Below are 121,896 nucleotides of genomic sequence, written 5' to 3'. Positions count from 1 at the left end.
CTATGAGGATGAGGGGCTGACACACGAGCTTACAGTGTATGAGGATGAGGGGCTGACACAAGAGCTTACAGTCTATGAGGATGAGGGGCTGACACAAGAGCTTACAGTCTATGAGGATGAGGGGGTGACACAAGAGCTTACAGTCTATGAGGATGAGAGGGTGACACAAGAGCTTACAGTCTATGAGGATGAGAGGGTGACACAAGAGCTTACGGTCTATGAGGATGAGGGGTGACACAAGAGCTTACAGTCTATGAGGATGAGGGGGTGACACAAGTGCTCACAGTCTATAAGGATGAGGGGTGACACAAGAGCTTAAAGTCTATGAGGATGAGGGGGTAACACAGGAGCTTAGAGTCTATGAGGATGAGGGGGTGACACAAGAGCTTACAGTCTATGAGGATGAGGGGGTGACACAGGAGCTTACAGTCTATGAGACTGTATTATCTATCTGAGGGTGTTGATGCATTGTCACTTGTATGCTGAAAGCCAGAATACAATGGGGCTCATTTACTAAGGGCTCCGCGGCCGCACTTTCGTCGGGCTTCCCGACTTTCCGTTTTTGCGCCAAATTTCGCCGGGATTTTGGCGCACGTGATCGGATTCCAGCGCAAACATGCCGGCTTTCACGGGACAAAAATCGGAGGGCGTGGCCGCCGGAAAATGGAAAAACCGTGGAATTTAATTGTGTCGCAAAATCACACATATGCACCAGGAATAGGTTGGTGAACTCCGGCGGACCTCGGAGCAGCAGCGACACCTGGTGGACATCAGGCGCACGACCTTAGTGAATCGACAGAAGACCCGAATCCTCGTCGGAGAACGCGCCGCTGGATCGCGACAGGACCAGGTAAGTAAATGTGCCCCACTGTATTACAATTGTATTGCAGTGTATTATAGGTCAGCGATCAGCATATGTCACCTTCAAGTCCTCTAGAAAAAAAAAAGAAAAAAAGAAATGTTAACAAATCTGAAAATCAATATATAGGAAATATAACATATATTAAAAAAAAAAAAAAAAAAAAAAAAAAAAATATATATATATATATATATATATATATATATATATATATATATATATTTAAGAATATAAGAAGAATATATAAGTATATACCTCCTCCTCCCCTGCCGGGCAACGGCAGTGTGAATGTAGCCTTAGAGTTAAATATACATTGCTACTTCTATAGTAAACATTTAATATTCCTTGTCCATAACAAGGAATATTCCTTGACTTTACCCCCTAGAATCAGGAAAGATACCACGGAACTGCCACAATAAAATTTTGATGCTTTATGCTGTACCCATTAAAATTGTATAGTACATGACAGTGCACATAGGCTATAACCAGGAAGTCAGCCATTCACTGGTTATAACTACTTGTACTGTCACCTACTGTGTGATTTTAATGGATACATAATAATAATTCCTTCATGTAGCACACACAGATTACACAGCACTGCACACAGCTTACTAGATCAGTCCCTGTGGGGACTCACAATATGATCAACCTACCAGTATGTTTTGGAGTGTGGGAGGAAACCGGAGGACCTGGAGGAAACCCACGCAAACATGGAGAGGACATAGAAACTACATAATAAAGCATCCAAATTTTACTAGAAGTGTCATGGTATCTTTCCCGAGTCTTCGGGGTTATAGCCTGTTTACCTGCAGTCAGCGTGTGATTTTTACAAGTAAAATTATCTGCAGCGAGGTGTGGAAGCTTTTATTTTTCTATGTTCCATATACATGAAATAAAGATATGGGATAGACTGGGAAGTCTATTATTTAACATACTGTAGGAGCTACTGCCTCCTGGTGGCCAGTGCAGAATTCTATCACAGCAGCAGAGATCATTCCCTTAGGATCAGGTGCACTGACTGCGCCTCTAAAATCAACCCAAGGAAAACCCTGTTCACATCACCGCAGAAGAGGCGTCACCAATCTGTTCCCTGTCACCAGTGCTTAACATGTGAGTGGGGAGAATGAGGCCAACGAGATCCGTGTGTCATTCCTACATCCACCACTGACCTGGGAAGGAATACTCTGCTGCAGGTAGGAACAGCCTCATGTATCACTTTACATCGTAGTCACAAAACTATATACAGGCAGTTCCCGGGTTACATACAAGATAGGGTCCGGAGGTTTGTTCTTAAGTTGAATTTGTATGTAAGTCGAAAATGTATATTTTATCATTGTAGATCCAGACAAAAAAATTTTTGGCCCCAGTGACAATTGGAGTTTAAACATTTTTTGCTGTAATGGGACCAAGGATTATCAATACAGCTTCATTACAGACACCTTACAGCTGATTATTGCAGCCTGGGACTATAGTAAAGCATCCAGGGAGCCTCACCAGAGGTCAGAGGGGTCTGTCTGTAACTATGGGTTGTCTGTAAGTCGGATGTCCTTAAGTAGGGGACTGCCTGTATATATTTATTGTATAGTGTGTAGTAGTACATTGCTTCAAACATTTACTAATACCATTAAGCTCCTGCTTTCTATGAAATAATAGAATAAAAAGTAGATCTCTCGCTGTTAAATTCTGCACTATTGGACTTCAAATTTACTTTGTTCCATACAAATATACTTATGCCCCAAGCCCATAAGTCAGACTCGCCCAGTACTTGCCTTAGATCTGTTGTTAGCTCTATTACTGAATATTGTAATATTTGTGAGCATAGTAATATCAGATGAGGAGAATACAGACAACTTATACACATACATATAGGTGCTTCTACATACATAACATGGGTGCCGCCTTCTGCAAGATAATCTGCAAAGGAAATTTAATTTAAAAAAAGAATCTTCCCAGCATATGAATGGTGACGGCATCCCTGACGTTCTGTGATGTTAAAGGGGTCCAATCCATGTGATCTAAACTAGTTCTGTCCTTATGATTTCATAGCTGGTGCTCTGCAGTAGTAAGGGTGATGCCACACATGACACTTTTTTAAGCAGTCCGACCAAACACGAATGCATTTTTTTAATTAAGTTTAGTTTTAATTAAGATAATTGGTAAAACCTGTCAAAAATGGATGCGTTTTTTTAACGGACTGCTTAAAAATGGACCAAAAACGGGTTCAAAACGTCATGTGTGGCATCACCCTAAAGCGATTCAATCCATTACATTAGGGGTAGATTGTTCCATTTGATTTAGGATAGAAATAGGTTTATGGTTTTAGTCCTGTTGGTTTAGGGCAGTAAAGGGATTGATATTGATTGATTGATTGATTGATTGATTGGGTTTAGTACCGTAATAATGGTTTAAAGAGACTCCTTTCTAGAATTCTGTGAAATCTCACCTGATTTACCTCTAAAGAAATTCTCCTTCAATGCCATATGCAAATGAGTAGAGAAGAGTCAGATTTTGCCAGACAAAATTTGGACGCCTATATCTTTGGTATCATATATAATATAAAATATATTATGGCACCTAGAACCAAGGTTCTGGTTACATATTATAGGAATGAATCTCATCTTTCAGATCACATCAAGATACAGTTAGTTAAAGAAAAGGTGGGAACAGGATCTTTATCTGCTGCACACAATTCCATCTATGAATTTACTGTTCTGTATCTCAGGTTCTGTGGATCCCAACACCACAAGTCTGATGTGGTTTGAAAGATAAAAATTCATATCAGTATGGGATCCTTAATATTCACAAAACCACCTAATATATCTCCAATATCCTAGAGAGAACATCACATCTAGAGGCAAATAAGTAATAAATAGGAAGGCGCCTTTGCTTTCTAGGAACAATATCTAGATGTACTGGGGAGACTTCAGACACGAGATATCATATGACCTTGGGACTGCTATGGTATAATACAATCTTCTGTGATGTGACCCGGCACGTATCCTCTATTCTACTAACGCTGCATCATCTTTATCCAAGGTTTCTACATTTTGCATCCTTGAAAACTAATATTTGGTTGTGTGGCTCAAAGATGGCAAGTCGGAAGGTCTTGTGTCTGTTGCTGATTTATGGATTGTCTGGTAAGTAATTGGATGAAGTACAGTAGAGCATTGAACTTAGTTTTCAAGCAGAATGTCATAGTGTAAGCTTTATGTAAATGGTCCCCATCTCTACTGTACTGCACCTCTGCATCACAAAATTGTATAACACAATATTGAAGAAGTAGAAGAACTAAGCGGCTAGATGTAATACACATGACTAAATCATCCGAGTTTCTATGATTTCCTATGGGAAAACTTGCTTTGATATACAAGCGATTTGGACAAATTCTGCTTCAAATCCAAGGTATTCGGTTATTGTGGAACCAGTCGTATGGGTGTACTATGGGAAAACTTGCTTTAGTTTGGATAACAAGCATGTTCTTAGAACAAATTATGCTTGTAATCATATATGAGAGTGTAAATAGTCGTAAAAAAAGAAATACACTGTATAGCTCCTGGAGACATCATGCATGCAGAAGGGTGACGGTTGCTAAACTATCCAAAGTCATTGCTTGGGGTTCGTGCTGCAAAAATTCAGCTAGTAATCTAGGCTAAATGGAGCAGCCATACAATCTGCTCTGCTCCCCCTGCTCTATAACATGCTGTCTGTGGACAGGACACCATGTACAATCTGCTCAGCTCCCACTGCTACGTAACATGCTGCCTGAACATAGGACACTGCATACAATCTGCTCAGAACCTTCTGCTTTATAACATGCTGTCTGCACATAGGATACTATGTACAATCTGCTCAGCTCCTCCTGCTCTATAACATTCTGTCTGCAGACAGGACACCATGTACAATCTGTTCAGCTCCCGCTGCTACGTAACATGCTGCCTGCACATAGGACACTACATACAATCTGCTCAGCTCCCGCTGCTACGCAACATGCTGCCTGCACATAGGACACTACATACAATCTGCTCAGCACCTTCTGCTTTCTGACATGCTGCCTGCAGATAGGACACTATGTACAATCTGCTCAGCTCCTCCTGCTCTATAACATGCTGCCTGCGGATAGGACACTATGTACAATCTGCTCAGCTCCTCCTGTTTTATAACATGCTGTTTGCAGACAGGACACCATGTACAATCTCCTCAGCACCTCCTGCTCTATAACATGCTGTTTGCACATAGGACACTATGTACAATCTCCTGCTCTATAACATGCTGTCTGCAGATTGGAGACTATGTACAATCTACTCATCTCCCCCTGCTGTGTAACATGCTGTCTGCAAACAGGACACTATGTACAATCTGCTCAGCTCCTCCTGCTCTATAACATGCTGCCTGCAGATAGGACACTATGTACAATCTGCTCAGCTACTCCTGCTCTATAACTTGATGCCGCCAGATAGGACATTATGTACAATGTGCTCAGCTCCTCCTGCTTTATAGTAAGCTGTCTGCAGACACGACTGTTTTGTCAACATGTTGGGTTCTCCTATAGTCACAACTACCCTGTTTCCCCTAAAATAAGACATCCCCCAAAAATAAGACCTAGTACAATTTTGTTAAGGCTTAGAAATTTAAGGCCTCCCCTGAAAATAAGACCTAGTGGCAGCCATTGCAGCAACTCCCCCCGCGCCATACATTAGTATTAGTAAATCTTTCAGATGCTGCAGAAGATTGTGACATGGGGAAGAATTCATGGAAATAAATCACTGACTGTTGTGCTGCTAATGTGATACCAGCAGCTACCAGGATAAGAAGGGTCAATTATGGAAAGTTCTTTTACTAAACATGAGAGATTGTGGCCAATGATTCAAATAGCAATGGAGTCACAAGAAATACAGCATGAAATTCAGAGTTTGGAGAGTTATATGGATGTTAGAGAAGTAGATTTTTTGTTCAATGATAAATGTAAATTCTTGTTCGTGGAAATACAAGACATCCCCTGGAAATAAGACCTAGTGCCTCTTTAGGAGCAAAAATTAATATTTTCGGGGAAACAGGGTACTAATGTTTGACTTCATATTCCAAAAGACAACTTATTCATTTAACTCTTCTTTGCCAGGATGCCAGGCTGATTCTACTAGAAATGGATTCTGGGATTATATCAGCCAGTTGGCCACTGACAAGAATGAGTGGAATCTTCAGAAGAATCCAGGAGCGGAAGTCAGGTCAGTTTTAGTATGATGGGCCCCAATGCTAACCTGTCTCCTAATTCTATGTCTCCTCATCATAAGGTTTAGCCTAAGTAAGGATCATATAAACTCTGTAACACTTGATTGCAAGTTGAGATGATTCAATAAAAAAGTCCAAACAGCACACTTTTGGGAGTAGTAGTGGGTGCAAGCTCCTCAGAACCAGGCCTCAGGTCCTCCAATTGTACTAAATTGAAAATAAGCAGCACTCTCAAAACTCCAGGCATAAGTGAATAAGTGGTCCTATATTCCATATATGAAAAATAGAGCGACGTTTCGGCTCAATGTGAGCCTTTTTCAAGTTCAGATAATTGCTAAAGAGTTTCTGGCAACATGACAACCTGGGAACACTCTGGAAGACTATTTAGACAGAAAAGGGGTTGCCAAGAGTTAACATTTTACCGCAGTAGGTTTAGTGCTGGCACTTAAAAATGGTTGGAAGTAGCTCTGTACACAGAATAGTGATTAGTGATGAGCAATCAGGCCCACTCGTGAGGAGCAGGATCATTTGTCTCAGCTCACTAGATCCAGCTCTTCTGGCTCCTGAGGAGCTCCCTATTTAATATAGTATAAGGAGTCTCCATTCAGTTGCTTACTAAAACCTACCCACGCCACATTTTACCACGATAAAAGGAGATAGTTAGGGGCGGAGTCAGTTATAAAAGGGTGGGGTTAACTGAGCCACTGACTCGCTGCTGGGAGCTGACTCTCTGCGTTCCCTGAAAAGGGCCAGCTCTTTGTGCCGGCTCGATATTGAACAACCCATCACTAATAGGAATTGTGTAGGGCTACTGCATTTCAAGTGCAGCTATCACTTCTGTTTCCACCAAGCACAGTGCTATCCATGGTACAATGGCTGTTCTTGGTATTGCAGCTCATCCTCATACACTGAGATTCAACCAGACTATGGTTGATGGACATGACAATATTGGCCAAATCCACCACATTTCCAAAAAGCTAGTGGAGTGATAATCTCTAAGAATTGGTCATTGATGTTGATGATCCTAGAAAAGATCATCTCAAAACATAGTATGGCATGTGAATGTTCTCTGATGGAAATATGAAATCATCACATTAATATCATTTATTCTCTTGCACAACAGCAGCTTCAGAAACAGCTTACAAAATGGAGTCAACTACGTGAAAAGTGGACTCCAGAAACACTTGTACGAAGACTCCGAAGGGCTGCGTAAACTGATACGTAGGGAACTCCAGGAAATCCGAAGGAAGATTTACCCTTATATAGATGAAGCGCACCAAAGGATAAGCCAGAACCTCGAACAAGTACAAAACCGCCTTCTGCCTTACACGGATGAGCTAAAATATCAGATGAGGTGGGGGGCAAATGAGTTCATCGAAAGGTTCAGCCTGAGTAAGGATCATATAAGTAATGGAGTTCCACATAAGCTGGCGGAAAGCATCCACGACCAGATCATTGTGCAGACGGAGAAGGTAAGAAACGTGCTCCTACCACTGGGAGAGAAACTTCTGTCAGAGATCCATCGCGCAGTGGAAGAGCTTCATGGAAACCTGTCTCCTCATTCTATGACCTCCCAGGAAAAACTAACCGCACAAGTACAGGACCTATCCCGAAAACTGACTCAGAACGCAAACAATTTGCATCAGAAGATCCATCAAAACTTGGACGCATTGAAAGAACAACTTGTGACGTATCCCCAAAATTTTAGAGAGAGGTTTCCGGACAGTCAGCCAGGTGAACCAGTAGCCCCCTACGTGGAAGAGATGGCAGCTCAGGTACAGAGAGAAGTGGAGGAGTTTCACAGGAACACTCAGATGCAGATCGACCAATTTACTCATACTATCAACATGGAGATGGAGGAGATGAAGTACAAGTTGTCTCCTGCTACCGCAGACTTGCATGAAACGGTGACGTCAATAGAGAATATACAGGAGAAACTGGAGACATTGTGGACAGAGATATCCCAGAACCTAAAATAACCTTGCGTGAACTCGGGTTTAACGTCTACTTTCCACATTTGTGTGTGTGCAACCAAAAAGGCATGTTGATTTTTCGGGTCGCCCCGGGGTGTGACCATAATGCTCTGATTTTGCAAACTAGAATGTTTGTAACTATGCTGCTGGAAAAAATTAAAGCACTTATTGTAGATTTCCACATTTTTAGATTTCTGTATATATAACAGCATTTTGCATAATTCAAGACTTCTACAGCTCTCAACATTTTTTACTTTGACCCAAAATAACTTTCAAAAATTTTAGGGGATGTCTCAGATCCAACTTGAGTTGTTCCTGTATTGCTGAGCCTCCATGACCCCTTTGTATTGTAATATCTTTGTAAATAAAGTTTATATCTTTGTGTGTAAAAATGGTCAAATTATGGTATAATTAGTTCTGAAAACTCTATGGTGCTTAAAGGGGGTCGTCATGAGGTTGAAAAACAGCTGCTCCCTTCCAAAAACAGCGTCACAGCTGACCATGATTGGTGCTGGTATTGCAGCTCAGTTGTATGATGACTGGAACTTAGTTGCAATACCACACAACACCCATGGTCAGGAGTGGAGCTGTTTTTGGAAGAAAGTAACCATGTTTTACAAATGAGCCTGAGGGGCTCCAGGCTGCATTAACAGCTATGGATCCCAGAGCCCCTCAGGCCCCTGAGACTTTTTTTGGTAAAAACTAGGGATAATGTGCTAAAAGAAGAGTGAATCCTGCCAGAGGGGTCACACATCAGCATGTAAGTGTGCTTGGTTTACAATACTTCATCCTGGTGGTAGGTTTCCTTTAAATGATGAGATTTTTTATTATATATAATAATTTCATTTGATAAATAATTTTATTAATAACACTTTTTCTTTCATAGTATAAGCAGACAAATAACTGAAAATGTGAAAAAAGTTTTATAAACCCTTACCAAAATATGTTTTAAATATGCACAGTATCAATCCATTCTCCAGTCTGACAGATAAAGGCAGAGGGTGCAAGTACTCGCAAAGTGTCTTCTGTAGCATCATGTGCTTTCTGTCTTCAGCTCAAAGGCTGGGGGAAGCTCATTTCACATCTCCATAACCGTGGCACCTAGAAACACATTTCTGGTGCTCAATTACAGAGTAGATTCTCCCCTTTAACAGTTTTAAAGGAAATCTACCATTTCACAATGGTCATTCTGACCCATACATACCTGTACTTTGGGGTAGATTAGCAGATTCTGGAGGTGGTCTTGACATGCACAGAAATCCTGAGTTTCGTCCCAAAATGTATTTAGCCAAATGAACCCATTTGGCGCTCCAAGGCCCCTGACATAGTTCGCTCGGCGCTTGGTCACTTGCATAACAATGCACGCGCCTTGCATGCTTGAAAGTTCATCCCAAACGTTATACAAGGTTACCCAAGAAAAGAAGGAATCAATACTTGGGAACCATGTGGAAACAAAGATCACACAAAATAAACATGACACACGAGGGGAGAGGAATGGGGTGACGCGTTTCAGACTCAATGGGTGCTAGTTCTTACTCATACTTATCGGTGGTAGACTGTCCTATAATACATGCTCGTTACCTCTAGGGGGTGATGCACCCGTTTTCAGCTAGATCCTTTGAATGCATAATACAGGCGGTCCCCTACTTAAGGAAACCCGACTTACAGATGACCCCTAGTTAAAGACGGACCCCTCTGCCCACTGTGACCTCTGGTTAAGCTCTCTGGATGTTACTTTAGTCCCAGGCTGCAATGATCAGCTGTAAGGTGTCTGTAATGAAGCTTTATTGATAATCCTTGGTCTCATCACAGCAAAAAATGTTGTCACTGGGGCAAAAAAAAATTTGTCTGGAACTACAATGATAAAATATACAGCTTCGACTTACATACAAATTCAACAAACTTATGGAACCTATCTTGTACGTAACCCAGGGACTGCCTGTACTGAGAAAAGAAGGTTATAATATATGTAAAATAACCATTAGGCTCACATCACCTGAGCGCCTCATGGCTCCTTAATTTATTCACGGCCCCTAGTGAAAAGACAGTTGAACCCGTGGCCACCCAGGCTCATTTGCATAATTTTTCAAGCTATTTTTTAGTTAAAAACAAGGGCAGAAGAAGCAAAAAGAAGAGCAGAGCCAGACAGAGGGGGTCACACACCAGTTTGTCAGTGTGCTTGGTTTACAGCGTGCTGTGGTTAGAACTACAGCCTTGAAGTGCTGGTCAACATCTTCAAAGAGTTTGTATGTTCTCTGTGTGTTTGCATGGGTTTCCTCTCACACTCCAAAAAATTACTGGTAGGTAGAATAGATTGTGAGCCCCATGGGGACAGGGACTGATCTGGCAAGCTCTGTGCAGCGCTGCGGTATCTGTGTGCGCTATATAAATAAAGAATTTTTAATTATAATTATTATGATAGAAGATAAATATATATATATGCACTCACCGGCCACTTTATTAGGTACACCTGTCCAACTGCTCGTTAACACTTAATTTCTAATCAGCCAATCACATGGCGGCAACTCAGTGCATTTAGGCATGTAGACATGGTCAAGACAATCTCCTGCAGTTCAAACCGAGCATCAGTATGGGGAAGAAAGGTGATTTGAGTGCCTTTGAACGTGGCATGGTTGTTGGTGCCAGAAGGGCTGGTCTGAGTATTTCAGAAACTGCTGATCTACTGGGATTTTCACGCACAACCATCTCTAGGGTTTACAGAGAATGGTCCGAAAAAGAAAAAACATCCAGTGAGCGGCAGTTCTGTGGGCGGAAATGCCTTGTTGATGCCAGAGGTCAGAGGGGAATGGGCAGACTGGTTCGAGCTGATAGAAAGGCAACAGTGACTCAAATCGCCACCCGTTACAACCAAGGTAGGCAGAAGAGCATCTCTGAACGCACAGTACGTCGAACTTTGAGGCAGATGGGCTACAGCAGCAGAAGACCACACCGGGTGCCACTCCTTTCAGCTAAGAACAGGAAACTGAGGCTACAATTTGCACAAGCTCATCGAAATTGGACAGTAGAAGATTGTAAAAACGTTGCTCGATTTCTGCTGCAACATTCGGATGGTAGGGTCAGAATTTGGTGTCAACAACATGAAAGCATGGATCCATCCTGCCTTGTATCAACGGTTCAGGCTGGTGGTGTCATGGTGTGGGGAATATTTTCTTGGCACTCTTTGGGCCCCTTGGTACCAATTGAGCATCGTTGCAATGCCACAGCCTGCCTGAGTATTGTTGCTGACCATGTCCCTCCCTTTATGACCACAATGTACCCTGTAACATCTGATGGCTACTTTCAGCAGGATAATGCGCCATGTCATAAAGCTGGAATCATCTCAGACTGGTTTCTTGAACATGACAATGAGTTCACTGTACTCAAATGGCCTCCACAGTCACCAGATCTCAATCCAATAGAGCAGTGATGGCTAACCTATGGCACTGGTGCCAGAGGTGGCACTCGGAGCCCTTTCTGTGGGCACTCAGGCCATCACCAGAGATGACTCCAGGTATCTTCCTGCAGTCCCAGACAGTCCAGGACTTGCTGTGCAAAGGGGTATTTTAAAGTGACAGTTCTACCTGGGACTATTTTCTGCTTTATTGGTGTCCTCAGGTGCTGGTATCAATGAAAGCTGTGACAGAGAAGGGAGTATAAATCACAAATTAAATTTCTGTGTTGGCACTTTGCGATAAATAAGTAGGTCTTTGTTGTAGTTTGGGCACTCGGTCTCTAAAAGGTTTGCCATCACTGCAATAGAGCATCTTTGGGATGTGGTGGAACGGGAGATTCGCATCATGGATGTGCAGCCGACAAATCTGCGGCAACTGTGTGATGCCATCATGTCAATATGGACCAAAATCTCTGAGGAATGCTTCCAGCACCTTGTTGAATCTATGCCACGAAGAATTGAGGCAGTTCTGAAGGCAAAAGGGGGTCCAACCCGTTACTAGCATGGTGTACCTAATAAAGTGGCCAGTGAGTAATATATATATATATATATATATATATATTTATATATATCCAGCGAAATGAAAACAGGAAGCACTCCAAAATAGTGAAAAAACAAGGGTGTTTATTCCACCTCCCGCAACGTTTCGGCTGTAGTCTCAGCCTTTGTCAAGCTACTACACTCTTACTGGTGAGAGTGAGGATAGCACCCATCAACTCTTTTTCTCTCAAAGACTGTGCTGCTTTTTTTCTTTTTTTTGTATATATATAATATAGATAACTAGACAGATAGATGATAAGCATCTGCACCCGGGAATTCAACCAAGGGGTATTAACACTTTTACCGCCGGGCATTTCTGGATATTTTGTTGCGTTATTGACCAGAGAAAGTTTTCTCGAAATTACAGCAAAAATAATCAAAGTAAACCCAACCGACCATATATTTTCTGAAAGCAGACACAGGCGCCTCCATGCAAATTTGATTCAAACCAAAACATTTAATGAAAAATACTTAAAATTTTACTTTGATGCCAAAAAATGTGCTCCAAACAGAATATATTTACCTTCACATCTCCTAAATGTAATAGGTGGACATGTGTAGAGTTCAGAGATACCTCATAGTTATATGTTCACATAAACAAATCATCATGATATGACTAAAACTGAAATAACTAAATATCTGCTTTTCTGCTACAAATTTTAAGACAGTCACAACCTGCAAAATATAGCAATAAAAAAACAGAATAAAAAGTAAAGGCGCCATAAAACCTATAGAATTTTGAAATCAGACAACCAGGTGATGAATTTGGCAATTAACATTCAAAATTTCCTCTAAAATATGTACAAATCCAGATACTTATATAAAGAAAATATATTTTCCTAAAACAGTAAGATATGAGGAGATCATACAGACCCCACATGTGTATATTCACCAAAATATGCAGCAGAGGGAACGTTATATCCACAGGGGACACCAAACTATTTTTGCTGAAAACTGCACTGAGCGTCACACAGATCTATCATTATATGCTCCTTACACAATGGTCACCCAAATAAATAACTATATATCCATAAACCAAGCTAATGAGATAATAAAAGAACAATAACAGAACCCTCTGTGCTTCATCAGAATTGGAGTGAGAATGTCATACGTATACTACAAATAATAGAGGATGTGTGTGTTTTTGGTGTTACATATAACTTTATAGACATGTTCTGTCTGGCAGTATTAATATGTAGTCACATTAGACGAAGAGGATCGAATGTTCATCGTATCAGTCAATTTTCACAAAACAAACTATCACGAAATAAAAGTCAATAAGAGAGAAAGTGTGTTCTTAGATAGTTCTGCATAGAGAAGGGTTAAAATCATGAACATTAGTTGATATTATCCCTTCTCAAAATGTAGTAACATATAAAGTGAATATTTCCATTATGTGTGAGGTGCAGCAGCTCCTGTGTGCAGCAAATTCTCCCGCAGCCTGATGGCTAAGAATCTGGAGGGGGGACACTTCAGGGGGCTGTATCTCTGGCTCTGTGACACATATAATCTCGCTTCTTTTTTACTTTGAAAGAGGAGAGTTGTGTTTCTAAGTTTCAGAAACACGGTGATATTAACTGTTAAATTGCCATTGGGAGTAATTTTTATATATAAAAATGGCACCTGATATTCTCACTTTAAACCTGAATATCTCTGGATCCATGGCACCTAGAAACACAATTCAAGATTCATTTGAAAGAAGAGACCTGGGCAATTACCCACTTTGCCCATAGCGCCGGCCCTGCCTTTGGAGCACAGAATGGTTTGGCAAATACGTAAAGACTTCTACGTTTTTATCTCAAAAAAATTTAATAAATTCCAGGCATGTCCCCAGTCTGAGTTTTAGGGGTTTTACCGAACATGATTCTTGCAAGGAATAGGTGTATAAGTATAAATCCTTCATTTATAAATTACATTTCTATCCATTTCTTAGTATGAATTAAAAAGCTGTCGCAAAACTACTGTCGCAGTGTATGAAATCAACCCTGAACCTGGATGGCCATATACAGACATATAATACACATTCCGCTTGCCACCGCTTGAGGCGCTGCCGGGCAGCACGCCGCCTCTATACAGGGAGGGAGCCGCACACGTGTGGGTGACAGCTAGTTCCGGGTCACGTGATCACCGGAGATCGCGTCCTCTCCATCACGCTCCGGTGACCGGCGGCTTGTAGTCACGTTACAGGGACACCAGGACCACCGGCGCCTGTGGATAGCCGTAAAGCATGTCTCTCCTTCACGCCACCGAAGCCCCCGCCACCGCTCCGGTGTTCCGGGAGATCAGTGCTGATGACGATGAGCAGCAACCGGCCGAGATAGAATCGCTGTGTATGAACTGTTACCAGAATGTGAGTGCGGGAGGAGCGGAGCACGTGGACCGCATGGAATATGTGCCATGGGGGGGGGGGGGAACTTTATGGAACAGGGCACGTGTTTCATACTTGCCAAAAATATTATTTCTTAGGGGGATCCTTAGACTATTTAAAGTACTTACTATTAGCTTTGCCCTGTTTTAGACAAACTGGGGCCCTGGGCAAAGCTAAAAGTGGGGCCCCAAAATAAAACTATTTTTGAACAGTCATATTCAGTAAGATATAGAGATTGACAACTATACAAATAGATGATAAGCATCTTCGTCCGAGCATTCAACAATTCAGCAATAGATCCTCTGTCCACAAAAGTCCATATGCAGGGGGCCCCTTTAGGACAAAAGGCCCTGGGCAAATGCCTAGTTTGCCACCCCTAATGCCAGCCCTGCCTGCCCGGAATGGAGGAGAGGTCACATGATTGCGGAACTATTAAAAAAAAAAAAAAAAAAAAGACTAAACTTTCATGACCAAGTGACCCCTATGTGTAATGCACTTACAGGGATGTTGGTACCTTGCAGATTATGTCCTCTTCTCATTCACGTTGTAATTTCGGGAATATTTCTGAGGTTCGGCGCATGGGAGTGCAGATTTATATTTTGTCAGAGTTTTGTGTATGTAATGAAGCGCCGTGTTCTGCCTCTCCACAGGGTCTGACAAGACTCCTCCTCACCAAAGTGCCTTTCTTCAAGGAGATCATCGTCAGCTCCTTCACGTGTGATTCCTGCAGCTGGACCAACACCGAGATCCAGTCCGCCGGTCGCATCCAGGACCAGGGGGTCCGATACTCGCTAAGTGTCAGAAACAAGAGGGTGCGGAGCATGTTCATTCAATGATTGTGCTAAACGTTTAAAGGGGTCGTCCCATTAGAGCAAATTAATGTTAATGCTTGTATGATAAAAAGTTATACAATTTTCCAATATACTTTCTCTATCAATTCCTCACCGTTTTCTAGACCTCTGCTTGCTGTCCTTCTACAGAAAGCTTCTATGTTCACTTCCAGTGGATAGAAACCTGACCATGGTCACACAAGTGCAGAGGTCGTTATATCACAGAGAGTTATCAGAGCTGTGTGTTATAACGAGCTGTCCACTGGAAGTAATCATATAAGTTTTCTATAGGATGACAGCAAGCGGAGATCTAGAAAACAGTGAGGAATTGATACAGAAAATATATTGGAAATTTGTATAACTTTTTATCATATAAACAATTACATAAGTTTTCTGTAATGGGAATACCCGTTGAAGTCATTAAAGGGGTGATTGGAGAGGGGCTGACTGCTGGAACCCCCTAGTAATCCGGAGAACAGGGGTTCCCAGTAATGGTTGTAGCTGTAGGACAAGTCTGTGACCTCCGTCCCCATTTAATGCTATGAGACCGTTGTTAATTGCCAACCACTGCACTCTCCTACCTCTGGCATTCCCATTCATGCTCTGATTGAGTGTAAGAGATACCCAAGCGCTGTGCTTAGCAATTTCAGACACCCGTATTTTATTAAATGGAGTGACTGTAAGTTCTTGGGGAAGGCAGGGTCATCTCTTAAGCTAGTCTTGGACCAAGGAACGCCACTTAAAGGGACTTTCTAAAGAGCACTATTTACTAATCGCAGAATAGGAGATTAGATAGGGGTACTCTCTCTTATCCCTCCACTCCGACACTGCCCTGCCATTCCTATACAGCAGGGCGCCAGTAGCACCATGACATTATGGGGATTTCTTTACACCCGGATTATAGGGCAAAGTAATCATTTTTGCCCTCAGAGGCCATGATGCTCATTAAAAAATTTTGGAAAATGCTGTATCTGGCTGTCCTTGTAGAGAATGAATGTACACAGAGGTGACCACCGCTTTATAAGGGACAAAGGGCTATGTTCCTGTGATTGTGAAGCTACCCGCCAGAAATCTGACCCCTGTTTTATATCCTATGGCCATAACATGGTCTTGAAGATGTAAATGTTATTTTTTTTAAAAAATTGTCCGTTTCCTCCCATCCAGGATGTGAACCGCGAGGTGGTAAAAACAGACTATGCGACCACGCGGATCCCTGAGATTGATTTTGAGATTCCTGCTTGTACCCAGAAAGGCGGTATGTGTGTACCTCTTTAGTGTCTATACTGTGTATCATACCTTGTCTTATAGTCTGTTCTCCACCAGCTCTCACCACCATCGAGGGAATCCTAGAACGGACCATTGTGGGATTACAGCAGGAGCAGCCCTTAAGGCGGGTAAGATTTTATTTTTTTTTTTACTGTGGGGTTGGGCTGAAGTTAAAGGGAAGCGAATAATCCCTGTGTAGTTGTCACATTGTGTGCTAACCTTTGTGTTGTGTCTCCCCTATAGGCTGAGAACGCACAAGTGGCAGAGAAAATTGATGAGTTCATCACAAAACTTCAGAGTCTGAAGGATGGAGAGACGCCCTTCACGTTTGTAAGTAGATCATTTACTGACGGTTGGATCTTAAAGGGAATGTACCATGTTCGGAAGTTATCCCTTATCCAGAGGATATTTCTGTCATTCTCGTACTATTGAATGAAGGGGGTGTCCTGCTGCTCTACCCATTAGTGAGAACTAGTGATGAGCGGACCTGCAATGTCAGAAGTTCGGGTTGGGGTTCAGATTACCCCCGCAATCAGCAACAGAAGCTGGCAATCTTTAAATGCAGAAGGTCACATGTGCACTGATTGTGGGTGTCAAAGGTGGGGATCCGGTACCAGAATCTGAACAAAATTTTTAGGTTTGGCTGAACTATGCCCAACCTGAACCTCCACGGTCAACATCCTCTATCCTGGGGATAACATGCAAACTTGGTACCACCTCTTTTAACGTACAATTCTAGTGAGTCTCCTAGTATTATGACTGATGTTTCAGTGGCAGCTACTACATGTCTTGTTACCAGGACCCCCAACACTCCTTTAATAGTGCATTGAATGTGAATATTGGATTTGTAAAAAGGGTAGAAACCTATCCAATACCCACAGGATAAGGGCTGATCACTGGACATCCCACTGCTGTAACCACCTGTGACTAAGGAATCTGGAATAAAAATGACCCCCCCCCCCCCTTCCCCAAATAGCCCCATACCAAATAGAGCACAGACATATCTACTTAATGGTCCCATAAGAGTGAATGGGGCACAAGTTGGGCTTGTATATCTGTGCTCAATCCAGTAAGGGGCACCTATAGGGGCGCTCTCCTTCCGCCGATCACCTATCCATGTCTGTCTCAACCCTTTTAAACAATCTCTCTCTGTCTCTCTCTAATATATACTGGGATATAGAGAACTTCTTTTATCTACCACCCTTGTGTACTGTGCAGTGATAATCCCTCTATGTTGTCCCTTTCCAGATTATAGATGACCCCTCTGGGAACAGTTTTGTAGAAAATCCATTTGCTCCCCAAAAAGATGAAGCCCTCACCGTCACCCACTATAGGAGAAGCAGAGAGCAGGACTCCTTACTGGGAATAGAGGTGAGACCCCATGTATACTTATTTAAAGGTCACAGATTTCTATTGTGTGTGTTCCTTTTGAGAATGACTTATTTTTTATTATTGATCAGACCGTGGACGGCCAGAAGGGATCAGAAGAGAAGCCAGAAGATCTGAGGGACGAGGTAAGGAGAAAAGAGTTCTTATAGGGCAGAACACTATAGGCTATTATACTAGTGAAGAATTGTCTGTTTGTAGCCAAAATCTGAGGAGTCCTTCTATTATATTTCTTATAAACTGCATTTTTTTTTCTTTGCTCAACCTGCATCAAAATTGCATGAGTGAAGCATTCTTTAGTCCTTGGGGCATCTAATATGAGGTTACAGTGTGTTACGTTCTGGTCCTTCATCTTGTCTTACAGGTTCTTCAGTTTCATACAAATTGTCCTGAGTGTAACGCTCCTGCTGCCACCAATATGAAACTAGTGCGTATCCTTCACCACTAAATGAGAGTCTTGGATGTTCACTTTCAAATGATGTTTTTTCTGCATGATGATCCTTTTTACAATCGACTGTATATTATCATATATTGACAGAAGGTAGGGATCAGGGATATCTAAATGGCCAATCCTTGTTTCTGCACTAGAGTTTGGGCTGCTTATCATCATCTTAATAGACTGTGTGTTTATATATTATTAGTATGTGTGTGTCAGACGTGTATGTAAATGTAGGAAGGTACAACTGGCCACCCAACAAGCAAGTGAAGACCCTCCTTGAATATCTAGTGCAGAGGTCCCCAACCTTTTTTGCACCAGGGACCGGCTTTAAGCTAGACCAGTTTTCCATGGTCCGGTGGGGGCGGGGCTTTGGTCATATGGGGTGGAGCTTAGTGCATACTTATCATATAATTATGACATTTATAATGAGAATGTGATTCAACTTACCATAGGTTCAGAATGAGTGGGAGCACCAGGCTTGTTTCCCTGAATCAATGGAAGCACTGGGCTTGTTTTCCTGCAACAAGACGGTCCCATCTAGGGGTGATGGGAGACAGTGAAACCCGAAGTGTGTTCCTTATGTCCAGTCTACTCCGTAATCTCGTTTTTGCTGTTGTCATGGCAGAAAACCCAGTTTCACAAAGATAGGATGTTGGAAAAGGAAGCAGAGTTTTCAATGCTTTGGTGGCGTCCCAGGATATTCAGCCTGGACTTTAATCCAGAATGTTGGGAGATTTGAAGTCTCAAACATACTTTTAAGGCTACCATCATTTGCAATCTCAAGCAGTTGGTCTTCTTCAAGCACGGACAAGGTCGATTCACCTGGCTTGTTCACAAATGGGTTGCGAATCCATTCCTTCCTAGTTCGTGGGTCTTTTGTGGTTGGAAAATAGCTGCTGCTTAGCAGCGCTACACACTGAACACCGGTACCGGGAGCCGCGTCACTGAAGCCAGTCTGCTGCCCCAGCACGCCCCACATAACATGTTCTGCCGGGGGCGTGTCAGTAAGGAGAGCCTGCCGCCCCACCCCGTCAGGAACACACCATGCTGTGCAGGAGGACCGCGTCACTAAGACCCGCCCCGTGACGTACAACAGGTACCATGCTGTGCTGTGGAGGGCTGCCTCACTAAGACCCGCCCAATGCCCCACCCCGTCCTGCATAATGTTCTCTGCCGGGAGCTGCGAGCTGTCACGGCTATGGCAGAAAACATTATAAATCCACACAGAGCGAGATCTGACCAGGCGCAGGGCCGCGGAGCTAGCTGTCAGCGGCGCCGCGGACTGGCTGATAAACGGCGGACCGGCGGTTGGGGACCTCTGATCTAGTGGTTATAAGACACATAATGGCAGGACACATACTTTGCTGTGTATATAGAGCTGTAACATGAGGCTCATCTCCATATCGTGTGCAGGCTAGGTTTACAATGTTCATAATTCTACAAGTAAAGAACTTCCTTAACTGGTTCTCAGAAATCCCTCACTTCAAAGAAGTCATCATCATGGCCACAAACTGCGATGCCTGTGGCCACAGGACCAATGAGGTGAGATATGGTTTTATATTTATATACTTATTAACCCCTTAACGCTCTGCGCCGTAGCTCTACGGCGCAGAGGTATAAGGGATGTATGAAGAGGGCTCACGGGCTGAGTCCTCTTCATACAGAGGTGGGGGTTTTTGCATTTTGCACAAAACCCCCACCGCTAATAACCGCGGTCGGTGCTTGCACCGATCGCCGCTATTAACCCTCTTAACGCTGCCGGCAAAGTCGCCGGTGGCGTTTAAAAGACGGCGGCGCCATCTTTTTTTCGATCGCCACGCCCCCGAACGTCATCGGGAGGCGGCGAACGGTTACCATGGTAGCCTCGGGTCTTCTTTTGACACGAGGCTACATGGTTTATGCAGGTTCGTTACAATGAGCCAGTGGCTCATTGTAATGTATGACCTGCAAAAATGCCATATATTGCAATACTGTAGTATTGCAGTATATGGTAGGAGAGATCTGACCATCTAGGGTTAATGTACCCTAGATGGTCTAAAAAATAGTGAAAAAAAAAAAGTTTAAAAAATAAAAAAAATTAATAAAATATTAAAAGTTCAAATCACCCCCCTTTCCCTAGAACGGATATAAAACATAATAAACAGTAAAAATCACAAACATATTAGGCATCGCCGCGTCCCAAAATGCCCGATCTATCAAAATATAAAAACGGTTACGGCCGGCGGTGACCTCTGAGGCGGGAAATGGCGCCCAAATGTCCGAAATGCGACTTTTACACCTTTTTACATAACAAAAAATGAAATAAAAAATTATCCAAATGTCGCACCGACCTCAGAATGGTAGCAATGAAAACGTCGCCTCATTTCGCAAAAAATGACACTTCACACAGCTCCGTACCCCAAAGTATGAAAAAGTTATTAGCGTCAGAAGATGGCAAAAAAATGTTTTTCTTTTTTGTACACATTCGTTTAATTTTTGAAAATGTATTTAAACACAATAAAACCTGTATAAATTTGGTATCACTGCGATCGCACCGAACCAAAGAATAAAGTAGGCGTGTTATTTGGAGCGAAGAGTGAAAGTCGTAAAAACTGAGCCTACAAGAACGTGAACGTGCGGTTTTTTTTCAATTTTTCCACATTTGGAATTTTTTTTCAGCTTCGCACGGCATGTTAAAATAAATAACGTTACGCACAAAATAAGCCCTCACACAGGTCTGTACACGTAAAAATGAAAAAGTTATGGATTTTTGAAGTTGGAGAGCGAGAAATTAGCCGAAAAACCCTCCGTCCTTAAGGGGTTAAAAGGGTTACCCACAACAGACATCATGTGCCCTATGATGACTAGAGCAGGATTCCAAAGTGCATTCTGTATAACCTGCTGCCTGCAGATTGTACATATTGTCCCATGTGCTCCGCTCCTTCTGCTCTATAACATGCTGCCTGCCGATAGGACACTATGTACAATCTTCTTAGCTCCTCCTGCTATAATAACATGGTGCCTGCAGATTAGATTGAATTATCTTTGTGATCAAACAGGTCAAATCTGGAGGAGCCATTGAACCCCTTGGTACTAGAATCACACTTCACATAACAGATCCCTCTGATCTTACAAGAGATCTCCTCAAGGTAAGAGTGCGTGCTCTTTCAGAAATTTGCATTTACATTACAATACACGTTCCGCTTTAAATCTGTTTAGAATCGCAATGAAAGCGCATGGGGGGGGGGGGGCAGATTGCAAGGGCTTTTCTATGGAAATGTGTGCGATCAGTAACCAACACCCAGTGTCATTTAAACACACATCGGGTGCTGGTTACCTATCGCAGGCGGTTCCATAAAAAAATTTGGCTGGACTGTCGAGAGTTTTTTTCTGGTTCCATAAAAATGCCTATGCGATCTGGCTTTGGTGTGTTTTTCTTTGCACTTTTAAGTTGAATTAAAGTGACACATGTGACTGCACCCTTTCTTTTAGATTTACTTGTATTGATTTCTTTGGCTCTGTAACATACACATCCATACATGTCGCACTGGTAAGAGGATAACTGTATCCTATATTTATCCAACAGTCCGAGACCTGCAGCATCAGCATTCCGGACCTGGAGTTTGAGTTGGGAATGGGAGCTTTGGGAGGGAAGTTCACCACCCTGGAGGGGCTCCTGAAAGACATCCGAGAACTGGTAATTGACCATCTGTTATGATATATGGTGTCGGGTAATCTACAGTTTAGGCAGGTAGACGATATTGCACCCATCTTAAGATCAAAATTCCCAGACTTATAGATTGGTTGGTGGGAGACATAATTGTGAAGAGATGTCTACCTACCCCTAGTAGTATCCAATCCACCCGGCGATGTGTAATACATAACTTGGGCTTTTCACTGGTGAAGATTTTCAGTCTGTTTTTCTTAAGTCTGTGTTGCTCATGATGTTCTTTTACAGGTAGTGGAAAAAAATCCCTTCACTCTTGGAGACAGCACAACATCAGATAGGAAGGAGAAGCTGCAGGAATTTGGCAAGAAAATTGACCAGGTGAGAGAGGCTAGCATAGTGGTGGTGAACTTTGCTACAAAGAAGTGGGTTTTTGTTGTAGTATGGGCATTCTGTCTCTAAAAGGTTTGCTGCCTCTAGGCTAGCGGAATATTTGCAGTATAATACAGTTCAATTCTACTAGATAAGTTTCCAGATCTCTTATACATGGAGTGGATTTATTCATTGCGGAAATGGATGTGGTACAAATTTTAGCATACAGCCGAAATGATATGGGTTTACAATGTAACTAATGGGAAGAACCCCAGCACTGGTACAATCATGAGGTCCTGCCTTACAAGGTAGCTAAAAGAGGCGTGGTTTTCCTTATCCCATCCTGGAAAACTCTGCAGAATCCCCCTAGTGCAGCATCCATGGCTACACACGCCAACATATACTCTGCTTTGAATATCCGGAGTCTCGTTTGCATGTATACCACACAAGCCAGTCCACATTTCCTACACCGGTTCCTCGCACAAAGATCAGAATCTCTGCAGTTTTGATCAGAGGTGACTGTGTACAATTGCAGCTCTACCCCTTTCCCTTCTATAGGAGTTTCAAACAAATGGAGAGATGTTTCCCATTTTATTTCCGTGATACTTGTATATGGATGTTTCCACTTAGAACATCATAATGTTTAAATATTCCATCAAGTCAAGACCAGAATCCTAACCGATCCATGATAGATAATGTATAAGAACTTATTTCATATGTGTGACAATAGAAGCCATAATCCCAGTGTGAACAGAGCCTTACATATCTGATCACCGGTGGTTGTCATTCCCTTCTTTTTTCTTTTCTGCAGATCCTGGAGGGTCAGATGAAAGCTCATTTTGTTCTGGATGATCCAGCGGGGAACAGTTATCTGCAGGTATGTCCATAAGTCACGGTTCTGAGTGCATCACTGGTCAGATCTTGTTCACAATAGTCTCTCTCTGTATAGAACGTTTATGCCCCGGAGGACGATCCTGAGATGAAGGTGGAGAAGTACGAGCGATCGTTTGAACAGAATGAAGACCTGGGGCTCAATGACATGAAGACGGAAGGTTATGAAGAAAAGGGTAGTTGTTAGCAGACTCTGATCCAAGCTTCACCTAAAGGGTCATCGATAACGATCTCAAAAGTCCAACAACTACCTCGCCTTGTGCCGGACGTGATGAGCAATGACTGTACTTCTATAAAGGCTCCTTACACCTGTTATAGAACGGTATCCTATACACTTCTCAGGATAGCGTGAACAAGGTTTTTTTTTTCGTTTATACTTTTTTTCCTGTTAATGTTACGAGGGAGCTCATGGACATTTGAATCCGATCCCGCTGGTGCTAGGGGGAGGTCGTGTTGGTAAAATACCAGTATTTTAAGTTAAAAATAAAGTCATTTAAAAGTACTACAATCTTTACATAGAAAGATTTTTCTACACCAAGAACCTGGTGACTGTTCTATGTACTGGACGTCGGATAGTGGCATTGGATGTAAGGCTCTGCATCTAAATAGATGGTATATTTGTATATTGGAAAGAATTTTCGGATGAGAAATTCTGCTAGAAGGTTCTGACATGTTCCTCTGTGTAAGTATGCAGATTGCCAGTAGATGACAGATTAAAGGGGTTGTCCAGGATTGGCAATTTTTTTTTAAATATAGATCTCCACTATAAAAATAACCAACGGCATATACCCTCTCCTTCACTGCCAGCTACTGTTAGTATACAAAGGTTGAGTGGTGTCATCACCAGAGAATGGGTCTCCGAGTGATATATAATGTAAGAGATCCCTTATTCCCCATATAACAGCAGCAACCATCTTTTTATTTTATTTTTTACTTTGTATATTATATTTTGAGTGGGTTTTATTTGGTTTGCTTGCTGGGAGCTGCTGCGTGTCCATGTACGGAAACCAAATATGCTTTTTGCTCTGCGGATCTATGAAAGACATGACTTATCAGTTGCCACCAGACAATTCATTTGGTTAAGAAAAAAATAAATAAATCGATAAATAAAAGTATTGAAAAATTCTTCAATGTGCATATTCCCGGGGTCCTGCTCCTGTGTAATGTATTTATTCTGTGTGTTACTGACAGGGTTTCATGCTGGGGGGGGGTAGGGATGACAACGGCAAAGCAATGTCATGTCAATTTCTTTTGAAATAAAATAAATTTGAGTTGTTTTATGTTTTTCTTAAGGATTTGATTTCTTATATTTTTAAAGTCGTCATAGTTAGTAGGTTGTAAGTAGGCTAATAGAAAAGGTAAGTGTAGTTCTGGGTGACGGTCCTTCAGTGTTGTGTGAGTGTGGACGGGGCCGCCACTGGGAATTTCTGGGTCCCTAACTGGATTTTTTTTTTTTTTTTAACCTCCCCGGACACCAATTTTCGTTATGTACAGAAATGAGCAAACCCCATGTTCCTTTAAATACATTGCCCCTGCATGTGCGCCCTCATATTTCCAGCACAGTGTAGAAAAAAACAAAAATGAATACTCTACTTTCTGCCGATGGATATGGTGCAGGGTCCTCCTCTATATGACCCAGGCGGGGTTGCCTAAGCATTGGGGAGAGGGGGGGGGGGGGAATTGTGGAGTTCAGCCCTTATTGTTTGCACAGATGTCTCCAAGCCTTCTAAGTGTAAAGAAGTAGGGAACTTGATCAGTGTTGGGCCTTGTGCCCCCCAGTGAATTGATTGTAGGGATCCACCTACTGCTACAAGGAAATATGTTTAAAATTAAACATATTAAAGGGATCCCACAAAACAAACCCATGCATGACCGGCTGCTCCGGTCATCTCTGTGTGCGACGGGGGTACATCAGACACCTGTACATGTGATCCATGGGGGTCCCATCACTGAGACCCCCACTGAACAGCAAGTTGGGCCCCTTTAATGGTTGTAAAAACGCATATTTTTTTTTTTTTTATTGTATTTTTCCAGGTGTTATCACTGCGTTTTATTTGGAGTTTTCCCGGAGAAGCGTTAGAAGGGAGATATCAGCGCCGCGTGGATCCCCAATAACTACTGGGCAGTAGTAATGGTAAAAAATCTTCGGTTTTATTATAAGGTATCATAAAATATAATAAAATAGTGATAAAATTGCAACGCGTTTCGGCCCTGAACAAGGGCCTTCGTCAGGCATATTTGAGGTGCGTTGTGTACCTTCTTTATATAGAAATGGGAGTGAATAAGCCCGGGAAGGGCTGGACCAATAGGACGCAATGAAAGTGAACAGTATACAAAATGGACATAATTACAGAGAGAAACAATGAAATGAACAGTGAACCTACGGAGACATAGATTGTAGTATGGCTAGATTTTAGTAAATGGTGAAAAGCATTAATTAATATAAATTAATATAAATTAATAGGTGAAAGCTACCGGAAGTTTATCGGTGGAGAGGGGAAGTTGTTCCTAACATATGTTAGTGTTGTGTCCGTCGTCATGGTGATCCTGATAGTGACGTGACGGATGAGCGTGGTGTAGGGGTTGCTAAGAGACCAGAGGGCTACGGAAGCCTAGTAGGGACAAAGAGGTTGATGTCGGAGGGAAAAGGACGACCGGCTCCTTGATATGGATTGGCAGTAAGTTGACGCAGGGAGGAATGTATCAGTGTCAGGTTATTAGATAGATTCTATTACGGCATTAAGTCCGTTTGGATGTAAGGTACCTAATTTGAAGATCCAATAGGACTCACGTCTATTTAGAGTCTTGATTCTGTTTTTGTTGGTTGCTTCTATTTGTTCAATAGGTATTAGTGTAAGGTTTTCAAATAAGCAGTCCTTTTCCATTGTGAGGTGCTTCGAGAGGCTCTGTTTAAGGTATCCAGTTTTAGCTTTGTGTCTATGACCGTTCATTCTCACACGTAGCGTTTGTACTGTGCGGCCCACAAGAACTGACATGCGGGTCCGATTTTGTAATATATGTCATCAACTGCTCGTGCGGCTTACAATACGTGGGCCGCACAGTACAAACGCTACGTGTGAAAACCTTACACTAATACCTATTGAACAAATAGAAGCAACCAACAAAAACAGAATCAAGACTCTAAATAGACGTGAGTCCTATTGGATCTTCAAATTAGGTACCTTACATCCAAACGGACTTAATGCCGTAATAGAATCTATCTAATAACCTGACACTGATACATTCCTCCCTGCGTCAACTTACTGCCAATCCATATCAAGGAGCCGGTCGTCCTTTTCCCTCCGACATCAACCTCTTTGTCCCTACTAGGCTTCCGTAGCCCTCTGGTCTCTTAGCAACCCCTACACCACGCTCATCCGTCACGTCACTATCAGGATCACCATGACGACGGACACAACACTAACATATGTTAGGAACAACTTCCCCTCTCCACCGATAAACTTCCGGTAGCTTTCACCTATTAATTTATATTAATTTATATTAATTAATGCTTTTCACCATTTACTAAAATCTAGCCATACTACAATCTATGTCTCCGTAGGTTCACTGTTCATTTCATTGTTTCTCTCTGTAATTATGTCCATTTTGTATACTGTTCACTTTCATTGCGTCCTATTGGTCCAGCCCTTCCCGGGCTTATTCACTCCCATTTCTATATAAAGAAGGTACACAACGCACCTCAAATATGCCTGACGAAGGCCCTTGTTCAGGGCCGAAACGCGTTGCAATTTTATCACTATTTTATTATATTTTATGATACCTTATAATAAAACCGAAGATTTTTTACCATTACTACTGCCCAGTAGTTATTGGGGATCCACGCGGCGCTGATATCTCCCTTCTAACGCTTCTCCGGGAAAACTCCAAATTATCATTCTGCCAATCCGCCCACTGGAACGGACACTGCAGACCAGAAGGGACCACTAGCTGCCGATGCATGGTATCCTCCAAAGCGCATTATCCAACGCCCGCAGGTGAGCGGCCACTTCTTATCTTATATTAATTAACCCTTTCACGACTACTTCACGAGGTCAGCGCACCTCTTCTCCTCTTCTTTCTAGTATTACTCCGACTATCACTGCGTTTTAAAACCCGTCTACACTATGCACTTGTATTGGGTGTTGAAACGTAATTCAGGTACATCTGAAGTTACTCCTCCACAAACACGGATGTGACCTAAACTGTTGCAATCGGTTAATAGCCACGTGTATTAAAAAACACTTGTTGCTACTTACGCACACGTTTTAGGTTAAATACATCTGCTTTCAGGGAAGATTAACTCCAGATGATCTTGTAATGTGTTTCAAAAAGCTGTGCAAGAGTATAGTGTGAATGTGGCCTTAAGCTCCTAGTTTAGACAGGATTCCTTATTTAATACAATCGGTGCCTCTCCCAGATCCCCCTCATATTGTGGCCCTATCACATTGTGACCCCCGCGTAATATGGCTCCTCTCCTTTCCCCTCTCATATTGTGTTCCCCTTTCATTTCCCCCCTCATTTTGTGGCCCCTCTGATCTGCCCCTTATTGTGCCCCCCTTCATCTCCACAACATATTATAGACCCCTCTAATTGTTTCCCCTCTTATCCCCATGTAAGTGTTGCCCCTCTCCTCTTTGCAATATAATTAAATGAAAGGTGCATAATGCAGGACGGTTTGTCACAGAAAGTGGGGGGTTATACAGTGTGGGGGCCATGGAAGCAAATCAATCACATGGATTTTGTGGTTTTAAAGGGGTTTTCCCACAAAGCACCACAGGATAGGGCCTAACCCGCTGATCGGTGGGGTCTCGGTTATGGGACTACTTTTCTCCACACATAAAGCTTAGAATTTACACCAAAATGTTCAATCTTTGTCTTGTCAAAACAGAGAATCTTATTTCCTTCATGTGTTATTTTGGAAACTGTATGTGGGCTCTCATGTCTTATGTTTTCATATAAGATACATGGTCATCGTTCCCAATCGCAAGAGTTTCAGTGTGAATGTATCTGTGATTGAGCAAAACCCCCCCTCACACCCAGAAACCACTGAATTGGGTTTGTAAATGCAATTCAAGTGCAGAGTGTGAACGCAGCCCTAACAGACTCTAAGGCAGTGATGGCAAACCTTTTAGACACCGGGTGCCCAAACTACAACCAAAGCCCACATATTTTTCACAAAGTGCCAATGCAACAATTTAAACAGTAACTTATGACTCCCTGCTCTGTCACAGGTTTAAATTGAAAAAGCACCTGAGGACACCAATACAGTAGGAATAAGGATACAATGCTTTGGTTATCATTGTGGGCTGCCTGGGACTGCAAGAGGCCTTGAGTCCTGTCTGGCGAACTCTGCACTGGGGTGATGGCACGGGTGCCCATAGAGAGGGCTCTGAGTGCCACCTCTGGCACCCGTGCCATAGGTTCGCCACCACTGCTCTAAGGAGATACCTGAGTTTTGTCTTTACTGCTGTAGTTAGTACACTGGTTGTGCTTGGGATTGCAGCTCATCCCTGTTCATGTGAACGGGACGGAGCTCCAAATAAGCCACAAGATGAGTGGACGTGACGTCAGTGGCCTGCGAAACGGAAGTGGTGTTCATCTAACTAGACTGCTTCAATGTAGGTACAAGACAAGTGATCAACTTTACAGACCTTTAAAGGGGACCTGTCAGCAGAAATTAACCTAATAAACCAATATCAGTATGTTGTCAAGCAGCTGAACACCTTCCAGATTGTGTTTCTTTTATCACCTAGTGTGGTGGCATCATCCAGAAAATCAACTTTGAAGATAGATGTAAATTGGTTTTATAAAGTGAAGGAGGCAGAGAGTTTAACACTGAAGTCAAGCTCTCTCTTCCTCAGAAAGCCCCATTCACTGTAATTGATATTTCTGCATCCAGAGACATCACAAACCAGATCTCCTGAAGTCTGATGCACAATGTCACTCTCAGATGAGGAGGCGTTTAGAGCTCAGTGTTAAACTTCAGTGTTAAACTCTCCTCCTCTTTGACTTTATGCAACTAATTTACATCTCACTTCAAAGTAGATTTTTTTGGATGATGCCATCACACTGGACCATGAAAGAAAGAAAAACTAGAAGTTGTTACAATGTTTGACAATATACTGGTAGTGGATTATTAGGCCTAGTTGCTGATGACTGGTTCCCTTTAATCATCATATTTCTCCATTGATGACTACAAGACAGAAAACCAGGCTTGGGACCGCACTCCTCTTCGTACCCATAAAAAGTTGGGGAATCTGACATCTATTTTACAGGCAATTGCAACTAGGTTCACCTCCATTAACCCTAATAACACAGAGATTTTAAGATGTGCAAAATTAAATAACTTCTATAATCAGCCCCAACTATCTGCATGTTTTTCCTGTAAGCAATTAAAGTGCAGGGTGTAAGGTAGAATACATGAGTGTAGTCATACACCATGCTTTACACTGCAGCTCAGTGCTGAATTCAATGGCCAATTGACTCCTAATTCATAATTGTGAAACTACAATTCCCAGCAATGCTTGGGGTTGTAATAGGGGACAGTATGGTATGGAGCAGCCTCTACTCAGGAGACTATAACTACTGTATAAATCCACGCCTGTTACATTGTAACGAAACTGCATACACTAGAGCGAAAGTAGAATTCAGCACTTGGACTGTACCACCAGCTGAAGGAGGTGACTGACTCCCCTCTGATTTGTAATGTAACAGTCCGCCGCTGTACAGTGTGCGGTGACGTCACCATCTCACGAAGCGCATGCGCGCGCACACCGTGTATGGGGGGGGTGGGGGCGCTAGCTCGACCGGAAGTTATTTCTTTCCCCTCACAAACCCGGAAGTGATTGTCAAACTTGAACTTCCGCCACTGGTATGATGGCTGCGCCCGCAAGTGCATTGCAGGGCATCTCTAAAGCCGAATACCTGAAGCGTTACCTGGACCCTGGGAGTGCAGAGGATGGACCCGCCAAGAAGAAGAAGAAAAAGAAGAAGAGACCGGAGGGGAAAGGGTGAGACAGGAGTCTGGGGGGCGCGTCACCCACAGTGATGGAGAGCTGTGTAGTACTACAAGTCCCAGGAGTCATCACCTTTGTCCTGCTCATATGTCCCTATGTTATATCCATTACCTGAGGGTGCGCCCCATATTGTTTAGTGAGGGGAGTAAAGGGAACCTGTCAGGGAAATTTGTGACACTAAACCAACAAGAGATCCTTATAGACCAGTGATTTAGTGTCCCATCTTGCACTTTGACAGGTCCAATTTAGAGGCAATTTTCCTAAATTTTGGAGGTGCATGTAGTGTATGTATTGTGCGGCTCTGTCATAGGACGACTCTGCCTGTGAATAATGGAAAAAAAACGAAACGTAAATAATAAATTAAGATACAAAATATCTATGAGCTGCCCCAATAATATGCCCACCTCAGGTAAAAAGTATGAGCCTGCCTCACAGTTATACATGTGACTGCTGTGTGTTCTGATCCCTGGTCCAATAAGGATCCCTAGACTACAGAAATTGGTGCAGAAGATCTTGTGCACCCGGTCACATCCGATTCTACCTGACATGGGTTGTTGTATCTCTTTATAAGAGTAAAATACATTGGGTATCAAACTACAACTGAAAGTCACCAGTAACTTGTCTGGACCCGCAGAGCTGTCATAATACTCCTTTTGCATTTAGGATGCGGATAGTAGATGATGATGCAGAAGATTGGAAGAAAGAACCCGCAAAAAAGGAAGAACCTGTGGAAGAGGACGATGATCAACCAGTGGTAAGTACTGTACGATGTATCCACAGGAGATCTCTATAGAAAAATACTTCATTATGGTTTGCTTAAAATGTAGGTTCTGATTTGGGAAAATTCATAGAATTTGTTGCACACACATATAAACATCTCTTATTCCATTAAATGCAGAAGAGATAAACTTGGGGTATATTTTATGCTCTTTCCCCCAGTTACAGGACATAAAAGAAACCTACTGTCTGATTCACCCCTTATATATTCATGTCACTGACAGGGCGCAAAGTGGATTCTGGCACTGATGCCGTTTTATAAGATATGAATTAGACAGTAAATTTCCTATACCTGATAAATTAACCCCTTCAGGACATAGCCAGTTTAACACTTAAGGCTCAGCCCCATTTTTCTTTATATGGTTATTACTCTTGAACACTTTTACTTATCCAAGCGATTTTGAAATAGCTTTTTTCGTCACGTTTTACTTCATGTTAGGGGTACATTTTGGGGCTGTTTGATTAATTCATTTTTATTTAAAACTTTTTTTTTGTTTTTCTTCACTTGTCCCACTATGGGACATGAACAAGTGATCGAACGATTGCGTATGCTGATGCATAGGCTAACTCACTGCCTGTAAGGTTCCGTACCTTACCCCTGGGTTGCCATAGCAACGATTGGCACCTCCTGAAAACAATGCAAGGGCACCAATCTAGCAGGGATTCTCCCTTCAGCCAATTAGCTCCCACGGTCTTGCTGCTTGTGTCATTTAAAAGCTTAACACCCGCTATGGGAGCTCACTCTGACCGCAGGTGTTACACAGGGAAAGAGTATCGCTGACATCCTGCAATTACCGATGCCGGATTCGGTGGAGAGCCAAAGTACTAGTACTGTGGGAAAGGGTTAAAGATACTCAACCACACACATTGCAGAATGGCTGTAATCCTGCAGCCATTCTGCAAGCTTTAGAAACCAGATGAAAATGTGTGAATGCAGCCTGAGCTGAAAAATTGGAAGAAGGCCTCATAAGCAATAGTGGCCCCTACAACTTTGGCAATAACAGTTCCCCTTTATTTTTCAATAATTACTAAGTGCATAACCACCTGCTTTTCCTTGCTCTCTTCTCCCAATAGCCCCGAGCAGTCACTGAATTATCTAGACCTGCACTAGTGACATTACATAGATTACCATAGGTTCTATCAACGTTCCACTATGACGTCTCGTCTGTATATACTCGAGTATAAGCCGAGGCATCTAAATTTGCCACAAAAACCTGGTTAAACCTTTATATTTTTTTACTCGAGTATAAGCCCAGTTTGGGTTTTCAGCACATTTTTTTTTGTGCTGAAAAACTAGGCTTATACTCGAGTATATATAGTAATTGACATTTAATGAATTCAGTTCATCTTTTGGAGGTAGTCATCCGATAAAGTGCTGCTTCTATGTTACAGGTAGCCGAATTTATAGATGAACGCCCAGATGAGATCAAGCGCATGGAGGAGTTCAGGAACAGCAATAAGTGGAAAGTGATAAAAGGTATAAAGCTCTACATAAAATATGGGCTAACCAGTTCTCACTCTATGGAGGGGCTGATCTGTCCATGAATTGCATAACAAGCTCATTGTTATTAGTAGGAGCTTTGAGTAATTTTCATTTTGCTCTTTGGACACTGGACTGACAGGATTTATTGAAAGAGGTTTCATATTACGCTTAACTTCATTGTGCCTGGTTTCCTGGTATAAGTAGCAATGTATAGAGGAAAAGCCATGGGTGCCACTGCTTACTTTTTTTTTTTCGCTATATTTTTATGTTGTAGGTGATGAGTCCCCTGAAGATGAAAAATCCAATGAACAAGATGCAAGGTAATGTGATAGACACGTGAATAGGGGTCTATAAAATGTTATTAGGCGTTAAGAAAAAGTCATGCTTGATATTAATGGGGCTGTCTGACAAAGTAGTTATGAAGCAATATGCTCCTTATCTCATCCTGGAAAAAAAATTCCCCAGAATCCCCCAATGGAGCATTAATGCCTGTAAGTCTCCCCACGCCTGCAGAGGTGGACAAAGTGTCCATAACCACTTGCCTTAAAGCATTTTAATAGTATGTCGGGAGACGGCAGGAGGAGTATAGAGAGGGCTCACAGGCTGAGCCCGCTCTATAGGGTCAGGGTGTTTTACTCATATTGCAGCTAACACCCACGATCAAACCTTTCTTTTATGCAGATCATTAAGAATGTATTGGTGGCATTCTGTTACATATAAAAAGCAAATCTATCACTTAATTGCCATACTGTAAAATGTCAGGCTTTGTGAGACCCCCTTTAAAAAAGAGTTAAAGTTCCCTATGGGATCTACAAATACAGTAAAAAAATTTTTTACCATATATACTCATGTATAAGCCGCGTTTTTCAGCACAAAAACTGTGCATGGTTCCCGGCGGCTCCTCTTCTTTCTTCTCTCTTCTTTCTTCTCTCTTCTTTCTTCTCTCTTCTTTCTTCTCTCTTCTTTCTTCTCTCTTCTTTCTTCTCTCTTCTCTCTTCTCTCTTCTCTCTTCTTTCTTCTCTCTTCTTTCTTCTCTCTTCTTTCTTCTCTCTTCTTTCTTCTCTCTTCTTTCTTCTCTCTTCTTTCTTCTCTCTTCTTTCTTCTCTCTTCTTTCTTCTCTCTTCTTTCTTCTCTCTTCTTTCTTCTCTCTTCTTTCTTCTCACGCTGGCAGAGTCACGTCCATGCGATCTGCCGGCAGCCGCACATTATGATGCGGCACACTGTAATGAGCTGCATCATAGTGTGCAGCCGCCAGCAGATCGGGAACCGTGCCGAAGATCAGGAGCCTCGCACCGAAGATTGGGACCCGCGAGTATTACGTTTTTTTAAAAAATTTTTATGCGCTTGTCAGGGGGCTGGCGGTATGCTGCGTGGGGGCTGGCGGTATGCTGCGTGGGGGCTGGCGGTATGCAAAGGTTGCACAGTCGCCAAAATGGTAGCAATGAAATCACTAGAAAATAGATTTTTTTACATAGAAAATAAGCTCTCATACAGCTCCTTACATAGAAAAAATAACAAATTTATGGATTTTTAAAGTAGGGGAGCAAAAACTTGAAACTCAAAAACGAAAAAAAGGCACAAAGGTTGCCCACAACCATGAAACCCTGACCTGTAGAACCAGGGAAGCTCACAATAGACACATTGTGTTGGTGGCACAAATTATTTTTATTTTTGTTACTTTTGTTATCTTACACTTTTTAATTTTATTTTTTAATTTAGTTTTTATTGGTGCCAAAAGTACAAATGAAGAAGAAAGGAACGCAGTCCTTGCAACATAACAAACATCAGGTCAATTATGAAGCATACATAATGACAGAGTAGATAGACAACCTTTAGTGTCCTTTCTACATATACACGCTCCAGTCTCCCCTGTACTTCTGCCATTTTTATGGTATTTAAGAAACAGAACTATAGGGGAATCCTTAGACTCAGTAGAATGCCCTTAAGGGGCCTCCTAAAGAAACAGCCATAGAATAGAGAACGGGGAGAGGGGAGGAATGGAGGAAAAAATAAAGGGGTAGACAAGAGGCGTGGGGGCATCCAGGTCAGGGGGCACAGAGAACAATTAGAACAAGATGGTGAAGATGGTCTGTACTCAGCTGATTGTTGGAAAAGGGATCCATTATTGCCAGGTTTTACTAAACCTTGCATGTGTGCCATGCAGGGAAGATGTGAGGTCTTCCATGTGCATGATGTCATTTACTTTGTTGATCCACATAGTTATTGTCGGAGGAGTTGTTTGTTTCCAGAGTGCTTGAATGCAGGATCGGGCCGCTATTATTAAAAAGCGTAGCAATGATCTTTTATATGTTCGTGCTGAAATATCACAGTGGTGAAGAATGAGGAGAGGAGGATCCAATTTCATAGAATCTCCGCAGATCAAGGAGATAAGACGTTGCAAGCTCTGCCAGAAAGGGGCAAGGATCCGACATGACCAGAACATGTGGAAAAAAGATCCCTCCTCTCCGCATCTCCAGCACGTGGGAGGCACCAGCGGGAAGATGGTGTGTAAGCAGGTAGGGACCCTATACCAGCTAGCCACGAGTTTGTACCCTGCTTCCTGGTATCTTGAACTAATTGATGTGCTTTGACAAAGTTCAAAGATGCGCTCTTTCTTTTCAAATGAAAGTGAAATATTCAGTTCAGTTTCCCATTGCGTCAAATACAGTCCCTGTGTTGGTGCAAAGGCCTTCAAATGAGGTTGGAGGGCAGGGAGGGAGGGAGGTCAAATAGTGTCGTAGCTGCTGAGCTTTCCACGCTCCTAGGGGGAATGGGTCTGCAAGTTCCATGAGTTGTTGGGTCGTTAACCAGGCTGAGTCTCTACTGAAAGGTTTAGCTCTAAACTTGTCCGCTCGTCTCCATTGGTTAAATACAGAGTCCTCGCATCCTGGGATGAAGTCAGGATGTCCCAGCGGAGAGTGTTTTGGCAGTAATTTTTCCCTGACAGTCTCTAGTTGGCAGTGTGAGATAGATGGGCCAATTGTGGGGTGCGTTTTTAAGGCTGTGCTTCTTTCTGCAGCCAGCCACGGTAGTATCTGTAGTGGGATTGTCATGAAGGACTGCTCCAGACGTACCCAAGGCATTCGTTCAAAATCACAGCACCAATCTAAGGCTCTGGCCAGGTGGGCGGTCGTATGATAACCCTTGAGGTGCGGCAACCCAATACCCCCTGAGATCTTTGGGCGATATAGAGTGGTATGCTGAATCCTAGCGGGTTTACCAGGAGGTGTAGACTTGTGTGATGTCTCTAACTCCCTAATTTTCTCCGATAAGAGAGTTATCTCTTAAGTTCTTTCCCGTTTTCTCCGGGCACCATGCGTAATAAGCATACTGCGTATATTATGTTTATGACCTTCCCATGCAATACACGGGTCGATCCCCCTCTGTAGTCCTAGCAAAGTGTGTCCGTAAGGATTCTCGAATTTCTTCTGTGAAGTAGAGATGTATTCAATTTCCATTGCCATTGGAAATCTGACATGTCAGGTAAACCATAGCATGGTCTAAAAAGGTGATATTGTCAATTGCAGCTGCCTGGATGAGACCCAAATCGCTATGGCAAATGAGTAAGTAGTCCAGGAAAGTTTACATATTATGTGCTGGGGAATAAAATGTGTAGTCTTTGTCTCTCGGGTGCATTAGACTCCAAGTGTCTTCCAGTTGATGGTCATGAAGTAACCCTTTAAGCCTGCGTAGACTATGCTGTGACACGGAGGAGGAGCCCGAGGAGGTATCTATGCAAGGGTCTAGAGCAATGTTAAAATCTCTGCCCACCCTTGGCGAAGTCCTCTATAATTTCTAAGGAGGAGGACAGAACATGAGCTTGCCCTGTGTTAGGGAGGTACAAGGAGGCAAACATGTCCATATTGTCTGCATTTTTGCCTTTAACTTTTACACATTTTTTTTTTTATACCATTTTATAGACCCATAGAAGACGCCTCTTTAGACCATTCTCCAAGAATGCACAGACATGACTCTCCAGACCCTTCCCCATCTCGCAGGACAAGGCATGACTCTTCAGACGATTCTCCACCTCGCAGGACAAGGCATGACTCTTCAGATGCTTCTCCACCTCGAAAGGCCAGACATGACTCTCCTGACCCTTCCCCACCGCGAAGGGGGAGGCATGACTTTTCAGATCATTCCCCTACTTCAAAAAGGCGACTGACTTCCCCAAAAAAGAAGGGTAGACAAGAATCCCCAGATGCCTCACCTTCCAAGAAAGGGAGGAGGAACTCTCCACCCAGGCGGGGCAGAAGGGAATCGCCCGACGCCTCTCCACCCAGGCGGGGCAGAAGGGATTCGCCTGACCCCTCTCCACCCAGGCGGAGCAGACGTGGCTCTCCAGATTCCTCTCCACCCCGGATGGGCAGAAGGGTTTCTCCACCAAGAAAAAAGGGCAGAAGGGATTCTCCAGACTCCTCTCCATCAAAAAGGGGCAAACGTGTCTCTCCAGATGCCTCTCCACCCCGGAGGGGCAAAAGGAATTCTCCAGGTGCCTCTCCACCCCGGAGGGGCAGAAGGGATTCTCCAGATGCCTCTCCACCCCGGAGGGGCAGAAGGGATTCTCCAGATGCCTCTCCACCCCGGAGGGGCAGAAGAGATTCTCCAGATGCCTCTCCACCCAGGAGAGGAAGAAGAGATTCTCCAGATGCCTCTCCACCCAGGAGGGGAAGAAGAGATTCTCCAGATGCCTCTCCACCCAGGAGGGGAAGAAGGGATTCTCCAGATGCCTCTCCACCCAGTAGGGGAAGAAGGGATTCTCAAGATGCCTCTTCACCCAGGAGAGGAAGAAGAGATTCTCAAGATGCCTCTCCACCCAGGAGAGGAAGAAGAGATTCTCCAGATGCCTCTCCACCCAGGAGGGGAAGAAGAGATTCTCCACCCAGGAGGGGAAGAGGAGATTCTCCAGATGCCTCTCCACCCAGGAGGGGAAGAAGAGCTTCTCCAGATGCCTCTCCACCCAGGAGGGGAAGAAGAGATTCTCCAGATGCCTCTCCACCCAGGAGAGGAAGAAGAGATTCTCCAGATGCCTCTCCACCCAGGAGAGGAAGAAGAGATTCTCCAGATGCCTCTCCACCCAGGAGGGGAAGAAGAGATTCTCCAGATGCCTCTCCACCCAGGAGGGGCAGAAGGGATTCTCCAGATGCCTTTCCCCCCAGGAGGGGCAGAAGAGATTCTCCAGATGCCTCTCCACCCAGGAGGGGCAGAAGGGATACTCCTGACTTGTCGCCTCCTCGAAAAGGCAAGAGACTCACTCCTTCTCCCCAAAGACATAAGCATCTCAGTTCCACTAAAAACAGCAAATCCACATACACAGACTCTTCTCAGAAGAATCGAGCTCATGCTTCTAAAAAAGAAAGGCATCAAACAAGTTTGGACACTGATTACAAGGGATCAAAGCGTAATGCAAATAAATCTCATCGGACCTCTCCCCATTCCTCCCTTCGGCATGATTCAGATTCTGACCTATCTCCTCCTCGAAATAAAGGTGCGTAAATGATCATAAAATTTTTGTCTCTAGTAGTTATATTATTAGAAGGTCTCCACTTGACGGATGGTTCTTTTTGTAAATAAATCACAAATAAGGCAATTTATTTACATTATAAATGGGAACCACAATTCATGTCCAGATTGGTAGCATGATGGTATCTTATCCTATTTTGCAGCTGTACGACATAAGGACTTGCGTATGTCACCTCGAAGAGGTACTCAGCCTAAAGGTTCAGACTCTGACTTATCGCCTCCCCGTCAAATACAGAGAAGAGGATCAGATTCTGACTTGTCACCTCCACGACGCCAAGGTGAATCCAACAAAAGAGGCGAAGGGTCCCAGGTAAATATACTCGGAATGCATCGCTATGTGACCATTCAGACTAGTTGTAACTCTTGATTTGACAGTTTTCCAGAATGGGGTTTCCCTACTTAAGTAATGTGTAGGGAAAACCTGATTTTTGCAGCCTGACCACTGAGCTCCAGTAACTAGGGCCAACAATCCATCATGTGAATGGAGCATTGATGCACATGCTTGAATTGCACTCCATTCACTTCTATGGGTCTTCTCTTATTTCCCCATGTGCCATACAAGTATATGAGCATGAGCAACCTGTTCTTGTTATCATTGTCACAGTAGTTGAACCACCTGCCGTTACCCATCCTGTGCATATTAAGTGGGCACACCTTTCTAAGCTATATATTGCTATGACCCTTTTCGCAAAACATTTTTGTTAGAAGGGTCCTCTCGCAATTAGTTGGTCATTCGGCAGCACCTGTCTGATAATATCTGCTGATGGAAGAGCTTGAGAAGTTACTTCCTCCGTCAATATTATATATTATATTAAGAGGAAAACAAAGTGGTGGTGCGGCACCGTGTAAAGAATCGTAGGGTGCAGGTCTTCGTCGGGGTCCGACAAACCCCTCCAGTATTGGTATAAAGCAGATGGATGAAGCAGCACTCCAAGGAAAGTAAAGTGAAAACTTTTTATTCCACCATACATTATATTAAGTTAGTGAGCATGGGTACGTTTCTTGATAAGAACAGATGTGTACTTTATTTATTACACTCATTAAACCAGAAGGGTAATTGCTTGGTGTATAATACAGGATGGTGCTAATGGAGGAAGCTGAATTAATAAACGATGAGTATGTTAAGACTTAGCCAAGACAGTTGTTTTGTAGGATAAAAACAATCTACACTGAGTGACACTGCTGCTTAACGGGATCCACGCTGCGTTTTGGAGAGCCCTTTGAAATTTGTAGATAAAACCTTTTGTAATCTGGCCCTTCCCTTGTTAGATGCTGTCCGGTGGCAGGTCCGGTCTGGTGTCTGCAAAGGTTCTAAGAGAAGAGAAAGAAGAACAGAGACGAGTCGAGAAGAACAATAAGAACCTGGAGGGTAAGTAGAAAACCCACTAGATGACTGATCAATGGGCGCTGTGCTTATGGTAAATCCAGATTTAGCAGGTTGCACTATCATTTTTCCAGAAGGGTAATAATACCCATCTTGCCATTTTTGAGGAGTATTTTTAGCTGAGGATAAGTAGGAAATTTTTGGTAATACAAATAAATAGCTCATAAGCATATATAGTGTTAATAGAGGGATATTTAGGCTGGAGCCTATGACCCACCCAGCGGGTATTTAAAACCTTTTTTTTACTTTAAATTTAATTTCCTAACTGGAAACTCTATACTGAACAAAGAACAGTTCTCTTATCGTAACTACCTATAGGATCACAGTTATCGGTGATCTGTATACACATACATGTAGAGAGGTTGCACATTGCACCTTTCCTGCGAGCCTCCAACCCCCTCATCACTCACAATGACCGCTATATTCAGGGGTGCAGTGACCCACAGACTGTTGATATTACCCATTGGTCAATGTACAGGATCAGGCTGTTAGTGTGACAGCTTGATCCTGCCAATGGAACTGTGTGCTCGGTTTCATGTGGACACACTGGACAGACAAGGCTCCTCTGCTGAAGCTCACGGGCGCTATCTGATTAACTCTGCTCTGGTCACATGACTTTCTATCGGGGCCACAAGCTGCAGCCGTGAGGAGCATGAATCCGCTTCCGTTTTCAACCACGACAGAGAGGGGAGGGTAGAAAAGTCCCTCCCGTGCAGATTTAACTGCATGGGGCTTTTTTTTTTTTTTTAGAGGACTGCCTTTACAAGTGCCTGACGTAAATAAACGGGTTAATACCACATCTGGCAGAAATAAATCTTATGTAATATCCTATAAGTGATGAAAACTACAACCACTGAGGACATAAGGGGCAAGTTTGCAGCAGATAAATGGTCACATTATAATCAGTTGCGAGTTACAGCTGCAACATTGTGGATGGGATTCTTATTTATCTTATCCACATCCTAAGAGCAAATAACACAAAGTTACTGCTGATACAGATCTTAAATCTAAAGCAAGTCATTTTCTGATGCATTAGGGCTCTCTCACACAGCTGTCTGGGGGGACGTACATGCAGCCGCATATACGTCCCCATAGACGGCAATGGCGGCACCGATCCGCGCCGTATACCGCAAAAAGATACAGCATGCTCGATCTTTTTGCGAGTGTGCGGCCGCGCTCCGCTGTTTTCTATGGAGGGAGGAGGGGTCACCTCCTCCTCCTCTCCAGCACACGGCAGGCATACTGCGTGTGAATTTAAAATTTGATATTTAAAAGCTAAAAAGGTTTGGCCAGTGGAGAAATGTGGCATAATAACCCAATGGACATTCTGCAACTTTATTTTTGGGGCTCTGTGTATGGACTTGGTGAGTGTACACACTATCCCTGTGCACATGAACACCGTAAACGTCAGAAAGGTAGATGTAAAGAACCAGGAACCACATAAAACATGACTCATGAGCAGCCACAATACCTTACTCTCTTAAAGGAAACCGACCATTTGATTTTATGCAGTATGAAGCAAACATACCTTGAGAATGCTGTAGCTACACTGATACAGGATTATAACTTGTTTAATCCCTGTGCTGAGTGATTTTGCAATTATAACATTCAGGGAAAGCTGGGTCAGGCTGGCTGACACATTATACGGAACTTGGAATTACAAATAAAGGTTAGTCAAGCATGACTAATCAACCTGAGGTGGATCACTCATACACAGCAGCTGGGGGATGGTGCAGCAATTGATTATTTTGTCTCAAAGGGAGAAAAGTGATTGCATCATCTTCTCCTGCAGAGAAAAACTCTCCTGCTTGGAGAAGCACGGAAACAGCCATAGAAGGGACAGAGCTTCATTATCATAATGTTATATCTGTTTTGTCAGCAAAACCACTCAGCACAGGGATTAACCAAGATATGATCCTGCATCTGTGTAGCTACAGCATACTCAAGGTATGTTTGCTGAATAATGCATCAAATCAAATGGTAGGTTTCCTTTAAGGAAAACATTCTAGCTAGAATGAAGTCATGTTATGAAGGCACATCCACAGAAGCAGTATACAGGATACACCAATAGCGTACATATTTATATCAAATGACATCCAGTGTGATAATTAATGGAGAGTCTTTTGCTGCCTTTGTTTCCATCTGGAGGAGGCGCACTTGGCTGAATTCTTCCAGAACTCCCATAGACATGACATGTGGCCACCTTCTTCATTCATTATGGCTGATATCGCTGCATTGTCTCCAGGCGGAGTTGGGGATGGTGGGACTGCTCCTTTTTAAAGATGGTTTAAGGCAGTGGTGGCAAACCTATGGCACGGGTGCCAGGGGTGGCACCTAGAGCCCTCTCTGTGGGCACCCAGGCCATCACCAAAGAGGACGCAAGGTATCTTTATGGATTCTCAGACAGCCCAGAAATTGCTGCGCTCAGTTCTATCCTAAAACAGGTGTGGGCAGATCTGGATTATCATTGTAGCTTCAGGCCTGACAATTCTTTCTAGTGGATTGGTGTCCTCAGGATACTGATACAATTGAAATTTATGACCGAGAAGGGAGCAAGAAGTTACTGCTTAAATTGCCATGTTGGTACTTTGTGAAAAATAAGTGGGTTTTGGTTGTAGTTTGGGCACTCTGTCTCTAAAAGGTTCACCATCTCTAGTTTAAGGTGTCACTTTGTGGTTCTTCAAAAATCAGTCTGGCCACTGTATCGTCTGTGATTCATGGGTCAACCAAAACTGTTTGCTTTAGCCCCTTTTGTTATCACTGGCAGTGCATTGCCTTTTGTAAATAGGACTTTGCTCCAACAAATGTAGCAAAAAGTCAAGCAGACACTAAAGCCTACATAGAAGGTTATAGTGCAGCCAAACGCGTATTGCACTTCAAATTTCTTGGCAGCAATGTGCTGCAGCCCTCAATTTACTGCCTGGGATGTTTGATCATTAGGGTTGTTCTAACATTTTTTCTTTTTTTTATATTTTTCTCTTTAGATGACTCAAGGACTACAGAGACAGTTTTTCGAGACAAAAGCGGGAGACGGCGTGACTTAAATTCTGAACGAGAACAGCAACAGCAGAAAAAGGCCCTGCAGGAGAAGAAGGATGAGATGTATGCCAAGTGGGGCAAAGGGTGAGTAGTAACATGAACTGGAACCCTGATGTGCCCTGAGAAGTATGAATATTAGTCTTAAAGGGGTTGTCCACTTAAAGCACATTTAGCGCAAATCCATAGACATAAACTGAGAGATGGAAGCTGCGCGTTCCATCCTGCTCCCTCCTGCCGAGCGTCGTATGGGGAGGCCTCCACTGAAAGTACACTCTGAGAGGATCCCAGTGATGTAGCGCTCCATGTAAGGACAGTTCCCTGAGCACTGACAGCAGCAAATCACTGACCGTTTGATGTATCCCACTGTATGAGCTTTTTCTTTCTCTGTTGCAAATATTTTGGTGCAATTTTTTTTTTAGATTTAATTTTATTCAATATATTTGGCTTGCAAAACAAACAAACAAATCAAAGGAAAAAATGGTTACAGTCAGTTGCACCATAGCAATAAGGTGACATAAGTATACAATACGGGTAAGTAAACAGCTATGACCAAGGCTGCATTCTCACGAACGTATGGGGGACATATATACGTCCGCAAATTTACGGCCGCCTATAAGTATCCCATAGTTGTCTATGGCGCCCAGGCTCGGTATGGTGAGCACAACGTGGGCTTACCTTGCCATGGCCACAAAAAAAGATAGAACATGCTCTATATTTTGGCCGTAAGCACGATGTGCGGAATTATGCTCTATGGAGAGAGGGGGGACGAGCAGCGCCCGATTCTTCTCCTCTCCACCGTGCCCGACTTGTGCCTGAAGCACGTTAGCTGTTTGGTAGGGATAGTTAAGGTCCCTCTTTTTTAATTGTTTCAATAAATGAAAGTTTTACAAAGTTTTTTTTACGGAGCCGAGACCCAAAATCTTTTCAATTCGTATACATTATGATGTTGTGGTTGATCTGAAAAGAGTGACGTACTTCATTGCAGGAAAAAAATGTATGGGGTTGCTGCCTATAAACTTGCAGACACAAGATATGAACAGTGTCAGATAATATATACAATATCTCCTCTCACACATGCAACTACAAATAATCTCTGAGTCACTCTTTGATATTGTGTACTAACACTATGCATCATCAGTCAGCCTTATAATAACTCGCCCCGCTAACAGTCTAAATGGATGTAATCGGCAATGCTTTTTGGATGCCAAACACAGTGGAGGGAGCTGAATAAAGCTCTTGTTAGTCTGGAGTTCATCTGTTCTCTCATAACACAGACAGATGGTGCACTTTAACAAGGCATAAAAGATGCAAAATAGCTTCTAGTAGATCTGTAAAGAAGTGATAATTCGAGGCGGCGTGTAACATTTCTTTAGAAGCCAAGATTTATAGTGTAAGATATTTTTTTTCTTTCCCTACAGTTTGACCCAACAGGAGCAGCAGCGGCAGAATACGGAGGATGCCGTGCGAGAGATGTCCAAGCCTCTTGCCCGCTACATTGATGACGAGGACCTGGACCGTATGTTACGTGAGCAGGAGCGAGAAGGAGATCCAATGGCAAAGTTCCTAAAAAAGAAGGCGGACAAAGAAAGCCAAGGAAAGAAAGGTTGTACAGAGATGGCTGCCATAACTGTGCATGATTGTAGAAGCGTGATATTAATGTAACTCTTTCATATTGTTCTAGAGCGTCCGAAATACAAGGGTCCTAATCCTCCACTCAACCGGTTTAACATATGGCCAGGATACCGCTGGGATGGTGTGGACAGGTCAGTACCAAAGCAAACTGGTCATTTTACTTGAAGTAGGTACAAGTAATAATCTATCATTAGACTGATGGGGGTTTAATACCTGACACACCTACTTAAAGGAAACCTACCACTTTGAAATGGTCATTCTGACCCACACTAACCTGCACATAAGGCGAGATGAGCTGGAGCAGGCACATATTTTGGTTAATAAAATAACGAAATGCATGGATTATAACTATAGCTAATAACCCACTTGGCGCTTGAATCTACGTCACAGCACTTGGGCATTAGCATACTAGGGGAGGCATGCAGAGCGCCGTCCCCACCTCCCCCCACCCTCCCGTCTTCGCTCCTGAGAGTCGGTGACATCACCAAGTCTTCAGTAAAAGTGTAACCGTCATTCTGCCGAAAAAAAAAAAAAAACATAATTCTGCTCCAGGTTTCCCTGGGAATTATTCCGCAAAATATTTTGCCTCTTGGTCCTCATTTAGTACCTTTTTTGGCCCATAGCAACCATGGTTTCCAGCTCTCAAAAAACTACAATCGGCAAGATGGAGGGCGCGGAGCCTGCCACCTGTCACCTCATCACAAGCGCATGATGCTGACCAATGAGATCAGAGCTATCTATCTCCTATCTATATCATATCTATCATCTATATCTTTCTATCTATATCATATCTATTATTTTATCCCATATCTATCTGTCTATTATCTACTCATATCTATCTATCTATCTATCTATCTATCTATCTATCTATCTATCTATCTATCTATCTATCTATCTATCTATCTATCTACCTACCTACCTACTATCTGAGTAACACTTCAGCACAACACATGAGGGCGCAGCTTGGAGTCTCTCCTCTCCTGCCACTTCCTTGTGTGAGGTGATGGGGGGAGGGTGGGCTGCAGTTTCTGTCTGTGTGGATTATTAGTTTATACAGTATACAGGTGTAGGGAAAGCTGAGGAGAGATAAGTGTAGGTGTTTGGTTATTACATTAGTCAGTGTTCCTGTCAGCACATGACAGCTGCAGACATGAGGTGATCAGCTGTGTGCAGGGAGGGGGAGGGGGCGTGTCTCTTCCTCCATAGTCTCAGCTTCTTTATGAAGACTGAATGTCCATAGTAACACACATATGAGCAGTCACTGCCATCTAGGGGAAGTCTGCAGAATACAAGAGGAAGGAGCAAGATTCGGGTAACTAATCCAATTGCAAAAGGGCTTAAAATTACCTGCTCTATAACTTATCAAAAGTTTTTTGAAATGACTGTTACACTTTAAGCCAGAGTACAGACCCTCTTCATGAGTTACTGAGAACAAGACCATCCAGTTAAAGGAGTTGTAGCAAGTTTGGATGAAATCCCCTTTTCGCACTATAGGGGATAACAAGCTGATGGGTGAAGGACTGTCTGCTGGGTCCTCCACTGATCACTTTTCTGCTGAAAATGAGGACGATATCTTTGTTGTCTGAATCACTGGGGGGCCATTCTTGTGATCTGTGGCAGAAAATCGCCAATCAGATTGTTATCCCCTATTGTGCCATGCCAACTTGTTACAACCCCTTTAATGGTGGCAGTTCCTTGTTCTTTCTGCCCCTTTGCATTCGTTTGTTTTGGACAGAGCTACATGTGCTACCTTGTGCAAGGTGTCAGTATTCTAGTACTAGGTGGCCCCTGACTATGATCTTGCTTAAAGGGCTTGTCCATTCATCTCTAAGCAGCTGAGTGGTAATACCACCACCAACCACGGTCGGGTGTGGCGCTGTTTTTGGAAGAAAGGATTCATGTGTTTCATCCTCCAGATAACCCCTCTAAACCCTGCGCTCATATATTTTGTTTTCTGTTCTTCAGGTCTAATGGATTTGAGAACCAGTATTTTGCAAGAATGTCTGAGAAGAAAGCTGTACAGGAGGATGCGTACAAGTGGAGCGTAGAAGATATGTGAATCCACGTTGTGTCATTGGTCAGGACTCTGGACGGTGGTGTCATATACAGCGATGCTCTGATTCCTGTGTATTTATCTACATTCTCTGTATTATGGCAAGGCTCCCTGTGCGGGAGGTGTGATGCCTGTCCTCATGTCCTCCTCCTTCCTACCAATACGAGTTTGTGTTTTACCTCTGAAGCATGTGATGGACCTATATGATTATTAGGATTATTATAGAGCCGTGGTTTATCTACCCCATGGGTACGCAGCACTACATGGGCTCCTCAAACTCCCCACAGGATGTCTTTTTTTAGTTTCATTGGTAAAGGGGCAAAAAGAATATTCAGGTTTTTTTATTTCAAGTATTTTAGCCAAATTCCCTTCCCCCAAACCCATTCCTGTGAAAGGGGAAGGGATCAGATTTGTAGTATGTGAGATATCGGGTATGTTTTGTATTTCTCTCCATGTATTTCTTTACATGTGATGGTTACCTGTAGCCACATGAGGATTATCCGAAGGATCGTCTGAGCTACAGATTTTTCTTGTCTTATCGAGCAAAAAAATAAATAAATTGTATTATAAGAATGTCATTTCTTTCTATTATTGCCACATAGATGACAAATGTCTGAGCTTAACCCCAGAAATGTGCACTACTGCTCTAGGAAATATTTATATTATAATATATAATTCACTTCAAAGTGTTGGCGCAAATAACTTGGGATCTGTGGAAGCAAAAATGGACATTACATACTAATGGGTTAAAATGAACTGCATCCTAGGGAAGATGTCCTATGTGCAGGCAGCATGTTATAGAGCAGGGAGGAGATTCATATCTGAAAGGAGACCCTGTATCGGGAGTAGTTGAGCAGATTGTGCATAGTATAGGCAGCATGTTATAAAGTTTATTAATCTGCTCAGTTCCTCCTGCTCTATAACATGCTGCTGACAGATAGGACACCACATACAATCTGCGCTAAGCATTTTATAGAGCAGGAGGAGTGTAATAAATTATAGCCTCCTTTACACATGTAGCATGTTGTAGAGCAGGAGGAGCTGAACAGATTGTACATAGTGTCTTATCTGCAAACAGAATGTTATAGAGCAAGAGGAGCAGAATATACATAGTGTCCTCTCTACAGGCAGCTTGTTATAGGGCAGAAGAAGCTGAGCAGACTATATATAGTTTCCTATCTCTTGGCAGCATGTTATAAAGCAGGAGGAGCAGAACACATTATAGCTTCCTATATGCATGCAAAATGTTATAGAACAGGGGGAGTTGAGCAGATTGTACATAGTGTCCTATCTGCTCAGCTCCTCCTGCTCTATAACCTGCTTCTTGCAGATAGGACACTATGTACAATCTGCTTACCTCCCCCTGCTCTATAATATGCCGCCTACATATAGGAGGCTATAATATATTCCGCTCCATCTGCTCTATAAAATGCTTCCTGCTGATTGTACATGGTGTCTTCTCTGCTACAGGTGAATGTGACAGGTGCTCTTTATATGACGACAATCTGCATGTGACTTATTCCTTATTGTACCTCACACTAGTAAATATGTCTGAGAATATTCCATGCTAGAGTCATGTGATGGGGGAGGGGGGTTTGTATTAATAATTACCTTCCTATTCCATGGGATTATTACAGGTAAATGTGGAGATCGTATAATGTACATGGGACCAGGATATGATGGCTGCAGAGGTTTATTACAAATTCATTTTAAATGCGGCTCCAGAAAAGCCTGAAATTGTACAATATGACGGGTGTCTGGTTATTATGTGAATTTCTTCCATGGTGGCAGTGATGTATAATCCACCATGAAAATAACCCGGTATTGATTAGTTACAGGGGATGCAATCACTTACCTCTCTCCACTTGGTGAAGGAATTACAGCGAGCAATAGAATTTAATATACTGAATCCTAAACTGATGGCACCAATAGAAGGAGGGGGGGGTGTCCGAGGCCTCTGTGTAACACGCTGGAGGAAATCCTATAATGTATTCATGTCCTAATGGAAGCTGTGGCGCTGTAGTTATGCGAATCACTCGGTGCGCCTATTCTCAGGCTTATTATGGAGACAAGTTTTCTGTAGATAACGACCCCGGAACTTCAACCACTAGATATGGAAGTGGGGATCTTTCTACAGCTCGGAGGATGTTGGGTACAGGACTATCAGGATTTTCTTTGCCCAATGCTTTGGTTGTCTGGGAGGAATGTTTAGGACACTTGCACAATACGTTTTCTGTAGATTTGGTGTAATACCTGTCGGTGTTTCAGTGCAACCTACCTCTCTTCTACTTGGAGATTTGAGGTGTGTACAGCATCCACAGGATAGGGGATAGCTGATCAGGTCTGACTGGTGAGACCCCCACAATTGCAAGAAACTGAAACCCATCAATCCAGAGAACAGAGGTCCTGTTCTCACTAATGGGTCAGCATGCATCCTGCCACTCCATGTAGTAATATTCCAGATCTTGGCTATCTCAGGCTCTACATCAGACAGTACTGTGCATACCAATTTCTGACACTCCCTTACTAAAGTACTGATGCTTCCTTGTCCTGCTACTCCGGCCATTAGTGCAAACAGGATCATCATTCTCTGGTTTGCTGGGAGATTAGCTTTTTAGCCCATACCCTGTAATTGGTGGATAACTCGCAAAGATGGTACAACCCCTTGGCACCCACCAACATATTATAATTAATCACTGCTTTTAACCTGTTAAATGCCTCGGACAATGCTGCCAGAGGTATATAAAAACCTTTGTTCCCCATCACATCATCATGATATTTGTAACAATATCAACCTGTAATCCTGTCATCCTATCAATCCTGTCAAAAAGACCTGTCATTTATGTAGATCTGTAACGATGTGCCAGTAGCACACTGTTACAGATCCAATGCAAAACTGCCATATCCTGCAATATAGTAGTATTGCAGTATGTGGTAGGAATGATCAGGCCCCCTAGTGTTAAAGTACCCTAGGGGAACTGAAAAAGTGAATTAAATAAAGTTCAAATCATCCCCTTTCCCTACAACTAATAAACATAAACCAATGTCCAGATTGCCACTTTTCTCCATTTTGCAACACAAAATGTAATTAAACACAGCTGGACTCCAATGAAGGAGTAGAACCATCTCAAGGAGGAACAGAAGGAAATGGATAGCGTGTGAGATAAATGGGAGTAGCAAAGGGGCTGAAGAGGGTACATTAATGTGAAAAAAAACCCAAAAAACTTTTTTGTTTATCTTACCAATTGGCTGTAAGTAAACAAAGAGTGAAATATTTAAAGGGGCCTGAATACTTTCCATCCTCACTGTATGTGTCAGAGTTTAGTGTGAGTCCAATGTGATGATGGATTGCATTGGACTTGGTCAAGAAAAACAAGGGACGGGGCCTTAGTGTAAATGCAAGCTAACACTTGGCCCCAACAGCCTAGAGGAGGTAGTGGAGATGAATTTTCCATTGTGGTCCACAGTTCACGGCTACTGGCTTCATCCAGCCTTCATCAATGTGATCTCCTACAACTGTTTTACCAATGAAACTCCAGTGAGACAAGACAACCATGTGACCAGTCCCTTGTAGTTCATGCATCTGGATGTTTCTAGGGACCAGAAATGACTGAAGTAAAGGATCATGAGGTTTAGATTTCCCATGGATGTAGACACGGGGCCTGCACATCCGTCCCGGAGCCCTTCGTAGAGATGACATTGTTGTGAAGTTTCTTGTCTGTGCGCCAGACTCTATAACTTACAGGTAACTAATATACAGATATATTTTATCCTGCCGCTCCACCACCTTATAGACACATTTATTACCGCCAGCCCCGTTCTCTTATATAATGAGTTTTTTAAAGCAATTTTGTTTTTATTGATTCCCAGTGTTTGATAGCTGAAGCTTACAGAAAGCCGTTACAATCTCAACAGTAATACACGAGAGCAGGAAGAACTTCACCTACATCTGGTTTATGACCACCATTCTTTAAAGGGGTGTTATCTTTGAGTTAAAGGAAGTGTGTTCTTAAAACTGTGGATGGCGCTAGAGAGTGGATAAAACAATACTTGTGACCCATTTGCCTTAATGTGCACTAAAGGACCCTCTATAGCAGTGATGGCGAACCTTTTAGAGACCGAGTGCCCAAACTTCAACAAAGACCCACTTATTTATCGCAAAGTGCCAACACAGAAATTTAATTTGTGATTTGTACTCCCTGCTCTGTCACAGCTTTCATTGATACCAGCACCATGAGGACACCAACAAAGCAAAAAATAGTCCCAGGTAGAGCTGTCACTTTAAAATAGCTCTGTGCACAGCAAGTCCTGGGCTGTCTGGGACTGCAGGAAGATACCTGGACTCATCTCTGGTAATGGCCTGAGTGCCCACAGAAAGGGATCTGAGTGCCACCTCTGGCACTCGTGCCATAGGTTAGCCATCACTGCTCTATAGTCGTGATGGCAAACCTTTTAGACACCGAGTGCCCAAACTACAAACAAAACCCACATATTTTTTGCAACATGCCAATGCGACAATTTAAGCAGTAACTTATGACTCCCTGCTCTTTCACGGGTTTAAATTGTATTGGCACCTGAGGACAACAATATAGTAGAAAGAAGGAGAGGAATTTTGGATTATCATTGTAGCTTCCTTCTAGGGTCCTGGGCTGCCTGGGACTGCAAGAGGCCTTTAGTCCTGTCTGCCGCTTTCTGCACTGGGGTGATGGCGAGGGTGCCCATAGAGAGGGCTCGTAGTGCCACCTCTGGCACCCGTGCCATAGGTTCGCCACCACTGCTCTATAGCCTTATTACTTGGATGCTAGAGCCGTCACACACGAAAAGAAGGTCACACAATTGAAGTAAAAGAGTCTTGGGTCCTGTACAAGCAAAACAGAGACCACTCAGAGAAAACACACAATTTTGTACATGTACGAACCCCGATTAGTCCTCTGGGGTTCTGGTAGGGGCCACTGAATTGGAAAGACTAAAACAAGGATTATTACTTTTTATTTTAGCATATTTCCTCATATTAGCGCCATAATTTACCATCATGGGTGTAATCTGGAAAGCAGAAAGGCTCTGGGTGCTGAGTGTGAGGGAGCACCAACAAGTTACATACCCCATAGGTTATGGGATAAAGCAGAAAAGGAGGGGTCTTCCAGGACCTCCTGTAGGTATATGGTTTCTGTGCCTAAATCACATATTGTTTACCCCTCCCCAAAGGCTCTGACTATTCCAGATGGCTCCAGACTCCGATGCGGTGCTAATATAAGCTCCATATCAGTGGGGTCCAAGTGGTCTGATCTCCACTGATCATAAAGATACTACATATTCAAGTGATGCCATTACTCTACAAGCTGGGAGTAAGCCTTAAAGGAAACCTACCAATTGAGGTAGATCCGGTGGTAGGTGCCTCTAATGTATGTAAGGAGAGCCATTTTAAGGCCTAATCCTTTAGTCCCCTTTATCTTATTTAATCTTTAATTGTGGTAATATGCTCTTTGGTAAATTAGCATATTACCACAAATAAAGAATAAAAAAGATAAAGGGGACTAAAGGATTAGCCCTAAAAAGTGCTATCCTTAAGTACATTAGAGGCACCTACCACCGGATCTACCTCAATAGGTAGATCCATGGTGGTAGGTTTCCTTTAAACATAAAATAAATCCCCAAGCAGGTACATGTTATCCTCCCCTGCTATGTGACTTTATAAAAATAGCTTTTTAATTGTAAGTGAGGACACAACGTAAGGTTCCTTATTCTACTACTCAGTGGCTTTCCTGCGTCTGAGAAGTCTTCATTGCCATCTGTTGCTCCAGAAACATCTGCATCCGGCACTGGGGAAGTTCTGGGATTCTGTAGTAGAGAAAAGAACTGGATGTATTGGGGTATTATACCGAGACCTCATCCATAAATCATAACCAAGAGTTCTATCATTTTATTGTCTAAACTTGAAGGATGTGAAGAATGGTCCCTACCAGTCCTCTTCAGTTAATTTATGTTAAGGGAACACTCCACTAACAGCTGATTCATTGAATTCTACCCTGTGCAGGACCTGAAGGGAGGTGCAGGGCTCTAGGTTCTAGCGAGGTTCAAGGAATACAATGAAAATGAGTCCTGCTCCTCCCTGCAGGACCTGCACTGAGTATTACACATTGAATTAGCTCTGACTAGAATGTTCCTTTAAGATGGCAGAGCTTACATACCATGTCTTTAGCGGATACTTGATCACTGGGCCCATTAGGCTGCACTGTGAACTACCACAGCCTTGGGTGAACTTAAATGTCATTTGGCTACTCAATTTACTGTCATTCTTGAATTAAAGGGGTATTGGTATTTATAGTCAGAATGCCCAACTCTGGGACCAAAACCCCTCAACCGCTTATTCTGTCTGAAGCTGTACCTACTGAAATGGGAGAGAGACCCATCTGTGCACAGATATCTGTATTCACTTATGTAGGAGTGGCAGGAGTTGTAGGTTTCAAAAGCCCATTACATAAAAATATAATTGTGTGTTATAACTTACCTTACACCCTGACAGAATCCTCTGTGTAGTCACAGGGGTTGGGCTTTGGTTTGGATGCATTTCAAAAAACAACATGTGACTTGCCTGTGCTGCAGACTCCTCAGCTCTTGGCCTCCACCTTTGTGCTCTTGTACAGCTTCTCCCTCCATCACAGAGCTCACAGCCTGGTGAGGTGACATCAGTGAGAGAGGGAGGAGCTGAACAGGTATGGCGGAGAGCTGAGGAGTCTGCTGCACAGCGCAGTCACATGTTGTTTTTTGAAATGCATCCAAACCAAAGCCCAACCCTTCGGACTACACAGATGATTCTGTCAGCATACAAGGTAAGTTATAACATACAATTATATAGTAATGCAAATGCATAGAGAAAGGTATATTTGCACTGCATGTGTAATGGACTTCTGTAACCTGTCTTTAGTGAAAATGAGGTACCTTGTGACAGGTTCCCTTTAAAGTCTTTATCTGGGTTTGTAATCCCTCTCTGTGTTAGGCTTTATACCTGTATGTCTCCTTGTGCACAGTAGAAAAGTTCTGATCTCCAGTTAATTCTAGGTTGTCCTTTGCAGGTTTTTGCTTTTTCATAGGCTCTCCCTTTTTAGGTATGAAAGTGCTTCCAGTTGTGGTCTCCGAGTCAAGCTTTACCTAAGGATGGGAAAAAGAGGCTGTACTTTATCTGAATACATATATAAAAAATAAAGAACAAACTAGACATATGGTACATTACATGGTGGTGTGTCCCATGTACTAACATAGCTCACCAAAGGTCTCATGGAGATACCATCCATGGGGTCACCATAACGTCTCCGAGGTTGAATACCCCAATCCTTGAACACACTCTTGCTGTGGGTGGTACCATCAAATTTTACATTAAGTGGGCGAAGAACTGATCGTGGTCGCTTCACTGGTTCCTTAGACTGTGGTTCATGAGGCTGAAATGCCAACTACAGAATGATATATGGTAAGCTTTAGGTAAGAACGGGTGGAAAGAAGGAACTTACTGTAGAAGGTTTAAGAACACAATCTTACCTTTGTCACTGTATTCCCTTCCACCTGTCCTCCTCGTTCTCTGTCCATGGCAGTCAACTCTTCCTTTAACTGGGCCGGCTCAGGCCGGGGATGCAGCAGTGGATTCCAGCCGGGGTAAGCTGCTCTCTGAACTGTCTGAAAGTCATTGCTGATGATGAAACACAATGGATAAAAATTATAAATTTTGCAAAAGTCAAATTCTTTGACTGTATTTTCCACCACTCTGTCCTGTAAGGTGTAAGGTTAGGGGAAGACGATGAGGCCTTTCACATTGCGTAAAAAATGTAGTGCTTAGCCCTCAAAAATTAGTATGGATAGTCAACAAATGTATTAAGAGGCCCAGATATTATCCAGCTTTATACCTGTAAAATGAGTTGACGGTAAGGTTGTCGACCGGTGGAGGAGCTGGCCTGCTCGGCTCAATGGTGTGGCTCCCAGAGAAGTCACTTTGATATTTAGTGACCAATTCTACCGGGGTTCGTTTGATGAAATTTTTTGGAACAGATTCCTTAGATGCTTGTTTCTTTTCCAGTGGTAGAGGATGATATGTGGACTGGTGCGTGGTGGTCATGAAGTGTTCACCTGTGTTAAGAACAACTTATCTATTACCCACTTATCCAGACCAGATTTCCATTAAGAGATTTTTGGGCTTTACTGCAAGACCACTTTTTGGTGTTATTTTGGGTGGTCAAACAGCAGAAGATATAAGCCTTGTCATTAAAGCATAAAAAACCCCAAACCATTACATTGTAGCACACATCCCTAAGGGCCCTTAACATGGGCAGATAGATAACCTATAACAGGCACCAGTCGATGATATATAACGAGTCAATTGGCTCATGTTTTCTTGGCAATTACTGGGAAGTTTTTTGCTTCCATGTAACGTCTGTTATTGTTGGCAGCAGAATAATAAAAGATACAACTAGGAACCTGAGAATAATCTTATTTGTCCTTTTCATGAATTAGAACAATCATTTGGCGATTGCCGTCTTACTTTAATGTTTTTTCCCTTATAGAATGATTTATATGTATAGTTTGAGCATAGGTCCGTATGCTGCACACATATCCTGAAAATTTGTCATAAATGCATGATGGAGCATCTTGCCTCAGGCAGCACCACGTGCAGCACAATGGAGGGGGGCACTACAAAGCAGGACCACTTGCTAAAAAAATAACCTGATATACAACTGATGGATGGGGTGGCCCCTGGCAGAGTTTGCCATCCACTCTTTATTCAAGTCTATGGGAGTGACAATAAGAGACAAGTGTATAGGCTTGAATGGAGAGTGTCCGCACATGCAGGGGGGACACTCAGTTCATCCTGGCCATGGGAAGGGGGTCTGCGGCCCAGAGTCGGATCTTTTTTAATCAAGATTTGATGACATATCTTGTGGATATGTCATAAATATTAAATATGAGAATACCCGTCTAATTAAATTATGGAATAGCCCAACTATTCTTCAAAGGAAGATGTTGGGGAGAGAGGGACCAGGCAATTGGATTTCAATATGACCGATCCTTTTGTTTTCAGGGAGATAATACACTGCCAGATCATGGAATTTCTCCTGTGACAGTAATAGTGGTGACTACATTGTACATGGTTCCTTTACCCTCCATGCCCAGGTGATCTTGTGAGGCTTTCACCAGTTCCACCCTCTTCAGTTTCTTCTCTACAAAATGATCTTGAGTTGTTGTTTTCATGTCACGAACATCTCCAGGAAAGAGCAGAGAACCTGCGTGGAAGTGTAGAGGTCAAAGTTGGAAGGAAACAATCTCAGACTTTAATGTATTATCCAAACTAACGCCATTCTGCTCAATAGGGGAGTTAATGAAGTATGGTGGAAATGTATGTTATGTGAACACAGCCTAACAGAATGAGCAGGTAGAAAACAGTGTAGGACTAAGCCTCAGCCAATCAGTGTGAGTCTTCACTAAGCTCCTCCTCCATATCTCATCAGATTAGTCCAGGACAGGTGCCAGCAGAGCTGCCCAGAGCAGCTGGAGGGGCCCACATGGCCCAATCTCAGTCCCCGGCAGCAGGGGCGTAACTACAGAGGTAGAAACCATAGCAGCTGCTATGGGGCCCGCAGTATCAGGGGGCCCGGCATCTAGAGTATTGGGTGTGAATATGTGTGTGTGTGGTGTGTATATACTGTATTTGTATATTTGAGTATACGCTCTATGTCTGTATATGGTATTGTATGTTGTATGTATGTATATATGGTGTGTCTATACTGTGTGTGATTGTAACTGACATGTGTGAGTATATAAATATGCATTTTTTTAAGGAGGAAGGGGGCCCCATTCAGAAGTCTGCTCTTGGGTCCTGCCTCTCCTAGTTACGCCCCTGCCCGGCAGCACTGCAGGAGTACAAGAGCCTCTCACCAGAATAATGGAGGAGGCATGCTGTAGACTAGATACAGATCCATCTGTATTGTGAGTGGAGTTGGGGGCAGGTGGTCCTATGTGATAGGAGTGAGGAGGTGCTTGCTGCAACTTTATATTTGTATAATTCACTGGTCGCACCTTTATAATCATGGAATGCACTATTTCGGTGTTCTAGTTGTATAATGCACTGGTCGCAACCAGTTCACCATTTACTTGTTTGATGCCCTGGTCGCACCTTTATATTTATATAATGCACTGGTCCATTGTAGTGTTTGTGTTATGCTTTCTATTCCTGTAATGCACTGGTTCACTGTTGTATCTGTACGATGTTCTGGTTAGACCTTTATATTCATTTGATGGACTCGTTTAGTTTTGTATTTGTATAATGCACCTTTATATTCATGTACTGCACTGGTCACACTTTTATATTTATGTTATGGCGCATGCTTCAGAGCTTAGCTGATGCCACCGCTGCTGGGTCTCAGTTGTTTTACACTTGTTTCTAACATGGTGATATGAAGACATTTTGTAAAATGTTATTGAATTATTAAATCATTAATAAAAATCAACAACATTTGCATCTCTGGGATTGTACTGACCTAAAGAATACAGCTATTGAGTAACTTTTACCATATCATTTTTGGCATAAAGTAAAACCTGGATAAAAATAGTTTTTTTTTACCCAGTTCTACTGAATTTCTGGTGATTTGAAGGGGTTATGGTAAATACCAGTGGCTGTATGGTGGGCCCCCAAAATCAACGGCACTGAGGAGCAATGGACACCCCAGTCGGGCACTGGGTGGTGGGGAGATGCACCTAGGCTCGAATAATGAATAATGGTCACCCCTATGGACTGGCTCAGCCTCTGCCTTCTTCTTGGTATTGTCTATTGTCTATGATCTTGAATCCCTAGTTCTGGGCTCAGAACATCAGCCTTTTGGATACCTGCCAGAGCTGGTCGTTCCCCATACAGTGGTTGGCGCTCTGCCTTCCATTGCTTGAACTGTTCCTTATTTGTTGTACTATGCTGAATAGTTGAAGGCTGTAAGGGGCGCAGGGTATCCGGAGGCCGCATGGGCATAGTCCTTTCTGCCTCTTTAGGAGGATAGTGAAGGCTGTAAAGTGTCTGGTCCAGCAGCGGCTCCTCTGGCGTCTGATAGTAACCATCCTGCAGGTAAAATAAAGATGGTCTGGAACCTATCACCATATAAATCTACAGACATCACTTTATAGAGGAGAGGGAGGTGTGTAGATTCATAAATAGTAGAGGAATAAGATTCATATTTGAAATTATAGCAAAATCTGTACTTATTGATCCAATGGATGCCCCCACCCCTCTATAGCCATCCATAGGGTCATAACTCACTGGACTCCTAAACTCAGACCGGGCAAGTTTAGAATAAATAAATCAACAAAGAACATGTTACACAGAATTTCGTTGAATAAAATGATCAATCAATCAATTGGTTCTGCTCACCCTGCTCTATAATGTGATGGCGGTGAGTTTTTATGATGACGGGTTCCCTGTAAACATGATTTCTATTATAATTATTATGTTACTTATATATTAGTTGATTTAGGTTGTACAACCGAAGAAATCATCTGCTAATATACAGAAACAGGTTCTGGATGCATTTGTACAGAATAAATCAGACTTACAGGAGGGATATATGGCTTGGGCCTTCCTTCTAAAGGCCTCTGTATAAATTCGGCCCTCTGGGTAGTAGCCAGGTGCATAGGGGGCAGGTTGCGAGGTAAAGGAGTATGGAGGGGCCTTTTACTGCTTCTTGGAGGTACATCTGTGAGAAGAAAAATGCAGTTTAGTTAGAAGGAAAAGTTTTAAGGGAACTTGTTAGGATGATTTGGGACACTTAACCATCCACAGATCCATATGTACTGTTTTAATGTCTGAAATATTTTATAATATTTCTGTCCGAGGCAACAAATAAATTAAAACATATGCTTATCCTTACTTTGGCTTCATTCAGTGAAGCCAAAATAGTCCCCCCGGCTTCGCCGAGCATGCGTAAATGTTGTTGTTGATGTTTTAGAAAGCAGACATGGACCAAGGTGTTATAGGGTGATTTGGGACACTAAACCATAGGTGCATAAGGACCTGTTTTTGGTTAAGTGTCCCAATTTGTCCTGACAGGTTCCCTTGAAGCAGTGACATCACATAGTTACATACAGTAGTTGATAAGGCTAAAAAACACATAGGACCGTAAAGTCCATACCATAACTGGAGGAAGACCTTTCCATACAATTGATCAGTCTACAGCAATCCCATACACATGCATACTTGGCTGACTGAAAACCTTTTTCTCAAAAGGGAAGCAATGACTTACTGTCTTAATAAAAGGTTTGGATGTGATGAAATTGAATATGTCAAAGTCTGCTTTCCCCTGATTGACTTTTAGGCCTGTCCTTAGGTTTAGCCTATCCATGTAATCCATGTCATCAATACCTATTGGGGCCAGCAGTGTGAAGCAAGAGGGAGAGAACAAGTATCAACAAGGTTCCCCCCGGTGTAGGTGACAGGTCCTGGCTGGTGGTAAGGGGGAATCCCTTCATTTTAGCCTGAGACTCACACTGGAAATTGAGATGGAGCAAAACTCACATCTTTTTACTAGGAGGTCTTGAAAACAGATTAGCAACATTAATAACAGGCTGTGAAGCGCTCCAGTCCGATTGAATGCAGGCTTGTCCATTTGGCTAGCTGAAATTTAATCAATGCCTTTGTTGCAGGGGTAGAATTACATAAGCATCTCAGCTCTGGACCAATGGTCTGCTAGGTTGGATAAAACTTCTGTGATCCGAATCGGCTCTGCAGCATCGGCAGCACAAGATCAGCATTGTCTCTGAAGTCTTAGAAGAGACTTAGAACCCCAAAGCTGTCCCTATATTTATAGACTTTTGGTCTCAGCTTCTGGAAGGTTTTAGAGAGCTAGCCAATACACAGCCTGCCTTACGTTAGTTGAAGATACATACAATATAAACAAACATTAACTCTACATTCACTTTTTAGTAAAACAGAATACATATAAACATATTGCACATATGTAACATATTGTACCTGCTTCTAGCACTGGTTGGTGCTCTGGTTACAAATGACTATACAATGTAGTATAGATAGGAAGCTTTCATAGGAAGTTACCTTGGAAGGCTGAGTTGTGTTCCCTGAATCTCTGAGTTACAGAGCCCAGTAGGGTGATCAGTCCTATTGAGTACACTCCAGCTAGAATGCCAGGCTAAATCTTAGTAATGACCCAACTCTGAGACATTACACATGTAAACCTGCCGCTACATTCACACGACCGTATGATTTCTCCAGACCCGTATTTACGGGCCGTATGAGCCAGTATATATGTGACGTTTTTCATCTGTATGCAGCACGTATATAACCCTTATTTTATACGTCCCCATAGACTTCTAGGGCATACGGAACTGAAATATGGGAGAAAATAGGACATGCTCTATATTTTTATACAGCTCGTATACGGTACTGTACACTACAGTGTCAAAAACGGCAAAATAAATGGTTGGACGTATAGGGGCAGATTTACTTACCCGGTCCATTCGCGATCCAGCGGCGCGTTCTCTGTGGAGGATTCGGGTCTTCCGCCGATTCACTAAGGTAGTGTGCCCGATGTCCACCAGGTGTTGCTACTGCGCTGAAGTCCGTCGGATTGCACTGGAGTTAACCGTCCTACCCTGGGTGTATGTTAGCATGTGTCAAGCGACACCTTTTTTTAAAAAAATGCAGCGGTTTTTCCGAATCCATCGGGTTTTCTTACAGCCACGCCTCCCGATTTCCGTTGCGTGCAACCCAGCGCGGATGCGCCACAATACGATCACGTGCGCCAAAATCCCGGGGCAATTCAGGGAAAACCGGCGCAAATTGGAAATATTCGGATAACCCGTCAGAAAAAACGTGATTCGGGCCCTTAATAAATTACCCCCACTGTCTATTGAAATGAATGTGGCCGTATGTAAGCCGTAAAAAAACTGTATGGATACGGACGTTTTCATACATCCATGTGAATGTAGCCTTATGGTTATGTAGTGAGGAGGAACAGGGGCTTTGACCCCCATGCTGTTTATCACTGATCACCCCTATAATAAGTCATTTATCTTGCCTGACATAGTTCATAAACCCACATGTAGAAATAGCTTAAAACTTACAACCACATGATAATAACAATGACACTGCCTCTGCAATACATCATTTCTACATATGGGTTCCATGTGAAAACCCTTAAAATTTGCTTGTACAATTACAGAGCAGTAGGAGCGCAGTGTGCTGCCATATGGTGTTTAGATGTGATGGTACGGGGCCAACAGGAAATACAATGCGCTTGTATATGGAGTTAGTCCACAATGGGTCCACAGGGCGCCATATTACATATCCTTACAGCCGGCTCAATGATACAGCTGTGTATGATGCCTAAGGCTAATTTATATGGCTACACGGGGAGTAAGTTGTAACGTAAACCAGTCAGTCATTTAATCATTGGCAAGAAACCATCGGCTATGACACATTTCATCTGCACGTTCAATTTTTGGAACATTGTTTATATCATATTATGGCAAAGAAAAAACAGGAAGAATCACATAAAATAATACGGCTATAATACAGATTGTGCTGCATGCTGGGGTAGTATGTGCAGTAAATATATATATATACGCAATAATCCAACAAGACAGACGATACACATAGTATATACACTAAGTTAACAGGGGGGGAGTTATCAGAAGTGTTTAAAAGCAAAACTGCTTGTGGCAACCAATTAGAGCTCATCTTTCATTTTCTCACAGCAGTTTATGAAATGAAAGCTGAGCTCTGATTGGTTGCCATGAGCTACAGTTCTTCTGTCAGTCATTTGTAAAAAATCTCCCCCTTTATTGTGTTTTCCTGTAAAAAGTGCCGTCACTTACTCTTTGGGGTGTTGTACGTGGCCTTATAGTGGGAGATGTAACATTCTCCATAGGTCCCTCTGTGCTGGACACGTTGCTGTTTCTTGCAGTCCTTGTGATGCTTGTGACGACTGTAAAGATATATACACGAGGGTGAATATCCTTCATGCTTGTCACATAGAGGACCTCTCACCCCTCCTTACATGTCTGAGAGGTTTTAGTAAATTACTAAATACAACATATAACACTTGTGGGACATCTTTTGTTGTGCTCTGTTCCTCCTCCAGGAAATGTATGGATACAAGCTGGGAGGCCACCAGACACCAGGGGTGACACTATTGCGGAGACACATCCATCTAATATGGAGAATGGTAACATCTAATTGTCACTTTTTATATTAATGGAAATTTAGGAGTAATAACAGAGAGGCATAAGATGTTACTTATTGATGAAACACAGGGAAAACACACACAGTGATGTCACCGTACACAAATAAAACACATATTGATGTCACAGTACAGAGATAACTCACACAGTGTTGTCACAGCACAGGGGTAATGCACACAGTGATGTCACAGCACAGGGGTAATGCACACAGTGATGTCACATTACAGACATAATAACACAGTGATGTCACCGTACAGGGATAATACAAACAGTGATGTCACAGTACAGGTATAATACACACAGTGATGTCACAGTACAGGGATAATACACACAGTGATGTCACAGTACAGGTATAATACACAGTGATGTCACAGTACAGAGATAATACACACAGTGATGTCACAGTACAGGGATAATACACACAGTGATGTCACAGTACAGAGATAATACACACAGTGATGTCACAGTACAGGGATAATACACACAGTGATGTCACAGTACAGGGATAATACACACAGAAATGTTACAGTACAGGGATAATACACACAGTGATGTCACAGTACAGGGAAAATACACACAGTGATGTCACAAGACAGGGATAATACACACAGTGATGTCACAGTACAGGGATAATACACACAGTGATGTCACAGTACAGGGAAAATACACACAGTGATGTCACAGTACAGGGAAAATACACACAGTGATGTCACGGTACATGAATAATTCACATTGATGTCACATTACATCACTATATAATGTATAGACCAGGAGTAATAACCTAGAATGAGGTCACACTGATTATCTATAACTAATATTAATTACATCTTATTATTTATTGGAAGCCCCTCCATTGTTGGGCTCCCCAGCAGCTGCTTTGTTTAGTTACCTGCTGGTGACACTCAGAAGTTTGAATATGTCCCTTTTCTATAGCAAACTACATATAAAAGTTGTCTCAATGCGATTCTATAACCTGTATAAAGCGTGATGAGCGCACAGCGTGGGGCGTACTGCACATTACGCAGGCTTCTTATACTGCCCATTATATACCAGCGCATTGTGCCATAGAATACAACTTCAAGGTACATGCAGACATAATGTATATATTGTATCCGCTCACCCGCAGTCGCACAGCTCACAGATACAAGACACAGATGAAGGGTCCATGTCCTAAACTCCACTTATTCAGAATGCAAAATTAAAAAAAATGCCTGTTTTGTGTTTCCATGGTCCCTGGTCTTCTCCTCCCCTCCCCATTAGAATATAAAAGCCGGTTTTACCAGAGGAGATTGAGGCTTATTGTGTGTCCGGGAGCCTGTGGTTTGTGTTCCTGACAACCTCCCTGCAAACAGTGACATAGTACAATGGTACAGACAGGCAGAGCACAGCGCCAGGGGCAGTGGTATGCCAGCAGGGTACAGCGCCCCCCCCTCCACTGTGTATTATGTATCATGGCTGCTCTCACATATTTATATCAATACTGCGGCGAGACGCTGACAATGTACAGAGACTTCATGGAATCCTTTCACTTTTAAAATTATTTAAAAATTCTTGCTTTTACTTTTAGGATACTTTTATTTTTTATAAAAATGATAATGATGAAATCTAATAATCAATAAAAATCATTGTTGAATATATATATATATATTAATTTTTTTTTCAACAATGATTTTTATTGATTATTATCATATTTCACAATTATCATCTTTATTAAAAATAAAAGTATGCTAAAAGTAAAAAGTAAAGTTTTGACATTAGTTTTAAAAACAAATTAATTCCCCATTCCCAATTACCAAATTTAAAAAAGAAAGAAAAGATAATGCAAAGAAAGATTTAAAGATATATTTAAAAATAGATATATTTCTTAACACTCTAAGGACAGGTACAAAGACTGCATGCACTTTTATTGGATGAATTGTAGATCCAGACACTGGGGCAGCTTTACTTACCTGGTCCATTCGCGATCCAGGGGTGCGTTCTCTGCGCTGGATTCGGGTCCGGCCGGGATTCACTAAGGTAGTTCCTCCGCCGTCCACCAGGTGGCGCTGCTGCGCTGAAGTTCCCCGGAGGCGTGCTGGAATGCTCTGAAATTCACCGGCCTATACCTGGTGAAGGTAAGTGTAATTTTCGCAACACATTTTTTGTCTTAAATGCGGTGGTTTTTCCGAATCCGTTGGGTTTTCGTTCGGCCACGCCCCCCGATTTCCGTCGCGTGCAAGCCAGCGCTGATGCGCCACAATCCGATCGCGTGCGCCAAAATCCCAGGGCAATTCAGGTACAATCGGCGCAAATCGGAAATATTCGGGTAACACGCATATCGGGCCCTTTGTAAATGACCGCCACTGCGTCTGTTGTAATCTATTTATTTTCTTCCTTCTAAAATTAAGTTTTAGCATTATGTTAATGAGACAGAGGGGCTCTGTGGGGTGTTACCAAAGCCCCTTCCTGCTGTAGCTTCACAAGCTGTTACAGTGTCTCCTACCCGTTCTGCTCTTTCAGCACTTCCCCGTCGCTCTGCCTGATATAATCTCACAGAGTGTGAAGGGTGAAGTGCTCATGCACAGTGTAAAAACTTTTAAAGTTACAGCATCGAGAGACTCTAATAACACCCCCAGAGCCCTTCTGGCTAATTAGCATAATTCTAAAAGTTGATTTTAGAAGGAAGGATATGGATAACAAATACAAGAAGGTTATCACAGTCACAACGCCCAGATCTATGAGCACTTTTCATTTGCTTTAAATGGATCATTTGTCCAAATCCATTACAAAGTAGGGCACATCCTAGTCAGAAGTGTTTTTCACAGAATCATTCATAGACTATGGTTTCTGAGGATCTGCGATGAATAATGTCAGCCATGAAAACACCTCAATTTCCAGAAATAAGAAATAAGTAGCTTATGGCAAAACTTACCACGGTGACCATCCGTTCCCTGGCGGTGCCCCTCCTGATGTCCGATCCCACTCATTACGCATGTGATTTCTGGACCAATCCCTGACCTGGACCTGGATAACGGACAGAAACCTCAGTAGAAAGCGTCGCCCTCTTCAGGGCTGTGTATAGCCTTTTCATTTATTTCAGTTCAGATGCTTCCCCTTGAGTGTAATAAATTTCTTTGAAAAGGGGCAACAGTTGCTTACAAAATGTTCAACATGAATCCCAGAAAAATCAACAAAAGACAAAGTATTATTGTTATTAGGCAGATATTTTTTGTCAAATCAGTTTTTTTTACTTCACTTTCTTTAAAAATCGTATTACAGGGAGTCCCCAGGTTACGTACAAGATAGGGTCTGGAGATTTGTTCTTAAGTTGAATTTGTATGTAAGTCGAAACTGTATATTTTATAGTTGTAGATCCGGACAAAAAAACCTTGATTTTCTATGTAGAATATGTTACTTTTTTACTACTTGTCTGCTGTAAAGGCAGCACTAACCTGACTCAAAGGGAGTTTACTAGTTTCCCAAGCATTGTGCAGGGCCCTTTATAAGCATTCCTGGCATTTCTTTCATGTTTCCCAACCATCGGCTTTTTAAGAAAAAGTTCAGTTCTTTATCTTTATGCAAATAATCTTCTGAGGTCACCAATGGCCGGGTCCTGTATGCTTCTTCTTTATACGCTGCCTATCATTATCCTTTATACATTGACTGAAATCTTCTATAGAAATAAGATGTGGAAAGAAGACGATAACAGGTGCACAAGCAGACATGGCCACACCCCTAGTGCACCGAGTGCCTAAAATGTATGAAGATAACAGTCGGATTTTCTACATAATGATTATTGTATTTGTAGGTCCCCAGAGCTGAATGCAAATGGATCCCTCAGTCTCTTATTGGGTCATTGGTAAATCTGCTATTAACCCCATGTGATCCTGACGGTTAAAGGGACACTGTCATCAAATTTCAATCAACGAAGAAGACAGTAGTTTGGCACCATCTGACCATAACGTTGTGTACCTTCAGTGAAGCCCGGCGGGGGTCTTGGCAGGGTGGTTAGGCCATCTTGTACAAATCTGTAACGCGGTGGTGCTCAGCCAGAGCAAAGACAATCCAAATGTAGAATATAGAAAACAGCGGCACTCACTTTTGGATCATCAAATTTCACCCCATAAACTACTAGCACCCTAAAGTCACATATGAAATGTCCTTTCTACAATTCTCTCCTGTCTTTTACCTCGTCAGCCAGACATCCATGAGCAAATAATGGCTGCAGATGGAGGGTCATGTGATTTCTGTTTGTGAACAATCGCCCTGCCAGGACCTTGATCTTATATTCATCATATCATAAGGTCCTGGTAGGGTAGTTGTCCATAGATAGAGATAGACAGGTAGAGATCACATGAACAACATCACATGTGGCCATTTTATGGACAGGAATGTCTGGCTGATGAGGTAACAGACAGGAGGCTTCACTTTACAGCTCAAGAAAGTGAAAAGGTAAATAACCTAATGTCCTGACCCCCCACACTTACACACACATTACAAAAAAACACCTTTAAGTTCTAAAGTACCATAAAACATGCTGTTCACTGGTTCCCTTGTTGTTACCTTAAAGGGAACCTGTCAGAAATATACCTAATAAACCAGTACCAGTATGTTGTCAAGCAGCTCAACACCTTCAAGATCATGTTTCTTTCATGGCCCAGTGTGGGGGCATCATCCAGAAAATCAACTATGAAGTGAAAGTAAATTGTTGTATAAAGTCAAGGAGGTGGAGATTTTAACATAGAAGTCAAGCTTTCCCTGTCACAGAACAACCCCTTCCCTGTCCTGCACCCAGAGACATCACTAACCAGAAGTCTGGTGCATGATGTACGTCACGGGAAGAGGAGTTCAGAGGCAGAGAGAGCTTGACTTCAGTGTTAAACTCTCCACCTCCTTGACTTTATACAACCAATTTACATTTTGCTTCAAAGTTGATTTTCTGGGTGATGGAACCACGCTGGGCTGTGAAAGAAACATGATCTGTCAGGTGGAAAGCTGCTAGGCAACATACTGGTAGTGGTATGTTTCTGATGACCACTTCCCTTTTAAAGATAAGAATCTGACCTTTTAGTCTGTATCGTTGTGTGGTTCTGTAAGCCACAAGGTTGGAAATACATGCATTTAAAGATATACCATATATACTCGAGTATAAGCCTAGTTTTTCAGCACAATAAAATGTGCTGAAAACCCAAATTCGGCTTATACTCGAGTAAAAAAAAAAAGGTTACCAGGTTTTTGTGGTAAAATTAGGGGCCTCGTCTTATACTGGGGTCGGCTTATACTCGAGTATATACGGGGGTAAGTATATTTCACATTCTCAACCTGAAAATCTGAAAAGATGAGATTCTTATCTTTAATGTGACACCAGAACTTCAGTCACTCTGCTGCTCTGAAAGTTGAACACTTTCTGAAGTCTAAACAAAGTAGATAAATGGGTGAAATGAATGTAAATCAGTCTCAGTCTGCAAATAAAATTACATTTTGTTGTCACCAAACGGCGACCAGCAATTCGCTCGCGTTTTCACAGTCAATAATCGCATTCGCCTGCCAAAATGCAATTATATTTGGCTGCTGACATTTCGTCGTGTATAACCATATAGCAAAAACATTTCGTGAATCCCGAAATAGACACAAGCAGCTTCTGCTACTGTACGTTCTGCCGCTGAAGTTCATGTTGTCAGAGTTACCATGGCGACACGCCGCGCATCCTTTCTACTCTGGTCCTCGTTTTATTAGGTCTCTTTTACAAAAGGCTCCCGTGTCTTTCCTTTTAACCTGCTACACGGCGCAGATACTTTATTATCTAATTCCGAGACGTGAAATTTCCTTCCATTTAGTTTTGCAGCCGGCATGATCAGCTACTACTGCGCCTTAATGTTTTAGGGCTGTGACAATAAAATTTACTATGAGCGGCATGTAATAATAATTATTTATTTATATAGCGCCTACAGATTACGCAGCGCTGCACAAAGCATGACAAATTGGTCCCTGTCCCCATGGGGCTCACAATCTAATCAACCTACCAGTATGTTTTGGAGTGTGGGAGGAAACCGGAGTACCCGGAGGAAACCCAGTCAAACACAGAGAGAACATACAAACTCTTTGCAGATGTTGACCTGGATGGGATTTGAATCCAGGACTCCAGCGCTGCAAGGCAGAAGTGATGACCACTGAGCCACCACGCCGCTCTACAATGTAGTATCATCATGCCAACTTCTGTGCCAACATATATACAGTAAATAACAGAGACTATATAAAAAGACACATATCATATTTTTCTCACTATCTAACATGAAATGAGAATAAACCTTTCCTGTTTTAGGTCTATTAGGATTATCAAAATTATTTATATTTAACAAATGCCACAATAATGAAAGAACATATGTTTTAATGCATATTTATTACTTTCTGCTAAGCCAAAAGTTTACATAAATTTGAGACGGCCCATATGATGATGTTATGTCTTTGAAAGCTTCTGATTTATGGTTTATTGGCAACATTTGCGAATGTATTTTAAGGCACACCTGCAGCACACTGCCTTGTTGTGTAACATCATTGGAAAGTCTAAAGAAATCAGCCAAGATATCAGGAAGACAATTGTGCACTTGCACAAGTCTGGTTCAGCCTTAGGTGCAAAGCTGAAGCTGCCTTGTTCATCTGCACATACAATTATTCACAAGTACAAACAAGACGGGAATGTCCAGACATCATACCACTCAGGAAGGAGACAGGTTCTATGTCCCAGTGACGAATGTGCTTTGGTCCAAAATGTGCATATCAACCCAAAAACTAAATCCAAAAACCTTGTGAAGATGCTGGTGAAGCTGGTAAGAGTGTGTCATTATCCACAGTGAAACAAGTCCTGTATACACATGGGCTGAAAGGCTGCTATGCCAGGAAGAAGCCACAAGAAACAGAAAAAGACAGATTAATGTTTGCAAATGCACAGGAACAAAGGACCTTGAAGAAAATATTTTATCAAAATCCATCATGATAAACCAGTGACACTTACTCATAGATCCAGGCACCGTGACTGTGGTAATCTTCTTATATTTGTTATCCATGGTCTCCTTCCTTCTAAAAACAATGTTTAAAATTATGCTAATGATGTTTGTACTGCTTTTTGTAATGTTTTACTTAATTTGTATATGTCCCCTATGATTTGTAAAGCACCATGGAATGTGATGTCTCTATATTAATAAAGATTATTATTATTATTAATGAGGCTTAAGGGCTTCTGGGGTATATTACCAAAGCCCCCTCATGCTGCAGCTTCAGAGACTGTTACACTGTCTCCCCCCCCCCTGTTCTGACTGCAGCACATGACGTTTCAGCACACAGCGGGAGGAGGGAATTGCACCTTTACAGTGTAACAGCCTGTGAAGCTACAGCTTGGAGTGGCTCTGGCAACACCCATAGGAGCCCTTCGAACTTATTGGCATAATTTTAAAACTTTATTTTAGATGGAAGGAGGCCATGGATAACAAATTCAAGATTTACTACAGTCACATTGCCTGGATCTGTGAGTAAGTGTCCTTGGTTTATCATGATGGATTTTGATAGTAGACTTTCCTTAAAGGGGTTTACCAAGTTTCATCGGTTTTCTCTTTACATGGGATCACAAGAATGGACCCCAACCAATCATGAGAAGGGGGTCCTGTTCCAACCCATTCATGGAGAGAAATTGCAGTGCACAACGCTTGGGTATATCCGAAATTCCTATTCACTGTCTATGAGAGTGCTGGACATAACTGAGGCAATTTCAGATACCCCCATAGTATTGAATGAAGTGGCAGTCGGATCCTCACTGATTGCATTGTGATCCACATGGGGTTCTCCATACAGCTCTGCATTTCTATAAAATGTTGGGGAAAAGTGGGGAAAAGCATAGGAATAAAGTGTCTGATGGGACTATTAACAAATATCCAATTCAGTCAGCTAAACAGCGAACTAAAACAAGCAATGGCTGCCCTAGTGTGAAAATGCAGAGGTTGTTTGGAGCCGTAATACAGGCATAAACCCTAATACAGGCGGTCCCTACTTAAGGACACCCGACTTACAGACAACCCATAGTTACAGACGGACCCCTCTGACCTCTGGGGATGGTCTCTGGATGCTTTACTATAGTCCCAGGCTACAATGATCAGCTGTAAGGTGTCTGTAATGAAGCTTTATTGATAATCCTTGGTCCCATTACAACAAAAAATGTTTAAACTCCAATTGTCACTGGGGCAAAAAATCTTTTTGTCTGGATCTCCAATTATAAAATACTGTATACAGTTTCGACTTACATACAAATTCAACTTAAGAACAAACCTCCAGACCCTATCTTGTATGTAACCCGGGGACTGCCTGTACATAGTTATTCATCAACCCAATTACTTAAAAACCATACACCTACTTGCACCCAGGACTCACCTTCCTAAATGTCGCAGCAGATCTGCGTCGTTGTGTTTATCTTAGTAGCTCGATGTATATTAATAAGTAATGTTACAGGAATTTTGTATTGATTTTAAAGGGGTTGGCCACTTTACCTCCTGTTATTTGTATTGTGTGTGTAAGCCATTTTATGGTCAGGAATGTCCGGGTGATGAGGTAAAAGACAGGAGGCCTCACTTTACATATCAAGAAAGCAGAGCAGAACTATTAATAGATGTATATTGGTAACTTACCTAATATCCAGCCCCCCCCACACTCATACACAAAACATGAGGTAAAGTGGCCAGCCCATTTAAGGCCTAAGAAACATCCGTTGCCAAGTTGATACTCCAGAGAAGATCATATGGTATGGGGGTACTAAAAGCAGGAGTATGTATGAAAGTATACAATAGGCTTACTAGTCACCTACACAAAAAGGGGGAGATTTATCATCAAGTGTCTCAGGTAAAACTGTTCTAGCTGCCCATGGAAACCAATCCGAGCTCAACTTTAATTTTATAAACAGCTGTGGGAAAGTGAAAGCTGAAGTCTGATTGGTTGCCCTGAGCAACCAACACATGTCTGCTCTAAGAGACTTATGATAAATCTCCCCCCAAGTTTCAATCAAAATGCTGTACCTTTGCCTCAGGACTGGTTTAGCCACTAATTCTTAGATGTAACATCCGGTTTTGCTTCTAGTAAACCAGTCATTGCTATCAGTCAGTCATTCTCCTTGGTATTGTATCTATATGTTGGTAGTCATTCGCCTGAGGGCCTGGAGCTCATAGTCGTAACCACAGCAAAGGCTACATACCAGACAAAGCAAACAAAAGGAGCAAGTCACATAGATCTGGATTCATCATGGAATCACTACGTGGTTTATCTATTAGAGATACCTGACCATGATAAACCTCCACAAATACAATGGAGCCAGTCAATTGCCGCCCATTGGACATTATAGCCATATGTAGACAGGTAGAGGAACCTCGATAAGTTTGTGCAAACAAAGTATATGTAGGGGGCTTCAAGATACTTATACACAGAGGAAGCCCAGCAGTGGTGACCCTGAGAAACCTGAAGTTGTGCATGTACACAAGGGTGCACTATCTATTAGGCAAGTTGAGCCTCTTTCCTCAGACAGCACCACCTGCAGCAAGATGGGGTGCAACACCTGTTATGAAGCACTGATACCTAAAATAGTGTTTCTTGACACCTGATGTCAGCATGGGTGTAAAACACTGCATTAAGATCCAACTTACCAAAAAAATAACCTGATATACTACTTCTTAATGGGGTGGAGGGGGTGCCTTTCTATAGCTTGCCTCAGACAGCCCAGAGTTTGGATTCATCCCTGCATGTATATCATCTTCATGGTTTTGAGCACACATATTCCTTATTGCCCAGACCTTCTGACCACATAGAATATTGAAGATTTTTGTATAGATCCAGTCTGGGCTATGATTACTCCATTCTTTATTTAATGTTTCACATTAATAAGATGTTCCATCCATCATTTGATTTGATGCATTATGAAGTAAACATACCTTGAGAATGCTGTAGCTACACTAATGCAGGATCCTATCTTGGTTAATCCCTGAGCTGAGTGGTTCTGCTGATAAAACAGATATAAGATTATGATAATGAAGCTCTGTCGCTTCTATGGCTGCTGCAGTGCTTCTCCTAGCATGTGAGTTATTCACTGCATGAGAGGATGATGTAATCACTGGGTTGTGCCTGGAGGCAGAATAATCAATTGCTGCACCATTCCCCAACTGCTGTGTATGATTGGGTATATTAGTCATGCCTGACTAACTTCCATTTGTGATTACAAGCCCCTATGTGTAATGTGTTTATGTAGATCCAGCCTGACCCAGCTTTCGCAAGGCCCTGAATGTTATAATTGTCTTTTCAGCAAGCTCAGGGATTAACCAAGATATGATCATGCATCAGTGTAGCTACAGCATACCCAATGTATGTTTGCTTTATAATGCATCAAAGCAAATGGTAGGTTTCCTTTAATGAGTGTACATCACCATAAGTCTACTCACCTACCTGAAACTCTTACCTCTCTCTTTGTTTCATTCTCCCTCCTCCATCTCTCTCTAGGTAAAAGAAAACACAACCTCAGCTTTTCAACAAAAAGGTCAGAATTAGTGAATTAGAGAATTAAAGTGAACCTGAACCTACAATCTGTGCTGGAAAAGCCGTCAGCTGAATTTATATGCCGTGTGCACGCCTCTATTTTTTAGGGGGTTGTTGCCTACTGTTGGGACAGAGGCATGTATTGCCATCGACATTTAAAGGGTAACAGTTGTGAGCAGGGCTGGTGTTACCAGTTGAGGTGAGCGTTTTGGTTTGGTAGCTGAACCTATTTCATCCCTTGAAAGAAAGAAAACAAGTCACAGAAGTGTTGGGAGTAGAATTCAGTAGGTGAAGTTCGAAAGGACAAAATCTCTAAAAATAGAGCAAAAGACTTAAGGGCAGATTTACTAAACCTGTCTAATTTGCACAAACTAACATAAGACAGTTTTGAAGTAAACCTGTCATTAGCATGCCCCATTTTCGTCCTGCCAGTAAATTACATTGAGTCATCACCATTATCTTCACACTGCTCTAACAACTCTACTTCCTCCGTCCTTCTCCCTCTCTCTTTTGCAGACATGAGCCGACCTTATGCTGAAGGCAAATTTCTGTCAGCTCATATCAGCTGGAGAGAGGGGGAAGAGGGAGCTGTAGCGAGGAGGAAGTAGAGCTGTGAGTGCAGTGTGCAGATAATGATGATGACTCAATGCAATATGCTGGCAGGGAACCAGGTATACTTTCATCAACCTTTCAAAGTGAGTGGAAGCAGTAATGTTAGTTATAAAAGATGATTGTAGTTAGTGTTGTTAGTATTTAAGAGTTATGGGAACCTGTCATTAGGTGAAAATGTTAAATCCTGATGACAGGTCCATTTATGCTGATGCTGGATGGTAAATCTGACCAGTGTTGGAATGAGATTATGTAAACCCACAAGATAAAATTATTCCAGGGAGTCACTCTTCACCAAGCCCGAGGCAATATACCCTTGTAACCTCCAAGCTTATTTGTTTAGAGCCTAGGCACACTAGAGAATCCTATGGTACACTAATGAGCCATCAATCTGGCTCATGCTTAAAACATTGGGGCTCCTTTACTAAGGGTCCACGGACTGCACAAACGTTCCGACGCTTACCGTTTTGCGCTGCATTTAAAAGCGGATTGTGGTGCACGTGATTGGATTCATGCAGGCTGCTGGACGATCCAACGGATTCGGACTGAGCGCGGGATTTAACATTTGAATTTGTGTCGCAAGTCAAGCATTTACATGCACCGGGAAGAAGAAGGTGAACTCCGGCGGACCTGAACCTGCAGGATATCGGGCGCACGATCTTAGTGAATCGCGCTGAGTTCATGATCGTCGGACAATCATGGATTGTCAGGGATCGCGCAAAGGACGGGTAAGTAAATGTGCCCCATTGAGTCTTGTAGACTTGTAACTAGCTGCCTTATTTTGCACAATAATTTTGCAAGAGAATTTTGGTGCAGGTGTGGCAAACACTATGACATCTGAACCCCAACCTTTCCCAAAAAAGACCCACTGTTTTCTTACTTAACTTCTCCCCCTTGCGAGATCTTGCGATGAAAAGTGTCTAAAACACATAAAATACATCACAAACATGACATAATTTGTAGGCTATTAAGGCTTGGAAATCTCCTTAGTCAGCAGTCAAGGTGTAGTAGCCCCCAACCTCAGCCAAGGAACTGGTTGACCACTGTGATCTTCTAGTAACTACTTTTCCTCACTCAGTAGGAATTTTTCTTGCATATAATGAATTGTAATTAAGTAACACATCTAATTTATGTAATGTTTCACCTTCTAAAGTATATTAATTGAAACCATGGAGACCAAACATTATCTTAATCTTTCCGGGAAAAGAAAAAAAAAAAAAAAACAACAAGCCCTTTTCACGCTAATTTGAAGTAATTTAATCTGCTCCAGCTTGTTAACCATGTGGGCTGCAAGACTGATTCATCCTGGGCAACAAATATGAGCAATTAAAATATCACCTAATGTGTAAGCGTAAACCGTGTAGAAAATGAGCACAATAAATGTCAATGTATTATGAAGAAAGAAAGAAGTTTGCGAAAATTGCAAACTTAAAGCGACTTCTATGTCAGATAAACTGGTTCTAAACGGGTAACTGATTAGTAGAAAACAACTAAAATGTGAAAACACCCATAGAAAACACTGGCTTAGTAAGGCTTTAGTAAAAAATCATGAATGTGAAAAACAAGTGTTAAAGAGCACTCATAGTTCTGTGGAGGGGCCTTTTGTAGTATCAGAATAATGGGGGTCATTTACTAAGGGCCCGATTCGCGTTTTCCCGACGTGTTACCCGAATATTTCCGATTTGCGCCGATTTTCCCTGAATTGCCCCGGGATTTTGGCGCACGTGATCGGATTGTGGCGCATCGGCGCCGGCATGCACGCAACGGAAATCAGGGGGCGTGGCCGAACGAAAACCCGGCGGTTTCGTAAAAACCGCCGCATTTTTAAAAAAAATGTCTTGCGAAAATTGCACTTACCTTCACTCAGCCCGGCTCGGTGTATTCCAGTGCATTCCGATGCTCTCCAGCGCAGCAGCGCCACCTGGTGGACGTCAGAGGAACTACCTTAATAAATCCCGGCCGGACCCGAACCCAGCGCAGAGAACGCGCCGCTGGATCGCGAATGGACCGGGTAAGTAAATCTTCCCCAATATCTTGCCTGGGCTAAGGTAATGTACTATATTTGACTGGAGAAATTACAGTTACAGCGAGATGTGGCAATGGGTAGTGATTCCAGTGGGGACCAGATCAAGATGGTTGTAATTGATTGGTGTCATACTATATAAGCAAACTATATATAATCGATTGGCGAGAGCAACGATAACACCAAATCATCAGAGCAAATGTCAGTTTAGGAGGAAATAGGGAGAAATAAAAGAGCCAGGTAAGTGAAGAAAGAAGTGTTCTCCTATCTCCTGATGTTCCTTCTCAGAAATTGGACACCTTGGACATTTACTAAAACCAGTGTAAGGAACCTAACAGGACTTGGCATAGAATTAATTTAGGTGTCCCCCCAGGAATTGTGACCCCCCCCCCCCCCCCTTAAACTACCTTCACGCCAAATGGGAGTGGTGGGACGGAGAGTAGGGTATACTGGGGATGCCGAGGACCAGTGCATTCACAGCAAAATTCATCTTGGAGCCATTATACTAAGAAGCCAGAGCCTCTTTCTATATCCACCATGTTGTGCTCCTGCAATGAGACTCATGCACCCAGTCTTGAAAAATTCCCCCTATTATTTCGATGGCACTTTTATTAGCCTTCTCCAATTTCTTTGTACTGGTAAAATATATTCCTGAATATAAGGGGTGTAAGAGACAGCTTGGCAAGGTCGGGCTCATTGTTATATGAAAACTGCATAAAACATCCAACCTGTGGTTCGTTACCCCTTTGGGGGGTCAAACAACCAGTTCACAGGGGTCGCCTAAGACCATCGATAGTGAAAGGGACCGAGGTACAACTCACCTATCTGATTCTGATCTAAACAAACACAACAGGGCTCCTTTACTAAGGGTTTCCCTGCTCATTTTTGTCGGACTTTGCACCATTTTCGGGGATGACACGGCTAGCACAGGTAATTAACAAGTGCCTACGCTGGGATTTTTGGCACACAATTGTTTTTTGGCGCAATAGCACTGGCTTCCATGTGATACAATTTAGAGGGTGAGCCGTCGGACAATCCGACTGATTCGGACTGAGTGCGGGATTTAACATTCTAATTGTGTCACATGACAATGCACTTACATGCACCAGGAAGAAGAAGGTGAACTCCATCGGAGTTGAGCGGGGAAGCGACACATGGAGGAAATCGGACGCACAATCTTAGTGAATCGCGGCACAGTGCATTATCATCAGACAACTGTCTAAACTACAACGGACGGGTGAGTAAATGTGCCCCAACATAGCCAAATTTAACATATTCACCTTTGCTATTCTATGGGGCCATAGCTGCAAAGTTAGTGACCACGTCATAGTTGTATTCTCTATATAACTGTGTAATCACCAGATAATATCCAGGTAAATATTCAGATTCAATAATCCAAGCCAATGTTTTTGTCCTTTTTTTGGCAAAGCATATACTACAGAAGGACAGGGTGAACCTCCATGTGTATAATGAAACACCTTCTCTGATGGATCATCTGCTAGCGATGAAGGTGTCATCTATAGAGAAAGAAGACAAAACCATGAATTTTACACTTTAGGAAATACTGCAGAGAAAAACCCGGGGACCAAGCACGGTCCGGCGCCGCCACGTTATAGAAATCCAAATTCTCATCTGCATTTTTAGATTGCTTTTAATTCCAATCAGGTTTTTCAATTAAATTAACAAGCTTGATTTCTTAGCATATTGTAATCCATTATACGTAACATATGAGGCTTCCCTATGGGTCCATTTCATTAGGTTCATTTGTAAATTGAGGAATATTTCAATCTCAGAATCAATAATGCCATTTCAGTGCAGAACTCAATTCCATTGAACATTCAGACAGGGAGTGATTATTTATTTGTTGGTTTTAGTAGACATGAATATTCAGCCAAATACCTCTCTGGTTTATTAACAGTCTTATATAAATTGTGGACAGAATTGCAGTCCTGTAAATAAAGCTATTTGTCCCCTTCCAGATTATTTCAATGATTACAATTTGGTTGCACTGAATAGACTCTAATCCCTAAACAACAGGCAATTGTAAAAAAGCGAAAAAGAAAAAAAAACGGAAATAGTAAAAGTAAAAACAAAATTTATTTATTTGTTTTTCAAGTCAAACTCATTGCCAAACCCCCTATTATATAGTTCATACAGCGTCCATGAGAGAATCCCGTATAGACATCACCGGTGTATAATTCCACATTATTATTAATTTTACGTAAAAGGACTAATATTTCTCAATAAAATAAACTGCTAACGGAAGACGCTTCTTTTTCATTTGTATTTTACTGCAATATTCATCATGATAATAAACTGGCATAATCCGTTCAGTGATCGGTCCCCAGGGGGAATCGGAAAGAACATGTTCCCATAACTCGCTGTAGCTGTGAAATGTACAGCATATTGGAAGCAATATGGTTATATCAAACAAACACTAACTGAGAGTAATCATGTCTGCTGACATCACCAGACGTCTAGTGCTGTGGATTTGTCAGATTATGGACACTTTCACCATGGCAATGACAAATAAGTAATACAACAAGCAGGGCAAATAGGGCATATAGAAGTACAAACAGGACATATGGAAGTAGCTGACAGGGAGTGAGGGCATATGGAAGTAGCCAAGAGGGAGAGAAGGCATAAGGAAGTAGCTGACAGGGAGTGAGGGCATATGGAAGTTGCCAAGAGGGAGAGAAGGGAACAGGAAGTAGCTGACAAGGAGAGAGGGCAAATGGAAGCACCTGACAAGGAGAGAGGGCAAATGGAAGTACCTGACAAGGAGAGAGGGCAAATGGAAGCACCTGACAAGGAGAGAGGGCAAATGGAAGCACCTGACAAGGAGAGAGGGCAAATGGAAGCACCTGACAAGGAGAGAGTGCAAATGGAAGTACCTGACAAGGAGAGAGGGCAAATGGAAGTACCTGACAAGGAGAGAGGGCAAATGGAAGTAGCTGAGAGGGAGAGAAGGCATATGGAAGTAGCTGAGAGGGAGAGAAGGCAAATGCAAGTAGCTTACAGGAAGAAAGGGCATATGGAAGTAGCTGACAGGGAGACAGGGCATAGGAAAGTAGCTTAAAGGGAGACAGGGCATATGGATGTAGCTGACAGGGATACATTGCATATGGAAAAAGCTAAGTTGGAAAGTAGGCATATGGAAGTAGCTAAGGGGAAGGAAGTATCTTAAAGGGGAGTGAGGGCAAAAGGAAGTAGCTGACAAGGGAAGTGGGCATAAGGAACAAGCTGAGAGGGAGACAAGGCATATGGAAGTAACTGGGGGGGGGGACAGGGCATATGGAAGTAACTGGGAGGGAGAGAGGACATATGGAAGTAGCTGAGAGGGAAACTGGATATATGGAAGTAGGAGGGGGAGAGAAGGCATATGAAAGTAGCTGACATGGAGACTGGGCATATGGAAGTAGCTGACATGGAGAATGGGCATATGGAAGTAGTTGACATGGAGACAGGGCATATGGAAGTAGCTGGGAGGAGCAGGAGGCATATGGAAGTAGCTGACATGGAGACTGGGCATATGGAAGTAGCTGGGAGGGACAGGAGGCATATGGAAGTAGCTGACATGGAGACTGGATATATGGATGTACCTGACTGGGAGAGAGGGCACATGGAAGTAGCTGAGATGGAGAGAGGGCATATGAAAGTAGCTGACATGGAGACTGGGCATATGGAAGTAGCTGACATGGAGACTGGGCATAGGGAAGTAGCTGGGATGGACAGAAGGCATATGGAGGTACCTGACATGGAAACTTGGCATATGGAAGTAGCTGACAGGGAGAGAGGGCATATGGAAGTAGCTGAGAGGAAAACTGGATATATGGAAGTAGGAGGGGGAGAGAAGGCATATGAAAGTAGCTGACATGGAGACTGGGCATATGGAAGTAGCTGACATGGAGACTGGGCATATGGAAGTAGTTGACATGGAGACAGGGCATATGGAAGTAGCTGAGAGGGACAGGAGGCATATGGAAGTAGCTGACATGGAGACTGGATATATGGATGTACCTGACAGGGAGAGAGGGCACATGGAAGTAGCTGAGATGGAGAGAGGGCATATGAAATTAGCTGACAGTGAGAGAGGGCATGTGGAAGTAGCTGGGAGGGACAGGAGGCATATGGAAGTACCTGACATGGAGACTTGGCATATGGAAGTAGCTGACAGGGAGAGAGGGCATATGGAAGTAGCTGGGAGGAACAAGAGGCATATGGAAGTACCTGACATGGAGACTGGGCATATGGAAGTAGCTGACAGGGAGAGAGGGCATATGGAAGTAGCTGAGAGGGAAACTGGATATATGGAAGTAGGAGGGGGAGAGAAGGCATATGAAAGTAGCTGACATGGAGACTGGGCATATGGAAGTAGCTGACATGGAGACTGGGCATATGGAAGTAGTTGACATGGAGACAGGGCATATGGAAGTAGCTGAGAGGGACAGGAGGCATATGGAAGTAGCTGACATGGAGACTGGATATATGGATGTACCTGACAGGGAGAGAGGGCACATGGAAGTAGCTGAGATGGAGAGAGGGCATATGAAATTAGCTGACAGTGAGAGAGGGCATGTGGAAGTAGCTGGGAGGGACAGGAGGCATATGGAAGTACCTGACATGGAGACTGGGCATATGGAAGTAGCTGACAGGGAGAGAGGGCATATGGAAGTAGCTGGGAGGAACAAGAGGCATATGGAAGTACCTGACATGGAGACTGGGCATATGGAAGTAGCTCACAGGGAGAGAGGGCATATGGAAGCTGGGAGGGACCGAAGACATATGTCAGAAGTACCTGACAAAAAGAGAGGGCATATGGAAGTAGCTGGAAAGGAAGAGAGGGCATATGGAAGTATCTGACAGGGAGAGAGGGCATATGGAAGTAGCTGGGAGGGAGACAGGGCATATGGAGGTAGGTGACAGGGAGACTGGGCATATGGAAGTAGCTGGGAGGGAGACAGGGCATATGGAGGTAGGTGACAGGGAGACTGGGCATATGGAAGTAGCTGGGAGGCAGACAGGGCATATGGAGGTAGGTGACAGGAAGACTGGGCATATGGAAGTAGCTGGGAGGGGGACTGGGCATATGGAGGTAGGTGACAGGGAAACCATCCACTGGTCCTGGCTAAGATACTGTTATTTTGCTCCTGCTATAAGAGGACTTTCTCTTGACAAGCCATACAGCTAACAGCCTTGCTAACCTCAGAGGAAGGAGTTTGCCGCCAACCTGCTGTTTGCTGTTGTTCTAAGTCTGTTGTAGCTATACTAATAAAGGAACTGTCAGTTGTTTAAGAATCTCCACTCTTCTGTGTCTCCCTGGCCGGCCTCTACCATCATGGGCCTCCCTCATAACATTTCTCTAGGGACTAGTCACCAACACCGGGAGTGACCCAGGGGGAAACCCTCATTGACACGTGACCTCACCCTCTTCTTGCTTCTGAAAATGCCAGGTGTGGATAAGGCCCATACTGGAACTGAGGCTTCCATGACACCTGAAGCCTAGCCGCCCTACAGCCAGCCATTCCAGCTTCCTGTCTCCTGCTGCCTCCACATGCTATCGGCCCTGGTGGGGATGTGGCACAGGGCCAAGGAAGTAGCTGACAGAGAGACAGGGAATATTGAAGCAGCTGACAGGAAGATAGGACATAAGGAAGCCCCTGACAGGGAGACAGAACATATGGAAGCAGCAAAAAGGCAGACAACAGGGTATATGGAAGTAGCTGGGGAGATAGATTTCCCAGTAGTCCCATAAAAGTGAAACGGGTGCTACTTGTCCACTTTATTCACTTAGGACATACCCCCCTCATCTTCTGATTGGTGGACCAAGTAATCAGATATTTCTCTCGTATCCTGTCGATTGGGGTTATATATTTATAGCAGAAATGCAGGAAGTCCCGACTTAAACGGGTATTACCGAATGAACATTCATATTTAATATATATATATACATTTCTTCCATATACATACATTTCTTCATATGATGTTATTAAAAAACTTAACTTAACTTTATGAAGATTTACTTTAAATGTGTCCTTAGAAGCGAAGGACAGCTGTCTTTGGATACAACCACCGCTACTGCAGGGATTGTCCAGAGGAACTGCTTGTATTCCAAATAAGGATACTTACCAATAAAGGTAACCATTGTGTATATAGAGAACCACAAAAAAAAAAAAAAAATCTGAGAAAGGCAAAGCATAGATTATAACGTGAGAAAACTACTGAGGCATAGCTCGGAGCGCGTCTCTGCAGTCTCTGTACGTGTTTTTGAAGTATCTGGATAAGAGAGCATTTATTCTTTGCTCCGTTGCAGAGCAGATGTTTGTGAGATGTAACAAGTGACTGGGATATAATGCAATCCCGCTATTTATTAGCATAATTTTTAATGACATGTTTTCCAGCTCTAATATTTGGAGTCTCTATCTAACAGCTGTTGTAGTGGAGACAACTAATGGAATTAATATCATTAAAGGGAAAGCAGCCATATACACTCTGAATGTAGATTAAAGGGAAACTCATCCGGATGTGTCATGAATATTTAATAGATTTGGGTCTGCATTTACTGTGGATATCTCTGACTTGCTTGGTAAGGAGACCACAGTCACATCCAGGTGGAGCATGAAGGTAGAGGTGGTTCCCGGGGGGAGAAATATATGGATATGCCATCACAACATGTTTTATTCCTAATAATTATAATTCATTATTTATATAGTGGACACAAATCAGTCCCTGTCCCCATGTGGCTCACAATCTAATCAACCTACCAGTATGTTTTGGAGTGTGGGAGGTAACCGGAGGAAACCCACGCAAACACAGAGAGAACATACAAAGTCTTTGCACATGTTAACCCTGGGTCTTGAACCCAGGTCCCCAGCACTGCAAGGCTGTAGTGCTATCCACTAAGCCATCATGCTGCCCCACACTTGGCTTTCTGTTGGGATCTTATGCTTGCATGACCTTAAACATGTGCTATGATTTATAACTACTAGCAGCCTTGTCACATAGGTAAAGGATAGTTTGGTAGTGGACCGATTACTGAGAAATGTTGAGACCTTAACAGGACACAATCACAGGGATGGTGAACCTAGTGCCCAAACTACAGCCAAAAAAACACTTATTGAATACAAAGTGCCAACACTACAACTCATTAAGCAATTTCTTGCTTCCTGCTCTGCCACAGCCTGGAATCATATTGGCGTCTTTAGTATTCATATGAAAGAAGGAACACAGAATACGGAACATCCTGGCTTTTCAAGTCAGCAGGAGGATGCTTGGAGTCACTTAACCTTCCTGGAAAACACTGTGCTGGGTGACGTCCTGTATGGAAACCCTTGTATGGCATTGCATTTTAAAGGAGTCTAGTAGCAGTACAGACCATACAAAGATGCAGACAGTGTAAATTCTCATCCCTGGAGATCTGTGCAATCATACCTTTTGCTGTAATATCCAACCAGAAGCCTGCTAGCTCTTTCGGGGCTGTGTGTGCAGTAAAGAGATCTCACTTACCAGCTTCAATCTTGGAGGATAAATCTACTAAAAACAAACACAAAGGACACACAGTTCTCTGGGCTAATAACTAACTCTGTCTGTACTTTTCTATTATTGTAGTAGCCACATGAACAATAGATGCAAAATATTAAGTATGTGCATCCACAATGTATAGTATAGTGTATAGTAGAAATCCCACTCGCCTATTTGTGTAGCATTGAGCATCCTATATTGTATCTCTGTAAACATTTGAGAACCATTTCTGCTAAAATTAGTTGTCTATTAATATTATCCCTTAATATATTGTCATCATTATGCGCCATTTACAAGGTTACGGCTTCCAGTATTTTCTTCCACACGGTATTGTCAGATACTCATTACATTCATGTAAATAATTTAGCGGCTGCCTGTTCAATCAGTTGGGATCTGAAGCTCATTGCTTATCACCATCACTTCCAGACGGATAAATTCTGATTTGACAGAAAGCAGATAGGGCAAAAAACTCTATTTATCCAGACTCCCGAGCTCCTGCATCTTCTACTCCTGACTGCATGGTGTTCCTACAAATCTTCAGATATGATTACAGCAGCGGCTGCACCATGTCTTCCATCTTATCTGTTCTTACCGCTGATACTCCTATTAATGGCCAACTATTAATTAACCGAGTGACCGTGGTTTATATAGCTGACAAAAGTTCAATAGGATTAATCTATATCTATAGATTTTCCCCCACAATTCCACTTTTTAGCTTATAGTGCAGTCTTCAGAGTTTCGCCAAACCTGATTTATGTCATATAAGTCCGTGGGATGGTGACTTGTAAGTTAGAGGGACTTCTTGATATAATTTCATTATCTACAGGCTGGTTATGTAGACATACACTCACCGGCCACTTTATTAGGTACACCTGTCCAACTGCTTGTTAACACTTAATTTCTAATCAGCCAATCACATGGCGGCAACTCATTGCATTTAGGCATGTAGACATGGTCAAGACAATCTCCTGCAGTTCAAACCGAGCATCAGTATGGGGAAGAAAGGTGATTTGAGTGTCTTTGAACGTGGCATGGTTGTTGGTGCCAGAAGGGCTGGTCTGAGTATTTCAGAAACTGCTGATTTTCACGCACAACCATCTCTAGGGTTTACAGAGAATGGTCCGAAAAAGAAAAAACATCCAGTGTGCGCCAGTTCTGTGGGCGGAAATGCCTTGATGATGCCAGAGGTCAGAGGAGAATGGGCAGACTGGTTCGAGCTGATAGAAAGGCAACAGTGACTCAAATCGCCACCCGTTACAACCAAGGTAGGCAGAAGAGCATCTCTGAACGCACAGTACGTCGAACTTTGAGGCAGATGGGCTACAGCAGCAGAAGACCACACCGGGTGCCACTGCTTTCAGCTAAGAACAGGAAACTGAGGCTACAATTTGCACAAGCTCATCGAAATTGGACAGTAGAAGATTGGAAAAACGTTGCCTGGTCTGATGAGTCTCGATTTCTGCTGCGACATTCGGATGGTAGGGTCAGAATTTGGCGTCAACAACATGAAATCATGGATCCATCCTGCCTTGTATCAACGTTTCAGGCTGGTGGTGGTGGTGTCATGGTGTGGGGAATATTTTCTTGGCACTCTTTGGGCCCCTTGGTACCAATTGAGCATCGTTGCAACGCCACAGCCTACCTGAGTATTGTTGCTGACCATGTCCATCCCTTTATGACCACAATGTACCCAACATCTGATGGCTACTTTCAGCAGGATAATGCGCCATGTCATAAAGCTGGAATCATCTCAGGCTGGTTTCTTGAACATGACAATGAGTTCACTGTACTCAAATGGCCTCCACAGTCACCAGATCTCAATCCAATAGAGCATTTTTGGGATGTGGTGGAACGGGAGATTCGCATCATGGATGTGCAGCCGACAAATCTGCGGCAACTGTGTGATGCCATCATGTCAATATGGACCAAAATCTCTGAGGAATGCTTCCAGCACCTTGTTGAATCTATGCCACGAAGAATTGAGGCAGTTCTGAAGGCAAAAAGTGGCTGGTGAGTGTATATTTGAAGCTTTATATAGGCATATGGTAAGTTCCTCATGATAGATACTATATATAAAATAAAAACTCAAAAACATAAAATAAACAAAACCAATAAAAACTCAAGATTGTTTCTAAAAACTCCAATAGTGGGGCACATTTACTAAGGGTCAGAAACGTTTTTCCCACAGGTTTCCCGAAATTTTCCGATTTGCGGCGAATTGCCCCCGGGATTGTGATTGCGCATCAGCGCCGGCTTTCACATGACAGAAATCGGGGGGCGTGGCCGCGAAATTTAAAAAAAAATTTGGGTCGCAAAAATAACACTCACATACACCGAGACGGAGAAGGTGAATTCCAACGGACTTCAGCGCAGCAGCGACACCTAGTGGACATTGGGCGCACGACCTTTGTGAATCCCGGCAGAACCCGATTCAGCGTCGGAGAATGCGCCGCTGGATCGCGACTGGACTGGGTAAGTAAATCTGCCCCATTATTTTTATTTTTCACAAATCAATAGCTCTTGGGATGTAGGACAACTTTGCCTTTTACTTTTATTACTTATGACCAGTTTCTTTGTTATCCTCCTCAGTCTCCGCAGGAGCTGTGTCCTTTGTCTGTGTTTCATATCTCTGTGAAACAAAAGAGTATTCACAAAGGAAACTTGACAGATTCTAACTGCTTGAGGGGAGATTCTGCTATTCCCTGCTTACTTTAGAGGAGAAGGAGGTTTTATGACGCTGCTTTGTTTCGTCAACTGTGTGAATGCAGAAACATCCCACAAAGAATAGTGAGGTAAAAAATCTCCCCTGTTGCCTCCATCCCAGTCTGTGATTCTGCATAACTTTCTTTGTCTGTCTCTGAATCTCAACCTTTACCATATATTCCTTTGAAGCAACCCCCCTCAGCCTCTGTTCTCCAGACAGTATCTTAACAGCAGGGAAGGTGTTAAATATTAGTTCAGACTATACACTTTATGTAACTATTTCACTGCTAGTTTCTACTACTTATTCCGTGCTTCATATTCTTCCATGTTATCATAGCTATCAGGCTGGACACTTTTTTTAGTCCTGTATATTGTGCTCATGTACACTGTCAGGATTCGGGATCAGTGGATCCTCTAGACCACCGCGGGGGCTGGTACTAGCTGACACCTGGGACCGGAATCTAAGCAGCACCTGGTCTTCACCAGAGTCTGCTGCAAAGCGGGATGGTCTTGCTACGGTGGGGTACCACCAGGTCGTTCCACAGGTGTGACTAGCCTGCGTTGCCAACCGAGGTCGAGGTATCTTAGCAGGAGACAGTCTCGTGGTCAGATTCAGGCTCAGGGTCCGGGCCGGTGGCAGAGATGCAAGGTCAAGTCCAATCTGGGGTCAGCAACGGGAGGTCCAGGCAGATGGGAACGGGAACACAGGACACAGGAAAGCAGGAACGCGAGAAGACGGGAACAAGGGAACAGGGAAGTCAGGAGCAGCAACACACAGGAACGCAGGAATATCGCAGGGGAGCTTTCTCAATGGCATAAGCTCAAAGATCCCGGCAGGGTTTGCAGGAAGAGGCAGCTTAAATAGATTTCCTGAAAATGGCCAGCGCCAATTAGCGGCGCACCAGCCCTTTAAATCTTTTGAAGCCGTTGCACGCGCGCCCTAGGAGTCACTTATGACAATTTAGTAAGAATAATTAAGAAATCGAAGTCACACTTTAAAACTGTCAGTGACCGCTCCATCTATTTGCCTGAATGGTGTGTGGTCATAGTTGCGTTTTGATTTTTCAGATCTTGGTTATTCAATTGCATCAAAAATTCATAAACATAACATTACACAGATAAATGTGATGTAAGGTTCATATCTACCAGGATTACATTTAGAGTTGTTTACACTCTCTGATGTGCGTTATCCTTCTTCCCATGGTCTCCTATTCCCTTGTGTGTAATTTAGACCATTTTAACAGAAATGAAAATCTACTCTATGGTTGTTTTACTTCTAAACCATGGAGATTCCGACTGAGCTTTACGTATAGGACCAGTGCTCAAGGTATTCACTTGGCCCAAAGTTGAAAGTTCCAACAAAGGACTGGTTTTATTCAAAGGTGCAACGCGTTTCGGTCCTGGACTAGGACCTTCAACAGGCATGTAGACTTAAAACACTGTTCTTGTGACAGGTTCCCTTTAAAAGTATAGGACCAGCACTCAAGGTATTCACTTGGACCAAAGTTGAAAGTTCCAACAAAGTACTGGTTTTATTTAAAGTTGCAACGCATTTCAGTCCTGGAATAGGACCTTCATCAGGCACTGTTCTGGTGACAGGTTCCCTTTAAGAGTATTATATACATGTATTATGGCCAAATGTCCAGGGTCTGCTGACCCAAACATAATCCTTATGCTGTGGTACCAAGTTCCCGAAACTGTCCTGTGTGAACTGAGCTTCAGCTTTTACCATTTACTCTTTGACTTAATTAACTTCGACTCTTTTTAGCAAACTAATAGGAAGCACACCTCTTAATGTAATTAATTATGACCGAGCTAATTTAATCAAAATGTTAGCAAGAAATCCCCAAACAGACAAATGTCTCTCTCTTATGATACCAGTCATCTTGGCGTGTCTGCAGTGGGTATAGCTGGGAAGCGCTGACACGGATATTTGGCAGTCGATTAGACTTTGTGAATGGAGGCCGGGACTAGCTTAAAGGTAATTAACAGCTGTCAGCGTAGGGACCCGGCGTCTTGTGACAGGATAGGATTGTTCATGATTTGTCATGATAATCTTCTTCCTCCATTGGGTGCTGTACTCTCACTCTGGCTTTTAATAAAGATATGGTTTCAGGCGTCCTGACATCCCAAAAAATGCCTAAACAACTGGTTAAAGTTTATTGTTGTTGAGCAAAGTACAGCAGATAATAAAACGACAGGTGGAAAGCCTAAACTAAACACAAAAGGCTCATCCCTCAACTGAAAACCCATGTAACCGCTGCACATTGCAATTACATCTGTTCTACTCCCATGTTTTTACTCATCCGAGCATCCAAAATGTGAACTTCTAGGCAGGGAGGTTCCTGTTATTCCTGCTATTAAGGGATCTAGTTACATTGGGTCACATATAAACTAAACATATGGAAAAGTCTCCTGCTTCATAACTTTGCTCATAGTTATATGGAAATGAGCATTTTAGTGCACTATGGGTGTGGCTGACATGTGTGTAACACCGAGCATTTCCCACACATATTTCATCAGTATCTGGTGCAGGGGCATATCTACAGTGGTAGCAGCTATAGCAGCCGCTATGGGGCCCACAGTGTCAGGGGGTCCCATCATCCACATTATGTGTGTGTATCTGTGATGTTTATCTGTTATGTGTATATAGTGTATGGTGTGTATAAATACAGTACGTTATGTGTGTATGTAAGAAGATGTCTGTATATGGCACTGTATGTGTGTATATGTCAGGTCTATATGCTCTATATGTGTGTAACAGTGTATAAATGTGTATGTATGAGTGATGAACTGTATGTTTATGTATATAGGAATGTAATATATGTATATTTTAAGCCGGCAGGGGGTGCCCTTCAGAAGTCTGCTATGGGGCCCTGCTTTTCCTAGTTACGCCACTGATCTGGTGTCTGCTATTTTATTTTATTACACAGCAACAAGGGGGAGCTGGAAGGAGGCATGATCGTAGGGGAGCTGGAAGGGTAAGAATATGAGGGGGAGGAGGGGTCCGAATATAAGGGGGGCATAGTATCAGAGGGCCCTGAGGGTTACAATATAAGAGGGAGCTGCTGGGTGGGCACAATATGAGGGAGATGATAGAGGGAGATGAGGGTTCAATATCAGGGAGAGCTGGGGGACATGGTCCGCGGACCACCCTTTCGTCGGAAGGGCTTTTTGTCGCACGCGATCAGGTTTTTGCGCATCACCCGACACAAAACGGGTCGATCCGACATATTCGTACAACGCGCAGAAATTAACATTCAAAATTGTGTCGTAAGCCATGCACTTACATGCACCGGGAAGAAGATGGTGAATTTCGGCGGACCAGAGCAGGGAAGCAACACATGCAGGAAATTGGACACACGATCTTAGTGAATCGCGGCAGCTCCAAATCCTCAACGGACAACGCACCTCGGGGATCACGACAGGACGTGTAAGTAAATGTGCTCCAATGTAAAGTGAAGGAAGGGCCACAATGTGGGAGTGAGGCAATTCCGGGCCTCTTTTGTCCCTCTAACACTTTAACAAGAGTTAGGAGGTATACCTACAGTGCCATACTGGATGTTTAGGATTGTTACGGCGTAATATACTGATAACTTACCATGAACACAGGTCACCAATATCAGAGCAGTGGGAAGGAGGAGGGTGGCACCAACCCCACCCATTAGCTAAGGTTTTAGTCTACAGGCCTTCTTATGATATCTTGGAAAACCCTAGGGAATTCACATCAAAAACACCTTCAAATTTATGTAAAGACATCTGAATATAGATGTAATTTCTTATTAGGTCTAAAGCACTTCTGATTTTATCAAGACTAGAGATGAGCAGACCCAAACTTTCCATTCGGGTTTGGGGTTCAGATGCATTCTAAGCAACCCAGATATATTGCTGGATTAGTGGCCAATCTGGCAAATTGACACCCTTATCTATGGTTGTGATTGGCCAGGGGTGTCTATTTGCTTGACTGGCTGTTCAGTTGCCAATAATAAAGCAATGTGTCAGGGATTGCACCCCACACCTGCCCCCCGAGCCCGAATGGAAAGTTTATGTCTGCTCATCTCTAGAGAGGACCATGTGATCAGCAACATGACCACATGATCTGAAAGGTGTTAATCTGCTTGCAAACATACTGTTAATGGCTACTACTCACAATTCTGCTTTATAAGGACCTTTGTAAAACCTTCAAAGTTTCTGGAAAGGCTCTTTTATAAATGTGTGTAAAGAACTAGCAAACATGTAAGAAGGTATTTCCTTTTATGACCTCATGGGGGACATACAAAGTAAAAACACAAACACAAAAAAATATTAATAAATATTCATAAAAATACTATGACATTTCCCCATATAATAAAAAAATCCCCTGCTACACTACAAAAAGCATCGCCATAATCGCCCCGTTTGCCCGAGACAACCGAAACAAAATATGGAATTTATTAATAATGTTCATTTTGAGTTCATTTGAAAATGAAAAAAAAAAATACTATAAATTACAAAAATAGCCTTTGTTCCACTTTTAACCCAAAATTAAAATCAAAATGAAAAAAAAAAAACCCTTGGAACTTTTATTACCTCTTTAACAAGCTCTATGTATCCCTAAAAACACAGCAAAAAAATTTAAGGTGGCATGCAAAAAAAAAGAAAAAAAAGTTATGGCCCTTACACCGGCGCAAACAAAAATCTGCTAAAAATGCCCAATCACTAGAGCCTTTTCAGGCCGCGCCACTAAGGAGTTAAGAAGGAACCACACCACATTTGTGACGTGGCCGCACTATTCACTTCATGCAACACAAATTTCTGCACTGAAGGGGGCGTTTCGGTGCTCAGTCGGACCGTACGACACATTTAACATGCAAAGTCCGAAAGAAATGTGTCGCACGCCCCATGTTAAAGGTTCAGCAAAAAAAAAGTGGTGCCCTCTGTCGGGGCAGTGCAGAAGGCGTCATATTCATGCAGAACATGCACCATAAATCCTGACGAAGTTCCCCAAAAGTGCATTGTCTGACGATAATACACTCTACTGTGATTTACTAAGATTGTGTGCGCAATATCCTGCCTGTGTCACTTCCTCGCTCAGATTCGCCTGAGTTCACCTTCTTCTTCCTGGTGCATGTAAGTGCATTGTTTTGCACCACAATTTAAAAGTTAAATCCCGCGCTCAGTCCGAATCAGTCGGATCGTCTGAAGGCAAGTCCCAATTAATGTCGCAAGAAACCAACGCAGCTGCGCCAAAATCCGATTCCATTCAACACAATCCCAGTGCAGACCCCCGTTAAATACCTTTCACAGCCGCGCAAAACCCAAAAAACGTAGGAAGGTTTGACGAAAGTGTGCGCGCAAACCCTTAGTGAATAAGCCCCAATATGCTAACAGAACCAAGCTACTTGGGAAAGGAGAGGTTTTCTTTGTGTACGACAAATGTATTACATGTTCAGGTTTGAAGGCCATGTGATGTCTCACAAGTGAACGGCTCATTATATCCCTGGTCATGTGATGTCACACAGGCGCTTGGTTCGTAATATCCCTGGTCATGTGATGTCAGACAGGTGACCAGCTAGTTATATCCCTGGTCATGTGATGTCACACAGGTGCACGGCTTGTTATAACACACAGCACTGATTACTCTCTGTGATATAACGAGGCGTGTACCCATGTGTGACATCACATGACCAGGGATATAATGAGGCGTGTACCCATGTGTGACATCACGTGGCCAGGAGCCGTTCTTTTGCATCCACAGGAAGTAAACAGTGAAACTTCCAGTTGAATGACAGCAAGCAGAGATCTAGAAAACTTTGAGAAATTGATAAAGAAACTATTTAGGAAAGTTGTATAACTTCTCTTTCCACAAACAGCAATTACGGTATTTTCTTTACACAACAGCAATTATTTGCTGAAGGTGGTCGACCTCTTTAATAGGTAAGTAGATGTATATTTACATAATAAAACAGCTATGTGGCTTAAAATGGATATTTTTGGCAGATTGGAGTGGGCATCTGCAGATGTCAGTAGCCACAAATCTGTGTCTTTGTCCCCAGGATTGCGTGGCAGAGCACACAGCCTTCCTCAGCCTTGCTCGCTGTTTGCAGGAAGCTACTATCTGTACGAGGTGTCCATAGCGTTTCTGCTTCCTCATCACGTGCAGTTCCTGAAGCAGGACCCTGCTATAGTTGTGTCCTGCTGTAGTTGTGTCCTGCTGTAGTTGTGTCCTGCTGTAGTTGTGTCCTGCTGTAGTTGTGTCCTGCTGTAGTTAAGTTGTGTCTGCTGTTCTTCTCATTTATGAGCTTCCTTGCTGAACTCATGCTTCTCTTCAGATGTCCAGATGAGGATGGAGCTCTTACCTTCTATACTAGTTTGGTTCTATTTTAACCCCTACTTCCCTGGCCAGGCCATGTTCTCACATATTTGGGCTATGGTCTTGGTCTCACCAACTCGCTGCATATCATTCACAGAACCTCGCCTGTGGCTATAATCTCTTGTAACTTGTAATACAATGGGTTTTATAAGTGCACTGCTAGCGGATTGACCTTTTAGATTAAGATTTAATACTATCCCGGGCGGAGTAAAGAAAGGAATATATGATATACTATGGAATGAGTCTACATCCCCATAAGTGCTGTTCAGTAATGGGACTTTATATCTAAAAATTAACTTATAAAGTACAAACTTGCCACATTACTCATAGAAATAGCTCCTGTTCTGGTCATAATTTCCAACTCAGTGCTCTTCCAGTCTCTTATAGAGCAGGAGGAGCTGAGTTGATTTTACATAGTGGCTGCTTGCACATCTATGTATGAAGCATTTGGGCCACTTTTGTGAGCCACGACGGCACTATGTGAGCTATGACACAAACTTGTGCACCTAAATAGGTGTTCCAGTGCGTATTCGCAGCGGCCACCACATTTATGTCGGAGGTCTGACATGATTGTGGTGTGTGCCCGCTAAACTGTGCCGGTCTTCATTAATCTGGGGCACTATGCAAGCTAGCGGCCATATATACATCTCCCATAGACCACAATGGCTGCACGGAGCGATACGGTGCCTCACATGTGTTGCACCATACCACTTCGTACACAGGCAAAAGATAGCACATGTCTATGGAAAGGGGTCACACTGGACGTATGCCCGCATATTTCTTCACAGTACAGCCATACATCTCTATGGAGAGGAGAGGGGTCACGCTGGACGTATGCCCTCATATTTCTTCACAGCACAGCCATGCATCTCTATGGAGAGGAGAGGGGTCACGCTGGACGTATGCCCGCATATTTCTTCACAGCACAGCCATGCATCTCTATGGAGAGGAGAGGGGTCACGCTGGACGTATGCCCTCATATTTCTTCACAGCACAGCCATGCATCTCTATGGAGAGGAGAGGGGTCACGCTGGACGTATGCCCGCATATTTCTTCAGAGCACAGCCATATATCTCTATGGAGAGGAGAGGGGTCACGCTGGACGTATGCCCTCATATTTCTTCAGAGCACAGCCATATATCTCTATGGAGAGGAGAGGGGTCACACTGGACGTATGCCCGCATATTTCTTCAGAGCACAGCCATATATCTCTATGGAGAGGAGAGGGGTCACGCTGGACGTATGCCCGCATATTTCTTCAGTGGTTTCCCCAGTGTAGAATTCAATCTTCATGATGCAAAGGTTTAGCTCCATCCCCATGCAGCTGCAACACTGCATCACAAACCGGCCTTAGTTCCTTATGCTTGTGGAATGGCTGGGGAATTATTGCCGTGTAAATTATGCAGCCATTCTGCAGTGTGTGCATACAGAACACTTAGGTCGGGAAGACCAGAGGCTGGGAAACCATGGTTTGCGAGCCAGATGTGGCTCTTTTGATGGCTGCATCTGACTCACCAGCCAGAGGTTCTCTTTGCTGTGCTTCTAAGACACACGTGGCAGGTGCTTAGGCAACGGTGCCTGGGTCATAGAGAGTAGTGGATGGCGGCTTTCTGGAGTGTGCGGGTATATCGCTTGGTGCTGGGGCTTTGTGGTCTGTCGAAGTTCTGACATTGTCCCTGGCTCCAAATGCTACAAGCAGGAAGCTGTTGAAGCGGAAGCTGAAATCTAAAATATGCCACCGGTCTTCTGCCCCACGGTCTTAGCCAGAGCTGCCATAGAGGTATTCATCTATCGTGGCGTCCTCTTAGGGAATCATCCTCACATGTGGCCTTCAGTGGTCAAGAGTAGATTGAGTGGCTTCAGGTCTCGATGAATAATTCCTTGTTTGTGCTAGAATTCCATGCTATCGATTACTTCTGCTGTGATGAACTTTGCAGTTTCCACATCCAATGGATGTCTGAGGAAGCAAGGTAGGTCCCTTCTAGTGACCAGCTCCATCACATAGTAAGCTAAGTTCTTTGTATGAAAGGCAGCCAGACTATGGATGTCACCAGTGTCGGACTGGGTTTCCTTAGGCCCACCAGAGAAAATCAATTTGGGGGCCCACTCTTCATTATCCCCCTGGAATATACTCCTGCAGCATCCAAATTGTGTTTTCTGATGGACCTCTGGGGTTCAGTATTGGGTTGAGCCAGGGCCCACCGGAGGATCCTCTGGTACTCTGGTGGGCCAGTCCGACACTGGATGTCACGCTCAACAAAACTGTAGCTGTGTTTTCCGTATCACAGTTTGTTGATAACTTTGATGGGGACCTGTTTTTTGCCGATGACATCTGTTGCCAAGAAGACTTATCTAAAGCCTCAGAATGGTAAAATGTGAAGCAGCCTAATGATAGGGGCACTGTAACATTAGATGTTACTGCAGAACTTCTTCCACAGAGATTTCTGGTGTTTTAGTGGATTTTTTGTGCTTGCAGGTGACCTGTGTAGCTCTTCTGCTGGTTTTAGGTGTATAAGAGCTGTGGCCATTGCAGACCTTCTGTCTAAATGTTTTGGTCATCTTTCTGCTGGATTTGCTGGAATTCCCTATCTTGGTGATAAAGAAACAGATTAATATAATGTCAGGGAATAGGAACATAACATATTATAGCAGTAAATAATGCTGTATGGCAGAAGTTGGGAATACATTGAAGTTTTTGACCAACCAAAGACACTGGGGGACATTTACTTACCCGGCAGCTGGAGATCCCCGAAAGTGCATTGTCCGACTCCAATGCGCTGTGCCTCGATTCACTAAGATTGTGCCCCCCATAATCCCGCTTGTGTCGCTTCCCCGCTCAGGTTCGTTGGAGTTCACCTTCTTCTTCCTGGTGCATGTAAGACGTGTTTAGTCCGAATCAGTCGGATTGTCCGAAAGGCCGCCACCCGATTTCTGTTGCATGAAAGCCGGCGCAAATCCCGACCGTAAGTAAATAAGCCCCACTGTGTCTACATATACAATCTGAAATATCTGAAAGATAAGATTCTTATCCTTCTTTTTAGGTACATTAAAACCGAAGATAGAGTTTTTTGATGTGATTCGCCTCTTCAGCCTCCATAAGTGACTCATCTCAGGCTAATAGTGATTCTTCTCAGATCATTTGCATAAGAGTAGATTTTCTATTGTAGGTAAAAAGCAACGTTTCACAAAAAAGAGGGAATTCTAGAAAGGTAAAATCTATCGCAGTTGGCGCACCCCTAATACAAGACCCGAAGGTAACACGAGGTGACATGATTTTGCAGATTAGTCTATAACAATATTGGTGATATTTTACTGCATACGTATTTCATTGTCGTGACACGTAGGTCAAAGACCTCTTAATTAAATGTATTCATTGAGTCGCCAAAAACCTCTCCGAGTCCACCTCTCGCTGAGTGAATTTATGATTTAACCCTTTGCCAAGAATTTCTTCTTCCTCTTCCTAGAACCCGGACATAATAATGGACTCCACATAAATCAGCGGCATTTAAAGTAGTTTCTTGGCCACGGAGCGCGGTGGCGGCAGCGGCGTTATCTGTTGTCAGATCACAGGCTCGTGTTGCTGTACTTATTTCTACTGAACTATAATTCCTCCTCTGTGCTTTGTTACATGATTTACTCTCCCACAGGCTGCACCTATTGAATTTCAGCACTAGAGGGTGGACAGCTCCCGGTGAAAGCATAACCGACTCGAGAAACCTGACGTTTCTGAAGTGAGAAGATTGTCAGAACAAATGCTTTTAAATATGTTTTCCAGAAATAGATTGTATTTTATTACAGCAGAATTTTTACCATGGAGCGGTACTTTGTTATATCTCTTCTGTGTTATATGTAGAATATACAGTAGATGTTTTGGGCTGGAGCTATCTGTTAAAATCCACCATTCTCATGGGGGTTGATTAATTTTAATTTGTTTTCAAATAACATATGAAATCTACCATCAAAATCCATCATGATAAACCAGGGACACTTACCGTATTTTCCGGGCCATTAGGCGCACCGGAATATAAGGCGCAACAGTCCGATGCGCCTTATATATGTAATAATTCCATATATAAGGCGCATCGGACTATAAGGCGCAGGGTCGGGGGCGTGGCGGAGGTCCGGGGGCGGAACGGAGACCCGACGGGACGCGACGCCGAGAAGAGACGCGGAACGCGGGGAAGGTGAGGGGGAGGTGGAGAATAGAATACTTACATAGGTCCCCGCTACCGGAGACAGCAGATCTCCAGCGGGAACTGCAGACCACGCGGCAGAAGTTGTTCGTGCTGCGTGGTCTGCAGTTCCCGCTGGAGATCTGCTGTCTCCGGTAGCGGGGACCTATGTAAGTAGGGTCCGCTGCCTTCATATAGGGCGCACCGGACTATAAGGCGCACTTTGGATTTCCAAGGAAATCCAAGGCTTTTAAGTGCGCCTTATAGTCCGGAAAATACGGTACTCATAGATCCACGCACAGTCACTGTGATAATCTTCTTATATTTGTTCTCTATGGGTTTCTTCATTCTAAAATCAACTTTTATAATTATGCTAATCAGTCTGAAAGGCTGGAGATTTACCTCTGATATATTATCCCAATTATCAGGCACATGTACATCCTTATCATAATATAAGACATACTTGTTTGATTTCTGAGACCCCTCCCTATTAACTTGTATAGGGGTCCTGTGGACCCCATTCCAACTGCACAATGACAGCAAGGTGTGGTCATACATGTCCACTGTAGCTTCATACAATCCTAATGGGACTGAAAAGAAGCAGAGTTGTGTTCTAACAATCTGTGGGGGTCTGGAATTGATCAGATATTTATTGCCCATACTATGAACAGATAGTAAATTTCAATTGCCTTTCATGGAAACCTGATATCCCCCAATATAATAGAATGGATGTATTGTAAAATGGATCATTAGGTATTGCTTTGTGATGAACAAGAAGCCATGATACAAATGTGAACGGCCAATTATTATTCTTACTTTAATAAATACAGTATATTCCTAATTCTGTCCCATACATTTCCTAGACTTGGATCTCACCCGGAAACATGTTTGTATTGTTTGTGACATGGCTGACATTTGTTAGGCGCTGCGGTCAGTGTGCGACATGTATATTCTCTCACATATAAGTGTCAGAAATGTAGAGCAGCACATAGCGGCTGCACCTGCCTCCGGTCTGACATGTTTCCAATCCTCATAGATTTACTTTTATTTGTGGAGAGTTCTTCGAATGAACATTGGGTGGCGCTGTTGTACCGATTCTCGGCATTGTGACTGTCTTTTTTTATCTAGTTGCTGGTGGATGGCTACAAGCCAAGCTATTATTTAACGTGTTTATTAGGAGGCCATATCTAAAGAAGATCCTTTGTAGGGAAATGTTTCATTCCTCGAGCTGTGGTTGTTTGTATCTGCACCCATCTCTGTTTTATAGAAACTTGTGGGCATCCAAATTATTCTTTAAATAAAGATGTCTATACAGTGAGTAAATGGTAGAGAGAACAGTAATATGCTATCTCTCTTTCTTAAAGAGACCGTGCTACCAGATTTTACCTCATTAAACCCTCAGGGACGGTATCAAATGTCATTTCTAGAATTTCCTCTTTTATGTAAAATTTCCACCGGATACCTATAAAAAACAAGTAATGTTAAAATGAGCAGAGATGAGTCACTTATAGAGGCTGCAGAGGGAGTGTCACTTCAGATGCCACTATCTCCAGTTCTATAGTACCTAGAAGCATGCTTCATGATTGCATCAGTTACAGAACCAAAATTACAAGCAATTAAAGAAATAGGAGAGAAGTCCTGTGACACACAGGGAATGGAGATCTTACATGTCATCCATGAATCACTACCGTGGCAGGCGTGACTGCTAGTACACAATGGATCAATCTCTAATGGATCAACTGCAGGAAACACATGGGATCTTTGAACAGCCCAAATAAATGGGCTAATATACTATTAGTTATCATAGTTTGTGAGTGAGCCCTGGTTACCCTATAGCCAAGTTTACTCAAGACCTAGGGCAGTGATGGCAAAACTTTTAGAGACCGAGTGCCCAAACTACAACCAAGACCCATTATTTATCGCCAAGTGCCAGCACAGAAATTTAATTTGTGATTTATACTCCCTTCTCTGTCACAGCTTTCATTGATACCAGCCCCTGAGGGCACCAATAAAGCAGAAAATAGAAGAAATTTGGATGATCATTGTAGCTTCCCTCCAGGGTCCCATAAACAGGAAGAATTATCAGGGCCGGAGCAGGAGCTATAATGACAACAGCGGAGCCATAGGCGAAGCAGGAACATGACGGTGGTAAGGGGGGGACCTATAACGACTGAATTTAGATGATAGTATTGATGTAAGATGATGGTCCTTGTTAAAAGTACAGAGTGGGTGGGATAGTGTAGTGATGTAAGAACAGAGTGGGTGGGATAGTGTAGTGATGTAAGAACAGAGTGGGTGGGATAGTGTAGTGATGTAAGAGGGGAGGAGCTCAGGAGGAGATGTCACTCCCTGTCCTGTATCTCTCTTTCTCTTTCTCTCTCTAGAAGCACAGAAAGAAACATGTCTGACAGACTCAGAAGGTATAACACTGGGGTTACCACTTTATATCACTCTGCTGTCACCACATACACCTCACATATCATGTACTAGTGTAGCCTCAGCTTCCACATCATATATGAGAGGATTTTACCTCAGGAATTAATCATTACCACAGGAGTTCATGTCTCCATGTCTCCTCATGTACCTGCTCCCAGCTATCTCACGCATGGCAGCTTTGGCTATGATATATATGTGAGCTTATAACCCCACACTGGGATATGACTGGTTAATGTTACAGGGGAGCAGCATTACCTCATGTAATGTGCACATGGCTGAAGGTAAGTAAGAAGCCTCCATGTTTCCTCAGCCATGTGTCCTCTGGAGTCTGCTCCTAGCTATAGTATACCCTGCAGTGATGTCTGTGATATGTGTATGATTATACTCACACACTGTGGATATGACTGGTAATGTTACAGGGGAGCAGCATTACCTCATGTAATGTGCACATGGCTGAAGGTATATAAGAAGCCGCTATGTCTCCTCAGCCATGTCTCCTCAGGAGTCTGCTCCTAGCTATAGTATACCCTGCAGTGATGTCTGTGATATGTGTATGATTATACTCACACACTGTAGATATGACTGGTAATGTTACAGGGGAGCAGCATTACCTCATGTAATGTGCACATGGATGTAAGAAGCTGCCATGTCTCCTCAGGAGTCTGCTCCCTGCCATCTTATACCCTGCAGCTATGGCGGCGATATCTGTCAGATTATACCTCACACTATAGATATGGCTGCTTTATGCTACATGGGAGCTTTATTTATTTACTAGTGTAATGTGGACATGATAGTTCAGGTCTCCTCATGTATCTGCTCCCAGCTGTCTTACACATGGCAGCTGTGGCAGGATGGGAGTCCATGTGTCCTCATGGTCCTGCTCCTCACATGTGATGGAGTACAGACACTTATGTATAGGGGAGCAGGTGACCTCAGTGTATACAGCGCTGTATATGGGGAGATAACTAACCATGTATCTGCCCCAGGTCACCTCACATACTACATACATGGCTGATATGTCATCTTATTGCTTAACATACTGCTTAATGCCCTAATGTATATGAGGGGTAGGTACCTCACACACTTTACATATCACTGATATATATGAGGGTGTACTTACCTCATACACTGTACATATCACTGATATATATGAGGGTGTACTTACCTCATACACTGTACATATCACTGATATATATGAGGATGTAGTTACCTCATACACTGTACATATCACTGATTTATGAGGGTGTAGTTACCTCATACACTGTACATATCACTGATTTATATGAGGGTGTACTTACCTCATACACTGTACATATCACTGATATATATGAGGATATAGTTACCTCATAAACTGTACATATCACTGGTGTATATGAGGATGTAGTTACCTCATACACTGTACATATCACTGATCTATATGAGGGTGTACTTACCGCACATACTGTACATATCACTGATTTATATGAGAATGTACCTACCTCACACTCAGTACTTATCTCTGATTTATATGAGGTCACTGAATTACTTGAGGGTGTACTTACCTCACATACTGTACATATCACTGATATATATGAGGGTGTACTTACCTCACATACTGTACATATCGCTGATTTATATGAGGGTGTACTTACCTCGCACACTGTACATATCGCTAATTTATATGAAGGTGTACTTACCTCACACACTGTACATATCACTGATTTATATGAGGTTGAGTGATGAGTGTGTACTTACCTCACTCACTGCATATATCACTAATTTACATGAGGGTAATGACCTCTTGTATACGGTTTAAGGTTACATTTATACCTTCATGACACAGGTACACATGGCTATTTTAGTACGAATCCTCGTGGCACAGATATGGCAGAGCAATCACAAGTTCCATACTGGAGCTTCTTCAGGAGTCCAGTCCTTTTGGATAGAGACTGAGGGCAGATGTCCACCATTACTCTGCTTGTTATGGGGAGGTTACATGTATTATACACTAGGGAGAGAGGAGCTGCCCAGAGAGAGCACTTGTACAGGATCACAGATGGAGGCTGCATTATTACTAGTCTTTTATAATCTCGGTTCTCTATAGTCTTGGTGGCCTACACCTTACTGTGATTTACTGACCATGATAGGTGCAGGTCCCCCACATTCCTGGTCTATATGGCCCAGCATTGACCTGAGTATTTGTAGTTTCTGGATATGGGGAGCTTAGCTATCTGAATAAAACCTCCATGTCACTGATATACATACGGATTCTATAGTAGCCCATCCCAGGTCATTGCTATATAGTCACCACATGTTGCATTCAGATGCTTATGTGCCTGGTGCAGTGTACATGACTTCCATATCACTGCTTTATTGTAGTTATGGATCAGGCTGTATCTTACATATATATATATATATAACTAGCCTTTAGTTGTGGCTTCTATATTATGGACTGTCCATGTATACCTTATGTGCACTCATATATATATATATATACTCTAGATTACATGAGTGGTACATGGTACAATACTGAGGGGGTTACATGCCACCTCAGACTATAATGGTGAATTAGCATTGTAATGTTACATTACATTTAGCCCCATGAAATGGCTGGAGAATTAGCCAGACACATGGTCAGTGTTACTGCTGCACCTAATTCTGTAAGATAAATGGATCCTATATATCCAGGCCCTTGGTACATTTATATAATGTCTTATGTGTGGTTGATGTTACTGTCTCCAATGGTTGGTCTAGGGCCACATCTTCTTTCGCCACTTAGCTAGGAGGTTGGCGGCTATGTGGAGCTGGGGTTGTGGCTCTCGCGTGCTGTGCGCGTAATTATGGTTTATGGGAGACAAGTTCTCCACACCTGGTTACACCACTAGCTTGGAGGTTGGTGGCTAGTGGATTATATGTGGAGACATATATGCACTTCTCTAAGGGGCGGTCCCTGAGAAGATGGTTCTGGTTCGGTTATCCACACCTAGTTACGCCACTAGCTAAGAGGATAGCGGCTGGTGGATCACTAGAGTGTTGGTTTTGTACGCTGTGCGTGCATTGTATATCACCACTTGCCAGGAGGTTGCGGCTTGTGGATATGGCAGGTGTGGTTTCTCTACACGCTGAGCGTGTTTTTTGAGCAAAAAATTATATTTATGGATTTGGCTTGATATGGCCACATTCTGCTCTCGCCGCTTGCCAGGAGGTTGCGGCTTGTGGATATGGCAGGTGTGGTTTCTCTACACGCTGAGCGTGTTTTTGAGCAAAAAAAAAATTATATTTATGAATTTGGTTTGATATGGCCACATTCTGCTCTCGCCACTTGCCAGGAGGTTGCGGCTTGTGGATATGGTAGTTATGGTTTTTTTACACGCTGAGCGTGTTTTTGAGCAAAAAATTATATTTATGGATATGGCTTGATATGGCCACATTCTGCTCTCGCCGCTTGCCAGGAGGTTGCGGCTTGTGGATATGGCAGGTGTGGTTTCTCTACACGCTGAGCGTGTTTTTGAGCAAAAAATTATATTTATGGATTTGGCTTGATATGGCCACATTCTGCTCTCGCCACTTGCCAGGAGGTTGCGGCTTGTGGATATGGCAGGTGTGGTTTCTCTACACGCTGAGCGTGTTTTTGAGCAAAAAATTATATTTATGGATTTGGCTTGATATGGCCACATTCTGCTCTCGCCGCTTGCCAGGAGGTTGCGGCTTGTGGATATGGTAGTTGTGGTTTCTCTGCACGCTGAGCGTGTTTTTTGAGCAAAGTTACATTTATTTAGTATTATACCGGGCGAAGTTAGTTGTCAAAATGGACAAGCCTTTGCTGTTCTGATGTCAAGTACTTGCCCGCTATTGCGCTGTATTCTGTATTGGAGCAAGATGGAGCTGGTGCTAGGCCAACTACAAAATAAATTTTACATTGGTTTGCTATAAGGCTTGAGATGAGTATATCTCGGCTCAGCTCACTATGTTATTCTAATACTATATATATATAAAAAAAAAAAAAAAAAAAAAAAAAAAGAGCGAAGACATCGCACAGCATTTTGAACATTTTGTCAGGGGCTATGCCGTGGCAGTGCATACGCTATGACACATAGTGGGGTTGCCCCCCCCCCTACCTATGCATTAGCTGAGCACAGAAGTAAACGTTCTTCTTCTTTACCTATCCTCTTCATGTCTGTTCTGTCAATAGTATTGGTGCATGATACATATATTGAAGTATGACTAGTGGTTCTCTAGATACTGGAGATACAGTAAGCGATATTCCCACTCGGTGGGGAGATAAATCTACGCTTTTGGTGTCTAGTACTTAGTCTTTTTAGTATATATTTGGTTCTGAGGGCAGTTATTCCACATCATGGTTGTACGGTATCCTGCTTCACTATATTGTTGGACACGGTTTGGTATATCTGTAGAAGTTTAGAGTTTAGCAATGTTTTTACCACTTTGTGCATGTGGATTGTATTTGTAATTTTCTCAACACTTTATTCGTTAACCCATTGCATTCCCATTGATGGGATTTTTGTTGTTTGGTGGCGGTCGAGTCCATTTAAGGTGTCAAATGGCCTCTTTGTGGCGGTGGAGGAGTCAGGTGGAAGGTGCAGGCAAGTTATTGGTGGACTAATTTAACTTATAGAGGATGTAAAAGCTCATGGTGGTCAACAGCCTGAGCTTTGGAAGTGGCCAGCCTCAAGGCTCTGGTAATGGTAAAAGCAGCCAGGGGCGGGCACGGTGTTGAAGCACACAATGGATAATCTTCACCAGGGTCATTGGTGCCCTTAAAGTGTACTGGCTCTGCTAGAATGGCAAGCCAGAGCGTGCCGCCCCCCTTTGTTGATGTCTGGCCGGGGGCTGTATGTCAGGCAACTTTAGATTGGGGTATTGGGGAATCCCACCCCTAGCATGTCACCTGACTCCTCCTCTGATTGTTTTATTCCTGTGATTCAAATAAAGCTGTGGCCATTTCACCCATTACGTTATGTGGTTGTGTATTTTTTCCATACACCGTGTTCCATACACTGTTTTAAAATAAAGTGGGGGTCCATCCCATATCCACACGTCATGATAATCCAGATCTGTCCACAGCTTCCCACTCCTCCAGTAGTCCCAGGTAGCACTGTCACTTTAAAATAGCTCTGTGCACAGCAAGTCCTGAGCTGTCTGGGACTGCAGGAAATACCTGGAGTCATCTCTGGTGATGGCCTGAGTGCCCACAGCAAGGGCTCCAAGTGCCACCTCTGGCACCAGTGCCATAGGTCAGCCACCACTGACCTAGGGTAACTCAAGAGACAAGTCTAAGAATAATAAATATATGTGTTCCAGTTCCCTTATGAAATGTCCATTTGATCTCAAACATCCCCTGTCCATGTGTGATCCCTGGCTGTCGATGAGATCAAGGGCCTCCCGACTGCCATCTACTTGGGGATCCTTACACACGCATACAACAGGAGATCCCTGGGAGAACTATTTCCACCATACAGCGGCAGCAGTGCTAGAGCTAGGTCACGCTAAAGCCAGCCACTCAGGTACTAGGGGAATTCAGCTGCCCCCAAGTCAGTAGGTCAGTAGGTCCCCTGGTGGGGGATGTTACATATGCACTCAGTGATTTCTACAATTAGAGTTCTCCTACAGGAGATATGAGCATTGACAAAGTTGGAAATGTAAGTTTAGTTAAAGAACAAGTTCCTGTCCATTTCTATGATTGATGTATCTCTGGTTCTGTAGCTCCTGATATCTGAAAGATGAGATTCTTATCTTTAATATGACACCATGTTTTTTGGTAATATTAAATTGCATCTGAAATGAAACTCCTCTTCACTCTCTAAAAGTTACTCCTCCCAGGCAAAATCTGACTGTTCTCAGCTCATTTTTACTTCACGTTGGCAGAGATTTTTTTTTATAGGTAAACAGAAAAAGTTTCACATAAAAGAGGGATTCTAAAAAGGACATTTCACAGCATACCCAAGGGGGCTAGTAGCTTATTTGGGTAAAATCTCATGACAGCTTCCTACTGAATATTTGATCCCTTTGTTGCATCCAAAACACCACCACCATGTGGAGAAGATAGACTATTGTGTGTGATTTAATTATCTATATGTATGCATGTTGTATGTTGTAAAGCAGCCAATGAAGGAACTGTGAGTTGTCCTCTATCTCTATTCTGCTCTGTGTCTCCCTTGCCTGCCGCTATCATCTAAGGCCTCCCTCTTAACATCTGCTGGGGACTGACATTGGTCACCAGGAGTGCCCCAGGGGGAAACCCTATGGCCCACTTGGCTGACCCTCTTCTTGTTTCTTGCTGCCGGCCCAGAAGGGTGTGGATGAGGCCTATCCCAAGACCCAGGCTTCCGTAACATCTGTGGTCCGGCCGCCATACAGACATCCACTCTCCAGTCTCCTGCGTCCCGTGCATGCTGTTGTCCCCATGTGGATGTTGCACACGTAAGACACAAATTCTCATAAGGAATTCATACAGTGGCCATGCAAGCAAAATGTATGGACAGGAGACCCTCTACCACTAGGATAAAATAAATAGTAATACCATACTACAGATAGCTACACCATGTAACAATGGATGGGATTTGGTTTTTAAGCAATATTTGTCACCTGATCATCCATGATAGCAAAAAGTCTTTTTGGATTATCATATATAGGAGTTAGTTTTCATGTATCTGAATAAAGGAGGTTGCTGCTTGTTCAACGCCCCCCTCCAGTGATCTGATATTGATTATCTATTCTAAGGATAATCATCCAATGTACTTATTAGCTTCCCTACTGTCAGGTCGGCTGTTCTTAGCTATAGCAGATATCCTGCTTCAAGTCCAGCTACAATCCTGGAATATAAATGCATTTTTGGTTACACAGATCTTCATCGCCAACCCTTAACATTTTCTTAGCATCCTTGTATGGTCAAAGGTGCTGGTAAGATCTCCTCCAAAGCAAATGTGTGCACCAATTATCGATTGCCCCTCCCTCTGCATCCCTCTGAAGTAGCTATTTGCTAATATTTCACTTATCCTTTATCCAGTTTATTTTTTTACACAAATTATATGAGAACTTATTCCTCCCTTCTGTTTATTTCCTCTTGCCCCCTTCCTTGTTGTGTCATTGTTTGGCTGATGTTACATGCACAGATATCATGTTGTGTGAGAAGCTTTGTTATATACTATTCATCTCTTTGTGTTGTTTATCCTATGGGTTATCGCTCGCCAGACGTTTCTTTCTTCTGTTTTTCTTTGTAACGCTTTAGTTGTTTTAATAGGAAATGTTTGAACATAATTGAAAGTCCTTTACTATTCTCTTTTAATTTGCTGGAGAAGTAGGGCATTCTTAAAGGGAACTCATCACATTTATAAAAGAGTCAAAGTTGTGTTCAGCATTATTTATGTATCTCTACTTGTTCTGGACAAAGATGTGCAGTGGACAGTACAACTTGCTCAGCTCATCCTGCTCTATAACATGCTGCCTGCATATAGGACACTATGTATAATCTGCTCAGCTCCCCCTGCTCTATAAAATGCTCACAGCAGATAGGACACTTTGTACAACCTGCTCAGCTCATCCTGCTCTGTAAGATGCTGTCTGCATATAGGACACTTTGGGACACATTTACATACCCATCCCTGGTGCCCCGATGTTCTTTGTCCGACGATAATGCGCTCTGCCACGATTCATTAAGATCGTGTGCCCGTTATCCTGCGTGTGTCGCTTTCCCGCTCAGGTCCGCCGGAGTTCACCTTCTTCTTCCTGGTGCATGTAAGTTCTTCATCTTGCGACAAAATACCTGTCCCAGTGGGGCGACCACGTTGGGAAGTCAGATGGAAAAGCCATCTGCGACCCTTGGTAAATAAGCCCCTCTGCTCAGCTCCTCATGCTCTATAACATTCTTCCTGCCGATCAGACATTTGGTCACATTTACTTACCCGGTCCCGCAGAGTTCACTTAAGCGCATTGTCCGACTTTGCCGTGATTCACTAAGATCGTGCGCCCGATATCCTGCCTGTGTCGCTTCCCCGCTCAGATCCGAAGGAGTTCACCTTCTTCTTCCTGGTGCATGTAAGTGCATTGACCTGCGACACAATTTGAAAGTTAAATCCCGTGCTCAGCCCGAATCAGTCGGATCGTCTGATGGCACGTCCCCCCGATTTCTGTTGCATGAAAGCCAGTGCTGCTGCGTTACAGTCCGATCGCGTGCACCAAAATCCCAGCTCAAACCCCTGTTAAATACCTGTCAAAGCTGCGCAAATCCCAAAAACCGTGAACAGTCTGACGAAAGTGTGATCCGTGACCCTTAGTAAATAAGCCCCATTATGTGCAATCTGTTCTGTTCCTCCTGCTATATAGCATGCTTCCTTCAGAATGGACCATATGTATAATCGTCATAACTTCTCCTGCTTCGCTTGTAGAGAGGACAGTACATACAATCTGCACAGCAGCTTCTTCTCTATAAACCACTGGCTGCAGATAGGACATATGTACTATTATCTCAGTTCCTCTTGCTCTATTACATTCTACCTGCAAATAGGACACTGTACCATCTGCCCAGCAGCTCCTGCTCCATAATGTGCTTCCAGCAGATAGGACTCTATGTACCATCAACTCAGCTCCTACTTCTCTATTACATGCTGCCTGCAGATAGGACACTGGGGGTCATTTACTAAGGGCCCGAATCGTGCTTTTCCGGCGGGTTACGCATTTTTTTCCGTTTTGCGCTGATTTTCCCTGTATTGCCCTGGGATTTTGGGGCACGCAATTGGATTTTGCCGCATCGGCGCCGGCGTGTACGCAACGCAAATCGGGGCGTTGCCGTACGAAAACCCGACGGATTCGGAAAAACTGCTGTATTTAAAAAAAAAATGTCGCTGGACACGCGCTTACCTTCAGTTCAGTGCATTCTGAGTGACACCTGGTGGACGTCGGGGGAACTGCCTTAGTGAACCGGAAGACCCGAATCCTCCACACAGAACGCACCGCTGGATCGCGGAAGGAAATCTGCCCCACTGTGTACAATCTGCTCAGCTCCTCCTGCTTTATAACACCCTGCCTGCAGATAGGACACTATGTACAATCTGCTCCATAACATATTATATAGCAAAGGTTACAGGGGAAATAGGGATGAATACTACTGTGTACAGTTCTACCGATCAGTTTGGTGCCGTACAAATAGATAAGAAATAGTTCTACTAGTTGAACATTGCTGTTTCTTTTCCCTTCATCAGTTAATGTGCAATCAGTATTATGTGAAGCTTTAATTCCACAATCTTTGTGATCCTCACCTTTAATTAGAAAGGCTGTCATTACAAATGAGAGCGTAGCCACAAGTGGCTGGAGATGACATCTCTATTAGTAAGAGCGACACATTTATATTACAAACGGATAGATTTGTTTTATGTGAACGATGCAAAAACTTTTCACATAATTAAAATGAGATTTGGGTTATGCTTCTTCTGTGATAAATGGAGGCTATAATGTTGGTGCCCGTACATGGTGCAGCCCGGATACTTACTGCATGATCATCTGTGAAGTTACTCACCTGCCACTTGCAAACCCTGGCATCAGTGTATGACAAAGTGAGGGCTCAAAAACATGGACATATCATGGTTCTGCACAACATAGGTGCAAGGAGCCAAAATAAAGAACAGTGCCCAAAGTTAGGGGTGGCCCCAACGCTTTACGGGATCCACCATGTGTCACCACATGTTGCTGCTCTCCGGAAGGGATGGTACAGCGTGTTGCACCCTGATAGGAAATAAGTCCATGTAGTCAGGGTCTACAGGGAACAGTTTCATTCTTTACTGAAGAAATTCAGGAGCAAAATAATGAAAAACAAAAAATAGGGAGGACTTCTTTAATCTCCACCTTAGCAGAAGAAGGAGCTCACACTGAGGAAAGGCCTGGACTAGCTGTGCTTCACTTTCTCCAAAGACTAGAGCTGTGGCCAAAGGCTAGGAGCCCAAGGTCTATGGCAGAGTATCCCCATCTCAGCTGCTTCTACTAGTCACTCTGGCGGACTATCCTCTTACAAACTCTGTTCCCTACCTTCAGGACAGTGGGGATTGTGACTATTCTCTTGATATACCTTCTAGTGGGGCGAGGAGTTGAGAAATGTCAGCACAAACAATGACAGTGCTTTCTCCCATAGACTTAGATTGAGGCCCTACTATTTTCTATGGCAGCAGTTTCTAAAGTGGTAAACAAGTTTCCAGACAGCACCTGCCAGGCTTTCTACTTCTGTAATAAACAAGTCTGGGTTTTCCTACCAAAACAATGTCTCACATTTACTAAGTATTCTGTGCCAGTATCCCGGCATAGATTGCACATAAATACATGTGCAAACTGGTTCAAGGTCATTGCGTGAGGCCTTATACAGATGCTACAGAATTGTGGTGTAATTTAGGCCAAAACTATCTTTGCACCAAATTTTTAGCCTTTGACGACTACTATAAAGGAATGTTTCCCGAAATTTGGTGCGTCTTATGTTATACAAAATAATTCATGGTACAGACCTAAGCTAGGCAAGTTTTCTAATGATTATCGTGCTGACCTTTGACATGGTCTTTGTCTTTTCATTGGTCACTTTCTCTGAGATACCTCTCCTCCTAACGTTTCTCCCTACAGGCGGTGCTCTCCCCACCGAGCGCTGAATCAGACCTATGTATCCCATGTAACGATTAGAAAGCTGCTTGTCCCTGTTTGCCTGTTAATTGCATCCCATTATTTTCCTCTCTTCGTCCGTTTCCGTTTTGTGCTTTTGACAGCGGCGCGATTACTGCAATAATAGGCTTACATAGGGTAATAGGCTTATGGCAGACATTATTTATGTCAAGGACAAGCAATTAAGCTTGGCCTGGCACATAATAATTAGATTTGAGCTGATGAGCTCATCTGTAATGTGTTTAGTTCAGATTAGCAGCTTATTTCAGGACCCTCCCTTCAGTAAGATCCATTTAAAGGGTTATACTCATTACTCATGTTTCATGCAGCTGTCTTGGTCCAACTTATTGGCAAGAGTAACACTTTTTAACTATTTAAGCCCAGGTTACATAACACTATTGTGGCACAGGTGAGGCATTTGAATCAGTTTTAACAAAAAAATGCCCCCCAAAAAAATGGTGTTTAGTTATCAAAATTCGGTAACTGAAATTTACAGTGACTGGTACATGAGAAATATCCATAAAGACTCCAGTAGTTGTGGTAGGAAACCTATACTATAAAGATGGAGACTTTACCGGCAGCTAGTGTTTTCTGTAGTGCCTCCACAGGTCAAGTAAAGTATTACAACATGATAACACAAACCCCAATATTTATACAGACGGATAATAAAGACCCCAAAAAATGGATGTGGTTACAAAAAGGCTGTAGCTGTTTTATTCAGAGTGACATGAGAAAACAGTGAATTAAAATTGACCCCCTAAAACCCTGTATCAATTTTATTACAGGCAGTCCCTGGGTAACGTACAGCATAGGTTCTTTAGGTTTGTACTTAACTTGAATTTGTATGCAAGTTGGAATTGGCACATTTTATCATTGTAACTCCAGAAAAAAAATGTTGTCCCTGTGATAATTGGGTTTTCTAAATTTTGTGCTGTCATGGGAACAAGGATTATCTAAAAAGCTCCATTACAGGCACCTTACAGCTGATCATTGCAGCCTGGGACTAAAGTAACATCCAGAGAGCTTCACCAGCGGTTGCAGGGGGCAGAGAGGTCCGTCTGTAACTAGGGGTCGTCTGTAACTAGAGGTCGTCTGTAACTAGGGGGCGTCTGTCAGATGTCTTTAAGTCAGGGACTGTCTGTACTGTAATACAAGTATATGAGCTAACATATCATTACAAAACTTTATACTGTCCACTCATCAATCGCTGGGATACAAATGCCCTGCTAATAAAACACAGTAACAATTGAAAATCAAGACAATCTGAGTAAGGGCGGGTGGGACAAATGCTTGACCGCAATATTACCTCAGGCTTTAAAGGGGTTGGCCACTTTACCTCATGTTTTTGTAATGTGTGTATAAATGTGGTGGGGGCAGGATATTAGGTAATTTACCAATATACACCTATTAATAGTCCTGCTTCGCTTTGTTGATATGTAAAGTGAAGCCTCCTGTCTTTTACCTCATCAGTCAGAGATTCCTGACCATAAAATGGCCGCAGATGGAGGGTCATGTGATCTCTGTCTGCCCATGAATAGGATCTTATGATAGCATTCATTAATATAAAATCAAGGTCCTGGCATGGCGATTATTCATGGATAGTTAGAGATCACATGACCCTCCATGTGCTGCCATTTTATAGACAGGAATGTCTGGCTGATGAGGTAAAAGACAGGAGGCTTTATATTACATATCAAGAGAACAGAGCAGGACTTTTAATAGATGAATATATCGGTAAATTACCTAATATCCTGCCACCCCCCACCCCACACACACTTACACACACATTCCAAAAAAACATGAGGTAAAGTGGACTACCCCTTTAACTATTCTGATAATTTCCGCCACTGACTTCTGCTCGAGCTGCAACCTGCACCTTCCAGGACCATACCAATTAAAATTCAGTGAACCTGATGAAAAAAACACTTTTGTACCATTTTCTTGTGAGCTCTGTTTTCCCGGATTTCATTGTTCGTTCCAAATGGCACCTCCCCTATATTCTTTGATTATGGCAATATCAAATTTCTGTCGTTTTTATCCGTTTTTAAGATAAAAAAAATGTAAATCCTTTGTACAAAGACAAATTTCTTCATTTTGCCATATTCTGATGCAAATACCTTTTTCATACTTTGGCGTATGGCACTGTGTACGGTGTCATGCACGTCTACATTGATACCAGGTTTGCACAACCTTTCGAAATTTTAAGAGTTGCGAAATGACAAAAAAGAGGCGTTTCAGACATTTAGACCCTATTTTCCCTTTATGGGGTTCAACTCTGGGAATAACCTTTTTTATATATTGATAGATTGGAACTTTTGGGGTGTGGCGATACCTAACATGTTTATGATTTTTATTGTTTATTTTATATCAGTTCTAAGGGAAGGGGGGTCATTTTTTGTTATTATGTCAAGGATAACCAAGCACCACACTCACCTGGTGTCTGTACAGTCACAGCTTGTATAGACAGATATTCTCCACAGGGTAATTAATATGTTAGTGCACCTTTCCAAAGACATTGGGGCAGATTTACTTACCCGGCCCATTCGCGATCCAGCGGCGCGTTCTCTGCACAGGATTCGGGTCCGGCTGGGATTTAAGAAGGTAGTTCCTCCGCCGTCCACCAGGTGGCGCTGCTGCGCCGAAAATAATCTTAACGCCCCGGAATGCACCATCCCATAGCAGGTGAAGGTGTGCGCTTCCCAAGCGACACATTTCGGTTTTTAAATGCGGCGGTTTTTCCGAATACGTCGGGTTTTCGTTCGGCCACGCCCCCCGATTTCTGTCGCGCGCATGCCGGCCCCGATGCGCCACAATCCGATCGCGTGCGCCAAAAACCCGTGGCAATTCATGTACAAGCGGCGCAAATCGGAAATATTCGGGTAACACGTCGGGAAAACGCGAATCGGGCCGTTAGTAAATGACCCCCATTGTGGTTACGATGTTTTCAGGTCCTCAATATTCTTTATTAAGATTATTGATTAAACTTCAGCGTTGTCTTTGTCATTTACATTTATAAAACTTAAGGGAACACTAAACACAGAAAATTAATATTAAAATTTAAGCCGAGAAATATACAAAGAAATCAGCCAGTTCTCCCTCCTCCATATTCTGCGAATGACTGTCAGAAAATTTACTGCAGCATGTGCCTCCCCCCTCTGCAGTAGGACAAAAAGATTATAAAAGGGGTTGTACCAAGTTAGCATAACCAAGTTAGGATAACCCTATCCCCTAAGGCAGTGATGGCGAACCTTTTGGAGACAGAGTGGCCAAACTACAATCAAAACCCATTTATATGTCGCAAAGTGCCAACATGACAATTTAAGCAGTAACTTATTGATCCTTGCTGTAGCACAGGTTTTAATCGTGTTGGTGTCCTCAGTTCACCAATACAATAGAAAGATGATGGAGAAAAGTGGATTGGAAAATTTCCTCCAGGGTCTCCTGAAGAGGAAGAATCAGGGGACCCAGAGCAGGATCTCCAATGACAATCTATCTCTATCCAGACCTTCCCGCTCCTCCAGTAGTCTTGGCAGCCAAGGATGTCAGTTTAAAATAGCGCTGAGCATGGTATGTCCTGGGCTGTACTGGACCACAGGCGAAAGCCTTGAGTCCTATCTGGTAAACTATGTGTTGGGGTGAAGGCCTGGGTGTCCACAGAAAGGGCTCTGAGTGCCACCTCTGGAACCCATGCCATATGTTCGCCACCACTGCCCTAAGGGATAACAACGTGATTGATAAGGGTCCAACTGCTGGGACCCCAACCGATCACGAGAACTGGACCTTTTGAAATCCAAAGAATCTCACTAAGGGATGATGCAGTAGATTCAGCCTACTCCTTGCTGCTCCATAAAATAATATGAGAGTATCAGAATTTGACGTTCACAATGTCAGGCACTCCTATAATTTTGACTGTAGCGACATTGGACATACTTGACTTATCGCTCCACCCATTAGTGATAATGGGACTAACGATTGCTGGTTGTCCTGTTCTAGTGGGGTCCATGCAGCTGGTACTTAACGGGTCAGCTAGTTGCCATCCTGTGGATAGAGGATAACATCAATACTTGGTACAACCACTTCAAGCCTTAATCCTTTTATGCCAACTGGTTAAGGAGAAATACATCTAAAGCTAGCCATACCCACACACTTTGTCTGGGCCTCCCAACTTTCTTTCACCGGCAAATAATATTGTTTTTGGGATATGTTGCCACCTAAGGTTTCTGGAAGCAACGCTATACCCTGCACAACCATCAGAGCCAACACCACCAGCTCCCTGCTTTCTTCTTCAGGTGAAAGGACTTCTTTAAGATGGACACCCTAAGAGTTGACCAGTCGCCATGGGTTAGACAAATTCTCTTCTGCTCCCCCATTTCCATATGAGGTTTTACTAAAATGGTTAGCCAAAGAATCCAACTACATCTTCCTCTTCTCTTCTTCCTAATATGTATTTCACACTAAATATGTTTATGATAGAAGCTGAACATTTACAGAGAACTTGCAGATAAAGGATATATTTTGATAATCGAATCAAAGTAAATGTTAGATAGATTGGGTCACAATTAGAGATGAGTGTCCCTTGTGACTTGGACATGTTGTTGGATTGGCAGGCGAACACCCAATCAGGCAAACTGACGCCCCTGGCCGTCTATCCATGGCTGTGATTGGCTAGGAGGACTCTTCTGGCCAATCATAGCCATAGCAAGTTGGCCAGTGGCGTCAATTTGCCTGATTTGTTGTTCGGCCGCTAATTCAGTAATATGTCCAGGTAAAACTTGAACAGAAAGTTTGGGTTCAACTGAAAGTTTTGGTCCGCTTATCTATAGTCACAATTCAATTATGATTGGTGGGTAGAAGCTCCTAAGGGAAATCATCCTGGTGACATGGACTGTCGGGGTTGTATCTATAGTGGAAGACCACTATAATGTAGTGTTTTCCTAATCCCATCCTGGAAAATGTATTTGCATATTTCCCAGAATCCCACCTTGGGGCATCAAAAGCTGTAAGTCTGCACATACCTTCAGTAAAATCTCAGTGAGCAGAGCTATTACTGTCCTCCTGTATAAAAAAGACTTGGAGTAAATATTGACCGTAACAATGGGAGCCAAAGGGACCGGCCCCGGTGCCCTGCACTATTGTTATTCTGCCAATGACTTTTTACAGGGCAGTCTTCTCTTCTCTGGGTAACAATGTTTCACGTTCTGTAAACTTCTCTAAAACCTGGTAATTACTCTTCGCAGTGGCAGGATAAATGTTTACTCGGGAAGTATTTATACAAGTTATCATTAATAATTCACAGTTCTGTTACAGCAGATTTCGTGTCAGGATTCTAAACCTTGTTTCTCAGGAGTCCTGCGAGGAGCAGAATCTCTGTTTGGGCTTTTCAATTAGTGGTAAGGTAGAAGAATTTCCTCTTCTCTGGTCAGTGACTTGTTCGGCCGGTCTCACACGAAATATACGGATCATAACAACCAAGATAAGGAGTAGAGACAATATCATTTTTTTAAAGGCTATGGACAACTTTGTGCAAGAAAAATCAATAGCTCATATGGTGCTTTTCTTTCTATGCTTCAAAATCATTATTTCTATATTGCAGCTTCTTCTACATTCAGAGTTGGGCTGTGGACCACTAGATTTGGTTTTATGTTCATGGTATCATAGTTTATACGGTTGAAAAAAAGACACTTATCCATCAAGTTCAACCAAGGAAGGGAAGGGATTGGATGAGGAAGGGGTTTAGGGAAAACAATTCTATATAACATAACCATCAATGTCCTTGAAGCTCTCTGCTGTCCCTGCTGTGACCAGCGCCTGAGGGTGGCTATTCCACAGATTGACGGTTCTCTAAAAAAGCCTTGTGTGATTAAACCTTGATTTCTCCTGACTAAGACAGTGCCCCCTCGTCTTTTGCTTTGATTTAATCTGAAACAACTTACCACCATATTTTTTTATATAAATTAATCATGTCCACACGTAGTCGTCTCTTTTCCAGACTAAATAAATCTAGTTGTTTTAATCTTTCCTCATAACTAAGACCCTCCATACCCCTTATCAGTTTTGTGGCTCTACGTTGAACCCTCTCCAGCTCCAGGGCATCCTTTTTATGGCCCGGTGCCCAGAACTGGACAGCATATTCCAGGTGAGGACAAACCAGTGCCTTGTGTAGTGGTAATATTACATCCCTATCACGAGAGTCCATTCCACTTTTGATACATGACATGATCCTACTAGCTTTAGAGGCAGCTGATTGACATTGCATGCTGTTATTCAATTTATGATCTACTAGTATCCCCAGGTCCTTCTCAACAAGGGACTCTCCCAGATTTACTCCCCCAAGGACATATTTTGCCTTTGGATTATTAGCCCCCAGGTGTATAATCTTACATTTATCCGCATTGAACCTCATTTGCCAAGTGGATGACCAAACATGTTCTCTGCTGTATGTAGCATGCATGCATGATCCTGCTCTTATATCCCTACCTTCTCCATTGACACTGCATCACTACTTTGTCACTAGATGATGCTATGAGATTCTGCCCTCCACTCTGTGTTATGCTGTTATACTGTTTTATCACAATGAGGCACAGTAAGGACTGTGCGCCAGTTTTCTGTTGGGCTTTCTATGTTCTTTATAGTGCAAGCTGCTTGCGCAGGTATTGTGTCTGCACCACATTTGTGTCACTCGCGATCCTTTTGTGGCGTGGCTACACTAGGAATCATGCGACACAAATTAGGGGTGTTTTGGTGCTCATTTGGACTGAACACCACATTTATCATTCAAAGTTAGACAGTAGTGTGTGGCATGGCCAATGTTAAAGGTGCACCAAAAAAAAAATTGGTGCTCTCTGTCGGGGCAGTGCAAAGGGTGCCAGATTCATGAAGAATGTGATCCCGAAATCCCAAATCTGGTGCCCCCTGCACATTTACAGACACACTGCATATAGTACAGACTGCACTGTTCTAAATAAGTCATTAATTACTGCCACTGCCACACAAGGGACAGGAAACACTGGGCAGTGAGTGAGTGTTACATATGCAGGGGTCGTGACAGACGGAGGAAGTAAACTGCATCAAACTGAGCCGTCTGCTGGGAGTTGGGGGAGGGGGGTGTGACTAAACTGCAGAACTTTGTAGAGCTTGTAGCTAAGAGAAAGAGTATTATAAGATCTTTATTTACTGACACTGTCAGACAAGGGAAAGGGAAGATTGGGCAGTAAGTGAGCGTTACATATGGAGGGGGCGTGACAGAGGGACAGATTTAGCTGGATGAGCTGTCTGCTGTGAGATGGGAGATGCAGAAAGCAGAACTGAGCTCCAGAACATTCTTCATGAGGCTTGTTCATGAGGAGAAAAAGGGTCTTGATCGTCTGAATCTTACTGTTAGTTACAGTATTTAGCAGGCAAGCTACACTGTGTATAGCATTATTGCATCCCTGGCACAACAGGTAGATTGGAGGCAGTACATATTTCAGTGCAGTATAATACTCTGGGAATAAATATGCGACCAGACCCCCATGGGTATAAACACCCTAGTGGGCTTAAAAAACAGCAATAAATTATTTTTAAAAACCCTTAACATTTCAACAAGGAGAGTCGAAACTTGACCTGTCTTAATATCCTTATGTTTAAATTGAATAATATAAGTACTTGCTATAACCTCGATGTACCAGCATCTATATTTACAATGTTGTCTACTCATCTATGAGCTTGAGGAAGCAAGGAATCGAGTACAGACCCCAATTATGTATAGACATTATTATTCCATTTGATGAATGGAGTAATTGAAAAAACAAAAGTGCTCCAATAGGTATTAAGTTCCACAATACGATCCATGAAAACATCATCTCATTTCGCAAAACATGACTCCATACAGAACTCCATACACTGAAGTATGAAAAAGTTCCAGCTGTGAGAATATGGCGATTTTTCTATTTCTGAAAGATTGAAGATCAAGACATAACAAAAATTCTATAAACGTTGGTATCTTCCTGACGGTACTGACCCCAAAAATAAAGTAAGAAAATGGTGCAACCAAGCTTTTTTTGTTGACATTTTTCTACCATTTGGAATTTGGTAAATTTTGGTAAAATTTGCTTGGTTTTATATTGTTAAAAATTGTCCAGTTTTACTGAGTTCCTTATCTAATAAAAATTCTCACTGCAAGACACATGTTAGTCAACTTCTCTCATTCTTTCCAAGCTCCTGAAAAAGCACAAAAACTTTATCAAGTTTTGTTGAAGCTCAGTCGTCAGCAGGTAGATGAAATGTTGGAGGACGTCCAGCAATGCTATCAATTGCAAACACGCTGGAAACACTGGCTTCTACAGCACTTCTCTACAGTCTTGTCATAAGTGGTCTTTATGGATAAGTCAAGGATTGGGTTTCTCAACAAGGAACACTAGTGATTTGTGACTAAGACAGATTGTCTGCCAGCAGAAGAGGTGAAGAGTTCTGTATGACTACTGTTAGCATTCAAATGTTCCTTCCGAAATTCCAAGCTGAAGTTTTATACCTAAAGTTGGGGATTTTTTTTGTCATAAATTTTACTGTAGATTTCCTTTTTTTCAACCATACTGAAAAAAAAATCTTTTTTTATACGGAGTCATCATATTCCGCAGCTCAGTACAGATCATGTGTTCCTATATAGAAATAAAATAGAACATTACAGAACAATAACATTATCAGATATACCAATAGGAATGAGGTTAGTTAATGTTAGTAGTTGGGTATTAGTTGAATAGTATGAGGTAGAGCATTCCAGAGAATTGGTGCAGCTCGGGAGAAGTCCTGAAGATGTGAGTGGGAGGTTCAAATTAAAGAAGAGAATCATTTTAGATCACTGGAGGAGTTGGGAAGAGGAGAGGTAGGTAGGTGGAGCACTGTGCAGAGCTTTGTGGATGAGGGTGATTAGCTTGAACTGAATTTAGGAGGTGACAACCATCCGGTGCAGTGACTGATAGACACCGGAGGCATCTGTGTAGCCTCTGGATTGATATACGAGTCAGAGGCTGCTGTGTTCAGAATAGTATGTATTTTCTTGTGTTATATAATATCATCTACTGTAAATTTCTTTGGCTCAACATCTGCTTTTCCTCATCAAGGAAATACTATTTACCCTTTTAAATTATAAATTTGCATATTGAAAATTCACACAGGTCCCTATGGTTTTAGCGTAGTGAGTTTTGAACATATATGCTAAGTTTCATAGTAAATGGTAATTTACTGTATATGTAATAGGCAGGAAACAATGGTGATTTTCCACCCGTGGTTCCCCCATCAGGTTTATTTTGGAGATAAGATTTTCCTTTAATAGCTTCCTGCTGCTAGAACTGAAGGTTCTGTTCAACTTAATGAAAAACTGAAATAAAAGAGATGATCTTTCTCATAAATCTTATGTTTGTAATGGTGTGCATGTTATACAGGAGGCACCAACAGTTTGGCTGGGGTTACATACCCTGTTTCCCTGAAAATAAGACAGGGAATAAGAAAAATTTTTTGGCGCAGAATAGTTGCGGATCATTTATAATGAGTTTGCGTCAGAAAGAACAGATGTTTCCGACTATCCCGACACCTTCAGGTTTATTTGGCGCAAGTGGGCGTGGCCTAACGTTTCCACATTATCCTCCACATTTATGTGTATCTTGCCTGCATTTTTAGGCGCACATTTAGGTGCACAATAGACCAGGAAAAAATTGGTCTGAGAGCAAAATTAAGGCGCAGTGCATGTAACATTTGGGCGCACACTTCATTACTGTCTGCATTTTTCTGGCGCATGACTGATTAGTTCCGTCTACCCAGTAATCACTAACAGACATGCACCACTTTAATACATGGGGCTGAGCTTTGCGGAGACTGATCTCCAATGCCGACAGTCGTCCTTGCGACACCATTAGTAATTCCCCCCAGTGTCTTATATTAATTTTTGCTCCTAAAGAGGCTCTAGGTCATATTTTAGGGGATGTCTTATTTTATCATGAATAAGAATTTACATTTATTATTGGACAAAAAATCTACTTCTCTAACTTCCTTATGACTCTCCAAACTCTGAATGCTGAATTTCTTGTGACTCCATTTCTAATAGAATCATTGGGGGATATTTATCATATACTGGCGCTCATGCTCATGATAGCCCCGCTGCTGAAAATTCGCAGCCAGATACATCAAGAGGCTTCTGCCTCTTGATGTATCGGGGCTGATTGCAGCGCAGCCGGCGACTTTTCACGTATTACCACTTGACCACCGCAGTGTGCAGACAAATGAAGCTATTCATGAGAAGAATCCAAGGGTAGTCAGAAGATTTACAGTCCTATCCGGGGACAGCCAAAATTGTGTACACCAGGACTGGTGGAAACAGGTTGGACTTATATCTGTGAAATGCTGTATTTTTGTTATCAACAGTGAATAAGACAACGTGCTATTTTGTTATCCTGAGTATATTTAAGAATCTTGTCCTTGTGGAAATACCCCTAAAATGGCATGTACTAATTGTCTTGGTGTAGCATCTGTTATTCAGGAGGTTGGGGCAGGAGGCTGAAAACATGACAGTGTGCAGACAAGAGAAGCTATTCATGAGAAGAAGCCAAGCGCAGTGAGAAGATTTATGGTCCTATCCGGGGACAACCAAAATTATGTACACCAGGACTGATAGAGACAGGTTGGACTTATATCTGTAAAATCTTTGTTACAGTGAATTAAAGAATGTTATTTTGTTATCCTGAGTATATTTAAGTGTCTTTGGGGGAATACCCATTCAATGCCTTGTATTAATTGTCTTGGTGTAAAATCTCTTATTTGTTGTGTTCTTCTCTCAATGCTTCATTTGTAAACCTGCCTGTTGATGGGGCATGTGTGCTCTGAAAGCTTGCAGATATAATTTTTCTGGTTTACACAAAAGTTTTTAACATTAGAGAATAATAAAGCAAAATGTAAAACACCTCTTCGGATTGAGGCGGGATACTATCTTGAAGTCTGTTCAGGAACTTTTTATGGTTAGTCGAAGCCTCTTAGGACCCTGTTCATTTTTCTGACCTGTCCCAGTTTTCTAGCCCTGTTGACCTCAGGATCCTGGGTTGTGACTTTTACCATGCAAGCCAGACATCATCTCTGGTTCCTGCCACTGCGTCATGTCCAAATGCTAGATTCTCCTGTTGGAGAGTCACTACAACTTCTGTCTGGGCAAAGACACTTGGTGGGAACATCACCGTTCTTAAAGGCTAGTCAAACATTACCACTGTGGGTAGGATGCCCAGAATCTCCACACCTCAACAATTTGAAAGTTTTCTTAAAGGGCTTGTCCACTTTCAGCAAATAATTGATATTGTCTGTGTATGAAATGAAATATTTGCCAATATACTTTCTGTATCAATTCATTACAGTTTTCTAGATTTCTGCTTGCTGCAAGTCTATTATAAGCTTCAATATTTTTTCCTGCAGATAAGAAATGATCCATGGTCATGTGATGTCACACGGGTGCACAAACATTTAGAAAGACAAGCACATACAATAGTAATGATATCTTATATTTCATCAACCTACATTTTAGAAATTGTAAATGTATTAAGGTTTTTAGATGATTTTACTTTTTTTATTATGCGAAGAAACAACGTCCATGCCCAACCCTCTTTTTAGTATCTGAAATGGATAATGGCCATTAAGAGAAAGGACCGGGTAATGTATCCGTATGTTCAGATAACATTGCTGTACTGTAGGAACAAAGTTCTCTCTCCCCGCAGAATCACAAACTCTACAAATTTTACTTATGAAATGTCTGGTGGTGTCTTATTCTCAACTTAACTTACAGAACAAAATAATGAAAGCAGCAAATGTGTATAAATCTTTCCATTAGACCGAAAATAAGTTTGTAGCGGACAAGTGTCCCTAACAGCAGGAGGTAAGGTTTATATAGGAAAACAAAGAATATCTATCAGAGCTCCATAGCCGGAGTAGATCTATCCACAGGAACGTTTACTGATTTAGTTATACTGTATTTGGGCAGCATGCGGTCATGCTAGATAGGGGTCGGGTGCAGGGTTTCAGTCTTACCAAAGGCAATGTTGTTCAGAGGTAGGCAAGGGTTAACATCTGTTCCCTGGTGCCAGAGTTTATCTATCTGCGGCCCTATTTTTTCTACCTGTACACTCCATCAGCAGTGGCCAGGCTTAAAGGGAACCTGTCATCACAATCATATATTTTCACCTAATAGCAAGTTCCCATAGCCTTTTTAATACTCATTCCCAATCTGCTTTTATAATCAACATCACTGGTTCCACTTACTTGTAAAGGTTGATGAAAGTTACATGGCTCTGTGTCAGCAAACTGTATTGAATCATGTGTAATCATCATCATTATCTCCTCTCTGCTCTGCTATCTCTTCCGCCCTCCCCCTTCTTCATGCAAATCTAAGCTGACAGAGATTTGCTTAGAGAACGGGGTCATCGGAAGGCTTCATGAGAGAGGTGGGAGGGAGGAACACCTAGCAAAGTAGAGAGAAGATAATGATGATGACACAGTGTACACTTGGACACTCCCATGACTTTTATCAACTTTTAAAAGTGAATGGAGGCAGTAGTGTTAATTATAAAAGCAGATTGGGAATAAGAATAAAAAAGGATACGGTAACCTGTCATTAGGTGAAAATTAGTCATGAGTGGACCCAAAACACAATGGGTGAGATTTATCATAAGTCTCTTAGAGAAGAACTATTCTAGTTGCCCATGGCAACTAATCAGAGCTCAGCTTTCATTTTCCCACAGCAGTTTGTAAAATTAAAGCTGAGCTCTGATTGGTTTCCATGTTTTACCTCAGAAACTTGGTGATAAATCTCCCGTAATGTTTGGATTTGCACCGAACATTGCGGGTTCATGTCCACAGAACACGAAAGTGGACACATATATGTCAGAAGTGTGCATCAATTTTTCCTGAAGATCGTTGCTACTTGTGATGTCATGGGTAGCAACAATATTGCTGCCAAAATGGCTTTACCCGTGGCTAGCACTGTTCGGGGGTGTTACTTGTGAGTGAAGGGTTAACTCCAGTGATTGGCACAAGCACCAATGGCAAGTATGTGGATTCAGGTCCAGGTTCACAAAACCCACTATACTTGAATACTGATGGGTCCACTCTTCACTAGCTAAAATTTGTGATGGTGATGAGAGCACTTTTTCCTTCTCCCTTTGTAAGGTCTCTCAGGGTCTGCTAGAAGGTTACAGACAGTGGATTTGCCCTTATAAGGGCAGTTTATCCCCATCAAGGAGGACCCTCTTACAGAATTTAAGGGCTGTGTAAAAATTTGGAGCAATGAACTGTAAGTGAGAATACTTCTACCATAGTCTGAATGTTTTACAACTACATATTACAGGGTCATTTAAGATATATCTGAAATAAGACCCACTGGAATTTCACTCGTTGTATATATTAATTAGCAAAGCTCTTGTTCTTTTCACCACTTTTCTTGTTTTAAGAAGAAAATTGTGATGAATACAGAATCCTAAAAAGTCTTCAACTGCTCCAGGGGGGATTCTGGCTGGACCCGATCCT

General features: G+C 42.8%; 4 protein-coding genes across 8 annotated transcripts; 3 read left to right on the top strand and 1 right to left on the bottom strand.

Annotated features, from left to right (window-relative positions):
- The first annotated feature begins 1,843 nt into the window (after positions 1–1,843).
- APOA5 (apolipoprotein A5) lies at positions 1,844–8,236 on the top strand. Of its 2 annotated transcripts, none has more exons than XM_072155775.1 (4): positions 1,844–2,052; positions 3,896–3,996; positions 5,976–6,081; positions 7,212–8,236. In XM_072155775.1, the coding sequence occupies exons 2-4, from the start codon at positions 3,948–3,950 to the stop codon at positions 8,062–8,064; spliced, it is 1,008 nt and encodes a 335-aa protein (XP_072011876.1). In that variant the 5' UTR covers positions 1,844–2,052; positions 3,896–3,947; the 3' UTR covers positions 8,065–8,236. The 2 variants fall into 2 exon arrangements, with proteins under 2 accessions (XP_072011876.1, XP_072011875.1); XM_072155774.1 differs by having other exon boundaries at positions 1,846–2,052; positions 7,209–8,236.
- Positions 8,237–14,118: 5,882 nt separating this feature from the next.
- Positions 14,119–24,527, top strand: ZPR1 (ZPR1 zinc finger). Its single transcript, XM_072155773.1, has 14 exons — positions 14,119–14,399; positions 15,068–15,229; positions 16,412–16,502; positions 16,571–16,641; positions 16,757–16,843; positions 17,762–17,884; positions 17,974–18,027; positions 18,264–18,330; positions 19,810–19,880; positions 21,377–21,466; positions 21,904–22,014; positions 22,276–22,365; positions 23,168–23,233; positions 23,306–24,527. Exons 1-14 carry the CDS (start codon positions 14,277–14,279, stop codon positions 23,432–23,434), a joined length of 1,335 nt encoding a protein of 444 aa, XP_072011874.1. The 5' UTR covers positions 14,119–14,276; the 3' UTR covers positions 23,435–24,527.
- A 2,130-nt stretch (positions 24,528–26,657) lies between these two features.
- On the top strand, positions 26,658–46,727 carry BUD13 (BUD13 homolog). Of its 2 annotated transcripts, none has more exons than XM_072155772.1 (11): positions 26,658–27,242; positions 30,927–31,017; positions 32,433–32,517; positions 32,798–32,843; positions 36,444–38,011; positions 38,190–38,356; positions 39,316–39,415; positions 42,415–42,553; positions 43,888–44,072; positions 44,151–44,232; positions 46,067–46,727. In XM_072155772.1, the coding sequence occupies exons 1-11, from the start codon at positions 27,202–27,204 to the stop codon at positions 46,158–46,160; spliced, it is 2,598 nt and encodes an 865-aa protein (XP_072011873.1). In that variant the 5' UTR covers positions 26,658–27,201; the 3' UTR covers positions 46,161–46,727. The 2 variants fall into 2 exon arrangements, with proteins under 2 accessions (XP_072011873.1, XP_072011872.1); XM_072155771.1 differs by lacking the exon at positions 26,658–27,242 and adding an exon at positions 30,063–30,257.
- Positions 46,728–51,676: 4,949 nt separating this feature from the next.
- On the bottom strand, positions 51,677–70,181 carry LOC140134929 (uncharacterized). 3 transcript variants are annotated; one of them, XM_072155767.1, is made up of 11 exons: positions 69,774–70,181; positions 64,288–64,379; positions 61,011–61,120; positions 57,735–57,874; positions 57,021–57,243; positions 55,298–55,420; positions 54,050–54,269; positions 53,688–53,835; positions 53,420–53,602; positions 53,161–53,303; positions 51,677–51,992 (listed from the first exon to the last, which is right to left on the bottom strand). In XM_072155767.1, exons 2-11 carry the CDS (start codon positions 64,347–64,349, stop codon positions 51,905–51,907), a joined length of 1,440 nt encoding a protein of 479 aa, XP_072011868.1. In that variant the 5' UTR covers positions 64,350–64,379; positions 69,774–70,181; the 3' UTR covers positions 51,677–51,904. The 3 variants fall into 3 exon arrangements, with proteins under 3 accessions (XP_072011868.1, XP_072011870.1, XP_072011871.1); XM_072155769.1 differs by lacking the exons at positions 64,288–64,379; positions 69,774–70,181 and adding an exon at positions 62,497–62,644 and having other exon boundaries at positions 51,679–51,992; XM_072155770.1 differs by lacking the exon at positions 64,288–64,379 and having other exon boundaries at positions 51,680–51,992; positions 69,774–70,179.
- Between the last annotated feature and the right edge of the window lie 51,715 nt (positions 70,182–121,896).

Source organism: Engystomops pustulosus, chromosome 6 (assembly GCF_040894005.1).
Source record: "Engystomops pustulosus chromosome 6, aEngPut4.maternal, whole genome shotgun sequence".
Classification (NCBI taxonomy): Eukaryota; Metazoa; Chordata; class Amphibia; order Anura; family Leptodactylidae; genus Engystomops; species Engystomops pustulosus.
This window is presented reverse-complemented; position numbering and strand designations above follow the sequence as displayed.

What these genes read in the sequence shown, in the direction of transcription:
- APOA5 (XM_072155774.1), top strand. Translation starts at nt 3,948, where the DNA reads ATGGCAAGTCGGAAGGTCTTGTGTCTGTTGCTGATTTATGGATTGTCT. An exon ending in GCTGATTTATGGATTGTCTG is followed by an intron (nt 3,997 to 5,975) that starts GTAAGTAATTGG and finishes CTTCTTTGCCAG; the next exon opens with GATGCCAGGCTGATTCTACT. An exon ending in AATCCAGGAGCGGAAGTCAG is followed by an intron (nt 6,082 to 7,208) that starts GTCAGTTTTAGT and finishes CTTGCACAACAG; the next exon opens with CAGCTTCAGAAACAGCTTAC.
- ZPR1 (XM_072155773.1), top strand. Translation starts at nt 14,277, where the DNA reads ATGTCTCTCCTTCACGCCACCGAAGCCCCCGCCACCGCTCCGGTGTTC. An exon ending in GAGAGACGCCCTTCACGTTT is followed by an intron (nt 16,844 to 17,761) that starts GTAAGTAGATCA and finishes GTCCCTTTCCAG; the next exon opens with ATTATAGATGACCCCTCTGG. An exon ending in CGGGGAACAGTTATCTGCAG is followed by an intron (nt 23,234 to 23,305) that starts GTATGTCCATAA and finishes CTCTCTGTATAG; the next exon opens with AACGTTTATGCCCCGGAGGA.
- BUD13 (XM_072155771.1), top strand. Translation starts at nt 30,121, where the DNA reads ATGATGGCTGCGCCCGCAAGTGCATTGCAGGGCATCTCTAAAGCCGAA. An exon ending in AAAGAGGCGAAGGGTCCCAG is followed by an intron (nt 38,357 to 39,315) that starts GTAAATATACTC and finishes TTCCCTTGTTAG; the next exon opens with ATGCTGTCCGGTGGCAGGTC. An exon ending in GAACAATAAGAACCTGGAGG is followed by an intron (nt 39,416 to 42,414) that starts GTAAGTAGAAAA and finishes TTTTCTCTTTAG; the next exon opens with ATGACTCAAGGACTACAGAG.
- LOC140134929 (XM_072155767.1), bottom strand. Translation starts at nt 64,349, where the DNA reads ATGCGTAATGAGTGGGATCGGACATCAGGAGGGGCACCGCCAGGGAAC. An exon ending in GGGAACGGATGGTCACCGTG is followed by an intron (nt 61,121 to 64,287) that starts GTAAGTTTTGCC and finishes ATATCTTTACAG; the next exon opens with TCGTCACAAGCATCACAAGG. An exon ending in AAGGGAATACAGTGACAAAG is followed by an intron (nt 53,603 to 53,687) that starts GTAAGATTGTGT and finishes ATCATTCTGTAG; the next exon opens with TTGGCATTTCAGCCTCATGA.